This window comes from Acanthopagrus latus, chromosome 13, assembly GCF_904848185.1.
Source record: "Acanthopagrus latus isolate v.2019 chromosome 13, fAcaLat1.1, whole genome shotgun sequence".
Taxonomy (NCBI): Eukaryota; Metazoa; Chordata; class Actinopteri; order Spariformes; family Sparidae; genus Acanthopagrus; species Acanthopagrus latus.
Window position 1 is genome coordinate 5307405 of NC_051051.1, and position 121896 is coordinate 5429300.

Below are 121896 nucleotides of genomic sequence, written 5' to 3' on the forward strand. Positions count from 1 at the left end.
ACCTGATAGATTATCATACACTGACAGCTTGAGTCAAACCTGCAGTAATGGACTTTTTGGCCACATGAAGGCGGTGTGCAAATGAGCTGTAATTACGGCAAAGTTATGACAAACTTGTTAGCAAACAGTTTCCTATTTACATATTCAGCAGAGCTGGATTAATTTAATAAGGATTCGTTTTGGACTCACATTTCTCTCCACTATTTATTCTCTCTCTGCTCCTGTTTTTTTGGTACCCATCAACAACTAGAGGAAATATCTGGCTCTTAGCAGCTAAACACTCCACTAGGTTCAGCAGCTAGTTGCCAATGTTGTCTGACTGCTGAGAGTTTTTGATGGCGAAGAGAAAAGTGAAAGTGACTAACTAAAACACTGAAGCTGCAGGCCAGACTGACTATTTAAGTTGGCATTCATTTCCCCTGCAGTTATTTGCATGGGAGCTTATTTCAAAATCGAGGTTCATGCAGGATACATCAAGCTAGCAGGCTACGTGCTGAAGGTGTATCGGGGCTTTCAAGGGGTTTACTAAATAAACACAGTTTCTCCACTAGAAAGACGTGGGGTAGCCAAGAAAACCCAACAGGGCTTAAACAGGCCAGAGTTTCTGGCTAGCAACCTCAGGCGAACAAGGTGCTCAGCAGCCCAGGGACAGATTCCGAACACAGGTGAGATCCAACCGTGTGCCGTTCCCCACCTCTTTTAAGCCTTCACCGAAAATGGGCGTCGTCACATCCCGATTGGCTGGGAGGGAAATGCCCCAAGCTGTTTCCACTCCTCAATCAGGTGTCAGTCTCCACCACCGTGCGCACAGGTGATCTCAATCCCACTGCAATCAGTCCAGATGGGATTTTGGAACAATCAGCCCAAAACAAAGACAGATAGCAAGTCTCAAACAACTGGACTGCTACCATTTGTCATAATCAAAAACAATACAGGACATTTAATGAGTGCTTGGAACATAAACATTATGAAATCATTTGATTTCAAAAGATACAGCATTGAAACACACAACAAATGAAATGAATGAATATAGGTGCTGCACATTAGAAGGGGTTTTCTGTAGTTTGTGCATTAAAGGGTTAATACAAAAACATTGACTACTACTGGCAGCTTTTATGTGCTCTGGATCTTTATCTGTTTAAATCAGCAACCAAACAGGAATAAATAACATCTATGGGTAAAAAACGCTTGTTTTTGTAGATTCACTCTACAGAAAAATAATTAGCAACCATTGTTCATTTTCTAATCACTTCTACTTCAATCTAAATCTAGTCTACTGAGCAGTCAAGCCAAAAATTTCTACATTTCTGAACAAATACCAATTAATTTGTCTAATCTGAAGGTCTCAGATTAAGGACGCTGCGAAGATGCCAGAAACTGGTTCATCTAGGAGTTTTGGGTCGCTCCTTTCTGTTTGTGTGAAATCAGAGGAAACCACACTGAGGTGAAAACAGTCTGACATTAAGGGACCACAAAGGTCACAGCACTTACCCGCCCCACTTATCACTGTGAGGGGGAGCTGCTCCAAGATCAGCCTTGTTAATAGATCACAGTGCGTTCCATATCATTTAAAAAAACAAAAAACTGCGTAGTTATTTGTTGATGACGCACCATTTACTGTGTGAGTCAAACTTTACAATCACACACACGCACACACACACACACACACAAACTTTGACGGGTATGTGTGAAGAACTTTCCTTCTTTCAACAGCACACAGCTGCTCTGTTGATGAAGGTTCGTAAGTGAGGTTAATTAAACAGCATGTCTCATCACATCCCCACAGTTTTGCCGTTCTCCGGTCTTCCACACTCATCTCACTTCAACAATCGCTAAATTAGGAGGAGGGTTTACCTGTGGGACCGAGTGAGAGACGTGGAGCAGGTAGAACGGTGAAAGCTGGAAGTCAGGAACTGAACTAAAGCATGAACGAACAAATATCTCTGAAGACTGATCACAGTTTTTCCAATTCAATCTCGCCTATAAGATTCTATTTGAAAGGGTGGCATTTACGATTAGTTAGCCTTTTAAACATTTTTCATGGTCTCTCTCTATAATTTACTGAGGTTACAGATCAGTGGTGGGCTCAGGATGTTTGAGGGGTTGGGGGGCCGTGGTGCACCAGCAGGCAAAAAGTGGTGACCCTAAAGATTCCACTGTCCGTTGCGTTTCGGCTTCGGTGAGGTTTGGCTCTGTCATCCGTCGTCCGATAACCCCCTTTGAGTCCAGTATAGTGGGAGTTGAGTTCCCACAATAAGTACATAATCAAGCACGACCACAGTTACAGGTATGTGTTATAAGCACATACAACAGGAAGTGTTCCCAACCGAAGGATTAGAAGAAGCGCTTGTATTTGTCTCTTTTTTGAGATTTTTGTGCTAACGTCAACGCGGACTGTTTTATTTTGAAAATTAACTGGATGTTAGGTTGTTGTTTTGGGGTGTGACTTCCTGTCTGCTCTGTGCCAAATTTTGGTTGAACTGCTGCATCGTGCTCCCGCATCCAGCAGATATAGAAGTCCTGTGTTTGTGGTCCGGTAGGGTCCGGATTCTGGTGGAATGTAGCCGTCAGAGTAAAAGTCACTTTATCACATTACTAAACACTTTTTCTGTGCTGGAGGTAACATTCCTCCCCAAAAAACATGTTTTCACGATATAAGTGAAATGATGCAAATGAACAACAAATATCCGCATTTGTCCTCAGTGGCTGGTAGAGTACATGTTATGATACTATGAGCTGCCATTTCTGACTATTCATGATTGAAAGTCAGTGTTTCATTTGTAACTGCAGAGAGGAAGAGCAAATAAAGAATCAGGTCAGAAGAATGAGTGACTTTTGTTTTTGTTGTTGCTTAAGGAACAGCAATATTTATTCAAACAGAGAGTTAAAGTGACATATTAGTTCCATATATAACTTACAGAATAGGGCTGGACAATATGACCAAAGTCTATAGCACAATGTAACTTTAACTTTATAACTATAAATACACAATATACATATATTCTTAATACATTAGTGCCTAGTGATAGTTACTTTCTTGTGCTGGCTTTCTAAGATTTTTCCAGTTTTTGGGCCGTGTACAGATTGGCTGTCTGATAAGATTCAGTCAATTTCATTTCTTTAAAATGGATATATTTGTCAATTTAGATCTGTAACAGATTAATATCAGTAATTTGCTACATTAAGCTTATTGTCCAGCCTTACTCCAGAAGTTATGGCCACGGTCAAGAGAACACAGGACTAAATGAAACAGACTCAGTGTAGAAAACAATAAATGGAGCCAGTCCATGACCAGGTTTTTTTTTCCATCACCCTGAAGCGAGGACAAAGCCGTCGAGATGTTGAGTAAAACCTCCCACAGGTGAATCTGCATGCAATTCTCTTCTCAGTACACACAACAGATAGTTCAAATCTGAATGAAAGCAGCTCAAATGTACGCAACCGAATGCACAATCACAATTAACAATCATTTTGTTCAGCCTGCCCGAAGTGAACCGCTGAAATGATTAACAAGACTCCGAAGACTGATCTCCTCCAGACTGAAATTCATATAATAATGACTTTGAATAAAATTAAGTGATTGTGCTTTTATAACCGAAGTAGAACAAAAAAATAAAAATAAAAATACAAAGACAAGATGTACATCACCTATAAAACATTAACACTGTTATATAAAATTTGAATTTGAAGCACTTCTGTGGCAGTAAACAATTTCAAGAAATTTACAAGATGGCTGGTAATGACTGAATAACAATTACAGTAAAATAACAAGACAACAAGATCATGTAACGGACCGCATCAAGCAGTCGCCATGGACATTGTTTGTGTAGACACTCACGACCGCCATCACATGTGCATTCGTCTTAACTTTTCCGAGCGACCGGCGTGTTCGGGCTCCTGGGAGCTGGTCACCCGAAAAGCAAACAATAAAACAGTGCATCAAATTTGAAGTCCACGGACTTAAAGATGGCAGCACTTTTTTTTTTTTTTTTTCCAACACCTAATGAGAAATCTGTAGTAGAAAACGATAGCATGTATTGTGCAGTCTTTTTTTTTTTTTTCTCCGTATCATAAAGGTAGCATAGTCCTTCGTCTGAAGCAACTGCAGGAAATTCCTTTTTGTGCTCGCGTTGCTTCTTAGCTTTTCAGGAACTGTGGAAACAAAATAGTGTCATGTTTTTCTTCTGGAACTTAAAGGGCAATAGTTGTGTATTTAAACCCAGGCCCTATGGTTACAAATGTTGGTGTGTAAATGACTTATGTCTACAATAAGTTTTGTAATCGGTCCGGTCGATCGCCTCGGCCGGCAGCAGTGACGAGGCTGCGACAGCTGCAATGTAATCCTTTGGGGGCAACTGCAGCCGTTACAGTTTAACATTTAACGTCTGGAAAATGTGCAACTCACAGGGCGAGGCTGTTCTTCAAAGTGTCAGTTATATTACAGAAATGATTAGTATGGAGAGTTAACGTATTATTATAAGTAAGATCCTTTTTTAGAAGTAGAAAGTCTCTCGCCAAAGCAGAAGTCTCAGTCTGAAAACGGGCAAGAGTCAGAGTTGGAGAGCAGAGTTTTAGAGAACTGCCGACAACAATTCATTCCAAAAGTCATGGCTTCATATTCAAACTGATTCTGACAGCAACTACTCTTGAGATTTCAGAGCATGACCTTTGCTTGAGCGAGACTTGTGTTTCTGGTTACAAAAAAAGTGAATGAATAAATTATTAATTATTAAGAATTAATTGTTAACTAGAAGTCGTCAAGGTTGTCGGCTTGTGAGTTAAAGAAAAAAAAGCACTCGGTTGTAACTTTGACAGTCGCTTCTTGCCCCAAAGGATTACACTGCAGCCACTTGCAGCTGTGCTGAGTGTAAGTATATAAATCATTTACACTTGATTTAAAAATAGCAAAATGTCCCTTTAATGCTTAAATAGCCATGGATAATAAAAGACAAATGTATCTGGGTAAGATAAAGTCACACCGAATAGCTAACTTAACAGAGAATTTTATATCTGGATTCTTCATTTTGATTTACCCCTTCCACCTGTCCTGTAGGTGCCACCTGTGCTCTCTGTTTGGTCCTCGAGTCTCCACACGACATAAAGCTGGACGAGTTAGTACCATCAGGCTCCCTTTGAGCTTGACCTGATGGGAAAGAGGGACGGCTGTACAGAAAGATGTCCCCGAACTCTGAAGGAGACACAGGGAAGATAACATCTCAGTTGGCTGTAGAGACTTTTCAAGGAAGTGCCGCATTGTGAAATGTCGTCCCTGCGGTACCTGAGTGCTGCTGGCTTCTGCTGCCTCCTTTCCCTCCGTGTGGAGTCTTGTGCTTGTCTTGGCTCTCTCTCTGCTCACATGCAGCCTCCTTGACCCTGTGAGTCCCAGTGCTGCCTCGTCGACCCCGGGCCTCCCCAGAGCCCATCCGGGGCAGCGTGGCCCCCCTCACTTTGTAGTCGCCGTGGGACATCTGGCTGGAGAAACTCAGAGGCATGCAAGAGTCTGGGGGACACACAGCGGAGCACAGAGATCCACAGGTTAGATCCATTAGGAAACACACAGGGGCAAAACTGCTAATCTGATTGCTGCTGGTTCAGTCATTACCATCATTGAAGACGTCTTTGGGTTCGTCCTGATGACCAGACTGGTTCTGTTTATGCCTCCTGGGCCTTTTATGTGTTATTGCAGGGCTCATGTTGCTGTCTGTGGACATGGGGCTGCTTGGCCGCTGGTGCCGCCGGCCTGGAATCATCACACAGGTTTAGCACAACTTTTGAGATCAGATAAAAGGGCCATGACACTGCTGTGGCAAACGTGTATGAACACAAAATCAAAACCCTTTACTCCCCTGAGGCCTTCTCACCTGACTCCTCCGGGTATCTGCACATGCGGAGGCCTACAATATCCCGTGAGGAGGCTACTGCCTGGTTAAAATCGCCGTCCGTGAAGAAGGATCCCTCCGAGGTGCTGACAACACTGGACCTGCCTGATGAGATGTTGTCCTCAGATGCCGAGCCCCAGCTGTTAACCATGGACCCTGTGACTGATCTGTCCAGATCCCCGATGCTCGAGGCTGGGGTCTGCTCCAGCCCGTGGAGGAGCAGCCTGTGCGGAGACGGGTGGTGCAGCTGGTGTTTGTGCTTCTGCCGGTTGTCGTGTTGGCCGTAGCGACTTTCAGCGAGCTCCGCGTCTGTCTCCTCCTCTGCCTCCTCCTCTTCCTCGTCGTCTTCTTGCCCATCGGGGTCCATACAGATGGGTATGGAGCTGTAGGTGTGTGTTGGGGAAAGAGGGCGAGGGTGGCTGCTGATGTGTTGGCTGGAAAATGCATTAAAAAAAAAAAAAATCTCTGAAGTCTTGTCACAACAAAAAAAAATGAAGCGTCAGTTGAAAAATGGTTGACTGCAGTGTCAGGGAAAGAGGTTTAATCTGGTTACCTGAGGTGCTCAGCCCCATCATGCAGGCCATTGCTCAGGTCTCCCTGTGGTGCTGTGATAGGTGGGTGACTATAGGACACTTCAGGAGGGGATGAAGCGGCCCCTCTGACTGGTGGAGTAGGACAGCCTTCTATTCTCTGCTCTGGATCAAAACTGATAAGAAAAAAGGACAACTGACATGAGGCAAATGGCTGAAGGAATGAGGGGTGCTGGAAGTCCTGACAGATTAGTCACAGCCCATTAGACATCTGTGCAAATCCCCCCTGGTCCACCGTCCAAACGCACATTTACATCATAGAAAAACCTGTGACGATAAACAATAAGCCCTCTGCACCATCTGTTTTTCTATTGCATCTCTTGAAAGCATGCCGCTGTCCGCTCTGTTCATCATACAGGAGAATGTCTGAAAATGACAAATAATCAAAATTGGGTAATTTGCTCGGTGTTGGCGGTGACAATACAGCCACATTTCTTGATAACTTTATCATAATAATGATAATACTTTTTCCCCAGTCGGTTTAATTGGGCTGTACTGAAATCCTTATTTTGTTTTTCTTTTCTTTTTTGCACATTTGAAGCTCGTATCGAGGTTTGAAAATGAAGCCTCGAATGCACGTGGTCACACCAAAAGTTGTCACTGGAATTGAACCACCCAATGTTTACACAATAGGTAGAGCAATAGTGAACAATCCTATGCAGTCACCATTGGAATCTTATAATATAAATAGTATATTGCTAATATCACAAGTGAATCATAATATTTATTTGCAACTACAGAGTTCAAACAGAATAAATAGATGTGCAGGCAGCTTTTGAATGCTGATTAAGAATTAGAATGTCAACGTCATTATAGTTTAATATGGTGGGCTGCATTTTGCGAAGGCTAATGCACTGGATAATCGTTTCAGGAGAAATAAAATGATACATTTGGTGCATAATTTAGGGCACTCTGAAGCATAGTATTCCTTTATAAACCAAACTTCAAGTACAAGCATCTGTATCTGCCTCCCCCTTACTTCCTTTCCATGGGCAGGCTGTACTCATCACAGTCACAGGCATTAGCATGAGGAGGAGACGGGGCTTCTCCCCAGGTTACTGCATTATGTTTTGGGATCTTCGGAGCCCGCGTTCCCTTCTTTTGATTCTGACTCCCTGAGAAAAAGGGAGAGGGAAAACATCAAGGTAAACGCCGACGTATGGCGGCGCCTCGTTAAAATTCAACACGGCGCCGTGTAGCTGCTGGCCTTACCTGAAGTGCTGCTGCTGCCTCTGTCTGAGCTGTGGTGCGAGCCTCCTGTGCTGTGATCACGGCTCTGGTTGTAGGGGATGGTTTTGGGGTGGATCATTCCTTCGCTCCCTTGAAGATGCTCTGAAGACAAAGGAGTGAAGAAATTTTGCAATATCTGTCTTTTTTTCATGTGAATGATGAAAACGCAAAAACAAACCCGAGCCTGTTTTACCTTTATTTAGCATGTTCTGCTCAATAATGTTATACTGCATCTGTGCAGCCATCTCCTTGGGTATTGGGGGCAGGCTGGGGGGCTGTTTCCAGCTCGGTATGTCCAGAGGCTCAGCTATAGCGCCGCCGCTGGCTGCTTTATTCTTAATGTTGGCCTGAATGAGCTGCGTGGTGGCGTATGGGATGGGTTCGTATGTGGCTGCTGAGTCTCCGCCCTGACTCACGTAGCACAAGTTGGAGTTGGTGAACGTTTTAATCTCGTTGAGCTTGTTGGAGAGGTTCACGTCGCTGTAAATGGCCGTCTCGGAACCAAGCTGTCCCGCCTGTTTGTTTTCTGGATGGTTTCCATAGTTTGCTATGCAGTCAGCTGAAGGGGGGGGACAAAGCAGCACATGAACACAGCAAGACCGCAAATCACAAAGCTTTAGTGCTGCTGGATGCTGCTTGATTTTCTTTATTATGACGTCTTAGAGGCTCCTGCAGAAGCTGAACCATGACATGAACTCGATCTTGCACAAACCTGGTCGGCTGTATGTTGTCATGTTACTGTCACTGGTGCCGTTGCCATTATTGCAGCAGTTGATGCTGCAGTCCTTGTGATTGGCACACGCATTTGGCCAGTTGTCTGGCAGCCACAGCTGGTTTAGAGGTTCGCCCATGCTGAGAAGGCCAGGTCTGCAACAAGGAGGACCACAGAGCTGTCAGTCAAAACCTGCTGTTCTCATATTTCGCTGATGAACGAGCACAGGGTGGGTGCTCGGGGTTCGTCGTTTAGAGCGGGGAGACACCTCCCCCTAGTGTTTCCACAGCGTAAGTGCACAACTCCTGTTCGTCTCTATATAACATAAAGGACCAAAAATAGCACTCACCTGCCAGCGCTGCACACAGATTCTCCTCTTTGATACGCGACTGCGGAGAGAAACAGAAAAAAAACATTAAACCTTGATGAGCTGTCAAAAAGAGGGAAGTGCCAAAGGCTGAGAGGAACCATGAAAGACAGGTACACATTGGAAGCAGAAACCTTAAGTCAAGCCTAGACTAACTTCAATATATGCTTCCATGGAAAGGCACAGAGTCTGACTCTATGGTTTTAATGTGCGTGAAGGCAGCACAAATAATTGTCTGTGCCTGTAGTGATCTCAGCGTAACTTAACAGCCTGTTTGAGATCATCAAACAAAGAAAAGATCTGCCGTAGAAAACATTTCACATTTTCCTCATTTAATCAAATGTCATGTTTATGTCTATCACATTTATATGTTCTTATGACAGGTAGCAATCTGTCTTCAGCTCTACCTCCCTACCTTCACTTCCTCTACCTGATGTCTGCTAAAACTGTCTGTAATCTGCAACCTTTCATTTGCTTGCTTGTGTTGTTATTGTCTTTTAAATGCAATTTGAACATTTTCTCGATGTCTTCATGTCTTATTTTCATGCATAATCACGCCTTGTATCTGAATGGTGCTGTCTAAATACTTAACTGAAATAACTATAACAAAAAACTTGCCCTTTCCACACATCAGCTAAATCCTCCAAAGACACAGGATGCGGTCTCATCTTGGAGTGTTTTAACAGAATAATAAATCTCATAATTGACTTGCCAAATCATAAAACATCTTAAACATTATCAGATGAGTCATACTGTACATACCTGTTGGTGTAAAGGTGAATGATGGGACTGCATAGACAGACAGAGACAGGGGAGAAGATTAGGACGGGAAATAATTTCAGTGAGCTTCACCATCATAGCAGCTACTGCATGTGCTTAGATAATTACACTCTGCGGTTTTGCTGTGCGTGTACCCTCCGCTGCGTGACGGACATCTCTTCATGTGTACAAACATTTAAATAACCACATGCCAGCTGCCTTACCGCTGCCTCTGCCTCTGACATGAGTGTCCAGGTGAAGGTTAATGGGGGTGACAGGCAACCCGAGACAGAGAGGGGGAAAATAACAGCAATATTGCAGCAGACAGGGTAATGGCAGGTTGACAGGTCTGCGCCTGCAAGAACTGCGCTGTGTGGAGGAAATGACACTCGACAAATGACTAAAACTAAAGGTCAGCCTTTGACTGTCGGCACAGCCGCAAATGCAAATTTGTTTCTGAAGTCTCTGTGTCAAAGGAAGATCAGACCCGAGTATATTTCGCCCTTTGATGTGATGTGCTTATCAGCGTCTAAAAATATTCCTTAACATCACTCGCTGTGAAGACTGAAATGCTCTTTAGCTCGGCGGCAACGTGTCATGGCTTGATCCCTTATTACAATTATATCAACCTTCAAATGCATCCACAACAGTAATGTGATAACCTTTTTTTTCCCCAGACACACACTTGGCTTATATGGTTTGCATCCTGAACATACACACATGCATCTATCTACTTCTCCACAATACACAGAACAACAGAGAAAAATACACACCCTTGCGGATGCCAGTGTATGTGCTGCTGAGGCCACTTCTCTTCTTGCGGTGCCGGTAGAGCCACACGCTGAAAATCATGAGGACCAACCAGCAGGTGGCGCCAATGCCCGCAATAAAAGCCGGCTGCCTCACGACATCTGAGATCTGAGACAGAGTGTCTCTCTCCTCACTGATATCCATCATCTGGCCTGCAGAGTCTAAAAAAAGAGAGAGAGATGACAACACGTGCATGAAGAATAACAGAAATTAAGTGTAGGAAGCTTAACTGAAGATTTCAGAGTGTAGATTCATGAGTCATGATGTTGATGCAGCAGCAAAGTTGCAAAATGTTGTTTAAAAAGTAACCTAAAAAGCAAAATCAGAGCCTAAGCACAATATGGTTCTATATTTAAATATGAATGAAACTGTCTCATGACTAGAGGGCCAAGAGACATTATAGAAGTTTGGATTCCAAGATACTGTGACTGTCTTCAGGTCTAGTTTTGTGACATCACTGCTCCCTTCTCTCACCTAATTGAAAGAAGGTGACATCGCTCCTGACCCCGGGTCCGGCACCGTTGCTCGCCGCAACCTCTACGCTGTAGCGGATTCCAGGTGCCAGGCTGTGGATGAGCACAGAGAACGTGGAGCCGTCGACAGACTGGTTTACATGATACCGGCTCTCGTTACCCAGGCACCAGATCTGTGGATAGAGGGTGGAGGAGGAGACGAGATGACGGTGCCTGCCTGAGGGACGCATCCGACAAAACACAAGAGGCGCCGTCACAAAGCCTCGTTAAGATGCCATTTTAACTGGGAACTTTTCCTACCTTGTATTCCTGAATGACTCCGGCATCTTCCCGTTGCGGAGGCGGTTTCCAAGCAACCAGAATGGCGGTCCCATTGGCATCACTCTTTGTCACCGTAACGCCCTGGGGTGCTCTGCTCGGGGCTAAGATGATGAAGCAAACAGTTTAACCACAACAACACAAGCATAACTGGCTTCTTCAGGTGAAGATAAATGTAAAGTGTCACATTTAATGTAAAGGTTCTTATCATGTTGAGTCAATGTGTGTACATTTAATAAGAAATACAATTTATGAAGACTTATACATCCTACCTTTTATCATACCTTTTATGTTTATCATTTATTAAATATAAAGTGAAGACACAGACACAATGTATATTCCAAATATTTGTCATTCATTCCAAATTGGTTATTCCATCTGTAATAAATCACACGCCTAGTTGTTTAAATTATAAACACTGACTCGACATGACAGAAAAAACATTGCACTAAATATATGTATCATCCATATATAAAATAATAGAACGAAAAATTATGAGCGCAATAATGTCGTTCAGTTCCTTTCTGTTATAATAATAGATGCATCTCATGCTGTAGGACAAAAACTTCTCAGACAGTCACCTTCTTCCAAGGTCCGGACCACTTTCACCTCGCTGTCAGCTCCCTGGAACTCGTCAAAGAAGGGGCGCACTTTGAACTCGTAGATGGATCCTCTCTTCAGCTGACCGATCACCACCCCGTCCTCCCGCGGGGCGCGCACCTCCATGACGCTCCACTGCCCCTCTGGCTGGCCGTGCTCGGCGGACGGCCTGTAGAGCACCTTGTAACCCTGGATGTACGGGGACTGCTGCTCGACCTGGTGGAGGCGCGGGGGAAAAGGACATGCCGTGTGTTGTCAAAGAGACGTGTGGAACGCGCTGTAGTTATCATTACTTTAACGCAATAAAGTCTGAGGTTGACAGCAATTGTTCATGAGAGTTAAAACAACAACGGATTGAACAATTCATCTATTAATCAGTCAGTTGTCGCTACTACTTTGATAAATGATTAATCAGTTTGAGTAATTATTTAAGAGAAATAAAGTCTAAATCCTCCGATTCCTGCTTTTTTACATGGGAATATTTTCCTCGTCTTTACTCCTCTATGACTGAAAACTGAATATCTTTGGGTTGTGGTCGAAACAAGACATTTGAGGACTTCATCTCGGGCTTTGCAAAACACCGACTGACCTTTTTCACCATTTTCTGACATTTTATAAACCAAACGTCAATCAATTAATTGATAAAATACTTCACAGATGAATTGACAATCAAACTTTATTAGTTGCAGCCCTAACAAAAACCATATATCTCTGAGGTTAGAGCCTCATCTTGTGTGAGAACGAACATGCTGCAGGAAGGATCTGTCAAAACTCAATTAATTCCCTTTTGCCTTTAGGGTGACACAGTTGAACATGTCCTCATATCTGAGGATTCTCACCGTAAACCAAAGTATGAGGTCATTAATAGTTTCCCCTCAGCGTGGTTTTGGTTAAAAGCAAGCCCGGAGAGGACTAAGCACTTTCCATTTAAACCACATAATTATGACAAAGGATTCCTGAAAAGATTTCTGCGGAGAAAGGCACAATGTATCACACCGCAGATAAATTCTCTGTGGAGTGGATTCATTGTCTGTTGATGAATGTTTAGAGAGAAAAATAGATGTAATTTAAGCCTGAAATAAATCTTTGAAACACTTTGCTTTCACACAAGACAAGTTTTTGCCCAGATGCTCTCTCCCCCCCTCAACTATTAAGATCTCTACGTTGAAGTAGTCTTTGCTCATTAATCAGTGAGAGCTCACCTCTTCGTGTTCCTTGGAGGAATAAGGGAAAACATATCAGAGGATATCACGGAGTCAGCTATCTAGTAATTCCTGATAATAAAAAAAACACTGTCAGCTACAGACAGTCTTGAATATTCTTTATCCACAACCCCTCGGCTTTCATATCATTTGTTTTAGTCTGTCATGTGTTTACATTCACTTGTAGAATTGCACATTTGACCTTCTCCCATATTTATCCCAGCTCTGACATGAGCATATGTGACATAAAACATTGAACATGTGCAGGACAAGTCATCTTACCATCCACTGCACCCTGACAGCGGAGGATGAAAGCACAGCCGGTGTGTGTAGGTGGATGACCACGTCTGCCAGCTCCCTCTGAATGTGCCGGTGATCCACTCCCTGCATGGTGGAAGTGCTTTCTGTTGGTACAAAGGAAACGTCATGAAACAAGAAAACATACAGCTCCTCTACAGACGAAATTATATCCGTTCAAGGCGAAAAACAGCTAATAGAAAGGAATGAAAAGCAGCCGCACTGACCCTGCGTTCTGACAGAGTCGGAGATCGGACTGGGGTCGCTGAGGCCGAAAGCATTCACCGCTCGGACCATAAACAGGTAGACAGTTGCAGGCTTCAGGTTCTTTAGGACAAAGGTTTGTGTCTTGATATGCTCAGCTAGGGTCACCCATCTGCTGCCTAACGTATAACTGATACGAAAGAAATGATACACAAAGATATAAAAGGAGACATCAGATCATAAATACAAGAAAAACCAAGCACTTCCAACACGCTGGATTCTACACAAGTCCAACCTGAATGCCTCGATTAGGTAGGACGTAGGCGTTGCACCAGCGCTGGGGTTCAGTTTCCACGATAGAGTGACGGAGGTGCGGCCGACGTCGGTCACCTCAGGTTTAGATGGAGCATCAGGAATCAGGCTGGGGTCTAAAGGGTGACTGGACTGAACGACGACTCCGAACTCTGCAATGGAGATACAACAAATTAATGAATTCATAAAGATCACAACATAGTCTAGTCACCCTTATGCCAATGGAAAGTCAGAGGGAAGTTATGTGGTCTGCAAAACATTTCTGGAGCTCCTATAAACTAAAGTAGATGGGGACCTAAAGCAACCTAAATATAAAATAAAAATGGCTACATGCAGCTTGTCAAGTAATTCAGAAATCCAGAGATCCTGACACCGTTTTTTAAGCCAGAATCTTGCTACTTGGAACTACGCTATTAACTTAGCGGCTACAATTCTGAGCTTGAGAAGCCCATCCACAGTATGTGCACAAGCTTGACTGCAAGCCGAGGGTGTAAATAATCTTTTCAAATAAATTTGCAATCTCAGAGGTCTCGTGAGCTGCATGGACCCACTTTATGTTTCTTTTTGGGGGGTTGTTTTAAATCAAGTCCCCATCTACTTCAGTTGTTTAGAACAATGCTATGGTGAAACTCCAAAAATGTTTTGTGGACTGCAAAACTAAACTTCTTACCATCAACATGGGGATGAGTAGATAATGAAATCAATGTTGTCACCTACCCTCCACCTGTAAGTACGCTGTCCATGAAGCCTCTCCATTAGGACTAGAAGCCACACAAGTGTAGAAGCCTGTGTCCCCCAGCTGAGGAAGAGAAAGTACAGCAAGAGAAATTAGTGGGCTGGTTTCATCTCAGCACATTCGCCTGAACTACTAATTAAAAAATCTGCTGCATTACTTCATCCCTTACCTTAGCGTAACGAATCTCAAGTGAGCCTGTGCTTGCTATGGACATGCGGGAGTCCACCGGAGACACCACCGCGCCGTCCCTCTTCCAGTGGACTGCTGGAGGCGGGGTGCCGGCCGTCTGACACCCCAGGACCACTGTGCTGTCCACGGGCACGGTCTGATTGACTGGACCCTGCCTGATCACAGGAGGAGGGTGGTCTGATCCAGCTAATGAAGCAAAAAAAAAGAAGAAGGAAAGTGAAAGACTAATAATGTTAAGATGAGTGTTTTAAAGGTGCGCAGGATTTAGAGGCAGAGATGGAAGTTATCTACAGAGGTAGCAAGACCTCTAACACAGAGTTCCAATTACCTCGCCATGTTTCTACAGAAGCCCAGAATGGACATAATCAACACTGGCCCTAGTAGAGGGACTTTTTGAAGTGTGACCACAGTAGCAGCGGGTGAGACGAGGGGTATTCAGTTAGTTAGAATCTGCAATGTCACTGGTAGATGCAACTAAATAGCAAACAGCAGTGCACTGAAACAGTAAACTTCACTTAGAATTTAATAGTTTTAAATCAGCATAGGTATTTTTTTTCTGCATTGTGTTTTTTAAATCCAAAGAGCTTTCATGTTGGCCAGTATTGAAAACACACACTTTATACATGCATATTGCTCAATAAACAATTGTTTTATTAGTTGTTTTTTTTTCTTCTGTCGACAAAAGACACTCCAACTGGAATACAGTATGTTTAAGGTTTTGATGGTCATGTTTAGGCAGCTAAAAGCATTTGTTTGAGGTTGGAGAACAAAGTGGTCATTACAAGCACACTATGGGTAAAGTAAGGTTTAGCTTAAGCTACAAAAACACTTGGTTTTTGTTGCATGAGGTTAAAGAAAGATCTCGAGTCTGTCACAGAGACTGTGGCTGAGGCGGAGTGGCTCAGATGCATACCGTATCACCACAAATGTCCTCTGTTCAATTCCAGTTAGTGACCTTTGTTGCATGTCATTCCTGTCTCTCTTCCTGCCTCTTCCCTGTCTGTATCCCTGCTATCACTATTGGATAAAGGCCAAAAATCAGTACACAGTCAACAGCATATTATGGAACTGGAAATTGGGGAATGATGTTCGCAAAAAGATCAAAGTTAGGAAGAGAGAGGCGGAAATAAAAGTGAGAAAGATGAAAGTAGAGCAAATGAAAAAGAAATGCCATCCAAAAAAAAATGAAAGACAGATAAGATGTGAGAGATATTGAGAGGCAAATTGCTAAAGAGAGAACAATAGGTTTAGGTGGCTGTGCAGGCAGTGAAGGAAAAAGAAATCAACTTTTCCCCTCCAGCGGAGAGCAACTAATCGTTCGCTCGGCAGTGGGGTTCTGCTGGAGCCGACTACAATCATGAAGGCAGAGCCCAACTAATAACAATCCCACTTAGATAACGGAGCTCTCCTCTCTCTCTCTCTCGCTCTCTTACATTTTAAAACCCGGTGGATGGGGGTGGAGGTTCTTGATAAATAAATAAAAATACAGAGAGAAAAAAAAAAAGGGGGGGGTGATGGAAACAAGCCTTGAAAACTGCCTGAGGTAATGCGGACCGGTTATTTCCATACAAATGCACCACTCCAAAAGGGGATGAGAGGAGTGTGTGGTGGGCTGGAGAGAATTTGGAGGGGGGAGTGGGGGGGAGTAGAGAGAAACAGGTAGAGGGCTACAGACCAGCCTCATTTCCCTACTAAGGTGGCTGCAGAATGCACAACCAGCAGATAATTCTTTAAAATGAACAGGGCTGCACCGAACAACTCACTGTGTGTATGCAGTAACTGTCTTGTCTGAGCCCTGAAGCGACTACTTTCATTAATTTAATATACGTACGAGGTACAAAGTTTCCCAGACACATGTATTCATAATCACACAGGTCATTTAATTGGGAGCTTGTAGACTTTGCTGGCGGTGTGTAATTACTGGTGTCGGCCTCCGAGCATATTTAAATTGCTTTTTCTTAAACAATTAACACAGTTGTTTCATTGCCTAGGATTCGGATCGCAGTCCCCCCTCCTACCAATGGTGCCTAAAAAAAATATCACATATCAATCCTGCGGTCTTTAATTTGCAGGAAACTACAGTAGAACTGTGTTGTATTAATGGAAACTACAGGTAATCATTATTCCAGGTCCCCTAGGCCTCTTCATTTAGATTATATACTGTTAAGATGCAAGTTGGAAAATTATATTTTTAGAGGTAGGAGAGAAACGGCCAGACTCTCTCTATACACACAATCGCCATGGTAACAGAGCATTTGGAGCCCATCACCTCCTGAAAACCCTCCCCTCCTGCAATCCCTCCCCCAACACTTAGTAAGTAAGGCCAACCTCAGGGGAGGGGTGAGTTACCCTCCCTTATAGGTGTGGTACCTACAGGGGAGGGTGGTTCACCCCAGTCTGCAACCAAGGCCAGTTTATAGGCCAATACACCTGCTCAGTGTTTGAAAGCTGCAGCAGCAAATAAGTCTGTTTAGCCAAAAGACCAAACATCGATGCTAGAAAACACCATCATCATGTCTTCACTCACAGTCCGTGATCTCCAGCAGAGCTTTGGTAATAACACTGCCGGCGATGTTGAGAGCCTGGCAGCTGTAGAAGCCGCCGTCGGAGCGCTGAACATCGGTAATAGTCAAACTGCCCATCTGGGAGACAGAGAGACGGCTGAAGGGCTGTTGAGGCTGCGAGGAGAAGAGGAGACTCTGGAGGAGACAGAGATCTCAGAGTCAGAAAACCATTCGCCGGCTATATTTGCACTGAGCTGTGATTTAGTGTGATGACAGACTGAGGGTCAGTCTCACCTCGCTGCCCTCCTTCTGCCAGAAGATAGCAGGCTGTGGGTTGCCGGTGGCCTCACACTGGAAGGTGACCGTCCTGCCCACTGCCACCACCTGGTTCCTGGGGCGTATGGCAAATGCTGGGGGCACTGCAGAGGAAGAAGGTCCTAATTACATGGCAGTCTGCAACATGTTCATCATCCCCAGTTTATGAGCATCTCAGTATGCATAAAAAGCTCAAGAAACAGTCATTATTTACCTTTTTAAAAAGGCAAATTTCTATCAATTTACCCACAAATAACATAAATTACATACTGTATTGGTGGATGGAATTACAGTGCCAGGACAACAACAGGGGCACATGATTTCCTGTTGCTGTCTGATGGTGGATGAGGGATGGATGACAACTTACCAGTATTGACTACAAGGGAAAAAGACACAGACAGAAAAAAAAACAGTGCAATGAGTGATGGAGGCCCGTATACAGACATGGAACTACAACAGTATGCTTGAATGAATGTGAAGAACAGAATTAGTACGCAAGAAACATTAGACAGTCGGTAATATCGGGGTGTAAGAGAGGCCCCGTTCAGACCTGATATCGACACGCGTCTTGAGTGATCCAATCGTAAACGGACAGCTGTGAATGTCTCCGAGATCACAGAGACCACACACAAACACATTTTGTTTTTCAAAATACAGTCCATAAATACAGATATTGCCTGCTTCTTTATCACCTGTGAAGACAGTACCCAGACTCCCTTAAAATATCATACAATTCTGTGTGTTGCTGGGTTAGGAGAAACTTTATAAACGCTATAGAATGTTGTTTTTGACAAATTCTCAGTTATCCGGGCCTTCTTGTCAATTCGGCATAGGTTATACATTAAGTTCTTTCTTTCTCTGTGTCTGTCCCAGTGATGTACATGATAATGCCTGACAAACTTTAAGCCATCTGCTTGTGATTGCATCATTCAGGACGGAGATTAACCCCAGCTCAGAAAAGGCTCCAACAGTGTGAGTATTTTTCTATTCTACCTTTGTTAGGAATATTTTCATTTCATTCCTCTTTATTTCTATTATACTTCTTCCCTAGTGTTTATGACAGTATTCCTTCATTGTTATTCTTCTAAACACAATTATGGAAAGGCAGAGGGGAAAAGGAAGAGAAAGAGAAGTTATCATCTCATAATGGGATAACACACATTTGCTTACTTTTTTATATGCTTAATTAAATTTGACCTCCCAATAGTGAATGAACAACTCTTTTATATATTCTCGTACATCTTTAAGTACATGAAAGGTGTTTATGCTTTTGGAAATGAAAAGTTAAATATTCATTGAGATGCCTAAATTTGTAATGACCAAAAAAATAACAAAAGGAAACGGCCTGCTGTTTAGCCCCAATTAGACCCGGCAGAGTAGTCGACTGCGAGGTGCTAAAAGTATATGTAATTGCTGGTTTAAGTGTCCAGAGCCAGCCAGCCTTGTGGCGGAATGGGACAGAGATGTAACCCGCTAATGAGAACATAAACCTGTGTGGGGTGAGAAAGGAGCAGTTGTGTCTGGATAAAAAAGGTCGAAGGGGAGAGCTGCTGGTTTTGTGCCGGCATCTGTTCTACTAAACATACAAGACAAACAACCACACGTTTCGAGACGGGAACTACTGTTCGTTTTGACATCTGTAAAGCAGATTTATGGTGAAATGAACGGTTAGCTAACCAGCTGGTTTTGGAACGACTGGGAAAGGATGACTGCGGTAATTGCAACATTTTTGCGTTCAATGAATGTCATTTTGCAAAAGAGTAAAGCTCCTGATCTTGCAGAAAAAAACTGTCTGAAAAGGTGCATCATGCATTGTACAGGTAACTTCTGATTATCTAAAAGTTTCTTTCAAAGTTAATGAATGAATAAAACAGATTGTTTAAATTAGCACAACCCTGACAAGTAATTTGATCTCCTGCTTGGGACCTGTGCTCCTCAGCCTGTTCCATCTGTTTCAAATTGCAACTGTTTAATATCGAACCGAATCCTCTTAATCGGAAAAAAATGACTCTGTGGTTAAGACTGATAGAAAGTAGGTTATCGCAGAGAGCATTCTTTTATTTAATTTTGAAATGCACAGTCATTTAGAGAGCCCTTGGTTTCCTCCTCATAATACTACTTCCACTCATCTCCCAGTTCTTCCTGCCCTTCTCCATTCCCCGCTCAAATTAGCTTCGGTCCCCCTTGACGCTCGTTTTCTCAGGTTTTTGGAGGGAGAGGAACACGATGTAATTGGAACCATGTCATTTCCCAGCATGGATCCAGCCCTGCCTTATCTTTAATTAAGTCCTACTGTCCTCCCAGTCTGTGTCACCCACTGTGCCACTACTGAGTGTGTGTGTGTGTTTTTATGTGTATATATACATTATATACTGTAAATATATGGCTGTGTGTGTGTGTGTGTGTGTGTGTGTGTGATGCGATGAGAAGTGTCTCACTGCTCATTTCCTGACACTGATATATGAACTAAAGGGTGTCATTGTGGCAGGACATCTCAGACCAAATGAATCCATTTTCTGTGGTCACGTAAACTTTGCATGCTACTTCTCAGTTTATACAGGACATTACTATGAAAACTATGCTGTAAACAAACTGCTGCGATGTCCTATATAGCTGGTTGTTTAGAGCTGGAGTCTTTCTGCAGACATTATATGACCTCAAGCCAGGAAGTGAAAAGTGAAAACACACACACACAAAAAAAACCCAGGAGGTTATTCTGCCTGTCTGCCTGAGGCACAATAATGAAAACTAGGTCTGGATGAAAAGGAAAGGTAAAAGTTACAGCCTGCTAATTTGTGACACTTCGACACCGGATTAATTCTTCATTTAGGCTCGAAGCAGCAGACTTGCAAATTATTCAAATCTGGGGGCTCTGAAAAGAATGGTGTGAGCTGTGTACAGAGGAGAAGGCTGTGCTGTGGTTAGAGGACACTACATGTAAGGGGCGAGCTGTACTGACCGTGTACAGTAAGCGTGGCAGATGCTTCAGATTTTCCGACCATGTTCTCCACCACGCATGTATAGGAGCCCTCATCCGAGGAGGTCACTTGGCGAACAATCAAGGTATGGTCCTCCAGGATTTCGAATCTGGAGGCAGGACGGACACACAAAATCAGGAGATGAAAGACGAAGTTGAAACGCTGTGGCTTTCATGGTACATTAATGTGTCAAGAGGGCCTTTGTGCATTACCTGCCCTTAGGCAGGTCAGAATCATCTTTTCTCCAGCGGACAGTGGGAACAGGGTCTCCTTGAACAACGCAGTGGAACTCCACGCTCTCGTCTGCCAACACCACCACACTGCTGGGCCGCTTCAGGAAGGTCGGGCGCTCTGGAGTGCAGCACAGCGGCAACAAACACAACCATCATTGTCCACTGTCTTTTGAGTGAAGGTCCAATATTATGGTCATGTTCAGGTTCATACTTTTATATTGGATGTCCTTGAGAAAATGTTCACATGCTTTAATGCTCAAAAAATACATTCTTGTTTTCATCCTGTCCATAGCTGCAGCACCTCTATTCACCCTTTGTCTGAATGCTCTGCTTATCGCTTGTCTCTTTAAGGACCCTCTCTCAAAAAAAGGTCTGAAAGGTCTAAAAGAAACACATGGAGATATCACTTTCTACAATACAAGACCTATAAAAGGTTTTTACTTGCATACATTTGCAATAAAATTCACCTGATGCAAGGAACAATAATTGCAAAATAAGACCATTTATTTTGGAATTTAGAGATTGATTATGAACACAGTGAGGCAGATATCTGGCACAGACGACTACAAATGCTGTCTGATCTCCTGACTTCAACCAACTGCTGATGGAATTATGCGGTAGAAACTCATCTACATATTGCAATTATCACAGAGTTTGAAAAAAAAGATTTATTCTCGTGGCGATCATGTCAGTCTCCGAAGTCATTTGGTATGCAGAACTTGTTGAACAACATATTTTGACCCGTGCCTGCATTCAGCTGGATTATTCTCATACCGCTGAATGGCTCTGCGAGACAATATATTCCCAGCCTCAATCAAGGTCATCTAACCATGTGATAGTGATAAGAGCTCTAGTCTGATGGGAAATGTTAGGTGGGAGATGGAGAAGTGAGGCTGGAAACGAGCATTTGGGATGGGGGGCGTTGCTGGAGGGAGCATTAGGAGCTTTTGTATGGAAAGGTTCAAGGGGGGCTGTAGCGTTAGATGTAGCAGCAGTAGATGTTCGGCACGTTTTCTTTGGTGGGGAAGCCTCTCAAAAGCTGGCAGACTGGATGGTAGTGCTGCATAATCAATGTAATTAACGGGTCATTATACCCCTGGTGACAAAGACCTCACATAGCGGATTGGCAAACTAAACCTGTGTGAACTGAGAGGGTACTTAGACTAAGTGAAGCGCTGCGAAATTGTAAAAATGCAATCACAAAGCTGCAAAAAAATGTTTTACCGAGCACAGTGAGTTCAGCGATCTCGCTCTCCCTCTCCCCCACCATGTTCGTTCCAACGCAGATGTATTTCCCCGCGTCGCTCTTCCTGGTGTTGGTGATCATCAGCTTGCCACTGCGAATCTTAAAGAAAGCACAGAGACCATCATGATTTCACTCGTATATGCGCAAAATGCTCATTGCCACTGGTTGCAATATCTGTCAAAAGAATTATTTTTTTTCTTTTTACTATACCATGACCGCCTTTGGAATCCTTTTTTTTTGTGAGTAGCATGAGAATGTGTTCAATAATATAGCCAATAATGGTGCATTTCATCATAAAATGCAACACACTGGGTTTTGTTCTGTCAATGTCAGGACTTGGACGCACACACCCACACACGATCGCATCGTCACATCTCTGTTCCTTCCATTTTTTAAAATGTATACGTACATTTTCGTGCCCTTGATGGTGATGCAGTGTTGTGTGCTCGTGTGCATCTGTATGCGCCCCTTTATCTAAGGAACAGAATTTCTCGCTGCCTTTCAAGCCGCGCGGAAGGTCACCCATTATGAAATTACATAATTCATATCTAGTGCTACATTAGCACAGGAACCCTGGGAACAAAAGACGCCGGCTCTTTGTAGAAACCTTCCTCAGATGTTCAGTCAGCCCACTTTGCCTTTCCCAAACTTTTTTACCACCTCTATGCTGCTCTACACTCACACACACACACACACACACACACACACACACACACACACATTCACAAGCCTGCTCGCATACACAACAAAGAGGCGGAAGATATATGCGCTCCTTAGCGTTTTCACTCTTTTCATAACCTCACCACCGTACGCCCCCACAGACCGAGATAGCTGTCTTTAAAGCGTTTGAGTGTGAGCTACTGCACTGACGGTCTGCAGCTACCCAGTGTTAGAGGTGATCCCAGAGCAGCAGTGAGACGATGTGAACCGTCGCTCTGGCATGCGTGCTATAGCGGGGAATGCTGATTTGAAGACCTCAAAACAAACAGCGGGTCATTTCCTTACACCCAGACATCTGAAACCTTCTCCCAGGCATCAGCTTCAATTAAACTTTTGGACCCCCCTTATTGTGATTAAAGCCAGCTTTATTTTCCCCCACTCACACTAAGTGAGACATACAGACACACACAGCCTGTAATAGCACATTTCTGTTATTTCTTTAACAGGGGTCAGAGGTCGAGGCTGCCTTACAGAAGCAGGCAAGGGATTCATGCCACACAGCACCTGGCATGGTGAGCACTATCCACTCACCGAGCGTGCAGATGGAATACATCATTAAATTGCTGCTGCAGGGATGAAACCAACAGCCTTTCATTTATTAGTCATCTCCCTGCAGGGTAACCTTCCACCACAAACAGTTCACGCTGTACACCAAATAAGAAGAAGAAAAAAAAAGAAAACCCAACCACGACCGGCCTATGTACGGCTGACATTCCAAATCTGTTGCAAATGTTGCGGTTTTAAAAAGGAAGATTTAACAAACTGTGGTATGACTTGTGGTCGCGTGTGCTCTGCATAGACAATGCCAAGCACCAGTAATCACAAGGAGCAAGTGGGGGAATTTGGGAGCTGGTATTGCAGATTCAGCCATTCCTGTCAGTATTTAATGGATTAGGTTTGGATGTGTGGACTCACAGTAGAGTCAAGGCAAAATGTTCTATATATATATAAATAGACACAAAAGCATAATAGCTTACATCAACGTTAGAGTCCCAGCAGCAAAGACAGGCTGCAACAGAACTTTAACATAGAGGTGGACATTACAGCAATTTTATTGTTATCAATCATTATGCTGAGTATAGATATTGTCTTGTGATGTAGTGATGTGTTGTCTTTTCCTGGTTTTAAAGGCTATATTACAGTAAAGTCATAATACTAATATTATCACTACAATATTGTCGTATTATCATCTTAAAAATGTATGTGTGCATGCTGCGTGAAGAGACTGAACCACAGAAACAGTAGATATGATGTATGAAATATTAGTAATAGTAATTATTAGCATATATAGCAGTGAGTAAGCAATAAGTCATAAAACAATAAATGCATACACAGGGATAAGTTAGGGAACAGCAAGGATAAGGTGCATATGTATGAACAATACATGTGCTAAGACACAAATATAAATACAGAATGCAGTAGAAATCCAAAAATAAAGGCAGAAAATGTGTAGAACAAGAATTGTGAAATCATAATAGAAATAGCAATAAAACTGAATAACATAAAAAATGTATAGGGGCAGTAAGTACTGTATAGGTGTTCTGGTTGAAGGTGCAGCAGCCATGATGGCAGTAAGGTGCACATTAAAGATAAGAAAACTGCATAAAATGAACACAGAATTAAAACAAAGCAGCAAATATGAGACAGGGACCCTGTAACATGAAGGATTTTTTTTTTTTTATCTCCATTTACTTGAATGTCAGTGGGCCCTGTCTATTATTGGCTCATAATCTTCCCCATACTGTGGTTTTTCCATTTCATAGAGTAAGCGTTGATATTTTGAATAAATGCACAACCATATTAATATCAGGTGAGTGAAGTCACTCTGCTGAACCCTGGATAAACAGATTTGTGTCTCAGATCCATTGGACATCCGTCTGCACTCTGACTGCTGAGTAATAACTGTCTCTGAATGCACCAATATCAGATTTTTATGGCAATGTAGTGATGCAAAAAAAAGTATTCCTCGAGGACTGCAAAGATGATCCTGCTCTTCCCGACACCGCTGACGAATGCTGTGCTCCTGCTCTGCAACTTTTCACTGTTTGCTGTAAATAGTGCTGCACTAGTAACTTTAGCAGCTGATTAAAGAGCAGACCAAGCGCTTTTTTGATTTCCTGGACTGACCGCTCCTCGTTTTTAGCAGCAGTTCCATTGCTAAGACATCCAAATGTGGTTTGTCTATCCTCCATCTCGGACACTGAAACCTCAGCCTTTCGTTTTTCTGCTCAGTGTCAGTGTGTTCTCCTTCTTCTTCACATAGCCTCAAATGCCCTACAGGCACACACATCCTGTAGCTGCTTATGGTGGGTTATAGTGTGATTTACATGTATTTGACTGTGTTTTAAATTGAAATCCATGAATCTCTTTTCCCGTGTGTGAGAGTCTTCTAAAAAATTGTTATTAAGAATTAACTCACAACTTTATCTGCATATCAGTATTAATAAATGATGGCCGAGCCACGAGGGGAAAGGCAAGTAGCCATGAATAACTTGTGGTTGGACTCCTTTGGTCTTTGTACAGTAAGCGATGTCTTTGAGTGAACTCTCATGGCAAAGACATATTTCCATATAGAGAAAGATGATTAGAAAGGACAAAGACAGGCACACAGAAAGTACAAAGCAAAAAGCCGCCTTTGTATTTCCCTCAGAGGAGACTCCCTCCTGCCTCTGATCCGAGCTTCTCCTTAAATTAGAGATAGCTGCTCGTGTCCATCACAGTCCCCCGGAGAGACCCTACCTGTCACTCCGCACTAACACGAGCTCCAATCTGCTCTTGTGTGTCCCCGGGAGCACACACAGACATTCAAATAAACAAATCAACACACACGCTTGCTCACGCAAAATCAGTTGCGGCAACCTGGTTCTCCTTTTGAGTTGGAGGAACGAGGAGCTTGTTTCTCGTTGGCCCGAATCATCGGATGCATCCTTGGTTTGAATCCGTTCAGTGTGTACAAATACATGAAAAGGTGCTCACTGCTCTGAACTGTATGCCACATGATGGCTTCATATATCACGCTGTAGCTCATATATTGACAGCTTCTGGTGGCAGCTTGGTGATGTTTTCTGTAATTGTGTATTTTTGCCATTTCAAAAAGCAATATATTTTGCAGAAGCAATCGCTATTTTTTTCATCTCCGTGCAGGATCTCGGAGAACAGATGTGATGTCATCATTTGGTGTTCTCGATAGAGCTGCAACAAAAATGTTGAGAAAATGATCCAAGGAGAATTATGTGCCACCTACTGTCATTTCTCAAACAAAATTGTTAGACAGTTTCTGGTTCAGACTACCTGAATGTAAAGTTTTGCGGCTTTTCTGAATCATCAATTATTGCAAACAAAGATTTTTGGGGGTTTTGGACTTAGACTTTTGGACTTTGGCCTGGTGAGGTCAGCATTTTTCAAAATGTTTTGACATTTAATAGACAAAAGGTTTGACCGATTAATTGTGAAAATAATTAGTAGATTAATCGACAATGAAAATAATTCTTAGTTGCAGCTCTGGGTCTGGCGAGCTGACTTAACAAGCTTAATTTTCCATACTTTGATATTCCCAAGGGGAGAGGTAATTGGTTCTCTAAAGTCCAAAAGGCCAACTAAATGCTACTAAATAGCTGTTTAGTGTAAAGATTTACACTTAATTGCTTCTGTGTGCTTGCAGTGTGTGATACAATAGCACATGTTTAGTATCAGGTGAATGCACCAACCAGTAATCAGTGTGTCTGTCAATTATAGAATTGTGTGTGAACTATTCCTTTAAGGTCAGGAGTGCATGTGGCCATCTCTTACCGTGATCCGTTCGTCTCTGTCATCTAAGTTGGTGCCGTCTTTCCTCCAGGAGATGGTGGGTTCAGGGTGCCCGCGAGGCGGTTGGCACTCCAGCACCGCGGGCTCGCCCACCGCCACCATCACGTCCACTGGGTTCTGTCTGAAGTCATCGCGGAGAACTGGAAAACACACAGGAAAGCAAGCAGAGTCACCGGGGTGGAATTTAATGACGTTTGGCCACGATCTGACACCACATTCAGAACATGTGCTCATGCCTTCAAGTGGGGTTTTTATCGAGAAGAAGCCTCAATTTCAGTAACCGACTGTGGTACTAACAGTTTTCACAGGTGGGAATGTGATGTGACAAACTGTATGCTGATTTTCAGAGACCATGCGAGTAGCTTTTTATATTTTGCTGTTTTTCTGCCTTTTTTTCTTGTTCCTAGAACGGCAATCAAATGCACAAAACCACAAACTGATCTCCACTTCTGCAAACAACGCCACTATTAGGTTTTCTTGTCAGTCACCTAGCAACACTATACTCAAGATCTAAAACCAACTGAACAGCAGGACGTTTTGGTTTTTTGTCTTTTTCCTTGACAACTCATGTTGAAATTACAACTTCACCAGTCCCGTTTGAAGGCAGCACGATAAAAGGTTTGTTTGCTAACTCTGTCCATCACATATTTTTAAGTGCAGCACATCGACTCCTGCCCAAAATGCCTTCGTGCTGATGACATAAAGTGTCACCATAAGAGGAACTACCCCACCAAATTAAAGCAAAAAATTAAGTAAAAACCATTTTAAAAAAAACCCCAAACTCTTAAAGATTCTGACTGAGATGAGCTGTAAAGGTGCCCATTACATCATGTATATATAATTAATGTAAATCAGCACAGCAATGTAACCGTGACACAATCTGCTAGGATCCCCCCTCTTGCGGTTACTTCCTGACTCCAGCGTGGGGACAACGTCTTATTGAGAAAAGAAATCTGCTGATTTAGCGGCTTGTCTGAATGGCTGACAGGGAGACCAGGAGATACACCGCTACGGAGCAATGCGGAAAGGTGAGATCCAGACGGCTCCACTCGCAGACAGCAGAAAGCCACCACAGCAATTTATCATCTTTCCACAACCAGTAGCCTGCGTACAGAGAGCGAGAGAGGGAGAGAAAGATAGAGAGAGCGAGAGAGAGAGAGAGAGAGCCCGCCAACCAGATGCTGAACTGGAGACAAAGCAAACTCGCATCCACTCCAACAAGCCCAGCAGAGGAGTGTGATTTCTGGTGGCCACAGGCAGCTCCTTCCTGTCTCCACCGTAGACCATATGTGTGAAGGTCTCGACTGTGCAAGCCTCGAGCTCCAAACTGCGGATTTCTGATAGGCTGCAATTCTAAACACTTGTGTGTAAAACAAAAAAAAAAATCAACTGGAAAAATGTCAGAGCTGCAGGATTACAGTAAGACAGGGAGTGGAATCCGGATGCGTGACAGAAAACGGGAACATCGCGACTGAAAATAAACCTTTTGTTTCATACAACTGTGTGAATTTCTGCCCCTGACGAGGTGAAAAACATGTGCTAATGTAGATGCCTGTGCATGAGTGACTGCTGTTAAGCATTCCCAGTCTTAAATTACATGGGGGGGCTTAGAACCTGAACAAGCCAAAGGGAGCCGAGCCAACACACAGAGAGAGCAGAGCGGCAGAACTCAGCGGAGCCGGGTTGGGGTGAAAAGACAGGAAACAATGAGGAAAAAGGCATAATCACTCCCAGATGGCGGCAACTCGTTCACCTCTGGCTGCGGATTTGTACATAACGCTGGACAAGGCGGCCCGAGACGCCTGATGAGCCCCGTGGATACGGGAGAACAAATTGGGATGACCTTCTAATTGGGAGGCATTTTGGCCCCCGCACTTCTTTGAGCTCCACTCTGCTGCTCTCGCCCCTGCGATCCTCCGAGCAGGGCTTTTTTTAAAAAAAATTTTTTTTGCGACTGGCTGACTGCAGTTGAGTGAGCACTGATGGGAAACAGCTGTCAGACGACCCAACCCCACCCCAACCCCCCACCCCACCCGCCACCACCCCCACCAACACCACCACCACCATGTCACATGATAAAAGGCATTCCTCGTGGGACCAAAAAAAAAAAAAAATGGTTGAGGTTACCTCAGACAGGAAGAAAGTGAGACCATCACAACTGCACGTACAGTGTGTGTGTGCATGTGTTTGTGTGCATGTGTGCGCTGATTGATTGACTGATACTATCTCATAACTCCAATAGCAATCAGGTTACACATCTGTTTTTACTATCGTGTGAGGTCCAAATGTCTCCATAAGATCTGAAAGGCCTGCGCTGCTTCCTCGAACCCCTTCCTCAGAAAGATTTATTTTGTGTGATAGCGTCGGAGAGGGTTTAAGAAAATGGGTCAAAGAGAGATAAGAGTTAAAAGCAAAAGGAAGCTTTGCGAAGGTTAATGAAGAATCTTCCTGCATGTGAAGGAGGAACAGTTGGCGCGTTTTTTTTTTGTTTTTTTTTTGCATATGCGGGGTAAAGCACACAACTGATCTGAAACATGTGTCTGTAAAAGTGTTTATACTCTCGGATACGGGGGAGAATGCATCTGCTTATTAAGTCATAATAAGAAATTATGCATGCCCAAGTAAAAACCATGCAAGCATACACAAATGTAAGCACCCTGATTCTGAAAATCTAAACTACGCTAAGTCAGCCGTCGACAGCCTCGAATGCCTTTTCCTGCTCCACACAACTCGTGTAATTTCTGCTTGATCTGTAAGCTTAGCCTGACAGTTCAGTTCAGTTCAGTTCAGTTCAGTTCAGTCATTTTATTATCCCAGATGGGAAACTTGATTTGCAGGCAGGGGCACGAGATAAAAAAAACACAGAAATACAAAAAAACAAAAGTACAAGTAACAAGCTGTACTCTCTGTCTGACCCTAAATCGCTCGAGTCATTGGCGTTTTTTTAGAACCAGGCTCCAAATGATGGATGCATACATTCTTTGAATGCTCAAAGTTGATTAATAAAACAAGGATAAGCCCTGATTTCAGGGATATTTCAAGAATTACGCAGAGGTCAATCACTGCAAATTAGACCTTCTTTCTTCCCTCCGCAATAAAAACACAGACATCAATTTTCTCAGCGTGTCTTTGATTGCAGAATCATTAATATTGCTGCTGTATCTCCCCGTGAACTTCGACAACCGAGGCTTTTACTTTAATATCATCTCGTTTTTTCTTCTTCTCTTAGACTCCTGCGTCTGTATTTTGAAAGCTTTGCGTGCTACCGCCTCTAGATTTTTACTCTCAATCGCACTTATTTCACAGGCTACAAATGTTTCACAGGTCGTCGCAGTCACTCATAGTATGTGGGCTGTGAAACCCACTTCCACAGCTTCTGATGCCAGCCCGGCTCGCCTGTTTAGCTGGAGCTTTGCACCTCTCGCTGTCTTTCTTTTTCTCCCTCCATCTGATCCCTCCAGATGAGAATCTCATAGCCCACTTCAAAGGATCAGCCCCTGGCCTCACTACCCGGGATCTGACAGTGTCTGACTTGTTGTTAGTCCTCTGGAGCCTGAGCCAGAGCTTGAAAGGCCCTGCTGCAGCCGAGCTCCAGTAATCCTCTCTGCAGAGTCCAACTGGACCAAAAAGGAACACAAGACAGGGGATGGGATGGGGGCACGAACAGTAACCTTATCACGCTACATCACTGCCTGTGACAGCCAGAGGTACCTTTGGTCACTGTAGTCCATACTAACCCTCCCTTGTAACTCCATTTTGTACTCAAAATGCTTTAACACACTGCAAGTCCAGCTGTGCAAGTATTTTCACACATCTGCATGTCCCAAAGTCACCATCGATACTGCTGCAGAGCAATGATGGTTTAAATATGAGTTTTAAGATTCGCCAAAAGCAGAACAACAGCTGTGCACGCATCTGCTCCCGACTCATATTATAGTGGAGGAACACAATTAGCAATCAGTTTATCCAAATGCCCGTTTAGAGACTTCTGATGGACTGGAGGAAGACGAGAGCAGAACACGTCAGCAATTCCACATCATCGGTTTGATATGTTTCTTATATTTTTCATTTGCTTTGTGATTTATCAGAAGTTGAAACATGCCGTAGTGTGAGTCACTGCTGGCTCGAGGAATCACATGTGGTGAACTTTAACAATCAGCAGCGTCTGAGTGTGATAAGCATAATTGGCTGCCAACTGTGAAATAAATACAGTGTTTTGTGTGAGAAAAATAGATGGAAGGACATGTAACCCCAACTTTTCAATAGCAGACTGAGAAGAAATGTATTCTCTTTTGTTAGAAAGGATTTCAAATGTGTTTGGTTTTGCTGACATTTAGTGTTAAGCAGGCTCGTTCAGCTACTTTATAGAAACAGGTTGTTAGGCTGATTTTTGTAAATTCCCTCTGCTTTAATAGCCTGGGCTAAAACATTTTAAAGGGGCAACTATGTAACTGTTTTCTAGCTACATCCTTGAACTGTAGGACCTCCAGACGGGCAATGGGCTCTGTTTGATATCACCCCACAAAAATTCAAAAATTCATATTCGGGAGGTTTAAGTCTTGATCTGTAAGCCCTTTCCTTCTATCAAGAGCTCTGTCTCCGTTTGTTCACAGTCCCGGTAAAAAGTTACGTAGTGCGCCTTTAAAAAATGATTGTAAAACAGCATTTTTGTGCTAAGCAAACTGACGTAACTGCTGAATGAACTAATTGGCCTACTAACCAAATGAATAAAGGGCTGAAATGAGGTTAGGTTAAACAAATAGTTTGGGAAATGTGATTTTTCTTAATATGAGGCTACACCCAGCAGCCACTTATAATGTTTACAGTAGTAAAAGGGAGTAAAGAGCTAAGAGAATCTAAAATCCACAGACCAGCACCTCTAAAGCTCAATAATTAATACATTAGATGGTGTGTGTTTAATATGTATAAATAACATTTTAAAGGGGTTTTAAGGGGGATTTTGTGCTCGACTGTTACTTGGCCTGGAGCGGTGACTTTCCCTGAGTCTGCGCTGGTTGCCTGGCAACCTCACGGCGATGACAAGACTCTAGGGGTTTCCTGAAATATTGAACTATTCCTTTAACCAAAATAGAATCCCACTAAGATGGAAAAATATGTTAGAAATACAGTAAATCCTGCCTATCACAGGTTACCAGAAGCTCAAAGTGATATGGCTGATGGCCAAACAAGCCCAGCACAGCATTCAATGTTTGGGCCGATGAAACACAAAACACACTTGATGTTTAATTTAATGAATACAACTTAAACAGTTACAAGAAAATGTCGCTGACTGACTGACATTTAATGGACAGTGTTTGAGCAGAATTCACAAGTATTCACTGAACACCGTAATACTCTTAATCCACTGGAAACCCATCCATTATTAATGAATACATGCATGATTTAATCACTTACTTATTCAAGTATCTCATACAGTCTGGCTTCCTTGAAAAGGTTCAATAGCGAGCAGAGGAAAAAATGAAACTTTCATTGAAATGTTGCCTCGAAAATCGAGCTTAAAAAAGAAAAGAGAGGCAGAGGTAAAGATTGTTTCTCTACAAATCGCTGCCTATGCTCTTGTTATTCCTTACATACTGTAGGTAAAGTGTGACTCTATTTCATCAGACCGTGGCAGTGATATGTAAATACTGCAATGGAAAAGAAGACAGAGGCGGACACTGGAATTATGGTTCCTCCTCCGTTCCATGGCACCCTGGACTGAAACCGCACTTATTCCAAGAGCAAGTAGTAATAAGTTAAAATAAGTACTGGCATCTATTACACTGTCCTGAAGTCTTAATGTTCCCCAGTGCTTCAAAACATTCATTTAAGCTCAAATACAAACCAGCCGTCTTTGACGAAAATATCCCAGAGTGCTGGCTTCAAAAATATAATAAATACCTAAAGCTAACCTTAAAAATACAGCAATCGTCCAACCCCTGCAGATATGAAATCTTTGACTTTTTCTCACAATCTATCTCCTGACCTCTCCCTACCCCCTCTCACTCTGCTTTGACCCAGCTACCCTTTTCTCCTCCTCCACCTCCTCTTCCTCTTCTTCTCCTCTCTGCTCTAAGAGAGCTGCAGTCTGGAGAGACAGAAAGCTGCAGGAGAAACAGCTGCTCCACAGGAAAAAAAACAACCAATATGTGCAGCTCGTGTACTGTATAGCTGGTCAGATAGATCGACAAAAAGAAAAAAGAAGCCAGATAGACACACACAAGAGGGCCCTGCACCCCTTTGCAAAAAAGCCAATAACATAATATGAGCTGCAACCAAGCAAATCCAATAAAAAATGAAGGTCCCACACATACAAATTAGGATACATGCATTAGCTCAGTCTCATAACTACGCCACGTGAGAATTGTGGAATAACACACAGGCATCCAGAAGACACCGCACGCTGCTTATAAAGGAAACAAAAATTCCTCGCCTGTCCTCCCTGAGCTCCCCCCCATTTGAATTTCATCTTCTGCAAAGAAATCATTACTCACAAAAAGTCCCAGGGCAACCAGATTTTTTTTTTTTTGCATGCAGAGCCATAAATCTATCTTAGGTTTGGCGTGCCAATTAACTCAACATAGAAGCTCACTTACTGGGATGAAAGCACTCGGTTGCATTTTTTGGGGCCAAATTGTTTCACTTTCACGCAAGTTTTTGTTTCATCTGACTCTGGTTGTCTCTAAGTCTTCCCACATGTATAGCTCTGTCACACCATGGCGTTAGCTACGTCTTCCTGTCAGCTGCATTCGGCTTGTTAAGTCGTCGTAGACGTGTGCTATCTGGTTGTGTTATCGGACACTTATTTTGAAAATATCACATTTTCGACCTTACTGTATCTCACCATTTCTCTTCTTCAATCCACACACAGACATTAGACAGAAAATCCCCCCGCCGCATGTTCACAGCACAAACAGAACATGAACATTTTCCCCAGCTGCTCCCTCAAATATACTCACATTTAAAGGGTGAGTCCACCAATTTTACACATTTTACACAAGCCTTGGGGAGTACAATTGCACATGTGAAAAATTGCACTCAGCCTGGTGGGACTCCTGAGGAAGCTGCGCGTAATCTGATAAATTGCCTACACTGATGTCGCTAAGTGGCTGAGTTGCATTGTTAATGTAGGCGCCAGGTTTCTAAAAATGTTACATGAAGTGCCTACATTACCCACGATGCAATTTTGCCTCTGAGTGACATCAATGGAGGCAATTCATCAGATTACATCCAACTTCCTCTGGAGCAGCAGAAGCTTTATACAACCGATTTCACAGATGCGATCATACTCATCGAGAACTGTACACAAAACTGAATATGTAAACTTTTGCTTTTTAATGTTTATTTTTGGGTCTTAATTTCAACCTACAGTCAGATTCAGATCCATCCATTTTTGGCCCATTAATATATCTGTTAAATCATGCTGTTTTCCACTATTCTACAACAATATGACGACAGATTGCAAAGTCGGAAGAAAGCCTGACAGAAATGACATTACCTGTGCAACAGACACACACAACCTATTAAGAGGCGCTGCTTTCTGACAGGGATTTTTTACGTGCGCAACGATGCTGTCTGAGCGTGCGTGTAAGGATGGATGCACCGGTTCATCGGTTCTCGGATGTTCTGACACTCTAATCCTGTTGATGTACGTGCAGAACATATCACTCGTGAGGAGGGCAGACATTAAAACCAGCTAAAAGGATTGTGTAACCTCCATTTTAATCTCCTCCACTCATCCCGTCCCCACGTAAGAAAGGAAAAAAAAAAAGAAAAAAGGAAGATGGGGAGGAAGAGAAAGAGGGAAAAGCATGGCTGAGAATAAGGAGAGGGCCGAAACAGAGAGACGGACGGACATGAAGCAGATTAGGAGAATTAGTGAAGTGGCAGGAGAGCTGGGTGAAACAGCTCTGATAAGGTTAGAAAAATTGTCAATCACAGAAAAAGTGCAAAAGGTTGACTGAGTTTCTGTTCTGTGTCTTGATTTCTCTCGTTTGCCTCATGACAACAAAGCAAAACACCATCGCTTGTTCTGTGAGGGGGGTTCAGAGAGCACGCAGCGAGGACAAATTTGCAAAAATGACACAACAACCTCGTCTGTAATTCTTTGCTTCCCCACTTCGAGTCACTGAAGCTCAGCGCTCGAACGGCATAAAACAAAACCGATGTCAAATATTGAATCCTTTTGAGAATCAAACAGAAAAAAAGGTGTGAGCACAGTTGTACAGACATTACATCGTGTTTGCTTTTAAGATTTAAGAACCGGCGCTGTGGACGTCTTTATGAGCCGCAGAGAGCTGTATCAACTTCTGGCTTTGTGAGAGCTTGAGAGGAAAAACAGGCCGACAAGTTGTTACACATGTAACACACACACACAGACACACACACACACACAAACACACACTTGTTCTTTTGTTTATGGGATACATAGTGTTTTTATAGAAAACATTCCCACACATAACTTACGCTCATTTACTCTGGAGCAGACAACGGAAAGCCAGAGCGCTCTACCTTTGGAGAGCTGCCATCTGGACCAAACAGTCCACTGCACCGGCCACACCTGCCGTACATCACAGTGAAAGCTTTAAAGAAAGTAAATCGAAGCTGTATTGACAGAGTGGTAGAAGATGTTTTTCATGACCTTGGTTCACCAATGTTGTGCAGAATCCCAGTGTCATGGACAATGTTGAGACCGTCTACAGTGTAAAGCACATGGATCAGATCAGACTACGCTCGGATTTTGAGAAATCTTTGCCATAGATCTGCGTCAACCACCTGATCAGACTTCACAAATCCATCCCAAATCTCCTTTTTTTCATTGTTCCATAATAAATAACAATTAACCAGTTTAAACTATAATCTTACCATAACATTTCCCATCTATACATGTGTTTTCACAAGTATACTGCTGTGTATGTGTCACCTATTTGTTGCCGCAATTATTTGAATATTAAGTAAAACATTGTGCTGCAGAGTCTCAACACAGCTGCGTCGGGATCCACGGATTAAGATTGCTCATTGCTGGATTTAAACCGAGCTAAATCCCCCCCACAATCCTCCAGGTCTTCACACTTAGGTGCAAAGTCCGCCCAGGCGACCCAGCTGTTTTGCGGGTACGCCTGATGATGAGGTAATGTATCTATTTGTAGGTATGTGGGATCGACAGCTAATATAACAATGGTGAAACAAAGTCGACCGTGGATATAGAGGCTGGTTATTAGCGCAAAAACTTTGAGGTAATTGTGTGATTGAAGTGAAGGTAACTTTATGAGTTATCAGACATGGATGAGTCAGAATCCAACCCAACGACGGCCGTTATTAATAACTATATTAACTATACAGAAATAGACATCCTCTGCTGATGGTCTCCTTCACTTATGTAGGTCTGAATGGAGGAATCAGAATTAAATCGAGGCTGTTTCATAACCAGTCAGAAGTCCATTGCTGCCTGCTTAAATTGAGTTTTTTATCAAATTATTTCCCTCCAGCATCAACTGAATAAACTCAATCACCCAAACCTGACGACATGGTAACCACTTCTGAATGTTTTCTAATTAATTTTGCAACGGTTCTGCTGTTTCATTAAATCAAGCTTCTGTTTAACAAAATAAATGAAAAGGGAAAGCAAATCAGACCCAACATGGCAGCGCGGTCCATTCAATCAGCGCAATCGCTTTCAGGCAAGTGTCTCGTTCCTCGGGGGGAACGCAATGCATGCATCTCCAATACGTTGTTTATCGAAAAATGAAGTTTAGTTGACGCATAAAGTCGCTGTGTTTTCTACTTTCAGTGCGGTCGTATATTTGCTAGGAGACTCGCCGCCCTCTCGCTGCTGTGACGATGCAAGCAGCGTATGATTGAGCCAAGATTAAATGTTTATAAGCGGGGGTGGCGTCTGCTCTTACCACCTGTTATTTTGTAAGTAGCCTCCACTTTAGCCCACGGCCATGACATTCGTACAACCACCTCAGGTAAACATACAACCGTATGCTGTGAATTAAACTCGTTAAGAATGTCCTTTACTTTAATCACCCTCCCCTAAGCTTTAAAAAAAAAAAAAAAACAGGGATTGTGAAATGACCATAATCTCCAGTCACACAGGAAACTAGCCTTTAATTATCCCACACAAAACTGGAATTCCTTCTGGTGTGAGCGATAATAAGAGGTGAGGGAGCAAACAACTGAGAAGGCCGGGTGGATGACACTAATGAGGGGCAGGCGCTCGGACACAGAGAGGCGTATGACAGGGCGTTTGACAGTAGCGGGCTGAAATGGCAAGGGAGCACCGGCAATACCTGGGGATTGCTGAACTCCGAGCACAATGACCTACATACTGAGATCCTTACTAACAATACCTTCCCCAGAGGGACCTGACCTCGTGCACAGGGGACGGCTCCCAATCCGGCCCCCGTGGCACGCAAGCATATTACGTTAAAGGTCCGTTCCAGGTGTGAAGCGATCCGGACTCAGTCGAGACAATCAAGATGGTTTGTGATTCAAATCGGATGGAATCTCAGCAGGAAAAAAAAAACAAAAAAACAGCACACCAGGCTGTTTCCGCTGTGAATTCTGACAACAACCTTTTCAATAGCAGGAAGTGCACACCGATGAGCACGTGAACGCCACAAAACCAAATCAAGTCCTCTTCTTGTGAATAATGGAGAGAGCTGGAGGCAGTCGAAACGTGGCCTCTTTTCTCTCCGGGGCAAGAGTCCCCCTCGCATGAAAGCAGAGAAAAGCCACACACACACACACACACACACATACACCGCCCTTTAACCCTCTCATTAGTGTAATCCTGCATGAGGAGAGTAAATTGTCATGAATAAATCCACTTAGAAGCCAGTGAATGAAAGACTTTCACTTTGAGACGGTTGCATTACCATTTCAATAAGCGTGCCATGCTGCAAAACGTTGGCAGTGTTTGACGGAGTAATTGGGAACATTAACGAGTAGATAAAATATGGTTAGCTGAGGGAAGCGTGGATGTAAGTGAGTGTGTGTGCGAGTGTGTCAATTAATTTTTTTTTTTTTTCCACTGACGAAGAAAAAAAAAAAAACACATTTTGAGATTTTTCCCACTAATAAGGCCAATGAATCCCCCCCTGAAGGAGCGAGGTTGGTGAGAAAGACTTTTAGGGGCTTTGTTTGACAAAACAAAAGAAGCAGACAGCAGACAGACCTTGAGACAAATGTATTCTAGTATATCGCCCATGGAAACCTTTTGTTTGTGCAGCGTGACCTTACCGGTGGTGTTTGGAAATATCTCCCTGGGCTAGGCTGAGTTCTAAATAAGCACCTTCTATGAACTGTACACAAAAAAAGGCAAAAAGGGGGGCAAACTTCAGGCTGCGTGCAATTACACACTGCAGACGGAGCATAAATCTCAAGCTTAGTGGGCTGCTCTTTGTTTAAACGAGTATCTACGTTAATTCCTACCTGGCCTTTTGTTTTTTTGTTTTTTTGTTTTTTTTCGAGAAGAAGACAGAGTGGGCAGGATAGAAATAATAAAGAGCGAAAAAACCCAAGAGAGAGGCTCCGAGGGAAGAGTGCACCCGGGTCACAAAAGAGAAAGCAGTGGAGAGGAGGAGGAGGATGAGGAAGAGCTGCTTGTGGGGAGGAGGGCAACGTATTGCAACAAAGAGAAAAAAGTGAGCGAGACAAAGACGTTACAAGCCCGGGTAGGAGTAGAGACGCAGACACAAAGAAACAAAGAGATACGGCGAACGTGAGACTGGAAGAGGAGACTCGACAGCGGCGCAGCTCTTTTTTGCTTTATTGGCGAGGCGGTTGCCAAAAACGGGCGAAGTTGGGTTCCTAACAAACACACACACACGGAAACACACACACAGACACACACACACACACACACACACACAGTTAGCTATATTCCGCATCTTAATGTACCCCGAGGTGCCCTAGTCCTTCCCCTGTCATCAATCTGAGAGACAGTTCAGGGCCCAGGAGAGAGAGAGGCTCAGCGCAGGTATGCTACGCTCTCCGTGTGTGACGGGGAGGAAATAAAATAAGATGATATAAATCAGACCCAGGTAGCAGACAGCATCATGGGCTGCTTTCACACAAATATATGAGACTGTGGCATTATATTCCAAGCTATATTATGCTGATTGACAGGCGTATATTGTGCAGTGAGATACACAACATAACATAACAATGCTTTTTTTTTTATTCAAGCAGGGGGAAAATTGCATTCGCGTGACGGGGGGAAAAGACGCTGATGGTGCAGGTCCAGACAGCAGAACCGCATGCTTCTTAAGGCTTGCGTTTGACTCTGTACAAAAGCAGTCTATACATTTTTACAAAAGTAAGAATGATGAATGATGGGCCGATTTCGAGCCATTTAGTACATCGTGTCGGGTGTTTGATACTGATAACGACGCGTGCAGGCGGGGTTGAAGTAGATGTGGTGAGCCGAGCACCACATTTACCACTGCTCGCTCCAGAGCAGACGGGTGTGAAACAACTGTGGTTTGTCAAGTATTCTGTTGCATTCTCAATTCTCAGTCATTTATCAGCCCCCCCTGAAAAGAGGGGATTCTGGAGAAAGAGTCTGAGCTCGGTGCAAACGTGGACACACACCAAAATACCATCAAAGACCATGAAATCCTAAGTAGTAAGTCACTGTAGCAGACACATTGAATTACCCTTAATCAAGAAACAGTACCCCGACTTCATATTTTACTGCCAACATATGTCGAAGACATTTTGGGTCTGGTATTTCACAAGCACTTAATTACTCTCATATGAATGTTTGTATTCTGTTTATATTACAGATTTGCAATATATATCAAACATTTCATCACTTCTGTAGAAAAAAGACATTCAAAATATGGCATGTGTGTGTTAAAAGAACTGATTTCTAGGTAATACATGTATGTTTTAACATAATTTACTGCCATTTTATGTAATGGCCTTGTAGATATTGACCGAATCTGACTCTTGATGTGCTGTTTGCATTGGAAAACTGGAGCATAACTAGAAAAATGCATTTCTTGAGTAAAGTCGAGTGATTTCTAATGAACAAGAGTGTGATTTTTCCTTTTAGCATTGTCGTAATGACACAATTTCATGGCTGTAGTTAGCTCCCAGTGAACGTCTTTAGCATTAGCTCTTCCAACATTCTGTACAAAGATTTTTGTATTATACAATGATCCAACATGATTTCATGCAGCTTAGTCTACCATAAAGGCAGCACAGTACAGAACAGTCCTCAAACGGTAGTCTTTGGCACCTTTCTGCCTTCAAGTCACGGAGACGCTAAAGAGCGGTGATTTAAAGTAGGAATGGGAAGAGAAATCGAGTATAACGACAGGCTTGTTTGGTTTGGAGCGAGCCGCGCCGGGAAGGAATGACCGAAGAGAGAAATGAGTGAGAGGTGAAAGATGAAACTTTAATGATCCCTCTGGGGAAAACGGGTCATTGCAGCAGTGCAGAGGAGGGTGTAGATAAGAACGGAGCAAACGCAGGCTGTTGTAGATAATACAAGTAATTAAAACAAGATAAACATACACAGGGATTATAAAGTAGATGCAGTGAAGGTATTTTACGTGTCAAATGTATGTGTCTGGCATTGACAGACGGGAGAATCCAGGTAAAAACACATGTGCACGGCAGGATATTTATATGATCAAAAACTGCAGATGGAGCAAACGTTGCAGAAGACAGTGAAGACGAGCGTGAAGACAGATTGAGCAGAGGAGAGAGGGAGGCCGGGAGGATTGTGCTGAAGCAGTCCCCCAGCCCCTTTAATTGGTAGGAAACAAGAGGACTCTGAATAAACACCCGCCACAAGAGAGAGCCGGGCTCATTTTTCCTCTCCTCGAGCTCTCCTCCTTCTCTCCTGAGTGGTTTAACTGAAGCTAACTCAGAGTCATGCTCCCCCTCAAAGCCGCTTCCTCCTCCCTCGTCCTCGACGCTTCCCCTTCACTCGTCACCAGCCCCGGCTGTCTTTCCTCCATCCTCTCCTGTGTATCTGTCTGTTGCTGGGACGACACACTAAACATCTCCAGACTTCCAAATGTAACAACAAATGTGCTCTCGGAGAAGCAAATGATCCCCACATCTCTGCGCCGACCACTCTCCATCTCTGTCTTTTTTTTCCCCCCCTTTGCTGCTGGGCCTGCAGCCTTTCCCTTATTTTCATTTTTTTTTTTTTTGCTTTTTGGTCCTCTGCCTAATTATCTCACGGAGGACGAGGTAGCCCCGACCATCCCCCCCAACCCAACACCTCGAGTAGCACTGCTACTGAAAGACCCTGATGAATAATTTCACGTTTCTCTAGCCTTCTCTTTCTCTCGTCCTCAAATTGATTATTGTACAGAAAGCACGGCTAAAAGAGCAGCCCACTGGGTAATTTGTCTTTCTGACGAGGAGAGTTCGCGGATAGGTATGGGGGAGGGAAGAGCAAGGGGGGGCTCAAATGATATGCAGAGGAAGAGAGAAAAATGTGATTATACACACAAAAAAAATGATACTGGATGCTTCGCCTGGTCTTATCTATGATAGCTCATTCTGTTTGATGTTGTGGTCAGAGGTACAATCAGGGAGAGCGGACATTTGCATGTGAGAATCTCCCTCGGAAGAAGTGAGCGTCGCCGAGGAGCATCCGTAATAACATCAGGCCCACTGGAGCATAATGTCGTCCTGTATCTCCATCCCCTCCCTGTTGTTCCTGCAAATCCCTATGACAAACACCGCCACCGCAGCCCCGTGGCTACAAACATTCATCTGTCAATGTTTGATTCCGCGTAAATAAGAGTGACTGATGCGCCGTTGGATGATGCCAGCCTCCAGGTGTTTCCAATCTCCTTGACAGCGGCACTCCTGTTGGTTGGCGTGCAAGGCTCTCGGTGATGACAGGGATGGAAGGGGTGTCATTTGGGCACCGCAGGAAAGATCACTGAGAGTGTGCACAGACACCCTGCCTTATCATTAGCGGGAGACATTCCGCGAATAAGCTCTGTTGAAATACACGCACCTATCCTGGCTCAGTCGGCAACATTAGGTGAGTCATCTAAGTGGATGGAAGGGGTATTAGAAGACCGAGATGAGGTCAGCAGTGCGCATCATAGGTGATTTTTTTTTTTGGTTGAGGCAAGTGCACACCTGAATATTTTTTCAGTGACGCTCAACACACACTTCTTTTTGTTTTTTTTTTTGTTTTTTTTTAATAGGTTCCTCCATGCAGGCTTTGATTCTCCACCACTGTAAAGCAAGGTGAATCAGCCCCCCACCGAGCCTCCTCTCATCTCTCCGTCTTTTCCTGCATGTACACCGCTGTACAGCCCTCATCGCTCTTCATTCTCCCTCGTGCCTTCCTGTCTTCCAGCTTCAATCTTTGCTTACTCTCATCTCCTTTGTTTCCTCGAAGCTATCTCAGCCATCTCTCAAGGCTTTGCTCCTCCCAGTCGTCTCCTTTCTTCTCCTCAGCTTCAAAACCTTCTCAAGAAGTCTTTCAACTACACTAGATTTGCCTCACTGATTTTTTTGGGCCCATGCACGCTTTCCTCTTCTTTTTCTCTCTCTCTCGCTCTCTACCAGTCCTGTTGTGCTGTTCTCCACCCCCACTAACCCCCCTCCACCACCACCAGCACCACCACCAAACCCTCCTAATGGATCCCATGTCAGCAGAATACCAGAGTAAACCACACAACTGCACTGTGGCTTCATGTCTGTCTCTGCCTCAACGTCTCTCTCTCTCTCTCTCTCTCTCTCTCTCCTACGTATGAAAAAACATGAGAGAGAAAAATGAATAGAAAAACTGCTGGCTGAAAAAAAGAACAAAAAACGATTCCAATGAGATTCTACTGACTTTATGAAGCTCTGTCTCATATTTCAAGTTTATAGCCCGACAGGAGCACACACTCTGTTGCACGCCGGCCAACGCACATTCGTCATGTGTGAGATTCCGCTTCGGTCTGTTCTCTTATTTGATGAAATCTTTAACCAGTGTTTGATGATAAAGAGTCGGCGAGGTGGTGTGCATATACTTCATTGGGTTTTTTTTTTCTGCTGAAGCTTGTGTTTCCTTTGTCCGTGTAGCCATGGAAGCTATCACTAAACACGATAATTACGCACTTATTCTATGTTCCAAAGCAACTGCTGTTGCTTTTTGGTAAACTCAGCATTTACTGTGCATGAGAGGATTTTTTTTTTTCCCCCTCATTTTGTGCCACAGCGTGCATCCCTGAGGAAATTACAGGGAATGTGTTTAATAAATGATCCTGTCTCCTATAACCGACATTTAGACGCTACTAATTTGCAACACTAAATAAGTTTTGTTGGAAACATAACGCCACCTGATTATATCATTTATTAACATTCTGAGGAAATGTTAATTACTGAAATATCAGTGATATGCTTCTTTCTTCCTATATTCCACTATACTTCAGAGGCAAAAATGATACTTTCTACTACAAAACATTTACTGGACAGTTTTAGTTCAGAGTTACTTTTAAGAGGATTTCACGCGACAGAGTTCTGCAGGGAGGACTTCTTTTGCGGGCTGACCCGGAGGTTAGCGACACTCTGTTTCCCTTGACAAAAAGCCAGTTGGATTTTGGATTATTGCCAAAAATAAGCTCTCGATCAAACACATACATTTTGTTCAGCAGAATAATTCACAACTGAGCACCACTTTCATGATATATGAAGCTGAAAAGAAATTGGCAGAAGTAAAAAGCTGAGGTTGCGGTTACAGTCGCATGACTTCAACGTCAGCAGTCCTCAGAGTCTTACTACGCTATACTATACACTTTAGTCTAAACTGATCAATCTACAAGTTTTAAGTTAGAGTTACAACAGCTTGCAACTAAAGTACATCGTAAAGAAGAAGTTTAGAGTAGATCACAGCGTGATGACGTTTAATGTCCCCAACAACTTCTGCCTTCTCATTAAGCCACATGTTAGCTGCCATTTTTTCAAGACACGTAAACACTAATTAATAACATTAATAATATTGGTATTTACTAGCAAAATGTGAAAATCTCTTGAGTTTGTGTTAACCATTCACTTTTAACCATTCAACAAACCTCTTGACTTAAAGACAAAGGGACTAGAAGTGCAAAAAAAACGTATTTTCAGGTTTCAGGACCTCTAGCAGTCTGCGGATGATATGACAAGCTTTTTGAATATGACAAATTGTTACAGACTAAACCAGTGGTTTCCAAACTTTTGCAAAAAGTAGCATGTAATCAGGGTCACATTTTCAGATGCCTATCAGTTGTAAGCATTTCTAATAAATGGAGCTTCCCCCCCTGGAACTTTTCCACATGGTTTCATTTCAAATAAATGTCCAAATGAACAGTAACTACCAACATTTCGCTTGGCTGCTGAATCCTGCGATCCTTTTGCTTCAGTACGATTTGTCAAGCATTTTAAATGTAGTGAACTTACATTGCTGGATCGGTACTGTTACTTGAGTAAATGGTCTCAGCATGTCACTATAATCCACAACAAACTGCTGGTACTGAATTTTTGTACAAACAAATTTAATCAAGGAAGCACTTGACTGACGATGTTTATTCACATTTAAATGAAGCAATCATTTCCAAACATTGACCAAAGTCTCTTTGTTGCGTGAACCTGGTCTCTGCATGTAATTACTTTAAAGGAAACATTAAGTTACACAACAAGGTCAGCGTCACTTTGCCTATGATTGCGCCTTTAATGTGACACAATAATTCGAGTCGATCTGACACACAAAGGGCTGCTGCCATCTCCTACAATGCAGATGCACTTACATGAGTGGTTTTCTTTTTGATAATAGATTGCATGGTTGACAATGAACTGTGTCTGACAAATCATATCCTGTTTGACACTGAAGTTCATGTTGTGAATGAAAAGAATAACACTGTGCCAATTATGTTTTTTATTTCATCAACAATGTGTCACAGTCTTTAAATGAACTGAGGTTCAAAAATCATTTTGTTGAGTGCCAGGTGCAAAATTATAATTCCCACATCAACGCAAAAATATTGGCCTTGTTTGAAAGAGAGTGATTTCAGTGTCCTTCTCTTTCAGGGTGTAATTTCCAAGCTTCGTGTGGCTTTTTAGAACAAAAACAAACACAAACAGCGCTTCACAAAAAAGCAGGAAATCAAGCGGAGGTGTAGCTCTTCGCCTCATTCTCTCTCTGCACTGGTAACGCACACAGGGGGGTGCAACAAGCTCGGGAACACGTGTGACGAAAGACCCGATGAAGCGCCGGCTGGGACAAGGTGCCACATCTCAGCTGGGCTCTGTACTCCACAGGTACGCGGCATCCCAGGCAAGCCCAGGCAGTGACAAATGGACCCAATTTCCATTTATTTATCTATCTGTTGTGTGGACCATGGAACACATGCTGCTCTGCCCCCCCATAAATCTTTATCCTGTTAACACAACGCCGTTAAACCAACACATTAGCCCTCCCAAGCAGCACGGACAAACCAAGCACAAGCCGTGGGGAAGATCAACATATCAGCTGTGAAATTACTGGGAAACACACGTCGAGAGGACAATTATAATATTAGTGTGCGCAAGTGACCTCGGTCATGCACGTGCGCGCCCAAGAAAAAAAGTATATGTAAACAATTCTGGAGAGGAGAATGGAAGGGATGCACTCTGAGAATAAATCTGGGGCTAAAGCCGCCTCACTTAAAACACAGTAATACGTTTCTGCTGCTGCAGAGATGGAAGGGGCTGGTGGAAAGCCACGAGGAGTGATGGGGTCAGGGGCGAGGGGAGGAACACATTTATACTGTTTAGATTCGATAAGGCCTGGAAATTGCTGAGAGAGGCATCCACTTCTTGAGAGACGACCAGCCTGCCGGTTGGCTCTGCGAGGAGGCCTCGCGTGACACGACGCCCCCTCCGCTATTAACCCTGCCGACAAAATCTTGCCTCGTACGGAGACATCTACATCACCGACAGCCGATCTGACTGCTCCATCTACAAACACCAGAATTAATATTTCTCTCTCTGCAGGCCGGCTCACTCCCTCGCGCTCTTTGCACACACAAACAAAGTCATTTTGCAGCCTCAATCACACCCCCTTCTCTCTCCCTGACATTAACGCACACCCACATAAACTCTACCCGCTGGTTTTGTCATATTACCTGACAGAACACCAGCACATTTTTTTTTTCCTCAGTGCCAAGCAGCCGGTGGTGTGAATGGTTGAGCCGGCTGGATTTAATTAGTGCTGCGCCCATATGGATTTGGAAAGGAGACAGGCACACGCACAACCAGAAAGTATGTCACATTCCCACCTGATCAGCTCTTAACATTGCCCTTGGTGGCATGCATACACAGGTGCACACATGAATGCACACACCAGAGGGAAGGATGGGGGGGGCTTTGTAATCAGGTGATTTCTTTGCCGTAAATTTAATTGGTTTTAGCAGCAGTGCAAAGAAAACGTTCAGGTTGGTTTGCCGCGCCATGAGTGCAGAGACAGCTGCTATGATGGGCAGGAGGAAGGAGGGAGTGAAGGGAACATATTGCTAAATAGATTATTTTAAAAACCAGCAAGGGCGATGAACAACATACTGTCATTCTGGCTGCAGAGATATGCAGATGGAAGGAGGGACATGCTCTGTGAATGTCTCTCATTCATGTCCACTGAATCCCAGGACAAAAAAGAAAAAGAAAATCTAGAAATTTCTCTTGTCTGACGATGTCAACTTCTGGCAGATTCACTGTTGTGAGTTTGTTAAAGCAGCTACAAGGAACTTTCAGTTTGCGTTGGCTGCGATGCCCCCTGTGGACAAAAGTAACCTGAGCACCATTACCTCATGACATAAGGTCCTTTTGATCTGGCTAGCACATGCTGTTTGCAGGATGCAGCGTGGTACCGTACCCACAGACTACAAAACCCCTTTCGTCTGGATGTTCGACTCCACAGTTTATCCCCAGCAGCCTGCCATTAAAAGTAGGTTTCATTTTGTAACTTATCCAGCCCACATGAGGTGGATTCTGACCCAGCAACTGGCAAAAGTCTTTAACTGAGAATGTTTTGTAACAGTCTTGTAGTATCTCCAAATTTGGACAAACAACTCGACATGGACAGCCAATATTTTTCTGATGCGAATCCCACCATCTGTCCTCTCGCCCACTTTCACTTAAAATGATATTATATTAAAATACTACATAGTGAGACATACCTGAGAGAAAACTTGACTCATCACACGACAGATGTTTTCAGCTTGTTATTATGACATGCAAACTATGATTATTTCATAGCCAAAGAACTATAAGTGATCAATACACTTCCCACATAACATGGACATAATAGAAAATACAGTCCACGCTGAAGTCTAAGCTCCTTAATAGTTGCGTCACCATTTCATTTCCAAATGGAAAATAGATCGAAGAGAGCTTTCAATTTCAATCATCAAAATAACGAGCAGGATCTCCCAGTATTCTTTTCCCTCGTAACGACTATACAACTAGCTCCGTGTCAGTCTGCAGCTGCGATTATCCCGCGTGCACGAAGATGATCAACTACGGGAGCTAAACCCCAGAGTTGGAGATGTTGGGTTTATTTCCTTTGTCAGAGAAACCAAACTTCTCTAACATACTGAATTTCTATCTTTTGCTGTTTACTGGAAAGGTGGTGTTTATTTTCTTTGTTCAACTCTGGGATCTTTATTTCTAGTGAATATCATATCTGCTGCTGTAAAAGAAAATAAAAGCTACCTTACCTTATCTTTTTAAAGAAGAATATGAAAATGTAAATTACAGCTTTTGTTTTGTGACAGAAAAAACAACGATCTGTTGAGCTTTACAAATCCAGATGCCATAGTCTAACGATGGCATTGTTGTCATTGAAGAAAACAAATGGTTTAAATAGAAAGCTGGATCAACTTGTGCCTTTGAAATCTTGGTTTGGGAGAATGTGACACCCTTACTCAACTGGGGTAAATGGGTAAAAAGTTGAGAGTATCTTCTTAACTACACAGAAAGGAGCTGGTAGGTGGAGAAAAGAACAGGACTTCTTCAGATCTGTTATTTGCTCAAGTCATTTCCTTCGCTAAAGTGTCTGTCTGTCATCTTAAGCTTGGCCCAGAAGTCCAATCACGCACTCCGCCTGGAATAACTCTCATAAATCGATCTGCTACCTGACTACCATCTCCTCATTTCTGTCCAACAATAACCTCCATGCACGGGCCTAATGGAGTCATCAATGATGAGCTGCAGACTGAGAGAGGAGCTGTAATTGGGTAATGGGGTTTGGTTATCCTTTACCCTTACCAAGGCTACTGAAACTGAATTGTGCTATTCAGTTTCAGCTGTATAAATAGTGACTAATACATAGCGATATATGCTACGTAATGCGATGGTGGTTAAGGCATTTTGCGCGGCTAAGCTCTGTATGAATAATGGCGTAATCCACTGCAATTATGGATAGATATCTTATAATTAGCCGACTGTAATCCCTCCAGCTGTCTTCCTCATAGTGGACTCAGCACTGTCTGGCTCCAAATAGGAAGAAATGAGAAAAGAGGGCAGTCAGGGAAAGGGATAACCTTTTCTCGGCAGACTATTCTGGCATTGTCGACTCAAATGAAATGTTGTCCTTCGCAGCCTGAGCGGAGCGAGAGTTGCCTTTGTGTCCCTGAAGCATTCATGGAGAAAAAAAAAAAAAAAAAACATGTGTAAAGGAGGAAATCAGGGTCGAGTCGAGGTCGTTGTTAATTATCATTTCCGCTCCAGTCTGTGGTGTTCCCATCTCCACCTCCCACACAACAAACCGCTGAACTCCACATTACACCCAAGGTTTTTTTTTTTCTTTCTTCTGTCTAGCCATGGTTGACTTCCATTCTCTTAATTTTCGATTCAGTCACATATGGCAGCATGTGTCCAAATTAATTGGTTTGTTGTTGGGCGCACTGTTTTTTTCCGCTCTGCTTGATACCGTAAATATGCAACTGCTTGGGGGTTTGAACGAGAAAAAAGCGGGAGGTCAACGTACATTTCCGATAGTCTGACAGTAATTTACAAGGCGAGGAGCAGCGAGATTTACTGGGACTGAAACCTGTGATTACACCCAGTAGGTAACCCGTGTTTAATAGCATCCATTGGAGCGCACCAAGTAACATGCGCAAGCTTTTAACGTCCCGGTGTTTGTGGGATTGTCGCTCTGTTCACAAACCAAATGGGAGTGACAGCGAGGGCTATTTAACATGGCAGACTGTGTATACTGTAAACAATGTACAGCACATTCCCCGCTGCGTGTTCACGGGAGTGTGAAGCTTCGTGCACTTCTCCCTCCCAGAAGCAATTTGGTGCTGAAGTCATCTAGCTGTGCTGCTGCTCCTCGCTACACACATTCGCTCAGGGAGAAAACATTAATATCTATTAAGGTTACGTGTCAATTCCCAAAACATTAACGACACTCACAACGTTTTTTTTTGCACTATCTTTTCATCGAATGGCTAATTCACTCAAATTACAAAAAAACACATTTTCTCGCTTGCCCGTATTCCCAGATAGTTTTGGTTTGATGGATTCTAAGATATACGATTCGAAGACTTGGGCTGCTCCCTCAAGTACAATGGAGATGAATGGTGAATTGAGAAAAAAAAGGAAAGCACATAAAGCTACATGTCTTTCCAGAACAAGTGGTCCCGTCACTCTGGATAATCCAACAGCATCACCTTGAGCCACTGCTTTCTAATATAATCGCAGTCCCTATGGAAACCATTTAGAGGACACTCACAGATGACGCTGTAGATTTAACAGCACATTACTGAGGACGCCTCCAGTACAGTCCCATTTTTCATTGTTACAGCAAAACATCTCAGTTTAAATTAATCAAACCAAATCAAACAGGACTATTTTACAGTATATTCTGGAGGACTGCTGTAAACTTGGCTGTAGTATGCTAGAGCAATACTACAGGATTTCTATGAACTGTGAAAGTGCAACACCTGATGTCACATGTTGAGTATCATCCAGAGTAACAGAACACTGTTTTTTGGAAAATAAATGCCGCTATTGTATCTGGATTTGTGCTGTTACCTTCCAAAACTGTGCTGTAGTTTCATGGCAACAGGGTCGTGGCAACTTCAAGTTACAGAATGAGACTCATAAATCAACTATCTCACTCAGAATCGCTGTTAAAAGTTTGACTACATAGCGTTGCACCTAGTTGCTTACCTCGCCTTTCTGTTTCTCTCGGACAGATAAAAAAAATAACAGTAAAAACAAAATGCTGCGATGGAGTTGCCAAATAGACTCGGGCGGCCTGCCCAAGTAAAGTCTGTGTGAGAAACACTGACTATTTTTAGGCTGGATTGTAATACACAATATATATCTTAATAGTTTGCAATCTGATAAAAGCACTTCAAAAAAGGCTTGGACTGGTGACAAAATCAAAGATCTCAATATTAATACCCTGTAGGGATGACTTTTGGTACTTTTACAAAAGATGATATGGTTTCACATCATGATAACGATTTTATACCATTATAATGATGTACTATCGCTGTATTGCCCGGCCCTAAATTAATAGTGGGAAACCCACCAGTGACCTGCTCCAGTTAGAGTACAGTACATTCAGTATGATCTCCTGAAAAAACATAATTCAATTAGCTCGAGGAGCGTTCGTGACCAGTGGAGTCAAAGGGCTAATCAAACAGATAGGATTTCATTCCTATCTAGTAAATGGTGGATACTCTCATCCTCTGCCCTCTCCCCTACTTATCCCTCTCCATCCCCCAACAACTTTCCAACGCTCCCTTCCCCTCGTCCCCCATGGCAATGTGAGGCGGGCAACAGTATCCGCTCTATTACAGAACCTCCAGAGATATCTGCCTTCTCAGCATGCAGTGGAGCTAGAGACGGTGAAACAGATACACGCACGTACAGTACGTACACACACACACACACACACACACAGCAGATACCTCGGGTCTGAGATAATCAATGCCAAGAGAGCAGCAGCAGCAGATAGAGAGGGCGGAGAGAGGCAGACCCAAGGCCAAGTTCACTCAAACAAGCAAAACCGGGAAAGAAAATACGCTAAGAGAGGAGGGAATATGAGTGCCCTGGCCCAAAATATTTACAATTCTTTTGTCTGCGTACAGTATATCTCTCATGAATCCTTCAGACTCGATAGTTTATTTATCGTACATCAGCTTATTAAAATGATAACACATGCAGGAAACGGTACTGCGTGCACACGGGATAAACAAAAACACGCGATGGAAAAATAAGGAGACAAATCTGCGAGTGAATATAAATATAATGTGCTTCAAAAATAAATGCATGAAAAGAAAGTACGAAACCTCTAATTAAATCAGATGTGCTGATCGTGTTCAGCCCTGATATGGTTTTCACTTTTTTTTTTTTTTTTCCTTCAGATACAAGAAATCGCAGGGGGCTGGAAGATGCGCATGCCAGAGACAACGACACATGGCTCGGGCTTTATTTATAAATGGCACTTTGCGAGAATGGGCGACAGCGAGAATACAAGACATCAAACTGACAGCGCTCCTACATCACACTGGCTGTGTTGTCTCTGCACATGCTGTCAACACACCTCGAGGAAGAAAAAAAAAAAAATGACAATACACACAGGTGTCCGATGGCTATTAGTGTGAAAAAACTTCCTCATCTGTCAGTGAGGGGAACCAGTTAGTGAAGCAGCTGTCAATTAAACAGCAACTCATCTGGAGAGGCTTCTCACGCTCGAGATGCAGAGTGGACAAGGAGGATGTAGATCCGCGGTGGGTGGGCGTGTATGTCATGTGACGCTCCGGCGTGAGACCTTTAGTAACACATTTCTCATGGAGTATATGTCATACACGAAATTGATAGAGGGATGTGAGTAAAGGTTTTTGAGACTTCAGCAGCAAACAAAACAGCAACAAAACAGACAGCTCAGAAAAGTTCAGAATCAGGATTCAGCCGACAGAACTATACATTTATAGCAACGAAACCAACACAAACCCATGCACGTTCTTGACATAATTGCACTTATTTAAAGGTCTACACAACTGTGATTAAAGAGAGAGAGTTTATTATGGGAAATGCAATCAATTCAATTATCAATCCAGCTCTGACTCCTGGTTCACTTCACTCACTCCGAATAAGTTCATTCGAGTCGATAATCAGCCGGCCCTGCTTGAAGGCCGCTGGGATGAATTATTGGAAAGGAGCCTGGAAAAGTATATTCTTTGTGTATGTCTGTGAATCTTTCATGAGATGACGCAAAAGCCAGAGATGGGAGTTTGCTTACAGTCAACAAAGCAGTCAGATGAAGATCGGACTTTGTTGTTCCGCAGCGTAGCAGCGCACGCAGAGATCTGACAGAATGTACATCTCAACAAAACACTGAAACTGCCAAATGTATCCAACACCAGCCGACCATTTCTTCATCTCTGCATCAACGCTGTCCTCCCTAATATCATTAATGGAGTACACAATCGAAAAATGAATAGTTATGTATGAGACTGGGAGGATATGCTGGATGTCATGACATTGGAGTACAACTGAAATCAATCACTAAGCCATAAAGGTGACAAAATTGGTATAAAAGCCTTGTTTTCTTGTATTTTCTGAGTCTATATTGACTTTCTGGAACATCTGAATATATTTATGTATAAAAGCAGTCACATTAGCGCTCTGCAGCCAAGGCAAATGTGTGCATTAGGGCAGGAAAGCACACCTGCCATTCACCTCATAGATAATGTGGCTCCAGAAAACGGAGAAGCCATCGAGCGCAGAGCAAATAAAGCTGCCAGAAGAATTTCCTCTTCAGCCTGGTTGTGTCACCTTGTGCATTTATCAATACTTACAGTAAGATGCAATCAGGTGTGCTTGGTGAATACACACTCATGCTCATTATCACCGCCATTCATATATGGTGCATTTTTTTGTTAATTAAAGTTTAGTCAATAGTTATTTCACTGACAGCAAACAGCGTAGTTCTTTATAAACATGCGTGCTATTTTGTTTCCCTATCACCACAGACTAAAATCCTACTTTCTCAACTATTTTACGCTCAGGCGTAGAATCAGTAGAATATGAGAAGTCTGACGGAAATATTCCATTCACACGGTAACAGCTGGTGTTTGTCTCATCTTCCCCTCGCTCACTGACACTCATGCACACACATTATTCTGGGGGCAGACCAGTTGCTGACAGGTTGTCAGACAGTCAAATCAGCTGTTCGTCCCTCTGACCTCAGAGACCTGGGACAGAGTTGCCATGATTACAGGCCCTGAGCGCCACTTCATCGCAGCAGCGTGAGCCATGCTGAAAGTCCCACATGGTGCCTGTTGTAAGTCAATTGAGATGATCAGTGTTTAACTACAGGTTCAAAGGGTCACCTGACAACACAAGTTGTAGTCTCTATGCTTCGAGAGGAAGAAAAGCTTCTTTTTTTAGTGGAGTGTTGAGAAGCTGCACTGTAGTGTGGTGGTATGGTATTCAGTACTGAGGCAGGGTTCAATAACAGCTCAGGTTATGTCCACCTTCTGTAGTTAGGTCATCTCAAAAGCTCTAAATATCCTACTACAGATGTGACGCATCATGATGTCACTCAGTAGTGCACTGTGCTAAAATCACAGATGAAAGACTCACCTACAACAACGCCAGGTGTCAGCTAGTGGTTTTAACAGTAGACTAGGCGTTTATTCTTTGAATCCCCTATTAGTCAGATGGATGACCTAGAAAATCACAACTTTCATTGATTGCGTGTTTGTGTTTTTGGCATGCAAGTCTCACAGATACAAAAGGTGAAAGAGGGCAACAATGCTTGCTTCCAAAAGGAATCAGTTTCGTTAGCATCACGCCCATATTTCAATGTGACATTTAATCCAAAAATTGCAATTGCGGTATTCTCCGAGAAACATATAAATATATTACACCGAAACAAAAAAAATCATCTGCATTATAGCAGATTTTTCATGCTTGATTGTGATAAATTGCCAGTAGATTGCTGTTATGAAAATGAGCCGAATCCTGACATGCTTTGCATAACCCCCATTAAACATATGGGCGTGTAGAAGACACAGATTTATGCCTCTGAATGTAGCGTGAAAACAACACATCTTTGGGTATAGTTGCAGTGTGTGGTTTGAACATAGGTGTGTGGACGGGCATCTACATGTGTGTAAATGAGAATGAGCTCCAGCGCTAAGAGCTATATCGCTTTGAAGATCCTTTTAATTATCTCCAGTCCCTCTTCGGTGTCTCTTGGTTTCCCTTTACCTCTCAGCTTTATCCTCTCCTTCAGATGCTGGAGTCTCATCTCATGCTGTCTGTATTTGTGCTTCTTTGTTATATCTCTGCAATAGCCTTGGGAAGTCTGGGAGATACAGCAAGGGGAGTTTTCCACAGAGAAAAACATAGATTGAGCAAACAGAAGGGAGGGTTTTATTGGCAGAGGGAGTCGTGCATAATGAAATATTTCATCTTATCATATTCTATGGCATTTGACGAAATTATACTTTCCTATATTTGAGAGAATGAATGCAAGGAAAACTGTACCTGTAAACACCGAAAGGTGATTGTAGATAGTCGAACTAGATTGTTAGGTGTAGCAGATTGAGGAAAACTCTCAATTATTCTCTCTCTGTCTCGCATAATATAACTGAGACCTTGAAAAATCGGCCTTGATGACACAGAAAAAAGGAATTTCAGGGTGTGGAACAGAGCTGCCAGCTAAGCAAACACAAAGTGTGAATATTAATTACCACTACATGCACACAACACAATTAATTGGAAAAATATTGAAATTGCCTATTTGAATTCTGCAATGTCAACATCACACAAAGCTGTTGATGTTTTATAAAGCACAGCACCTTAAAGTGGCTTTTTTTTAAAAGCAAGGTTATGGCACTATGTTATTATTTTTTTCAGGTCCTAGAATGATTCTAATTTAAATAGTTTTTGCTGTTTTGACTTGTGGTTCAACATTAACATTAAAAATATATATTAAAAAAACAGCACTAGCTTTTTAAAGACGGAGCAGCACCAATATGAAAACACACAGACACACCCTTGTTATACAGTCTGCCTCTGCATGCTATTCACCTTACATGGATAGACACTCACATACACACGTTTTGTATATAGTGCATGTGACAATAATGGGGAACACATCGCTGGTCATCAAAGCTCTCAGTAAGCAGCTTCAGCATCAGCAGCCCCATCACAAACCTGTCTGCACATTCCCAAGTATTCCCACAGGAGAGAGATGAAGCGATGCTCCAGAAGGAGGAGGAGGAGGCGGAGGAAAGGAGGAGGAGGAGGAGGAGGAGGAAAATGGCAGAAAATAAGGGATGCAGAACTGACAGCCAGGCAGGCACAGGAGTGGTTGTAGCGCTTTGGAGCTGTTCATCTCATTATTCAGCTTTCCATTGAGGAACCACTCCTTTCTCTCACTCTTTCTCCCCTATTTCCTGCATGTTATAATTCACCACATCTGCAGCCTATTAAAAGAGATACACAGATCTTTGGTTGCAGCGGGTAAGCAGGAGGAACAATACTGCACAAACAGTGTTTTACTATACTGCTGCGCTTGCAAGTGTTTGTCACTTTGTCTCCATGAACTTACTCACTGAATAGCTGTATTCATACACAGTGTACAGTGTGGTGTCTGTAGAGTTGAATTTCTTTATACTTTAAATATACATATATATGTTCTCACCATATCACTGTTCATAGTAGCACCCGAGTTCGTCTTTATGCAGAGGATATGTTGCTATATCTCACAGGTAACACAAACAATTGCAGCTGCTTGGCTACATATCAGATCTGCTCACACTGATTGAATATACAAGGCAAATTTCCAAAGTTAAAATATATAATTTAAAGACTGTTATACAAAACAGTCTACACCCTGCAACGTGTTAATATTTTTATTCTGTTCAGCTCAAATTACACTTAATCACTTTCTGCTGTCTGAATATTGCCTTAATTCATTGTCAATCAATAGTTTGTCATTGTCAAAAGTCAGGGCGAAAAAAAGGCTTGAGGAAATATCACAAACACTCTCAACCACTGGAAGGTTGTGTCCGTTTGATTGACAGCAGCTTGCAGGCAGAGCAGCAGCAAGGGAACTAGAGAGAAAGCAAACCTGCACTGTCTTACAAGCTTACAAGCCGTGGACAGATGCTGTGTTCTAAGTAGTGGTGGTGAAGACTAACGTCCACAGCAGCATCTAAACACACCAAAGTGGTATTCGCAGTTACACACAAACACATTTTGTTTAGTGTGCTACAGCTGACTAGCTAATTAGCTTGCAATCTAGTCTACACAAGTGAATGTTGGCATAGAGCAATAATTTAAGGTCAGGGACTAGACATGTTCACGTTTGTAATATATCTAAGAAGGAGACTTGAGATTAGGATATGGCATTTTCTTTATGTCTGATTTTCCTGTACTGTGTAACTGTTTACTGCCTGGCTATCATAGCATGGGTCTGCATTTCATAGAATGGAGACGTCCAAGTTTTGTGCAACTATGGTTTAAAAATACAGTGATTTCGCTGACTACATGAAATCAAGTACCACCGCTATGTAGACAGTGATTAAGTAGACTGGGACAGTATTAAGGCAGATAAATGAAAAACATAGGGGAGATAAAAAAAATAAAAAATAGATGAAAATTGCCACAATTGTTCTCTTTTGCTCCTGGCTTTGTCCAATGAGCAACACATGACACGAGACTTGCCAGACAGATATGCACGTTGGAGCAGAATAAACCCTGCAGTCTAAGTTTAGTTGGACTTTAAAAAGGTCCATTTTGTAGGATTTGGTGGAATCTAATGTTGACATTTCAGAGTGCAACCAACTGAATATCCCTCATCTTAACCTCACCTCAACGGTTGTCGCGAAAAAACTCGAAAATGTGAAATGCCCTCTCAGGGACCACTGTTAGGTTTGTTCATTCTGGGCTTCTGAAGAAACATGGATGTGAAACACAGTGCACTCTGTGTATATTAGATATATTACTCTGTGTATATTAGCGACTGTGTGCCTTTGTCGGGGATACAGCAGGACCACTGCCGAAAGCAGGGGGCTAGCAAGGCACCCAAATGTTAACTTCTTTATTTTACTGTGCTACTACTAAAGCTATGTTTGTCTATATTACTTTAAAAAAAAAAAAAAAAAAAAAAAAAACCTCGAACACTGATTTAAATTTCCATGCAATTTGGCTGTCTGGTATTCACTCTGAATATTTGATTACAGTTGGCGGTGATAAAGCAAAGTGTCTGCTCAACATAAGAATTTTGATTAGCTTAAATGATAATCTGAGAAGTTGGCATCTTAATCATAAACACTGACAAACATCAAACCACAGTTACACGGCGCACACCTGGGAGAGGGTTCATTTTTCATTTTCACGCCCTGAAGGGAGTTTTACTGAGCTTGATTTCTCGTTACAGCGTCGCAGTTAACTTTTACTGGGTGATATGATATCACGGGGAGCAGACACTCAGAGAGAGCAGGCAGAAAGCTCTAGCACATGAAAACTGACGAGAGGTTGAAATGAAAAACCGACATGACCTTTGACCCCCCGCAGAAGATAGTATTAACCTTGAGCATAGATATGGCTGGTGGGTGCTGTTGACTGTAGCGTTGCGGAGTGACAGATAGAGGATGGATAAGGCTAATATCTGAGCAAATGCACAACCATCCCTCTTCTCTCAGTGACAGCCGGATTACTCAACCACACTGTGAGCCTTTAATACCGCCACACTGACATATTCACAAGTAAAATATAGGCCACACTAGACATATCGTAGCTTATGTCAGAACAGGGTTTGTTGCAAGCTGCAACTTGCTGATGGCTTTTTACTGCTAATTAATTTCAGTTGTTACAAACAATTCTGCAGCTAAGCACATGAGTGCTGGTTATTCAGCCCACCGGGAAGTCTCTCTCTCTCCGTGTCGCAAATCAGCAAATGAGTGTGACATCAGAGTAACCTGACACAGCAAAGCATGGAGATTTATTGGAAATGGATAAAATCTGGCTGCATTACTGCTGCGAGGCTGCAGGGAAATGCAACCAGCGCCGAGGTTCAGTGCCGAGCGGGAAAAGAGGGGAAAAAGATTTAGTGTTGGGGGAAATGGGCAGAGCCAGGCGGTGTCTCCCCGGCAACAACCAGAGCTGAAATACATTATCCACAACAAGATGATATCCGACATGATTTGCAGGGATGTAGGGTGACATGCAGAAGAAATAGAGAGACACCCAAAGCATTCTATGTATATAAAGTCTATCTTCCACAGACAGATTTGTTGACGTGACTCTCCACTGCTGCTTTCCCCCCTGTGGCACATCTGTCTCTCCTCGTCAGCAAGTTATTGTTCAAAGAGAAGCCCAAAAGGAAAAAACCTGCACACACAACGGCCTATTAATGAGGCTGCATAAGTCTAATGTAGACATCCTTCAACAATGCAGATATCCACGATGCCTGTCAGCTTTACCATCACACATAAAGCCAGACGTTGCTCTTATTAGCTTGACAACGTATTCCATTGTTAAATAAAACTGTAAAATAATCAAGTTGTAATCATCAGCAAAACTGCATAAACACTGAGTAACAATGAGAACGCCGGGATGTCAATGTCAGTCCCTTCTTTTCTATCAAAGTAGCGACTGTCGTTTCAGCTGACACACTTATGCATCTGTTGTAATCCTGACATGAAGTACACATGGACGCACACAAAAGAAACACTCTCAAAATTCTGCTAATATTTGCACACACACCCAGGAACCATATGGTCTTCGTCTGAAGCTCTAGAGCACTTCCCGGGCTGCTGCAAGCCAAACAAACTCTTTCCTTACGTCCTGACGCTCTGGCACAGATCTGGCTCTTGGAAACGCTGAGCCTCAGGGAATATAGCGACTAAAATTGTTTAGACAATACTTGCAGTGCACTCGCTCCAGACTGTAAACACAAACCAGCTGTCCCCCGAGTGTGATACTTGCTCACTGACTGATCTAACTAAAGGCCAACTGGGAGAGAACAAGGGAGCGGAAAACAGGATGAGGAACAAGAGGCTCACGCGGCGTTCGCGGACTGTCACAGGCAATTGGAAATAAACACTGATATCTGACTTTGTGGCTGTGGATGAGGAGCGTTTACAATGTGTCACTGTTTGTGTATCAAACAATATCACTCCTCGTCTATATGGAGAGAAAATGACAACTTTTCCACACACGTAGCGCTCTGCTGCCACTTAGGATCTTTTATTGTGTGTATCCAGAGTGACAACAACAGGATGCTGTCAGCTCCAGTGACAGCCATTTGAAGTGGGGAACCATTAGTTAATGGATAGGGGCAGGCAGCAGGGGCAACCTGACCTCTGAGAATCCGCCTCTCTCTTTGCCGTTTCGTACGTCTCCTGCTCCCGCTCATTTCCAGAGCAAGATTACAATCAAAGAGGAGCGGGCAGGGAGACGGACCAGGGGTCCCACCTTAAGCTGTCAATCTCGCAGTGTGACTGAGCTGCGCGTATCCCATGATCCACTTCAGAGAGTGCGGAATTGTGATGAACATGTCTGTCATGGTAATGCATTCGTGTAATTACCAGAAGCCATCACATGTCTCCCACTGGCTTTTCACTTTCAACATATGAAAACAAAACTGCATAGATTTAGTATGATGAAATGTGAATAGAGTACAGAGAGGGTTGTTACACACAATTCATCTAAGAAGCAGGGATTTGTGTGTGCAGTTGAAATCTGGTATTTAGGTGGATTCGTAAGTGACTTGGGGGAAGCCAGAGAAGAGGAAAAAGCCTGTCATAACGACACAAATCTGGCCTGAAGCAGTTGGGATTACTCTGTTTCCTCTTCCTCCTCCTCTACATAAACATACGGTATGCATGTTACTTTAAATGATGTACTATATATAAAAAATTAGGGGGGGTGCCACAAATCTACATGTGGATAATCATCTGTATTCGGCTGTATATCAAAAGTTGGCAGGAGATGAACCGAGAGTTGTTGGAAATCTACATAATACTTCATTTTCTGAATTTCTGACTTTAAGCAAAAAGTATTTTAACTGTGCACCTAAATTAACCTAATAAATGATTATCTGAATCAGAAGTGAAAGAAAAATGTTGAAGTAAGTTAATGTAAAAGCTGTGTAACTGTTATTGGTCTAGGTGGAAATCCTGTAAATAGAAACATAGAATCAAAAAATCAGAGCCGTATTAGGCTACAGTAAAAGTTCTGTACATATGAGCAGCTAGCAGGTCCCATTAAAGGCCATGTGAATGTAAAGTTGGTCTAAAGGGTGCATGATAAAAAAAATAATAATACAGCTATTGATGATTAAACAGACCATAGTGGCTCATTTGGTCATGTTGTACAATCTTTTACAAGGAAGTCTGGAAGTCCAGATGAAAATAAACTGCATCAGCTGAAACAAATAGCACAGTCGGTCTTGAATGTTTTAAAGTTGTCTGGAGTTAGTGAGAAAGCTATTGACAGAACATTTATCTTGGCCGTTTCCCCGGTTATAGAGGCAGTATTAGATCCTTAAAAGTACTAATACCGCACTCGATAACAGGCAGCTGAGTCGCAAGAGAAAATGTTGGCAGTTGCCGCTTCTGCAAACATTCGTGTCAAACGTGCCATTTCACATCGATGTTACATGCATATTACCTGACATTCATGTCACTACTTGAGAAAATGTACTGTACACTTTCGAGATAGTACCTTAACTTCAGCTCTGGAGTTTCTTGGGTACTGAAGGACACTGGGCTTAAAATTAATATCATAAGAAGAGTAAAAATCACAGCTTTGCAATAGCTATGGTGGCTGGGGACAAATGTTACAACGAAAACTAGATTATTTTCTTCTTCAAATCCTGTATTTGTTTACATTCATAATATATACAGCACATGATGTTATGATTGATGCTTTTTCTTTTGCCTTCGGCGGCTGCATCTTGTAATCCCGTGTGTGGTATACATTTGCGTGACATGTAAATAAAAAACTGAACTATCTGAGTATGCAACTGAAATCAGAGGGGATGTTTGAGCAGTGATGTAGCTGTGCAGTTGTCTTTCCCCCTGGCTCATTACTTCATCACTGCAGTGTTGCAGTCTAACCTTCAGCCCCGCCACGAGCCTCACTTTCCACCAGCAAATCGCACCGTCCAATTAGTTTCAGAATATAATTTATTCCCTCTTCCTTACTGAACCTAAAAACAAGCCTACCATCCAATAACCTTTAGAGTACACAGGCTGTGACTTTGCCTTCACCTCAATAAAGCGCTCCATGATTGAATCAAGTGGCTGAGGTCAATAGGACATATGTTCATTTCCCAGGGTCCTCGAGGGTCCCTGCAGGCAGGGGGAAAAATATGCTGAGTGTCTTCTGTGACATTTATTGGATGGGAGCTACATTATATCTCTTTTTTTTTCCACCCTTTCCCTCGATCTTCATCTCTTCCACTTGCAGAAACGGTTTTTTGGCAGTCCATGTGTGTGCACGCCTGTGTGTGTGTGTGTGTGAGTGTGTGCACGTTCCTGTGAGCATGTTGCGTGTGCTTACACAGTATTTTCGACCCCGTGGTCACGCTTCAGGCACCAGCACATACTACATCTGTCACTGTCTCTACCACGTCACCTCAATTTTCTGCATACAAGTTTCACTGCTGTGCCTTGAAGGACAGACACGTCTTCCTCTCCCTCTTCCTCTCTCTTTCTCTCTCTCTGTCACTCCTTTCCTGCTCCCATCACTTTACATCTGTCAGGCTGCCTTTTGTCAGCCGTCTCCACACTTTCCATCACCGTCCCTACCTTATTTCGCTTGAACAAAAGTGGCATGAGAAGAAGTTTTTTTAAAACAGTAAATTCATTTGGAATCGAGTCGAGGCCTTTTATGAGCAATTAATTTCCCAGCTTTCACATTTACTTTGTCGATAAGAGCTCAAATGACTAACGCTCAGCGAGTTTCGTGTCAATATGCAGCCTTTCTCTTACCTTCACAAGTAGCCCAGTCCTTATACTAATCATTTCATATAAAAAGATAAAATATTCAAGACAGGCAATCATGTTAATTAACTATGACTATTTGATGTTTGTTGGAATATTACATACTGCACTTTACTGTCACATCGTGCATCAGTTACTGTAACTGAAAAAAGTAAAAAGTCAATCATATTTAATAGTTATTAATAAAACCCTAATTCCAAACCATTTGGGACAATGTGTTGAACAGAAATGGAATGTGATGATTCTTTTTTTAATCCTTATGGATATACTCAAATTGAAATGTTAATTATTTAAGACAATATATTTAATATAGTATGATGTATTCACTGAACACCTATTTTTGGCATTTGATGACTGATGATTATAACTATTGGTGAGGATGTGACCAACCCCATCTGCCACAACCCGAGATGGCGACATCTAGTGGCTTTAGTAACAATACGGCAGCAAAGGAGGAAGTTAGGAGAACTAATATCAATGGTAACAAGGACCTCATAGAGAGGAGGTCAAGGATGGACGACTGGGTGAAACGTGCGATCGGATGACCAAGGTATAATGTGACTGTCACTGTTACACTGCAAGAGTCATTTTGTTATGGAAACAGTTAAATATGTCATTTTGGGTGTCACTGATAATCAGCCTATTCAGTCATTTAGCTATGCGGATATGTTGGCACTTGTGATGAACCTATTCTTGCAAAGGGTGTAACCATAATTTTATGGCTGTTCATGCTCAATTCCAGCTCTTTATAATGGTACATGATAGCCATCCATGATTCTTCCTTATTGTTATAGTGTCATCATGAAGCAGTATTGCCTCAGTGAATTTTGAGTGACAAACACAATAAGTGGCAGATGATGGTGATATAATGGTGTCTGTGCACAAATTGTTTGTCAAAGCAAAACATTCAAAAAACAGTAGTTTTACTGTGTGTCGAACACGCCCCTAACATGTAAGCTGGAAACTGCTGTGAATTGTCCCCTTAAGACAATGCATCCTCAAAGCAATTACACCCTAGACAAAATTAACAACTGTCAGACTAACAACTCAGGACAAATGATCTGAAGCGTCGGCCTATTGACAGAGTCTCCTTTTAACATTCCCCAGCTTCTCAGGCCTCTTTTAAACTCCCTAACTCAGCAGCATTTGTTGAAGGGGCTTCTGTTTTACTATCCAGCCCCGGGGTGACCCATGAATCTGCGTGACCTCGGGGCGGATGAAGCGGGGGGACATAACTTATCCGGACAGCTTCAACAAGTCCTCTCTGTGTTCTCCCTCGACCTTAAAACCTGACAGTAAATTTAGTGAAGTCCGGGGTAATAAACTCTCCCTCTAGAGGCCTGAGCTTTTCAGGGTTGGACTGCTGATCTTGCGTTACCGTGATACCGTTTGACCATCTCTTTCATTATAATTCAAAAGGTGAAATGGATACAAGCGGCGCATTATTATTCTAAAGCCTTTGCGAAAAAGTCTGCCCAGGAGACCTAGCTAGGATAGAGCTCTGTGCGCTGACACAGCTGAGTAGAGACAGTAAAGGATGGGGCGTGGTGCAGTATACGAGGACGTGGCTGCAGTTGTTAACCCTTGTCGCCAACGCTTCCTTCTTCCAGTGCAAACAGAGAGCACTTTAGTAAATGTTGTTCACCAGATTGCAGTGATCTGTGCTCCATAGGGATTCAGAGACCATGTGCGCTCACCCTATCCTGATGGTCGTAAGCCTTGACCTCTCGCTCTCCGCCCGTTTCATTCCCTCACCGTAGCTAACATATATCTTCACACTCATACATTAAGTTGCTGCACAGAACCTGACAGATCACTGACAGATAGTGCAGTGAAAGGCGGTTTAACTGGCATACACTTGACACTTGCCACTGTGCAACTCAGCGTGTTGACACCGTCACCTGTTAAGGACACGCTCAGCACTTGTTTATGCCTCGGGGACTAAAGCAGACACACAGCTGCTGCTATGTCTGACAGGTGGGTCGCATAGTGACGTTCCACCTGTCCCTCGACCATAAAGATGACCCACGCTGGAGCGAAAGCAATCAGATAAAACAGGCTTACTGAGATTAATTAGATCAATACAAAAGGGCGAGTTTTAATTGCAAAACACTCATTGCAAAGTAATTATAACAACAAGCACTTTTGTGAAAATACAAGTTTCTTTCTTGCATCAAGAGGGTTTGCAGGAGATTATCTAAAGGTTACATTAAGGAAATGTTTTCCATGGTCAAACATTTTCATAAAAGCTGTTTACTTTGAAGTTATTAATTTAAATCCCTGCACTCATCGCCCACATTGAGAGATTGGAAAATCAATTAAAATATTCTAAAGTGTAAAGATAATTATTATCTGGATATCTGCGTATTATGCCTGGGTATTAGAGATAGCTTCACGGTTATTCTTAGTCGAGGTCTATTTGGTTACGTGTGACTACGGCCATTTATATGTGGTGTATTTGCTGATGATTATGCTGTGAGTAATATGAGTGTCTGTGCATTGCATCATTTTTAAAGATCCAGTGTGTAGGAATAAGGGGAAGAAAAGAAACATAATATCTATTTTCATGTATTATGTTTTTAATTGTATACTTTCATAAGCGTATATTACACTAAAAACAAGTTATTTTCTATTACCTAACAATAACCCTTTATATCTACACGTAGCCCGCCATGACGTACCGCCATGTTTCTATAGTACCCCAAAAGGGACAAATAAAAAGGGACTCAACCAAGCGTGTTTCTCTGACGTGCTTGGTTGAGAAGAGGTGTATTCAGTTGGTTGCAATCTGCAACCTCACCTCCAGATACCACTGAATCCTACACACTGGACCTATCAAAGCTTTCAGCACTGTAGCATCCAACCACAAACATACGCCAACAGGACTTACTGGCTACTTCCAGGGATGCGTTGTGACTGATTGCCTGGCCCAGATAGTTTCGGGCCACGCACACGTAGCTGCCATCGTCAGGCTTGCTCCGTCGCCCGTGGACGATGCGTAGGAAGAAGAGGGACCCGCTGGGCAGCAACATGCGGTGGGAACGGGGGTTGTCACGGTCCGTCTCGACACGCTCCCCGTCTTTGTACCATTCCACCGTGGGGGTTGGACGGCCCTCTGCCTTGCAGTTGAGAGTGGCTGGTTCCCCTTTGGACACAATGAGGTCAGACGGGTGCTCCACGATGCGGGGAGGGGAGTCTTCCTGGCGAAGACGAGACCCTGGAGAGGAAGAGGGGTGCAAAGGTGACAAAACAGATTGGAGAATTAGTTCCAGGTTAGTATACGAGACTTACTGTATATGCAAATTGGGTACAAAAGCACACACCACAAAGCGCCACAGCAAAATTCATCGAGTAATCCTCCCATGCAAAACAAAAAGGAGTAGTACTAATCAAGACAGCAGCAGCTCTAAAGGAATTAGACATGGCACATTATTATTGCTGTGCAAGTGCCTTGTATTAACAATAATCCAGTTTGACAATGTAATTACCACACAATCGCGTGTCGCTCACAAAGTGTTTTGCTTTTGTTTCTGCAGTTAGAACACTGTGAGGCACCGCAAATTAAAAACAACAACGCTGACATGTGAACTCCTCAGAAAGTAATATCTCTCACAACACGCCTAGCCTCAAAACATGGACGGTATTTGTAAAGGAGGATTTCTAAACAGGTTTTGAGAAAAAAGCTTCCAAGATGGAAATGAAGGGGGTTATTATACTGTATACATCTTCCTACTCCTTCTTGCACAGTAAGTATTTATTTGTTTTATTTAAGGATAATTGGCTGTATATGTTTACTGACCATTTTATTGGTTATTACATGTTTTCTTGCACATTATTTCTTACACGTTCTTACAAAGATGCAATTCAATTAAAATATCTGTGGTTCCAGTGAAAAAAGACAACAGACATTGCCTGTGTTTTATTCATTGATTCAATATGAAAATGTGTATAAAACTTTTTTAAAAATACAGGGAAGGTATAAATGTACAAACAGAGTGGGGAATCTAATCAAAGGTCTACACGTAGCAGTGTCCCTGTTCTCATACTGAGCAAAAGGAAAAGGAAACCCACTCTCAGCATGAGCCGCCACCTCCTCTCCACCACGCTGCTGGAGTATACATTCATTTTGCCCCGTGTTCACCATTCCGAGCCAATTTTACCACAGCCTCCGAAATCATTAAACCAGCCACAGAGATACGAATCAATACCTCCAAACATACTCACGCGACATAAACCACAAAATCACCTCTAATCCCTGATACACTGTTGAGATGTCAATCACGCTGGACTCCTCAAAGAAACTGTCTAACAATGAGTCCCGGTGAGGCAGAGGACAAAGCAATCCTCCTTAATGAGATCCAGGTACACAACTCCCTCTGTGGATCTTACATTCCCTACATCTCCATCCATTCCATCCCCCCTTCAACCACGTCCACACACATTCTCACTCTCTCTCTTTTTTTTCTGTTTTTTGTTTTTTTTTCCCTGCTCCTCATCATTGTGTGGATGGCTGGAGAATCTGGTGAGGAATCTCCAAACAGCCACAGCATGGATTTAAGAAAAAAAAAAAAAAGAACCTTTCATCCTGAATCAAAATGCACGAGCAGTTATCCTTCAAACCTGCTATCAACACAAGACAGAGGGACACTGAAGACAGGCGGGAGAGGATGAAGGAAATGTGGCATTATTGTCGGACGTGCAACTGCTGTTTACCTGCTTTATTGATGTGGGAACGCTTTTTCCGTTCTTTCATGCTGCTGCAAACACTAGCTTACACAGCCTTCAGCAGGTCACGCTTTAATGTGCCAATGGCCCTGTAAAGCAGATAATCACCACCGTGCTAGAGAGTGATGAGCTCCTACACTCCCGCTGCAACCAATAAATCCCACCCAGACAAGTGTTTGCCCAGATAGATAACACCTCACACATTGTGAAAGGGGTGAGAATTTGATCCACTGGGTTGTGCAGTGGGCTACACGTTTGTTTTTTTTTTCTTTTTATTACATTTTCTGTGTTTGCACTAATCTACATTTTACCGTCTCTCAGCTTTACAGCTTATAAATGAAATTGTGATATCATTTAGGAGGTAGAGCACAACCAAATGTGAGGAATAATAGGCTCTTGATAAGTGTGCAAGCTTATCATTAAAAAACTGAAAGACATGCTGACATTTTCACGTTTTCGCATCCAAACGCTCCACATTACCTTACCTGGATGGTAGCAGTCTGCCTAAATGGATATGGACTGCTGCGATAAGCCCTCCCACTGCCTGACTGATACATTATGGGTTTTTTTCCCCCCCATTTCCTTCCATTTGCTTCCTTTGTCTCCTTTTTACGTTAATACTGTCAAGTGGTCAACATAGCTCAAGGCTAGATGCTAATGAGTGCAAAAATTGACAAAGGGCTGTACAAAGGCAGGTAATTACCCATCTAAAATAACGTCCTCAGTTACATACTCCTGGACCATTTTTTTTTTTTTTTTTCACAAGAGCACCAGCAAGTTGTTTCTTTGTGCTGGCATGGTGATGGTTTCTAATGTTCAGTAGATTGGTAGCAGCCTTTCACAATGGGAAATATTAAACTATCCTACAAGACACTTAATGCAGCAGCTTCGAGCTTTAGGATGGTAAATTCACAAATTAATTTTTTCATTTACCCCTATTGTACCAAGCTACGGAGATAGTTTGGGATTTATTTTGCAAGGTTTTTAATATATCCTGAGATTTATGCTTTAAACCAAATATAAAGGAGATCAGTGGAATTTAATTAAAAACAAGTCTGCAAGCCATGCTAGTAGCTTTGTGAAGCTATAGCCACATTTTGAGCAAAACAAAAAAAAAAAAAGCTAAAGTCAGTATGCCAATATGCGTACAGTGACAATGTGCCAACATGCCAATGAATAGCCGGTAGGATAAAAAACACAAAATCCAAGTATGGCTGTTGGGAATATCACTTAGTTAGTGCATGTGATGATGCAGTGGTCTTGGAGTTACTGCAGGCAGGCCACTGCATTATTGTGTGATAATATTTTGAAAGTTTTCATTTCAATTTAAATGAGTTTAAAAATACGCATTGACATGAATCCAACACACTGTCCAGTCATGTGTATCATCATTATCTGCATGTGCTCTTGTGATCCACATTGGATTGTTACGTAACTTTTCGAGCGAGAGACTCTGACACACCCTCCACCTCAGAAGCCACTGGAGAAATTACAGAGGGTGAGGGACTCATGCGCTAACATTAGCCATGCTAAAATGCCTGCTGACTTGTTCATACATGTCGCTGCCCTACACATCATAGTAGACCTTGTTTAAATTGCAACAGAATTGTATATAATACATGTGGTCTCTACATTATATATAGTCGGCTCTGTCTCTATCAGCTCAGGGGTCTTTGGCCTGAGACGCACTGAAGACTCTTGTGATTTGTGCACCAAAGTAGTACACTGACTGATCACAGAACATTTTCAGACATTTCTCAGTGCTGTGAGCGAATGATAATAATAATAAGGAAAGTTGGATAAACCCAATCTTCAGTGGCACAGCGGAAGGTGACAGCACAAAACTGGATTGTCACCTGCTGCAAGAATAATTAGTGTGCCCCGCAGACTAGAAGGACATTTTCCCATCGCATTAATGCTGAAAGAGTTCTGAATCATGTAGAAAATGAGGGAATTAATCTTTAAGACCACATCAAAACAAAAACATATTGCTATTCCAGGCAGAACCGGCGTGTAGCAGTGGGCACAAATTGTAAATATTTAATTCATGTGTAATTTTACACTCCGTCTAGACATTTAAACCTATAACAGAACAATATAAACAAGGTGTCCGCTGTGCACACATGCCGCCTACCTTTTCTTAATTGTGTTGGGCTGACGCCTAAGGGTCCATGCAGTTCCCTAAGCTCCCTTGGCATTACAGAAAGGCAATATCAGCCAGCCACAAGTGGGCCCCCAGAAGAACGGGCTTTATCTGCAAAGGGCCAGCCGCCAGCGTACAATCAGTATGCAAAAACATGCACACGGATGCACAATGGAGTACATACATGCACCAGCAAAGGTCATTTGTAGCACCTGTGCCCCTACAAATATGCTTTTTCCGTCAATCATCCCCGAGGCAGTTCTGTTGTCTTGTGAAGATCTAGGGCGAGAATGGGAGTGAAGAGCCGCGAAACACAAAAGGGAAGGGAGTACGTCTGTGTAGTTCTGCCTCAGTCAGCGAGAAAAGAGGTGGGTAGAGAGTCTGTTTTCTCCACCACTGTGCAACTCTCTGGAGAATCAACTAAAAGTGCAGAAAAAAGAAACTGAGAGGAAAGCCATAGTATGTAGGAACAACAAGGTATTTTGTATTTTTATTCAAGTAGGTTTGGTGAATAGGGTAGAAACGAAGGCGTGAGGGGATAAATTACAGGAGGAACGGAGGTGGAAAAGGGGAGATGATGAAGGGTGGGGGGAGGCAGGGGCTTTAAAAACAACAAATCATGAGCGCTGAGATTATAATAACAGAATGTGACAAATATGAGTGTAATTTACAGCAGCGTTGGTGGTCTGGGATCGACCTACACCAGTGTGTCATTTACAGTACAGTACCGTAATGTATTTACAGCGCATGAAAGGAGGCCGCTATGAATGTCTGGAACCAAACCAAAGAAATATACAGAGAAAATATCAACTATCACAATCAAAATTAGCGTGCCGCACCGAGGTCACACTCGCTGTCAGCTCAGCGTGAAAACTGATCCTTTCAGACAGGCTGACAGACACACACACACACACACACACGCACACACACACACTGACACAGATGTTCCTGAAGCATCACTTGTCTCACGCTCAAACTCAAAAACTTTCAAATTCACTTCTTATATTTACATAATTGTCTCTCTGTGGGTGACATTTATCAGTGTAAAATGCTGCAGACTGCCACCCCTTTGTGGCCGCTGACAGCTGCGTGACACAATCAGCTTGCTCAGTGACTCTGACACCAAGCCTACCAGAGCCACGGGGGTGGAAATGGCAAATCTCCACCTGCCGTTTCCGCGGGATTACCTGTGCTCGAGTGCCAGTGCCACTCCGGGAAAAGTAGCAGCCAGATAACAATGGCAGGCAGATTTTGTGGAAGCTTAAGAGTGTGCAGTAAATGGAACAGCTATGTCTTGTTAAGGAAATCCCTTTTTGTTTCAGTCTGTAAAAGTCATTTAGTTGTCTCTCTTTTTGGTGATCCGTGGGCTCGATCGCGGATCAAAGTCTACGGGTTTTAATGGCGAGACAGAGATTTCCAGAAGTGTCTGAGTTCACGGCAAAACTCTCGTAAGTCAAATGACACCACATGCTTGAAGAGACAGCTATCCAAGGCCGGGATCAACAAGGCAGAGATCAAGAGAACAAAGCAAAAATGACACAAGCAGACTTACATGCCTTTAGTTACACAGAGAAAGGACCACGCCAGCGCCAAAGAGTACTGCGGTGAAACCCTCAAATGAACTAAGTGAACCGATGCAGTTGTTTCGCGTTCAGTCAGTATGAATTAACTCATGAAATTGTCGGATGGATGTCGGCACTTCTGCACTTTGGCCTGACGAACGGCGCAAAGTCTCCATTAGACAAAAATAATGGATTAAGCATAACTTTACTTTGCCGGATGAATCCTGTGTCTGAGAGCTGTCAGCACCTCCATCCTAAAATACACTTCACAGACCCAGACGAGACAGCCTTCTGACTCTGAGACACTTAAATCAGAGAGGCAGCAAAGTATTAGTGTGACAAGTGGGTGATATTATGCAAGTGTTTTGCTGTGCATCGCTGCGCTACCTCTGGTATTTTAAGCACATCTGATTATACAGAAATGTCAGCAAAACATCCAGCAAATCCTCTCGTCTCGAACGGGTTCTGGCTAATTTTGAATTCAGCGCCGCAATGAAGGTGCTATAAGACACCGGGAGCGTGTATTAAAAATCTATGCAGACTGCCTCATAACAGGTTACATGATTGACAAAATTGCACTCAAACACTCGCAAAATACTAACTACACGCTTCCCAGAAACTATGTTTCTCCATACTAAAAATATAGAGGGCAGCGTATCAACGGAGGAACCAACAACCGCTGGTCTTTGCTAGCTATCCTTGGCTAGTTATCGTTAGCAAATTAGCAAATTATCTCTTGTGGTACAAAGTGGTATTTTGAGCCAGTGGCTAGCTGGCATTTCCTCCCATATCTTACAAATGAATCCTTTTAAATATGTAGATGGAGCCAGGAGACTTAATGAAGCTATGCCCTGCCAAGAAATAGCCCAACATATAACCCTCCTAAAACCAAAACCGTCTGTAGGGACAAACGACGAGAAATAATGTGTTAATAAGTAAGCTTCAAAAATCCAGGTAGGAGGGACAGGACACGCCGGTGTTCTGGTTTCCAGCCTTTACGCAATAGCTGAGCTGCATGTTTAGTTTCACATAATTTGATATCAATCTCCTCCATCTGACTCTCAGCATGAAAGTGAATAAGCATATTTCCCAACATACGGCGGGCTGACTCATTGGAAAATAAACCATTTGTGTTGCTCATCCCTTGGAGACACCTACTCCAAACACACACACACTCATTCATTTGTAAAGTTAAACACAGGCAACCAATAAATGCCTGACATTCTTTCTCAGGCTGTATAAACTACAATTAAGTGGAACAGTTGAAGACTGTCATTCACCCAAGTATGTGGGGGAAGGAATGTGAGCGTGTTTCTGTGCCTGTGTGTGGCCAGGACAAGGTGTCTGCACCCACACGCTCTCCCACCTTGTGCAGACACATCTGATCTTCTTACATTACATTTGTACAGGTCATTTTTAATCACGTGGAAATTGGGGGAAAAACTATGATAACGACGCTGTTAATCAGAGTTTCTTCCCTCTGCACCTCCGTCCTGACGACACAATACACAACGAGGCAATCTCCAGGGAGGCGAGTCAAGGTCATGGACACGATAACACCTTCCCAACCGCAGCGCCCAGATGTTCATGCAAGATACCAGCTGAGTGGAAATGCATGAGGAATACGCTAACACGCGGGATGGCTTAAGAATTCATATTACAAGATGCAGAGGAAAGATTTGTTTATCGATTAATCTATAATTTTTTTTTTCAATTAATCTTTTAGTCTATTCAATGTCAGAAAATAGTTAAAAATGCAATTCAGTTATTCATTTATGTATTGCCTCATGAAGTCAGCACCTAAATTGTTTTTTCCAGCTCAATAATCCAAGATTGTGAAAAAAAAAAAAACTTTAGGTTGCCAGCTGTTAAATGCTCAGTGGGAAGGTAACAAGCAGAGAAGTCCCCAGGGCTGTCTGGAACCAGAACGTCGCTGGTAGACGGTAAACGTCTGAGCCAACTAGGTCAGCGGGACGCTTCAACTGGAGAACAAATTCATTGGGCTGTCAAAAAACAAACGTAGAGGGCCAAATATATTGCATGTTTCATCTAATATTCCTGCAATCAGAAAGAAAAGATAGATAATATTTTGTTGCCTCAGTTGACTTGTTCATATATCACATGGTCAAATGCACATGGCATATGTCCAGCTATGCAAATACTATTTACTGTCAATCTCTTATTATTTCAAATATCATCAGTATTTTCTATACATTGCACTCTCTGTGCACTGACTGTCCTGTATGTTGCCTTGACATATGAACAGTCGAGCCGAGGTGTCTGATTGTAAGCGGCTTACCTCCTATATTTGTGATGACAAACACCTTAGGAGCACACGACTGCCTGGAACGGCCGGCCGCCCATCTGAGAGGCTTATCCTCACTCCATTAAATGTTCAGTGGAAAGTAAAGTGGCTGTATAGGCCACTGATTATCGCTCAGGCAGAGCTTGAAAGTCAAACTTCCCATGAATACAGACCGACCCTGAAGTGGCAAAGAGGTGGTGTGTTTCAAAAGAAAAAAAAAGATCCACTTAGAGTTGCTATTTCAGACTGATTTGCGACAGCTGCCTCATCTTCTCATCGCTTAGTGACGTTGCAGTCTGCAGTATTTAGTGTTAACAGACTGTATAATGTGTGTTTGACCATCTGTAGTTTGTCTTGTCCTCTGAGGCTTGTTGTAAAGTTGTAAAACATTCTTGCTACGCTTACTAACACTCGTATTAATACATTAATATTGCATAGGCTTCATGCTGTGTCACTGCATGTCACGAGTGCACGTCTGCATGACCTACATTTATTTTGGGCCTTAATGGCGCCCCTGGTAGTGGCAGCCCAGATGTGAACGGACTGTCACACTGTGAGGGGAGCGAGACTTTGCCCTCAGGACTTCTGCTTTCCAAAGTCTCACTCCATACATGTGTGCATGCAGGCGCATATCAACAGACGCATATAAAAAAAAAATTCCAACATAGAAACCAGCTCCCGTTTGCCTCTAAATCGCTCGCCTGACTCTCAATTACTGTCTCTGTAATGAAGAGGCAGAGCGAGTGGCCGCAGCGATGGATGTTTTCGGACTGCAGTGGCACTAAAAGCAATCAAAGCATTAGCTTAATAGTCCAAGAGGACATTTATGAGAGGGTACACTCAGCCACAGGAGATTATAGGTTAGTGCTGTGTAGATTCACTCAAATTTTGTTAATAACCCGTGTAGTAGAAGAAGAGGGAGATCAGTCTCAAAAGCCCCATGGTGTGAGAGTAGGCGGGCAGCCGCTCTATGGTTTTAGTACCCTTATAGTTGAGGAACATTTACATCTGATTTGCACAGAATAGCTTGACACTTCAGACGATTTCTGGACTGTCATGCCAAGAATTAAACGGGAGGATTGATACCACTCAAATGTTCGGTAGGATGCCAGAGACAGGGGACAGTTAGCCGAGCTTAGCAAAAGAAATCAGCCCAAAGAGCTCCAGCTTACACAGTCAAATCTGGCTCCTCTTTCTGATTCAAACCCACATGACACCCTCTGGTGATACTGGTGCCCAGTTATCCGAGCTGCCTGCCACCTGTCTCCCTTGTGTGTGCATCTCGGTAACATCTGTGCACAAAGACTTCATGTAGGATGGGGAATATTTACAAATGCCTATAAAGAAATGCTTCTCTCTTCTTGCAGAGGTAATGTGACGGATTTTCTACTGCATTTGTTGTCTGTGTTCCACAACGATCAACACAATCAGTCTCTGACTGATAAGCCAGCAATAAAATGTATTGACCAGCAGCAGATTTATGAAAGTGTGGCCTGTTGCTCGTTCGTTTTCACAAATTAACACGCTAACTCAAATGTGCTTTGGTGTTTCTCAAAATGTTTTTGTTAAATCTTTTTGCGCAGCAGTTGGGACGGTCTGGAAACAGCAACGGTTGTCTGACGTGTTGGCGGCAGACAGGCCAAGATACCAAATGGATATCTTATCATAACACAGCTGCTGCTACTGCTGCTGCTGCTGCTGCAGCTGCTGGTGCTGCCACATTGTTATTTGGCAGAAATGAGGGACCTCACTTTAAATATTAGGTTGTGTTAAGAAGGAGATAAATCTTTATTTATTAATCACACAATGTACAACGTAGAAAAACTAGTTCCCTACAGTGTATTATGGGTAAACCTAATCTGTGTATGTATTTTTCAGACACTAGTACTGACATCAGTACCTGCAGCTGGAGCAGCAATACTACAAGTGTCAATAAAGCACGGCGCAGGAGGCAGCCGAGGAGTCAGAGTTCATCGTGGATGAGAAGCAGCTTCTGGGGCTTCATAATATCCTGACCTCTCTTTTTCACAGCAAACCTGTTTGTGTCACTCACTTCCACTGGCCAAATATCATCTTAACTGTGTTCCTGACAAATTGCTTTTCACTTCGTTTTTTTGCTATTAAGTATTGACGTCAATCCTTTTTGTTTTTATCGCTACATAGTTAAAAGCTTCCCCTCCAATGAGCTTTTCCAACTGATTTTCAGAAGGAGATTAAAACTGCTCATCTGGTAGTAATTTGAGAATTTATCTGTGTGAACAGCTTTTTATTTGGCTCCATTCGCGGTGCTGCTGTTGATCACACATGCTGGCAACCGCGCTCAGGGGCGGGTTGTTGACGTAAGGCAGAAAAGCCCCGGCTCTCCAGTCTGGATCGCCATGTCGTGTGGATTGACTTTGAGGTGCGAGTCCAAAAGTCTCTCTGCACTTTCACGATTATTGTGGCAGAAGCTGCTCTAGCTGGTGTTTCTGAGGTAGACTTAGTGTGCTCTAATAAATCGTTTTAAGAGTGCAAAACTTAGCTTAGAATCTAAAAAAGTATTTTGGCAATAGTCGTAATGATCTGCCGGTTGAAGGGAGGTTCACTCAACTGTTTAATGTTATTGTAATTATTTGTGGGGGGAAAAAAAAGCTGAAGGCAACAATTTGTCATAACTCTCATTGCCAAAGCAATGCTGATTGGAATAAAGCAGCTTTTTAAAGTCTGGCTGCAGTCCACGCTTGATACCAATCTTGCACGTCACGATAAAGCAGTTGTTTGAAGTGATCGAAACAGCGCAGGTATTTTGGGTTGATTGGAAATAAAGCGTATTTCGTTGCCCCTCTGTCTGTTTCTTATTGGTTTAGAAAAGGAGGGAAATGTCTGTGAGATTAATGGGTGTCTGAAGTTTCCTTTTATCTCGGTGCTCATGCACACAGATTCTGAACATGAAGTTAATTACTGCATTTCAGAACGCGGCCACCGAAGGCTGCAGATGTCACAGTGTCCCCCCTCTTCCTAACACCTTGACACCCTCCCTACCCACGCTGCCTTCTCCTTTCCTACGCCCCCATTAATCTGAGGCACTTTTTTTTCCCAACATGACAAGATGCCATTGGCTACCATAGCACTCTGCAACCCCTTGTTGTATGGACTTCTGAAAGACGGCCTTCGGCTACAGTGTTACCCAGAGTTGCATGGGGAAAACGGAATGTAAGAAAGTACAGCCGCCGATCCAAGGCGCTATTTTTCTCCTCTTTTTTTGATGACACAAGCCTTAGTTATATAAACTCTAGGGTTGAATTAGCAGATGGAAAATTTGAAGATTCTTGATGAGAAACTAAATAGATTAATTTTTTTCTTGTGAACTGGGAGACTTCAAAAGCCTCAAGTAAATGTAATAAAAGCACCGTAATACGATGAGGGAATCACAATCAAAGAGGCTTAGGATATTGCAAAAAGATGGCCATTATGACCATGGAATAGATAATGGCATATCATCATCGCATCGCTCGTTAGATGCCGTAAATCCCTGGATCAAGCAAAGTAAACAAACAATCTCTCTAACAGGATTCGAAATTCATTTCAGAATGCAAGAAATCCAGCTTTAGAACCTAAGAAGCGATCGAACAGAAACACACAGACTCCAGGTATTTGTTTTTGGCAAATATCTCCCCTTGAATCATCATTCACGGCGCGTCACGCGTCCTGCGAGTCCTACATAACACAAATACCTCCCACCGGCTCTCCCACCAGTTAATGAGCCTGCATGTCAAAATGCTCGAGATGCTTCGAGAGGCCGCGTTCCGACCCCAACCTCCGCTTAATGAAGGTAACATTAGGTAGGTCCTCTCGCTGTAATAACAAGGTCACTCCTGAGGGCATAATACTCGTACTGATCCGCCCGCTCACCTCATCACCGCTGAAGGACTGGGGTCGGTTCAGATGCGTTCTGATCAAGGCTGTCAGAATATTTTGATATCAGAATGGTAAGCAAATGGCTTCAAATCAAGCCTGACAAACGTTTTTAAAAATCAGTATTTTTTAAACAGTCAGTTGAACTGAACGCACCAGCAGCTCCGAGTTCCTCGGCTTATCGACTCCATAAGACAAGTCACCGGGAGCATATGGATTCTATTGATTATTAGCCGCCTGACTGGCGAGGAGATGACTCACACAGAGGTAATCTTGAGAAGCATCTCTGAGGTCTATGACCTTTAAAGCTGTCCTTTCAAAATATTAATTCTCCCCATTACTCTCGAGGAATACCGTCCACTCTGGAAGCAATCACCGCAGCATTTCAATCACTGCCAGCACAGATGGACGAGCTGTAAGGTCACAAGGACACGACACTTTGTTTCAGGTTTGTTTGTCTGATAAAGAAAAAAAAAAGAAAGCTCTGATAATTAGATTGTACAAGGTGCGGGATGTCCTCACAAATCACTTATAAAAACTGCAAACTATAAAGAGCAGATTTATTTAGAGAAGTAATTATCCGAAGTGCCTCAGCACACAGCCAGCTGGACACTGACCTCAGAACAGGAAACGGAGGCCAAAGGAGAACAAACAGCCCGGAGAAAACCACAAACCCACGGGAATTTCTGAGCCAGCCGGTCCAGATGAGCGTTGGCTCACTATTTAAGGTTCTCCTGACAATCATTTTGAAGGGAACGGAGAGCAGCATCTCGGGGTGGTAGAAAGATTTAACAAATGAACACGACAAATAGTTCTGCAAAGCCATATTGTGTCAATATTAGGCTTATTTTCTGCAACCTTCATTTCTTTATGATGCAATCTGTGATAGTGTTGCTTTTCCTGGTTTTAAAGGCTGCATTACAGTGAAATGATATCATGCCATGAACTTTCCAGACTGTTCTGCTGTTCTCTTTATACCTCCCACTTTGAGCGTACCAATGGTCATCCCTACAATACTGTCAATATTTGGATAAAAAATATCATTATCTTGTTTCTTATTTTAGCTCATGCTTGAGTTGTTGTTCCACCTTAAGAAGGTACTATTGTGCTTTAATAAAAACCTGCTCATGCAAACAACTGAAATCGCTGACTGGACAAATGACCTACGCTGTGGTTCTTTTTTACAGGGATGAGTGGAAAAGGTTGAAAAAGGAAGTATGGTTGTGGGAGGATCCCACAGACATGGAACCAGCTACCTCTCTGAGGCTTTAAGACAGTAATTGATTCCCCCCCCCCCCAAAAAAAAAAATAAGGAGTAGTGTTTGCAGGAGTGTGTAGGTATGTGCGTGCCTGTGTGAAGGTGTGATGACCTGTGAACTCCAGGCCCACAGGCACTTGTTCACTTGTTAAAGCTCTCAGTAGACTTCCCTTCCCCAGGGTTGGCAACCACGCTCGGCCTCACAGCACCACAGGAAACCAGAGAGTAAACAAGGCAAACAATCATGAATCACAGCTTTCGGCACACAATCCACAAACACACTAATAAAAACAAGCTTACGCTAACACCATTACGTATGCATTTATGCACATTCAGTGAGATCCAAACAATTGCCGCAGCGTCTGCTGGGGTTTGAGAGACAAGAGGGAAACGGCCTCGGTTATTCTGCCGGAATAGTCCTCGAGTTCTCATGGGTATCTGTCGAGTAATAATGACCCGAAAACATCTGTGTCAAACAACTTTCATTTGGCACGACCTCATTTTTATGGGGACTGAGTGTGTGGATGCTCCATATGGCAATGAGATCACAGTTTAAGGTTTAAGGTGGACATCTGACTGAACTCTGTCAAAATCTAATCATACAATTAGCCGATTGAAGTCCAGAAAAAAAAAGGTTTGACGGATCTAAAGGATTCGATGCTGAAAAAGCAAGGTATGCCAGAGCTAAATCAGCATTCAGTGCACCTTCTTTAAGAAACAGCGTAGTTTCAGCACATTCTCAGTCGGCATGAATAAAGCAGCAGAGAGCAGCCACACCTTGAACACATTCCTTATTCCTCTCACAGATATTGGGGCATTCAGATGGATAAACAACATTAATGAAGATGCTTTTCTGACCACACCGCTCTGCAGCGAAGCTTATTAGCTGCATTATTCCTCGGGAAAGAACAGAAGGTATTTGACAATTCCATCCAGCAAACAAAGGAATTCCAGTACAAAGATGTCCCATCAGCCCCATCATCCATGGCGAAGAAGTCCTCATTAGCAGTGGGACTCGGCTCATCACTGTCACCATCTCAAAGACTGCTGGGACTCTTGTTAGCTTAGGGGGCGACGCAGCAGGCCAGCCTCCACCCAATCAAGCCATCATTGCTTAAAGGTCCGGCGTTCTGTAACAAGTGCCGCGCAGTATTTTGGGTCACAACAGTCAACCTCTCGCAGCAATGAGTGTCAGTCGCCGAAGCAGCGTGAGTAAGTACACGTGAACTCTGACCGCTGCACAACTAACTCCAGCAGGTCAGCCACGTCTCAGTCAAACTGTTCCCCATGGGGTTGCACACCGCACTGCACCAGCGATGGAGTTAAGCTGCGCTCTGCGGGTCTCTGAGCCCCTCTTGCACTCGTTGCTCGTTCTCTGGCAACACACTGATGAGAGGGTCTGCAAAGGTAAAATAAGCCTCGGAGGGCCTTGGTTCACTTATTGCTAAAGTAATTAGCCTAGTTATTAGTTCAGTTATGACGATATTAATCCTGTGCGCCTCGAAATCTGCGATTGTGAGACGACCATGGAAAATAAAGAATACCAGGAGGGGCCATTCTTTTATGCTCTTGTGAATCCTTGGTGGATTTTTTTCTTTTTGGAGAGTGTTTACAGGCCATCAAACAAAGCCGGTAGAACGGCGAGGCTGGTCACAGCGTCACTCTAGGGATGCATAATTTAGATCTGTGGGATGAAAGGGACAAAGCCATCTCGACACGAGCATATGCTTTTAATGGCCGTCATTTAGATTATTATGTAGCGTCCAATTACCGGTGGCAGATTTATTATGCGGAGATTAAACTCTCAGCGAAGGAGAGTTCAGGTTTCCCTTTGCTCTGAGTACGGTGGAGTCACTTAACAGGAGTGTCTTGAGGAGCACGCTGTTTGAATGATGAACCATCGCATGTTTTTTATGCTACAGCGAGGATACCACGGGGGGGGATCAGTTGGTATACATTCAACAAAAGTAGGTTGGGGAAAAACATGTAATCATTTTGATTGCAATTTGTTAGGCATGGCTCATTTTCAAGGACAGGCATACGAGCCTGGCAGCTCTCCCAGCTATAATGTTTGAAAATCCCTGCAATCTACGGGCGGATGGGGATGTGGTAAACACACGCACACACGTGTTCAAACAGGACGCGCCATGTGCATTTTACGTTCCTTATCAACTCTTTCAACTCATACATTTTGGCTTACGACTGCAGCGCTGGGCCCATCACAGACAATATGTCAGATATGCTCCGCTGCACTGTAACTGTGGCCAAAAACTAAAAAGAGAAGAAGAAGAAAGCTCCCTTTGCTCGATCGGCAAGATCACTGAGTGCATTCCTCCAGTAGGGGATAGGTTTCCTGTAAGGGTGCCTCGAGTGAATAAAGCAACAGTCAGGGGGCAATTAAAAGGTTTTATTGACCCTTGTTGACAGTTTGTTGCTCGCACTTAAGTTCAAATTGCAGAGGAATCAGAGAACTTTGTAAAAGACGTGTCTAACTTAAGCACACATCTCCTCGAATGCTCCTCAAACTGTCAGGATCGCGTGGTTACCAAGTTTGTCAGTTTGGAAATTGAGAGACAACGAAGTGGAAAATTGGTGTCATACACATTTTCGTCCTCTTGATGTGGACAGGCGAGCCTAGTATGTTTCCTTTTTAGAGTCACCACTGGACTTTTAAGAAGAGAGTTGGTAAAAGGCTGTACCATATCCACACGTTTACACTGCGCCGCACGCAGCCTCTGCTATGGGATGTTTGGAGGAACGTTCGGTGAATCATCTTCGGTTTGGAAAGTGTTACATAAATGAAACTTATCATAATATGTTCATTTGGAGGAGCAACGTCGCAGCCAAGAATAGCGTTAAACCCACATGCGTTCTGAAGCGAGCAAAGCTTGGGGGAAAAAAAATAAAAAAATCTGCCTCTGTACTGTCAAATAAAGGAAGTCCAGCAGCGGAGAAAGACATCACTCACTGTCAGCCCGAAAACGTATTGTTCTTTTTTCATTCTGTGACCACTGCTAATGTTACTGACAGCTGTCTTTGTCTTGCAGAGTGAACACAACTGGCGCCAGCGGGGAATCTGAGGGACCCAAATTTTCTGAGGTTACTGGCGAATATTTTCACAAAAATCCATTCAGCAGCTCAGAATATGCAACATATACATAAAGAGTATAGCCTACGTATATATGTTTGCATCTCCAGTGTCTTAAAGGTTGGGACACAGAAATGAAAACAGAATGCAGCCAGTTTTAAAAGAGCACAATTAGAAATATTCTTTATCCAGTCATCCTTGCTAATGAAGGACTTGGGAGGACGCTCCTTTCACAGCCAATCATGACCCTTTCACCTGTTCCTAGTAAACCTGTGTTTACCTGTGGAATGTTTTAATTGTGTTGCTCTTGTTGCATCAACTTATGATTACGCATATATTTGGAATATGGGCGTATACCAAAAGGATTAACATGTGATCATATTCTGTTGTTTTACACAGCAACTTTTTTAAAAATCCATTTAGTCACTATTGTACATGAGTGTGCAGTTGGCCCTGATGTTCATCAGTTTGGATGGTAATTGTGCATTTTTAGTCCTAGTGGGCAGAGGAGGTGATGTCTCCTCAGGGACACACCTGTGAGCTTTGCTACTTGACTGTGACACAGTGTCTAAAGTCAACTGGGATCAAGTCTAAAGTAAAAAAAAATGTGTAGAGCAGAGAGAGTAAGATATATTATTGGGGATCCTTATCCTGACTCCGAGGGTGGAGCCCACATCTTTTCAGCCATTCCAAAATGCTCACCCTGTCAGCATGGCTGACGGCGTAGCTTGTGCACTGTATCCTCCCAGAAAAGGAAAAGTTCAATCCGACGTGTGGAAACGTGTTCAACCGCTCAGCCAGTTTGCACTCAGTTTTTTTTTTTCTTGAGAAAATCTAAGGTCAAGTGCTTATAGTGCTATTTTTTAAGTAGTTTTAAAGCATAATTTGATGATAATCTGGATAATATCTGAATTACAATCATTTGGTGCAGGATAATCAGATCTGTTTTTTTTTTTTTTGTTTGTTTTTTTGCTGACTTGTGCCACAATCACCGCCTGTAATCTCAGTTTTATATCAGTGTTGTTCTTGGGCTAATTATCCCTAAATGAACACTGACCTTTTAACACAAATCAGCACTAATGGTAGGTACGCAGCATGTATAATCTAATGCTTTTTTTCTCCTCTGCCTGAAGTTACTTTATCTTTTTCTAAATACCAGTGTGCCTACAAATCTCCCTCTCTCTCTCAAAAATAACATGTGTTGAAACAAACTGCCAAGCTGTGAATTAAACATGCACGACACTGACAAAGATACAGCCTCCTCTCCATCCACTGGCAAGAACGCATCCTCACAAGCCTGACTGGTGCAATGGGACTGCCCAGGTCTCTCTGATCCTCATTAACCTGCAACTCGTGTAATGCATGCGCCCGCTGAGGACTGGGGATGATGATAACCTCCCAGTCCTGCTCTGACGCCTCACATGCATCCCTGCATCCCACTGATGCCATCATACACATACAAAAAAAACAGCACACTCTCACATAAACCTGTCTATATCTTCCCTTTTTTCTTTTTATTGTGGCATTTAATTTCTACAAGTGTGATAACAGCTGATATGATGGGTCAGGGGCCACATGCAGGACACAGATCAAGAGGTGGCCAAAAAAACTTAGAGGAATCTGTTCCAAGCATCGTCAGTGAAATTACTTTCTGAGCTTTTATTTTGAAACTCCCCAGTCCTAGATAAAAAAAGAAAAAAATAAATAAAAGTGAGATCTAAGGAAAAATCTGCCTCGGCGATAAGCAAATCATTATTACCTGAACAAATCTGTAGAAGTGCCAGTAGACAGTAAATCCCCGTCAGACAGGCAGGCATCCTTCAAGAGCAGCTGGACGCGGCGTAAATCCACTCACAATGCGCTTTTTTTTTCTTTTTGCCGGTTGTCTATTTCATCTAAACCCGCAACTTCTACCGCAGAGCCGGTGGTGGTGGTGAGGGGGTGAGGGAGGGGGAGGTCCGGTGCTCGGAGGAGAGTTCCTCAACTCCACAGACAGAAGAGACAGATACCGTTCAGAGCCGCTCCTCCTCACACGGTTGAGTCTATGTCGGAATCAAAGTTCAGGTCAGTGGGAGACATCGTTGAGGAGTAATCCTGCTCAGCGACACTTTGGGGTTTGTCCTCCGCTCCGCCTGTCGAACTCCTCACTTCCAAATGCCGGTAACTTGGCGGAATTCATCGGTGATCAAGACACGCTGTTTAGTTCCACTTCAGAAAAGGAGCAGATGAGTAGAGAGCATGAACAGCCAGTAGAGTAAAAGCGTCTTGTTGCGCTCACTTTGGTGGTTCAAATGTGGAGTTTTTTACGCCCGGGGATTTGGTGGGACTGGCGCTGGTTGGATGAGGCGCCGTGCGTCCTCTGCGCTCACTGATGGTTTGGTTTTTCCTACCCCAGGCTTTCCTTTTCTTTTTTTTCTGTTGTGCGCAGGAGATTCCTGCGAGTCAGGCACCATTTAACCGCACAAGGATACATTCGCAACACGAGGCTCCACGAAGGCTTTCACATGAAGCCCCCCGCCCCCTCCCTCGTTTAAAAAAAATAAAAAAAAATAAAAAATCCAGGCAACAACAGCATGATAAATGTTGGAAAAACAGCAAAATGACAGCTAAGCACACTGGATGTGGTGGTTGTAGTTTCTTTTTTCTTTTTTTTCTTTTTTTTTTAAAATACATCCAATAGTAAGAATATCAAGTCCCGTAATAAAAGTGGTTTCAAGCTGACTGCTGGCTGCATCCGATTGGCTGCACAGAATTAAAAGGATTTAAGTGTCCATCATGATCAGATATGTTCAGAAGAGCCTTTTATCAACTGAGGAATTTCCCAAACCAAAGAAGTGCTCAATATTTCAACGCGTGTCTACAGTTGAAAGTGAAGAGGTTTTGACCTTGGTGAATGATTTAGTTAGTTTTTAATCTGCCTATCAGGACAGAGGGACGCGCACTTTCTCTTGGGTCGTTTGTTAAAAAAGGAGGGAAAAAAGCTCTCCAGGAGCAGCTCAGGTGTCATTGATGAAGAATACTGTATTCTTAATGAGCCAGTTAAATGTGGCTTCATCCACACTCTGCAGCAGCAGCAGCAGCAGCAGGAGGAGGAATGTGCCTCTTCTTTAGATGACAACAATCGATTTTTGGCGTTTTCACCCTGTGACCTCTCAGCACACCGCTGGGAAATGAAATGACATCACTGGAAACATAATGCCAAACTTATTATGTCTTAATATCAAACAGGTTGAAGTAATAATCAGTCAGCCTACTTTAATAAAAATGCATTTTAAACTGAGATAAGATTCAGTTAATACAGTGTCACATCGCTGACCTGCTGAACCTCAGCATGTCTCTGGTTATCTAAAGCAGGTCAGCACGCCCTCTGCTGGCTGCAGGCCTGCAGCACAGGCTGCTGCAGAGGCAGCTGGAATAGCACAAGCCATGACATCCCCTCTGTCCTCCACTGTGGTTATAAAAATGAGAATTCAGTCATTATCTATTGACCGCCATGCTGATGGAAAGTCAGGTGAAGATTTGTTGTGTGCCAAACATTTCTGGAGCTTCACAGCAAAAATGACATTGCAGTATTCAATCTAAACAACCAGAGTAGATGGAAAAAAGACACTAAAAGCCAACATAAAGGGTGAAAATCATGGATATCCCAAAATGTACATAATTTTGGGATCTCTGGACTTCCACAGACTTGGATTGCACCGTACGAGTTGTATGGAGCTATTTCATGTTGTATTTCAGTTGTTTATTAAGTTGTAAAACAAGTCCCCATCCACTTCATTTGTTTAGCAGAATGCAACTGCAATGCTCTTTTGCTGCAAAGTTCCAGAAATGTTCAGTGGACAACAAAACTTTATATCAACATCTGGGTGATGAGATGATTACTTAACTTTTTTATTTTACATTTTTGGTTGAACTTGTCATTTAACAAACAGAAAAGAACCCATAACCTCCATATTGACAACATGGAGGAGGTTTTAGTCTTCGCTCCGAAATACATTATTGGTATTCAAGCTTAAAATTCAGTTTGCTCCCTAATTCTCCTTCCTCCACGCTGAAGTCTCCAGAGCCACAGAAGAATCTGCAGGCAGAGCACAAAACTGCACGACACTACAAAAATACGCCAAGCTGAGTACATGAATAATTCCTGCAGTAAAAAGAATGTTTGAAAATTCCTGGACACATGCAGCCAAAATTAGTAACAAGAAGAAAAGAGATAATTATGTATTTAGACAAAACTCAAAATCTCTGTGTCTCGCTCGCACGCCGCAGAAACTCACAGCAACGATGCGCCTCGTCTTTGAATTCACATTCTCGACTGAATAAAGTTTACGTTCTCGGCAACTCCCTGACCCTCCCGCCTTAAATCCTTTAATTGCCCATTGTGGACCACTGGTGGCTCTGTTGAATGCAGCCTGCTTTCTGAGATGAGCCATCACAGTTGGTAAACAACCAGTAAAATATGGGAGATTACAGACCCACCATGAGCACAGTTGTGCCTTTATAGAAACACACACTCAATTTTCTGTCCAATCATGAAACCCTTTCACGCTCCTCGTTGCCTTCTTGTGTGTTTTTCTTTTCCCGCCATGTTTGCAGCAACATAATGGCACTGGAAAATCTATATTTATTCTATATATAGCCTACATTTTCGCTATTTTTCTTGCCATGTCCCTCAGTATTCTGCTTTAATTATGTGCACTGTTGCTATTGTGTTTCTTTTTCCCCCTACAAGACAATCAACAGGGGCTCTGATTGTTCACATTCCTATATTTCTTCCAAGTCAATATTATCCCCACTATATGACTCTGGCAGCTCACTTGGCTGAGACTGAATAACTGCAGTCGTACCATAACACCGCAGAGGACAAATATGATCTTGGTCTTGTAATGGCTGCATAATTAGCCTCATTTCATAACATTTTCAGGAATAACACACATTAGGGGCTTAAAGCGCAAATGATTGGTTCAACAGAGGAGCTCTTTATGCATGTGCGGCCACAACAGTGCACAATACGTGTGGTAGTTTGTATATTCCATCATGCATTTCGCAAATTTGGTCATGATCCAAAGCATCTCCAACACCAATATTTCCCAGAACAGATGGTGAAAGAAACGGACACAAAGACGCGCGCGCGTCTTCATGGCAACGCGGCAACAAAAAAAAAATGGCAAGGATTTCAAGGAGGCAGTGCCAAGAACTGAGACCTATTTTTATTTATTTATTTCACTCCAAAGTAGCTTTCCAGTTGGTGTGGAGCCAGGGGGAGGAAATATCTCCAAAAAAGCACAAAGCCAAATCCCAAAAATATTTATGATGGAATAAATAATTTGGAATCTCCACAGAGCAACAAACTTGGCCTCGACCAGCCCCTCTATCAGTGACTGTTGACTGTTTTGCCCATGAAAAATACAGACATGTGTTTTTTTTGTGTGTCCGTACCTGACATCAGGACTGATATGCAGTCGACTGCATGAGCCGTGCAGATGCATGTACAGACAGCTGTGTTATAACACATCACTGCCATTAGCTGCATGTTTCCTGACATTATTTTCCCCACTCCAGCTCTTATTTTCCGTACCGACTCTCCATTCTACCTTTTACCTATAATCTGACAGCTCTTTGGGTCTTTCATTTCCCTCCACTCGTTTATATCCTTGCCTATTTGTCAGTAGCTCAGGGTCGCACAAAGTGTTGAAGCAGAAATGAAGACAGCCTTCACCAATCCGCAAACGCACTGAGAACAGCTCATGCGGCGGCCGAGCCTCTGCTCTTCTCCATCTCCTTCCAAATTGGCAAACCGGCAGTCACCCGGATGGTCTTATCAGTCGTTAAGACTTGGCCATCCTTTCAGCTTCTCACAATCTTACTGTCATCTTTTTTTCCTCCTGCTGGGCCACAAAGATTTTAGTTATGAAAAAAAAAACAGGCTGCTTATCTTGAGAAAAAGGAGGCAGATAAAGAAACCTTGTCTGAGCCATTAGCTTCACATAAACTGAGGAATCACATGGATGCCAGTAAAAGCTCCAATTTAAGATTCCATAAAATAAAATAAAAACATTTCTATGGTGCCCATTTAGATAAAAGACCAAAAAAAAACATTGTTATCTTAGCATCTCATTTTCTGTTTCTGTTGGCTGCTCGGCACGTAAGTCAGATTTTGTCAACTTTCAAAACCGAGGCGTCTATCAGGAGGGAAGAACTCCTAAACGCTAAGCTTTGTTCTATCCCACTACATCCCGTGTCAGAGCCCTCCCCATAAAATGTCAAAGCGGAGGGAGAGGGGATTGAACCGCGTCGGCTTTGGACACAGCACTTAAGGTCTTCGGCTGCTGAACTGGCATTAAGTGGTATTAAGAGTCTTTGTCAGCAAAAGGAAACAGAGTCCTCTTCCTGGGAATTGGGTTCAACATTGCGTCTGTCAAAGGACAAATTCTGAATCAGCACAACCTTGAGCACCACTTTACTGACTGCTGCCTTTGTCACAGCTTATTTCTTTGGAACAATTTTTTACAAGATAAAACCAAGGTAAAAGTAGAAAGCTTAGAAATAATTGGATAAAAACCAAAATGCCATTTTTATTAGACACATTCTGCTGTCAGTAACATAAGTGTATTCTCTGAATTGAAGAAGGTGCAAGAGTACACTTTTGACTGATGCCTGATGGATTAACTGCTCTATAGGCTGCAGTGGCAAGTGACAAGAGACAGGCAGGTAGGATCTACACATGGTAGCTCTTGATAACCAGGGCTGCATTTAGCATTAGGACAGTACCTTTGTATCCAAAGCTGCTGTCTTGTTCGGATGCTGGTTCAGATGCAGGTGGTTGGGTGATGACCTCACGGTTCCCCCTGTACCTGTCTGTATCTGCACAGTCGAAAACAAAACGTACACAATTGTAAGATGTCTCCTACTTCACATAAAGTTCCTTCTCAGTGTATATGCACTGACAGTCACACTCCCTCCTAACATCCAGATTTTCAGTCGGCAAAGACAAAATGTACACTTTCGGTGATGAACGTGAAAGCAGCCTATTACTGTGAAACTCTGCACATACATCAAGCTCAAATATTCAGCTGTAACAAAGAGAAGAAACACATTTTTCTGACTGGAGGGGGGTTTTTAACTAATCCATGTGTGACATAGACGTCTATTTTTCCTCGCCTGAGATAAACCATGAACAGGAAACTAAGTCAATAAATCTCACTGACAGATGAATGTCGTGAAACTTTTAAAGGGGAAGCAACCCTGAAGAAAACTGTCTATTTAGTCCTTCAGGCCTGCTCGTATGGAAATCTTCCTACACTACCATCTGGTTCAAGGTTCAGTATTCACATTTATTAAAGGCTGCCAACAGTTGGATTGATAGATTTAAGTTTTCCATTTTTTTTCTTTTTACATATCTATTCATTTTATTAGGGCGCGTCTTCGTTATTGAGAGGGTCGTGGAACAGAGTCAAAATCAAAAAACAAACGAACAACAATGCACCTGCGTCCTGCATAGTTTGAATTATATATCTGAAATACAGCACCTACAGATGCTGAAAAATGTCGCTGCCATCACACTGACGCTGATTGCACAAGCTGTCTGAGCACATTCTATTACTCTCCGGTGCATGATTACCCTCTGTGTACACAACGACCCTTTTTGACAGAAATGACTCAATCCGAGTCAGATGATGACTCATCAAGTTGAAGTTAGTTTGTGATTGTTTCATACGTGCATGCAGGGAGAGAGATATTTCCCCTGCCACTAGATGAATATGTTTTTTTTTTTGCTATGGAAGCACACATTAGCAGTGGCAACGCTGCAAGGTCTAATCAAATTTAATCACGCCGTCACACAAAGTGTAGGAAGGCATTAAACATCTGAGTCACAGGAGGAATACGATCTCCTCTGTGTAAGCAGAAACTAAATCTAATGCGGCACAAACTACTGACTGAGCAACCAATAAAACCTTCGGCACAGTTAGGAGTCTGCGACACTGCTGCATCATTGATTAACACAATCTGAAAGACGAGAATTTTACATAATATCAATGTATTAAATGCTTACACGCACAGTCATAAAGTTTTCATTGATTTACCCATGTTTTATACACTGACTGTGGCAAAGGCCTTGAGTCATGATGTTGTATGAAGAGGCACCACTAGAGGGTGCCACCACCCCAGCAGTAACAAAGACATGTGCCTAACTTTTTCTGTGGTCATTGTCATGTTATATATAATGCAGATTTTTAAAACGTGTATAAGCTAGAAATCCATTTACAACTATGAAATATTTGCTTCTTATGATCAAAATGTCTATTCGAAAGCCGGATATGTGCAATAACTTTATGTGGTTGTAATGAGATGTGATGTGATGAGTGTGTATATGGACGTTATGATACTGTTGTTGTTCTTATGAAGTGAGACATTAAACCTTTCTAGAAACGCTGAAACCACTTATTATTCTTCTCAAATTATATGTCATGGGGATTACATGTTGTACTATAATACTGGATAAATGAGGGCAGACAACTTCAACTTCAATATTAATATTGTAATATTGTCTATCTTTTTATATTTTGTAAGTGAGTAAAGTGAATTATTTTATACAGTGTTTTCACGAAGGTAGGGTTATAAACACGTCCTCATTATAAAAGAACGATGCTATGTCACATGTATCCGGTTAATGAGGAGATTCTCACCTGAAGTGTCCACGGCGTGGCCGGGCTGCAGCTGGTTGACACAGAGCAGGCTGGTGAGAAGGAAAGTGACCAGTGATTGTAGAGCCAACATGGTCCCGAAAGGCCCAGCCTGCCTTCAAGAAGGACCTCAACAAACCTGAAACCCAGAGACAGGCAATACTTATTGTGACATCATGCACAGTGAGCTTTCAGTTTGCCTGTTTCTTTTGCTTTTGTTTGCTGAATATGTGACAGTTGGGCAACGCAGCCATGGCTAGTCCTATTCATGCTCAGAACCCAGGCCTATGTAATGTGCACATTTATTCTGGTTAGCAGATCTCGACAACCTTTGGACCATAATTCATTGCTGCGTCTTGGCCGGAACCACCTTTGCAATATGGAACATGTGACTCATTTTTGTGTGATTTTGCTGTGAGTATTGCAATAAAAAAAAGTACATTTCACTAGAATAACAAGAGACTTTTATTACAATATTATTAGCATAATAAAATCCTAACGTGGTAATTTTTTTCGTTGTTGTTTTAAGGAGTTGTGAAATCACACAAACTCATTGTCCACCATCTACCCTGCTGGCGACCACAATGTAGACCATGTTCCTGTGTGAAATTCCACTATAAAGGAGAGAGGGAGACAGATGGACTTTCCTCTGAAACCCACCCAGCACACAGCCAAACTCTGAGTCTTGTCTGTTTCAGCCCTATCCAATCCACAGATAGCGAGGGAATGCAGATAACTACGGCCCCGGCGTTTCTTTTCCTATCATTTTCCAGCACACGAGTCAGCCTCTAGAACATCTCAAATATGCTCCCTATGTGCTTTGTGCGAAACCGTGTGTGCAGACGCTTTGTCTTCAAGTGCTCCATCAAACTTTCATGCGCTCATACATAATCCAAGTCAAACACCATACAAACATGCTCACCGTTACCTGCTGCATATTCCAACCTAAGCCCCCAAAACAAATACACACCTCCACACACACACACACACACACACACACACACACACAACATAAAACACACTCTCAACTGGGAATGGTGATGAGACACGGTGACAGCGCCAGGCGAGAGGAGTAGGAAGTCAGTTGTACTGATCAGCCATCTGTGGTACAAACAGCTTTGCGACTCATCCTAGCTGTCTGATGGACAGCCAGATTCCTGGGATGTCTTGGCACCCAGTGCCCACCGGCTCCATGCTCCACTTTAATTGTTCTGAGTAAAGCGCACCAACAGCCAACACTGTAGATGCGCCAAAACTTGAGCAAAAAGTGAATTTTCTGTGCAAACGGTGATGAGAGGGGTTATTGTTCCTGTGACTGAGACTAAAACTACAAACTGGTGATTTAATGAGTTACTGTTCAAGTTTCATATTTTGGGTTTGTTTTCATCAACAATCTTTCATGAAATGGCAAAAAAATAATTAAATATGACGGTCTACGGAAGAAACAACATTTGGGATGGCCATTTACAGTACTCTTCAATTAAGCTGATTTCAGATTAAAACCTGGAAAAAAGACAGCTAGATAGGCTATTTATTTATTTTTTTAAATACTTGTAATTACACATACACAGATTCATCCTTATTATAATCCATCATGAGCTAACATAATACATATATTAAAAATGAATGTCTGAAATGTAATCTTTAGCGATGCCAGTAGTGTCAGTCTGTTGGTCTGTTGTCCAGCCCTTTGAGTCTAACCACAGACTCTAAAACATGGACAAGTCTCTGTGATGCATGCATCTCTGAAGAGCCACTGTGAAGCTCAGTGTGGCAGCTCCAGCTTGAGAAAGGGAGAAGCTGAGGTGGGCCGTATGAAGCCTTGTTACTGACAGCTAGGCAAACAGCTAGCGGCTAAATGTCAGTCCAAGCGGCGAGGCCTTAATTATGCATACATTTAAGCCTCAGTACAATGTAAACAGGTTAACTATGTAAAGAGTCACCCCTAGAACAGTTGTAGTGAAAAGGAAATTAGCTATAGAGACCAAATCTGTGCTTTGTACCAGGCTATAAACACCTCCAAACATTATTAAAGCCAGAAAGAATATCACATAGTAATGTAATATTCAGTAAGAACTGAAAAAGGATTACACCCGCTGAACATCAACATATCGGCATTGGCAGTGAGAGCATGTTATCATGCTGACACGTTTAGCTCCACTTAGCACCCCTGTGCTCAGGTAATGCCTCATAGAGCTGCTTACAGCTATACTGACTATAGACACACATAGTAGTGTCATTTGGTTATATGTCATGTTCTTCCTTCTGGGCCGGATTATCATCATCTTTCATTATTATGCTCGGCATATTTCTACACAACCCGAAAAAAATAAAAAAATTACTGTGTTGCGATTTATTCATAAAATAAACTCAACTGAAGATGTAAATATGCTGATGCTGCAAAAGCTACAAAATCCAGAAACAACAATATCACAGGGTAATATTATATTCATATCAAAATCTGCCAATACATACTGCACACGGGTATATTACTAACATAATGAGAGGGGAAGATTGCATTTCGCCGAGTGCTGAATATTAAATGTGGGTGGTAATAATAACATTGCATTGTTTAGTTTTATCTAACATATCTATATGGAGAATACAGACAAGAGGATGGTAGAGAAGTGGGTGTAGATGGGAAAAAAAACATAATAAATCCTAAATGTAATTTAAAAAACCATGCTAGTGGGAGGAAAATGATAGAAATGTGTGTGTGTGTGCGTGTGTGTGTGTGTGTGATATAGTGGTAACTCCAGAGGAGAAATGTTACCTTTGCACCAAGAAATCTAAAAACCTGATATGAAAAGACCAAGGAAGGGATGGATCTAGTGAAAACTGTGTGCTCTTCCACACTCTGTCATACACAGTTGTTGCCCTCCTCACAAACACGCACAACTGTATGTGTATTGTTTCCCTCACAAAAAAAAAAAAAATTACAATAAATATCTATTAGAGACATCTGCACAGACTCTGAGCTAATGGGGAGAGTCTGCAGATCAAAGAAGACAGGACTGCTGATTTCCCCTTCCTTCTCCTGTCTGCCGGGGAATAATCACAGCTTACCATCTAACATATTGTCAATAAGACAGATCAGGAGCTCCCCCCTATACCACAGCAGACAGATCACATACTGTAGAGAGCACTGGAGCGTGAACAGAATCAGCTTTCAGCATCCCCCTCCCAATCTTTTCTCCCTCTTAACTTCAATCCCCTGTACTTGCAGGGGCAGATACGTGTAATGCAATATGTTACACCAGATATGCCGTGTCAAAAGGTGTAGAGGGGATACTTAAATAAAACAGACATATTTACTTTGCAAGCAAAAGCAGATAATTCAGTGCACCGAGTATTTTGCGGGGATATAAAACTATATTAGTAGAAAATGCCACATGCGTGAGTTACATGTTTCATGTCAAGGCCAAAAATATTTAAATCCGTATATATCTCCGTGCGCATTCCAGACCCAGGTGGGGTGGTTAATCAGAAGCCCTGTAGTATAACACCACCAGGGTGCTGAGTGAAAGCAGGGGCGGGGGGCACAACCAGGAAGTATGATTCACTGACTATTTTCCGCACTAGAACTGGAGTCTAAATCAAGGAAACAGTGGGAGGTATGTGACTCAGATATTTGATGTACACACAACACACAAACAGCCGGCATATATTACTGTCAATCAAGTATTTTTACATCACATACGAAGCTTACCGTCTCCTCGTGTAAGACTGAAGAGTTCTTATCAACTGCTGGTGGTTATCGCTGACATATGGGCTGTGGCTTTTTTCTGGGGGGGGGGGGATGTGGAGACAAATACGGGCTTTCATCACTGCCACCATAAAGCATTAAGGGAGCTATCAGAGCAAGACAAAGGGATATTAAAAGTATGATAGGCGATGTCAGGAGCTATGTCAGGGCTCACAGTAACAAGTCATAGTCGGCTGAGTCGGCAGGGTGGAGGAGGAAAAACAAGCCTGAGGAGTAACAGATGATCCCACGGAGGGGACGCAAAGGGACCATTGACCCTCGGCCCCAGAGGATGAATGACCCTGATATATCAGCAAACCCAAATAAGTCTAAACATGCAGTTTCTATCTGCAAATAATGAGGAAATTATATGTTTGATGTAGTATATTAAAAGCAGTAGGAACATGTGAGACAGAATTTAGGTGCTAATAGGGGAAAGGAGAAAATATTGATGACCACACAGCAAGGCGCCTACTGCAGCAAACCGTTGTCTCATCCCTTCTTGATAAACACCTCAGGCCCACTTGAAGGCGTTCAGATTAAAGGATTTAAAAGGAACTGAATCAACTGACTGCACTCAGCTTGGCAAGGGATTTTTTTTTTTCAGTCAATGCTCCCATTCACAGCACAGAACTGTAGCAGAATAACCCTCCCATCTCCTCACTGTTTGCAGACAACAACGCTTCATACCTTTTTGCTTTATTTAGCCATGCGAGTTGGTTAAAAGCAACGTTACACGGACAGTGAAGGCTTTCTGAGTCGATAGTACAGCCAAATAAACCAAATCCACCAGATTAAGGGATGCTCTCAGATATGAGTTTGGGGTTCTTTTAAATTTAATTCCAGCAACTGTTACAGATCCATAGCTTAATCCCTTTAGGGTTTTCAAAACCACTCAAGGATTTTCAGAACCAGAAGCCTGAGAGATAAAACGGAAGAAGACCAGAAGGAGAGAAAAACCTGAAGACCTTGATTTTCCAGCAAACTGTGAGGTGTTCGACCTCATCGTTAAAATAAATGTGTATTATAATAGATTCAGATTGATCAGCAATATGGTGGACTGAGTTTTTATTCTTAAAAGATGTTAAATGGAAATCAAGTTGTAATTTAGATTTTCATTTAAAACCTTTGTAATATATATATAGTCATTCTAACATTATTTCATTAATTCCACTTCCAACTTCCCACCAGTCAAAGTAAATACATACAGGAGAAATGTTAAAGAATCAGAGGTATACTCTGTAGTCACTGCTTGTTTGGCAACCTGCACCCATCAGAATATGAATAAGATTCACTACATATGTGAGTAAGCCACAAATAACTTTCAGCACCACAGCACGTGGACAGCATCTGCTCCTGTGTGAATCAATGATCAGGGAATGGATTCAATTCCCCTCTGAAGCCATCAACGCCAAAAGCATGTGCACTCTCAGTAGTGAAATTACTACGTTCACTAACCAAGCCTCACTAATACGAATATGAGTACAACTTTACAACTTACCCCTCCAGGTTATTCCTTCTTCATTATTGTTCCATTTTCTCTGATAAAGCCAAATCTCTGCCAGTGTGTGCTTTCCAGGAATCCAAGCACCAAACAATGAGAGCAGAGACAGAGAGAAAAAAAGAAGACACGATGTGGACATGTAGAGAAAAAAAAGGAGGGGAAAAAATCAAAAGAAGGAGCTTTTGCTGAACGAAAAGCCTAAATAATCCATCTGTGATCCAGGAGACGCTATCAGATGGGGTGCATACAAATCACAAACCTACCTCTGCAGCAACCTAGGTCCAATATCCTCAGGGTCCTAAGGCTGCACTCAGACAATTTACTCTTACAGATTACGCCTGACACCTCACACACTCAAGGACATTAGAGAAATGGTGAATTTCAACAGTGGTATTACCATTTTGATTTTATTTTAAAACAGGAAAAAAAAAAAAAAAAAAAAGGAGAAAGTGTTTTTTTTTCTCTCTCAATTTCCAATTCATCCTTTCATCATGGACTAGATAATAATCATTTGGCATGTTGAAGATCTTTCTGCATACATTAAAGGGACTTTGAAAACATCCTGTTAATGTAGTTTATTCTGAATAAAACTGTACCAGAGTGAGCTTGTCTGAGAATATCAACAGTTCTCACCTATCTATTATTCATCAGAACACACTGGATTGCAAAAATGAGCTGTTTTCTACCCATGGTCTGACATAATTTGGAGTCATGTGTGGATATATATGCTGTATGTTGTTTAATGGATTTCCAAATGAAGCAATCCAGCTCAAGCTACCTGCCGCAATGAGTAGAGAATCAGAGTGTGTGTTGTGTCAATATGGGCAAACATGCCTGCACCGTGGTTCACAATCTGCAGAGAAAAACATCCCACAGGGTCTACGTTCACCTGCAGCAAAAGCAGCCTGCCTCTATCTCTTTCACTCTGTGAAACTGAATTGGTTTCATTTATTCTTTGCTACCTGCTTATTCCCATTCAGGTACACAGAGCGGGGGCTGCTGCAACCTTAGCATGCACTGGCAGCAAGGCAGGACAACAATTCATCATAGAGATAGCAAAGACAAACACATTTACACCTATATACATTTGGGGTTTTTCAGTCCGACCCGACTTGTGCATCATTGCTCTACAGACTCCCATCCCCTTTTACACTTCTCTCTGTATTTTATTAGCATTATTTGTTGCACTTACATCAAATGAATAGTGTTTTACAATAATTGATTTTTTTCCCCATCTTCTTGAGAACAGTGTCCACAGTGACTGATGAATGCGTCTTCGTCTGTGTAATGGTGTGTGTAACAAAAGGAGAATTGATCCGCAACATTGCTCAGTAGCTATTTATTCAATTTGGTCTACCATATAGCAATGAGGTGGATTATACAGATGTGCCTCAAGTATAATTTTGCGTTACATTATGTCTGACCAGTTTCCTAGCCTTCGCCACCAAAGGCATTAAAAAGTCTATGAATGTTTATTGTACTTAGAGAATGAGCGATTTTTGTTCAGGCATGTTCACTTCTAGAGTCAAATGTTTACTCATAACTGACAAGATATCCCAGGAAGCCTGACACTTGCACAGTTTACTACAGACCCAAACACACATGCATAAGTTTAAGAGCTTTTTTAATCCACTCAGCTCTGTAGCCTTTAGGTGTTCTCGCCTATAACTCTTCTTCAGAATAGACTATGGGGAAATACATAGAGTCAGATGCTGCAACAGAGGGACATCAGAGCATGTGACCCGAGACAATTTTCTTTTCAACAACACTCTTATCGAGAGCACTCTTATCGAGATCCTTCATCTAACTCAGCGGTGCCATTCTGAATCAACCTCAAGTCAATATCATGGTCATCTATCATGCTGACAGGAGCAGACTTGTGAGTGTGACATTGGAAAGATAATCATCTCGAGAGGAAGCGTGGTCTTCTCTGGCAACACCGCTGCTGTGCTGGTCAGAAGGACCGAGTCACCTGCGGTTTGAACCTGCAGTGAGATGCACCATGACGGATAGTGTGTGACAGCCGGACGTAAAAAATCATGTTTTGTACAACAGCTGCCTTTCTTTCTTAAGACTTCCCTTCCAGCCTTTCAGTGTTTTAACACTGAAACATTTGGTTAGGTAGCAAAGGCACTGTAGCAACTACATTATCTTTTTACTACATCACTTTTATCATCTTTTTTTTAACAACTAATCTCTGCACTTACAGATACTAATATTCCATTGTATGGTCTCCATGACTTGCTTCTGTTCGACAGGTATACATTCCTGATAGGCTTGTGTGTTTGGTTTCGTACTGCGCATCTTTTTCATTCTTTTCTGCATGACATTGTTTTTTCTCTACTCTGTACCATTTGTTTTCATGCTGCTTCTCCGCTCTAACCTGCCGAGGGACTATGTGAATTAGCCTGAAGCTATAGTCTGGCCACATTTATCTTTGAACTTTATTCCGTCCTTTTCAAATAAATAAAGGGTGTACATCAAACTCCAGATGGGGGAAAGCATCGTGTTTTGTTTCATTGTAATTCAGTAATCGTATTACATAGGTGTCATTTATATGAGCTTATACTGTTAAATCAAAATGTTTATCTGGGCTCTTATATCCCTGCCACTGTTTAACACAAAGTGATGCTTTGAGTTTTTACAGAAAACACGGGACACATAATAGTTGCTATTTCAATGGTTCCAATGCATCTGTAATTGCAGAACATTTCAAAATAGTTCATATCATCTGACTAAAAAATGATCTGCCCTTTATTGGACAATGTATATCATCGGCTAGGAACCAGTACCAGTGGAATTAGAGTTTGAGTTTAGGAATTGAGCCGATGATAGACAGCTTAACTGCTTTTATTGACTTACTAAGCAGAGCATGTACACACTCCAATACAGAAGGCTGTCACCTGTGTGGACTGGAATCTTTTACAGCTTCAGAGACAGACAACACGATTTGCAATTTGAAAAACATGTAGGAGTAAACAGGGGTTTAAGGATGAGGGGAAAAGTTTGTTTGAACACAACAAATCTTATTACAGTTATGGAACAATAGATCTTCAATCTTAGCTGACCACATCTTGGCCTTTCTTACCCTGTGTGTGAACGACAGGTTATTAACTTCCGTTAAAAATATAAAAATGTGAAACTATCGGTTATCACCATCGGCTGACAACAAATATATCTGTAGTTGGAATGGGTATCAAGTTGGAATATGTTGAAGTACATCTTTTTAGGCTTGTTCATCTGCAAAGGCAATCCTTAATCAGATTTCTTGCATCACCCACCTTCTAAACACATAAATAGCATGATTTATAAAAGGCAGCAAGTATATACAGACATCACCTCCTCATATCACTTACATATTTACACCAATTCAAATGTCAGGGTGCATACAGCACCTACACATTTACTTTTATCAACTGTTCCAGTTTATAACTGTGTTGAAAACATTTCAGTGCTGTTTTAGTGTGAGTAACCCACCTGTATGATGTCTTATTTACTTCAGATTTCAAGATACACTTAAGGATAATCACACAGAAGCAGTGAGACAATGAGCCTTTACTTATACTGCACTAACCTCTGTGAACATCTTGCTGATTTTCCACGTGTCTTCTCTCTGTTAGAAAAAGAACAAAAAAGAGATGTGGTTTGAGGTCTGAGAAACCCAGTGAACCCTCTCTTGGTCATGTCCCATTATCGGTCTTGGTTTTAATGTGTTTCTTAAGCTGAATGGTGAGCCTGTTACATAGACTGATGGGGCCTTGAGCTCCACTCAGATCCACAAACTATTTATTTAACTTTAACCTTCACCAAGTAATCATTACACTTTTACCATACTGTCCACTGACGAGGAAACAAATTGTGTCCGTATGATTACTCTGTCTCTCTCTCATACACACTGTGATTTTATTTTTTTTCATATCAAAAAATGACCAATGGTTATATTACCATACATTTATATGGTAATGTTCGAGTCCCTTTCCCCGTCTCTTCTTTGGTCGGGCTGACTGACACTTCAGCATCCACACAGTCAAGAAGCCAAACAAAGCTATTTTTATGGGTGGACCATTATACAAGAGCTGCGAGGGGAATCTGTGAGAATGCAATCCAGGTGTCATAGCCCCTTGGTAATCTCTCTCGTCTTCAGGAATTCATTTTCTCAGCAGCTTCACTTGAAAATGACATTCTGACACCATTTACATGGAAATCACTTTGCCTCTTCATCTGTAATAGTGGCCTGTGTGCAGGCACGACCTCTCTGAGGGCTAGACTATTAATGGACAAACAGTAACAGGGACGAAAGAGAGGGAGAGAGATAAAGAGAAAGGAAGAAAGAGAGAGAGAACGACAGAAAGAAAGAAAGAAAGAAAGAAAGAAAGAAAGAAAGAAAGAAAGAAAGAAAGAAAGAAAGAAAGAAAGAAAGAAAGAAAGAAAGAAAGAACGAATGAAAGAACGAATGAAAGAACGAAAGAAAGAAATTCAATGTTAATATATGGGATTTTTCAGGGTTAAAGTCAAGGTCAGAGCTTTGGGTATTAAGGGATGAAGACACTGAGGGAAAGCATAATGAGGGAAATTCCTATTTCTCCCCTTAAACATCTCTCTCTGTCTCCCCCACTCTCTGTCTACCTCTCTCTTTCCCACGCACAAGAAAGAGAGATGTAAAGATTTTCCCTGAAAGAAGCAGAGAAATCTATCAGCGAAGCGCGGTGCCAAGAGGAATAAATATAGGTTTCAGAATCTCTCAGAACCTTTGAACACAAGAATGATTTCTCTTTTGAAAAGATGTGTGTAATTCAATTCATCTTTTGAGAGAAACTCTTTTTTTTAATGCCAATCATTTGTCATCAGAGAGAAAACCCACAGATTTCAAAAATGCCTGTGCACTTCCACAAAGAAGTGTATTTATAGAACAAAAACAGTATTTTGACATTTGCAATGTGAACGACCACACCTCTCAAGGTCAAAAAAAGGCATGGAGGTATATATACACACACACTGTGCATCCCAAACACACTGCACAAACTTGAACTACTTCAATACTGTCATTTGTGACCTTACGCATACATTCATGCTTACACACACACATTAACAGTACATACATAAACATGACACTCTGAGTAGATTACCATGTAAAGTCATGAATCAATGTGTGTGTATATGACAAAGAATGTAATGGTGGTCCCTGTAGGAAGGCCATGCATCACGATAATAAAATTCTCACAGGTCATCCCTTAAAGGCTTTTTGTGTGTGTGGTTTTTTTTTACTTCTGTATGCGCTGTTACTATGTTTTTGTTTTATTCCAGTTGTTAATTTTCTGTGAAAATGGATAAATGTGGATAATTAAGGTTACATGATTGGATTAACAACACTGCCTCCACCTGGCATTACTGTGGCACTACTTGATACAGAACACACTTTGCAGCATGTTACATATTTGTTTAAACGCTGCATACTATAAAATGACCCATGTCCTTTTCTTTTAAAATTACTTTGGGATTACAACACAACCCACAAAACCCTGAGAGTACAGCATGGGATATATGCAACATTTAAATGTCATTTATAGAAAAACAAGTATGGTGTTTAGGGAACCATTTGTATCACATGGCCAAACTCATTTCTGTGATTCTGAGGCTGAAACGTACAATTAATTTGCAAGAGAATCAGTATCTCAAGCTGTCACAATGGTGTTAATTGAGACTGTAATCCAAGCTACTGCGCCACACAATGAATCTATATGTGCAAATGTGTGGGGTGTTTTTTTTCAGTTGTTGTGGAGATCCACGCACCTTGCCTTGGAGATAACATGTTTAACACCCCTATCACCCATTCCCACAATTTATAAACACAACCCCAGATGGAGGATGAAATTCTGGAATAGCAGCTTGCAATTAAAAGCATCTTTAAAGTGGGTTGTACGGCAAATGTGCCATGATACAAACCAGATTCAATACATTCATGTAAAGTAAAAGAGGCTGGCACGCCTCCACAACAGCTGGGGTGTCGAGGAGGTTGCTGTCCGGTAGATGCTGCTGGACCTGACATTGGAGGAGGGAGGACAGGCAACAGCAGATGTTATTAATAACATGAACAATGGCTTCGCTCTCTGCAAGTGTCCCAGTAAGCCATGTCTATGTGTGACAGTGAGCCAGCTCACACACCATCAGGTACCATGAAAACAAAGCAGCTATATGAGACTGACTCATTAATCATTTCATCATTTACATCTATGCACCTTCAGTGTTAGGTCTGAGTTAGAGGTTTTTATGCAATAGGCCATTTTCACCATACTGAGTTTAAATCAGGAAAAGCACAGGTGTGACCACTTACATTAATGGTGGCTCCATTCCATTCAGTGTCTCAATAAGACAATGCCAGTGAGTGAGTGTACACAATACTAGAGCTCTTGAACTAGCTCAACTAAATGGAATGTGGGTACATATGAAGTACTTTTACTGTATTTTTTTTTTTTTTTTTTTTTTTGTGGAGTAATACTTTGTCAAAATCCTTAAATAATGATACTGAAAACTTTGTAATTTAGTTGATTTTAGATTCAAATAAATAATTTATTAATGCTGATATTTATTGTACTTTCGTATTTTCCCTGACACTTCTATCTGAGAGAGGGACAAAATGTCCAGCAGCCGTGGATATTAGACTGACCCTCAGTCGTACTCATTAACTACAAAATACTTACTTATTAAAAACAAAAATGGGGAACATTAATATTTGACAGGAGTTTCTGCCTTGATGAATGAAAGAATGTTATTGAGTTTGCTTGATTAAAGAAAATATCTCCTGGTCATGTTAAAAACACCAAAACTCTTATTGCCAAAAAGTTACACTGTGAGGGACAGGAGATTCTGAATGAATTGTGTTGGATTGGGAACAATGAAGGAATGACAGCGAGTTGAGATAACTGAAAACATTTGACAACACCAGGCTTGTAAAATAAGTTTGAATCATTTAATGCTACATCACAAACGGACAGAAACCAAAGCAGTCTGTTTTGTTGAGGATGTTCAGGAGTCCCACAGCCTGAGGCCAGAAGCTACATCCGCAGTTACTTCAGGTTCTTTTAGTCTTTTCAGTATTCTTTGAGCTCTGTGCAGACACCTCACCTCGCCACTGTCACCGATGCTCTGTCGATGGATGGTTCACCCACTGCAGAGCCTTCCTGTCCTGGGCCGAGCACCAACCAGACAACATGTCAGTCCACAAAACCTGATTACAGGAAATCAGGATTCAGTTCAGGAAACTGTCGCCTAACTCGTCCTCAGCATCCTGTTCCTCTGCCCACACTTTCAGCTCCTGGCTGCTCTCATTCTTGTGAAACGAACAGTGACCATAAGCACTCTGCAGACATATCGACCTTATAAAGCACAGGTGTAAAGATACTCACACTTTCCCTTCAGGCTCCTGTGGCAGCTCGTCTCCATTGTTTTTTTGTTAATCATATTGTTGTTTTTTCAATATTTTTTCAATCATGATCCATGGGAATTGCATGAGGAGGTCAGTGATGTAATATTCTGATCAGTCATAAATAAGATGTTTCTAATATTTTATCATATTATGTTTGTGTTGGGGCCGTCACATGGTTCTGACATGAGAGCAGCCTAAACTGCACTAACAAAGGAAAGTGCATCGACCCTGATGTCCAGTAGGTGGCGCCTGCTTGATACAGTCCCCCACAGGTTTGACAACTGCCATCTCCGATTGTCTGAGAGCATACCTGCATCGTCAGTTCCGCAATGACCGGATGAAGGGAGAAAATAAGAGCAACGGCGTGCCCGTTACAACCATAGATATATATACATATGTATTTATGTCTGTGGTTACTAGAACAACCCCAGTCCCAGAGTTACGTGTTGTTGGAAGCTTCAGTATTCCTCAGCGCCACCATTACTCTTGCTTTTCCTGCGCTGACAAGTCAAAATGTATTTAAAATGTATCTATATTCTGAGGTGAAATACTCTCGGCCAAATCAAGTTTTCACAAACAAAAAAATTACAATTACTCTTGTTTCTAAATTTAAAAGACAATGAGGAAAATAGGTTTCAACCGGAAGTGTTCATTTAGTTCACCGCAGTGGCTCCAAGTGGGCTGGTTTAGCTTAGCTTAATTTAGAGTTAGCTTAACTTACAGTTATGATTGATGGAAACTTCGTCAATATGACAAAGCTGCATACATGCAGGCTGTAATATATTGCTTCATAAAATGTGTCAGCAATGAAACCATGAGTCGTTGCAACCATAAATGACATACTTACAGGCAGAATAACCGTTATATATTGTTGTTTACAAAGCTGGAGTGAATTTAGCGCAGAGTGTGTTGCCTTAATGTCCCCTCATCCCTCAAAGTTTCACATTTTAAAATTACCATTCGTTGGCATAACAATGAGAAAGCACATATGACATCATATAGGAATCGTCTGAGGATGGTATAATCGAGTCAGCCGTGAAAAGGGCCGCTTCCAAGTCTACTTTTAGTGTCTTTTTTCGGTGTGTAATGCGACCGCTACACGAAATTCCAACGTCTCTAGGCGCCTGTGAATGCAGCATGGTCGCGCGTGCCTTGCGTCGTTGCTAAGTTGATGGGCGCAAAACCGTGACGTCATCGCGTACAGCGGGACGTCTCGGAGAAGATAAACAAAAAGGAAGGAAGCCTTCGGCCATACAATCGCGGCAAAATCGGTTCGAAATTTTAACCTGCGAGCTACAGTTAGCAGCTACATGTGTCATTTTGTCGCTTAGACATTTAACAGTCACGCGTTCACAATCATGGACGAGTCCGTGGTGTTTCGTATGAGTGCATTCTCCGAGCAAGGAGGGAGGAAATACATGGAGGATGTTGTCGAGATAAGAATCGAGTACGAACCGACGCCGTCGCCAGTCGAAGATTATCCAAAGTCGCAGAGGCATGGGGGAGAGGGGAAAGCCGAGGGCGAACCCGACAAACGGACTGAAAATGAGACACCGGACCACGACGTTCCCGCCGAGACCGGACCGGTCTCTGCTATGTGGGTAGAGAGCCTGTCGAATGAGGACAGCGGCAACAACAGTGCGCCGGCATCCGAGGGAAAAGTCGCGGAGCCTACAGTCGACACCCGGAGGTCTGTGGCGTTTTTCGCCGTGTTCGACGGCCACGGGGGCCGAGAGGCAGCGCACTTCGCCAGGGAGAATCTGTGGGAACTGCTGAAGAGGCAGCGGGGGTTTTGGTCGAAGGATCACAGTGAAGTGTGCGCTGCTCTTCGGAAGGGCTTCATCGCCTGTCACCATGCGATGTGGAAAGAGCTACGTGAGTCACCCCAAGTTAAGATCATGTGTTTGTGTTGCATACATTTATGTGTGTTTTCTAACTGCGTGTATTGCTGCGTTTTGCTCTCAGATTCATCTTATCACAGACTCATCGACGTTAGGTAGCGGATCTGTGTCACATGAGGCAGCATCCTCCTCAGCTGGTGTGATGATGCCCAATCCTCTGCTCGACTGGCCCATCCCATAACAGATTAACACAGTGTTCCCATCATCTGACCACAACAGAGCTGTCAGAGTTGATATAACCCCGTTTAAAATAGCTCAGATGAATGTTTTTATCTCAGGTATGTCTAGATTAAGGGTTCAAAGGGTGAAAAGTACTGTTACAGACCTAAACCGCTGCCAGAAAACATCAGTACATTCTCGTAAAGTCTCATTCTGTGACCATTATCTTGTCAATCAAATTAGGCCTTACAGCAGAAGCCAGTCTGTTTTTAATTTTGATGGGAAATTCAACTTATCTAGATGTATGATAGTGGCTGTTTAGTATCATCAGTGCTCTCACCGAAGAATTTGTATGTGACTCACTGTTAATTTGAGAGAAAACATGATGCATTGTCCTTTTGATACGAGATAATCTCCAACGCACATGTGCGTATATCTCTGCAGAAAGGATTGTGCACAGGGCCAGATTAAATGGATAAATGACTGGAAGCAGGCTGTGTTTTTCCGGGCTATGAACTCCTCACCTGTGGCTTTTTAAAAAACGCAGTCGTGACACGTGGAAGTCGGATTACGCCGATTCATTATGAAAAAAAAAACAGTGAGGTGAAGAAAGACATCATGGAGCAGCACAAAGAACATGCAATAGGAAGAATTCAGTATTAAAGTAGAAAATGGACAAAACACAACACCGAGAAGACATTTTAGAGAGTACAGTTCTGGTTGCCTGGCTTATATGGTCATCAAGTTTTATAAGAACATCCCTCTGGTGGGTGGCTGTTTTCTCCAGTCGAGCTGTGTAATGGTAATTGCCGTCCCTCTGTGTTTAGGTCTATGTTCCCACATAAAGTAATACAGAGATTGTCTAACTTTTATTAACTCCCTGGTGAAGCTGTGGTCTAATTCAGTTTAGACACAGCTAGGGCTGCAGCGATATTCTGTCTTCCATGCACACTGTGTACTTTCACTTATCCGTGGTATTAATTTTTAACATATTGTTGTTTATCAGAAATATATATTTCAAGTTTATATCGAGTTTCATATCTGTCAGGACATACACGTCACACATCAGACGCATCATATCTTTTAATTTGTTTAAGGGTTTTTGTATTGTTTTACACAATGTATCATGATACTGAGAAACCCTGTTTTTTTTGTTTGTTTGTTTGTTTTTGATTATCATATCATGAATACGTCATACATTTGCAACCCTAGATACAGAGGATACAGAACCAGCAGTTCCCGGGATGAGCTTTCAAGGTCATAGGCTGTGTGACGGCTGGGTTCAAAAGAGCATATTTGCCTCTGACTGGCTTGCAGGCTGAACTTAAGTTTACATGGTTGTTCACACTTGTGTGTTCTTGCCATTCTTGTTTGTCGCGTATTGTAAAGAATTAAGGAAAGTCAGACTTCCAGACTGGGGTACATAAACGCCTTTGTTCCAGATGGGAAGGCTTCTTGACTATTTACAGCCCTGATTCCAAAAGAGTCAGTTTCAAGTGAATTCTGTTTTTCATGCCTGTGTTATAATATCCTTTATAGAATCATGTGTTTCCAAAGTGATTGCCCTCTTCTCCCTTGTGATTGTCTGAGCCTTTCGAGGATGCCGCTTTCATACCCAATCATGATACTATCACCTGTTACGTATGAACCTGTTCACCTGTGGAATGTTCCATACTGGTTATTTGTAGCATTCCACAACTTTCCCATTTTTTTGTTGCCTCTGTCCTGACTTGTTTGAAATGTGTTGCTGGCATAAAAATCATAATCGATACAAAAAAGCCCTTACTTATACTTCCAACTGTGTTTACCTTGACCGTTGACCGTATTTGATCAGTGAGTTTCATTAATCACTTTGCTTTTTATTTGTTCTTTTCTCTCACAGCGGAGTGGCCAAAGACCATCACTGGCCTGCCCAGCACATCAGGCACCACGGCCAGCGTGATCGTAATCCGTGGAGTTCACATGTATGTCGCCCATGTAGGGGATTCGGCAGTGGTAGTTGGAGTGAAGGAAAATGACTCTGATATCACACTCCAGGCTCTTGAAGTAACACAAGACCATAAACCTGAGCTTCCTAAAGAAAAAGAGAGGATTGAACGACTGGGTGGCAGGTGAGTCGGTGAAGTAGACCTCCGTAGAGGACTAGGTCAGGGTCGGATATTTTCTCGGCGCTTGTTCCCTTCAACGTTGCTGTATTTTCGGTCAAGCCCTCAAAGCTCGATATGTTATTCTTGCAACTGCAGTGTAATGAAGAAATCTGGCGTCAACCGTGTCGTGTGGAAGAGGCCCAGGCTGACCCATAACGGCCCAGTGAGGAGGAGCACCGTCATTGACCAGATCCCCTTCCTGGCTGTGGCCCGATCCCTCGGTAAAGACGACACCCCATTCGTCAAGATTAGTGTCCACGATATTCTCCCATGAGCTGCTAATGGATCATTTTTGTTGAAAGTATTCCTCTTAACGTGGCGTTTTCTTTTTTTTCCTCATCTGTCGAAAGGTGATCTGTGGAGCTACGATTTCTATAGTGGCGAGTTTGTGGTTTCTCCGGAGCCTGATACCACCGTGATGACCCTCGACCCCAAACGCCATCGCTACATCATCCTCGGCAGCGATGGACTATGGAATATGATGCCGCCCAAGAATGCTGTTAATATGTGTTATAGCCACGACAAAATGGTGGTATGTTATTGTCCAACTAATATTTTATTTGTATATTTAGCGTAGATACAGTAGAGCCTGGAAGGTATAGATTTTACAGGATCTTGATATTGACAAGATTTTATGAGGTCATTGATTTCCCTTCTCCCTCTTTCTCTTTCTTCCTTTGTACAAGGGACCAAAGGGAATGTCTTGCGCCCGCCGTCTGGGTTGCACCGCTCTGCTGTTTTGGAAAGAACGCATGCTCCGTGCAGACAACACAACAGTTATCGTCCTGGCCCTCCAGGAGCGCGGAGGCCCACCTATACCTATGCATCGAGATGAGATTGTTGTCGACATGTCAACGGGAATCGACCACGTTCCGTACCCAGGAACTACTTATAACACGTGTGAGGTCCCGAAGGTGAGTGCCATGGCTTTATAATACAGTCTGGTAATGTTTTCACTGGGATAAACCATACAAATCATACAGCAAAGTGACAGATATTTTCCAAATTCAGAGTGGGTACATCAGGACCGCTCTGGCTATGGAAAAATATACTGAATGTTTTTGTGTGTTTGTTTGCTCTTCACTGTTTTGTCCTTTCTATATTCCAGTCCATTTTTTTTAGTGTCATTGTGTTTAATGCTTTTCACCAGCTAAAATAATGAAGGTTTGTAGTCAACATGGCTTGTTGACTTTAGGTCACACCAGCAGTTTCTATCCATGGACTACTGGTCTCAACGAATCACTCTTTGTTTTCGGGGCCCAACAGGCGGAGCATGAGGATGACATGTTTTATGAAGAAGATGAGATATTTGGAGAAGAACATGAGGGATGGCCATGCCTGGAGTGGTAGTGAGGTGACTGCTCAGTTATGAAAATGTATCAAAGTGTCAGAAACATGAACAGCCAATGATTAAATGTATGTATTAGTTGAATAGCTAGGACCGGCCTGTTGAACCTGATGGCAACCTTCCCTTTCAGCTGGTTATGCTTCTCTGTGGTTATATTCAAATCTGCAGCGATAAGAGAGCTATAGATCACTATTTATTTTTACGTTTAATACGTTGTCTCAGTAAGTACTGAAGTCATTTATGACAGGGAGATAAACATCAACAGTACCATCTTAAGCAATCTTCCCACTTTAGCCAGTAGAGGGAGACAGTGAAATGAAAAAAACAGTTTGAACATATATACTTGTGCCCAATAGAAAGCCATATTATGCGCAGATGAGTCGCTAACAGCTGATGTTAGATTAAAGGAACAGTTCAACCAAACATGAGCATTCAGTCATTAACCTACTCAACCCCACACTAATGGAAATTTGGGTGAAGTTTCGTAGTCAACATAACATTTTGCATAGCATAGCAACATGCTCCTCAGCAACTGAAGTAGATGGGGACTTGTTATAGAATGTTAAATAACAAACAAACAAATAAAACTAAACTGGCTCCATACAGCTTGTCCAGTGTAATCCAAGTCTCCAGAAGCACCAAGTTCCCATATTGACTTGAAAATATGTTATTTACACCCTTTATTAGACAGAATCCATCTTTTCAAATAATTTTCAGATGTTGGGGCTTCCAGAAATTTAGATTACACTCAGTGAGTGGTTTGAAGCCTTTTTTATTTTATTATTATTATTATTATTATTATTATTATTATTATTATTATTATTATTATTAAGTCTTGACTTTGTATCATCGTGGGGGTGAGTGGATATTAATGAATGAAATTTTCATTTTTGTGTGAACTGTTCCTTTAAGAAACAACATGACTGGTTTTCCTGTCAAAGTTTTAGGAGGCAAGGAAGGTTCTCGGGAAGAAGGTGACTGTTTGATCCTTGTTATTTTAACTCCATAATACTTTTTTGTAACAGTTATATTTTTAACTTAATAATAGATACAATAAAAAAGAGCACTGAGAATGCTTCAAGTTCCTAAATTACCCAGCCTCAGTATCCTTTCAGCTGAAACTCATGTCTGTATTTACTGTCGACATTCTCTGCAATCCACATTATCACTTGTATCATTATCATTCATCTGTGTGTCTCATTTTCAATTTCAGATCAATGAATGACAAGTTGTGTTTTTTTTCTCCTTTTTATTTTCGACAAAAAGAGACAATTTTAACTGATTTGAATGTATAAATAATGTTATTATATATACCAGTAATTGATTAAATAAAATAGTTGATAGCTAATAATTTATTAGTTTAATTTCAATAATTTTCTATTATTATTATTTTTTTTTTCAGCGGAGTGATGCATCAAATGCTCCCTCCCCCTTCCAAGACAGTTGCACAACTCTGGAGCAGGCATTTGGGCTGTACGAAGCAGCTTTCTGTGCCACCGCACAGCTCTTACCTGACATAGACTCTGTGAGGGCCCCGCTGCCCCCCTCAGACGGTTCGGCGAATGTTTTCGAAAAGCAAGACTCGACAACCCAAATGGACTGCGCTGCCTCCACTCCTCCGTCGAAAAGGTTTCGCCGTTCTCCGCACACCCCCCCAGAACTCAGAGGTCCTCCCCGTCGGCTCGGCCGGTCCTCCAACAAAGGCTTGCCCGAGGAGACGCCTCATAGCAATGTACAAAGTGAACAAGCCCATAAAACTGATAATGGGGAAAAAGGCTCATCCGAGGACTGCGGCATCCTACCACAGCACCACAACTCTGCCTTGTGTGTGTGCTGAATCACAGAAACATTGTTCTTGCCCTGAGACTATAAGGATCTGCACCGTTTGCTCATGTATCAGGTGTGCCACAGGCCTCTACTCCTAGATGTATACTTTTTATACAAAGTCTTTGTTTTTGTACATATGTGAGAAATTTTAAACGTGTTGCTGTTTTGACCTTCTCGCTCTTCTTCCTGCCCTCTCCCTTTGATTTTAGCGTGACCCTTAAATTTTAAATATTAGATCTGTTCAATCTACACAATCTATTTTCATACTTATGAGTATGTATAGTATATCCAGAAGACGTATTTTGAAGAATCATTACAATTTGACGTGACACGAGTTCAGCAGAATTGTGACACATGCAGTCCAGTTCAGATATTTACCAAAACAATATTTTGACCCTCAGACCAGTTGTTTGGAATCGCTCCTTCCCACATGAAATGCATTACTAGTCGTAATACGAGGGTGAAAAATAACAGAAGAAACTTTACAAGCGATGGTCTGAGGTATTTTTGAGCGTGTTGATTTGAAATGTGTATTATTTGTTTCGGTGTCTCTACCAGTAACTAAATATGTACTGTCGTGGCATCCGAGTTGCTAGTCTTCTAACTAATGTATCTTATGCATCGCTTATGAGGCGGAGTTAAAGGGTCAGTTCACACAAAATCTGGAAAAATACACACAAAAGAAAACATTAAAGGTGCAATTATATACATATATAAGAATTGGCCAACTGTTTAATTTGCACTCACAACAAATAAGGAGCAGCATATTTAACAGAGTAACCGCTAACTGCTGCCGTCAGCTAGTTAGCTCAGTTAGCTGTGTGGCTAGTGGCCCGGCTGGGGAGCTCAAAGCACCCGGAAAGTGTTTGCACAGAATTTCAGATGGGCCAGGTCTTACAGAATGCACCTTTTAAACATGTTCTCTCCCTCGGCATCGTGGTATCTATCCATATTGGTACTGTCCATACGTGTATTTTAGTGAACTGACCCTTTAAGAGTCATATCCATTACAGACTTCTCCCACCTCATAATTTGCCCTATTAAATGACTGTTGTATACCATTTTTTAAAAACATTTTGGGCCTGTCTAAGTATTTTAATTGATGGTACAATCAGAAGTCCAGCTTGTTGGGTAATGGTACTGTATGTTGATGTAAAAAGCCAAGGTCAGTCTCTGTACCTCACTGGAATATGAGTCGTCCTTTCCTTTCCTCCTTGATTTTTTTAGTATTTGGAACTGTCCATTTCCCAGTTGAAGTGTCCACTAAGCCCCAACACCATTTTTGAATAGGTCTTCCTCTGCCTCGTCTCATATATTATACCCTCGTGCATGATGTGCATCCATAACTTGTGGTTTTTAATCTGCACATAAACACCTTTTTGCTATATGTCTGGAATACAAGAAGTGCCCGATTCATGGTAATATATGTAAAGTGAAAGTGATCAAAGCTCTAACTTGTGTTAACATGGCAGCTCAGTTTACCATTGTAGCTGATTTGTTTGCCTTTCTGTTTTTTTTTTGTTTTTTTCATAAATGTCATGTTTGCCTTAGCACAACTGAGTCAGAGGTGCTTTTTTTTCCAAATGTCTTCAAAGCAGGTGAGGATCTCCAGGCTGCGTCAGTGTCAGTGCGACCACGGCCCTGCCTCGAGTATCTGTCATGCACTTTCCGTTTCTTTCACCGACATCACGTCGCCATTCGCGCTGCAGCTCACTGAAACCCTGTCGATGTTTTCCAATTATATTACAAAGCAGTTGTTTTTTTGTACAGTACGTCATTATGCAATAGAAGTTTGTACAGTACATTAATATGCAAAGTAAGTGGGGTTTCTTTCAGGAGTCTGGCATGCTCAGATCTGCTCTGTTTGTTGTGAAGTTGTTCAGAGGTAATGGATGTTAAACTTCGGGTCTGGCTCCGAGTATCCACTGCAGCCAGTTTTTCAGGACTAACTGTATAAGTGAAATGCTTTGAAAGTGACTGGATATACAGTGTCCGTGTGATGTAATAAAGTTCTCATTTTCCAACCGGTGCTGTTACAATTGTTTTGAACGTCCTTGTTATTAAATCATGGAACCGTTAATGTGGCTGTTGTCACTGACTTCAGCTTGTTGTGTCAATTGTATTTATATAGCTGAAGATCACAATCACATCGGCTCGGTGGGCTTTACAATCCGTGCAGTGTATGGAAGCCTCTGTCCACTGTCGATTTGAGTTCAACAAACGTCTTGGCAGGGAAAAAATAGAAGAAACCTCAGGAAGACCTACAGAACAAGCCAAACAAATATCACACATTAAACCAATTACAATGACAAAGATATTTGATACACGTAGATTATAAATATAAATGTGAAAAGTTTGGATCCAGGAGGAAGAATGGTCTCTGTTTCATCCCTTTAGCTGGTGTGTAGCCAGAAAACAGAGTTATACTCATGTTTGTTCAGGGTGCAGTGGTGATGAGGTCATCTTCCAGTAGATGGCAGCAATGTAAAGGGATACTTACACATACACAGTGTTTGGTCATCAGAAAAACTAGTCATTTTAAAATCCGCAGGCATAGGTCAATCACATATATCAAAAAATCTTGGCGTGTTATACATAATGTGGTCTATAATGTCTACATAGTAAGGTGGCGTTAACTTTTTTATTGGTCATTTTCCTAATTTTTTTCTTTTGGATAAACAAAATGAATTTTCAGTAAATTGATATTCCTCTATCAGCTCCTGTTTCTGTCAAATTTTAAGACAAAATCTCCATCTGCTAATGTAATTTTCTCAAGTCTCCAGAACAAGTGCGTAAGCAGCGTTGAGTTTTGTCCAAGACTTCCTGACTTTTTATTATCATTTTAAGGAAGACATGCAGTCAAAGATTAAGCGGTCACTCTCAAATGAAAAGGCTTAAATGACTTCAAGTGTAGGTTTCACATTCATTTATTCAGATTAATGGGTCATTGAAAAATGGTTTGATATCAAATTCAATTGATTCTGAAGATTGCCCAGTAAGTGGATGGCAGTTTTGGCAACACTGCATGGCTGATTATCGATCTTCCACCTTCATCAAGTGAACATAAGGAGCTCCGGGGACACTAATGTTTGTTGTAATTGTTTCACTGGCATTGGATATTACACTGGGGGTAGGTACTGAACTAAATAAGGGCAGTGATGAAGAAATTGTACTCTAGCTTTCCCCCCGTTGCAGTCATTTATCCATGAAAACTTGACTGATACATAGACAAATTAGTTTTTCTCCTCGTGCTGTGATGCCCCTGTGAGGTACACTGTAACACACTTTTTGTCCTTAACCGTGGGCTCTTTTTTCTGAGGCTTTACAGACATCAGATCCATGATAGCACTGTCTCGGCTTGAATATTTCATTGACTGTCAGCCCAGCATCTGCTGACCTGCCTAACATGCAACATTCCCCTCTTCCAGCAGACAGTCTGTCACTGCACATCAGTCAGTGGAGCGTCGCAGTGTCCAACACTTCTCCCTCTAGTCCTCCTGCTAATCTTCCTCCTCCTCCTCCTCCTCCTCCTCCTCCTCCTCCTCATATTTACTACAAATAGGCATCATCACGGCAAACTGGCGAGGACTCTCGTGCAGCAAATATACACAATTCAGACACCCACTTTACATTCCCCATATTCATGAGAATATGGATTCAACTTAAACACTTTAATTTAACTTAACCATGTAGTTAAATGGTGGTTTTCACACAGGCAGTCTGACTGGTACCAACATGTGTTAGACACTGGAGGCTGGAGTGCTCGAGTGACGTCTGGCTGCACCAATTGTCTTTCTGGTATTGGCGCTTCATCAACGTTGGTCTTGCGAAAAATACTGTGGGGGGGGCTTACTTGTTTCACGCATTGAAAGGTGAGCCCTGGTATGGAAAATTGCAAATTTGTGCAAGAGAGAAGATAAGAGCTGCTGGCTTGTTTTGGTTTTATTAGCTGTAGCGACGAGCTTCAGGTTAGCACGTAGGCTGCTAGCTTTGCTGTTGTTTCCCGTAGAAATGGGGACTGTAAATGATAACGCACGGATAGAGATGCAAAGATGCACTATGTAGATTGAAGGAAGACATTTTAATCAGAAGAGAAAGATCTTCATTGGGTGAATAGACTAAACAAACAAACATAGTTTTATACTGTTGAACTTCGTTCACATTTGGCGGACCCTGCCACCTGTATAGCTTCAAACAGTGTTCTCGGGACTTTACTTGCCTCTGAGAACAACTTGTTTATTTAGTTTAGGAAAATAAAAAAAATATATTTGTTTAAGAGGAAAAAATAAATACTCTCATGTCTGTATTATTACCTCATTAATATTGCCAATATCAAAATTCTAAGTTGTAATGTTTTCCCCAAAACTTGAGGAGGGGTTGGAGACAGATGCTGCCGTACAGGTCACAAGAGGTCTGAGAGCTGAAACTCAAGCTGTCGGGCAGCTTGTGGCGGCCCAGTGCATCACACTTTAAGTTGCCTCTTTTTCCTCAATAGGACATCCACCTGCTCTGACTGCTACTTTCCCTCTTTTTGTCTCTAAAAACCTATACTACAAACATTTACATGTAGCTGCAAACCTCGCACCTCCCTTAAGAGCGCCCCATGAAATTTTGATAAGCAAATTAGCCTGATGCTCATCTGGCACCATCACACTGCAGCCTTTTGGTGGAGCCTGTCAAACTTGTTTCCTCCCAGGTCTCCCGTCTCCTTCTGACAGTATCTGTAGTGTTTCTACAGGCCTTTAATGGCTCGCCCTCTGCCACTCCTGGGAGGCTCCAGAGTAAGTGCTGCGAGGAGGGAGACTTCTCCGGATGATGGGAGATGACGTGCCCTCCTTTTCTCCCCCTGCTCTGACTCAAAAGATGGCAGACAGGAGCGTGATTAAATAATTTCCACCATTAAAACTATCCTTTTAAACATTGCACTCTTGTGAAAAAAAAAAAAAAGATTTCCAGACGTATGATCCTCATTTCATTATTGGCTAATTCATGAGCCAAGTCCCTTGTTATAATCAAACTTCCTGGGCCTCGGACCGGCATGGTTAACGGGCATCTTGTGATGACTCAGAATGCCTCTGGTGATGCTCATTAGCTGATCTTGATGATAGTTGCTGAATAGGGGGGCTTGTTGCCACACAATGGCTTCCCTTTGTGGTAGGTCATGAGTTCTGGCCCCACATTTTTTTACGCCTACAAACCGGTGGTGTGTGGTCTGTGCTGTTGACAAGGGTCACATGGACTCTCATGGCAGACAGCGCACTTCCCACTTTTGATTCGGTGAGAGTCACTCATTTAGAAGGATGGCACCTTCGCTCCTAATGCAGTCATCGCCCTTCCCTTTCCACTTCAGTGCTCGCTCACAGTCCAGGGCCTCTCTCCACAAACGCTTTCTCTTCTCCTCATATCTCGGTCCGCTCACTTCTTCGCTCAGAGACAAAAACTCGCAGGGACACTCATCCCAATCGCCTGCAGCTCAAAGTGACTCCTTTCTGCCCACTGTGGCACATGTGCACAGAGTGAACATAACCCGAGAGGGAGTCATAGAATGAGCTTAATGTCTGCTTTATGTCCAATGAGAAGGTTGTTTTTTATGTTCTGTATTAGGTAACATGTTTTAAGTGTGTGTTGTGTAAATTGTGCTTTTTGTTCGACAAATACAATATTTAAAGGCCCTACGCTGCTATTAAAGTGTTTTCAATTACTCTGGATGGAGTTATATTGGGAATTAGTGCCGAGGAAAGAAATTAAAACACACGCACACAAAAAAAAAACACAAAACAACTACAAAAGGACACAGAACTACCACAAAGTAACACAGACAGAGACACTCTGTCTCTCGGTCTGGGTGGACAGAGTACAGGACTGTGCTTGCTAGAAACAGCTGCCTGCGGGTTTACATGCATGGAAACCTGTGTGTGATCTAGACTCAGGATTAATGTAGTAGGTTAATTGCATCAGCGCTCTGTAGGTGATTTCTCTCTAAGCCACTTTGCTGGCTATTAATCATTCCTGGTAAAATGCCATGGAGCCCTGCTGTAAACCGTGGTGTCACAATTTAAACATTTTGGTCACCATTTGGAGAATAGACTGTTTTTATCCAGCGCAGGGATTTTTCCTCTTTGCACCACAAAATACTCAGTTGTTTAATCTACATATTTTTTAAGATATACTTGGTTTTGACAACATCTATTCATACGCATGGTGGCTGGCTCGTGTATCTCCATCCTTAGTATACAAGATGAGTCATCTTTTTTTTTTAGTTTTTTTTTTTTAATGATTTTCCAAGAAGTTACAAACTCCAACAAAACAGCTACAAAACAACTCTTTTTTTTGCCATTATCGAGCCTGACATTGCTGCATTGGTGAGAAACGCAAGACATGCATCATGGGACTTAAAGTAAGACACACTAGAGGCAAGGTTCTGATGGCTCCACGTGGACAATCTCACTGGGTGTTCGTTTTCCAGGAACGACTGATCAACTCCCTGGGTTTTTCTTCTGATCACTAAATCCATTTAATTGAGAGCCATGTGTCAATGCGCTCAGGTGCCAAAGTGACAAAGCTAAAGACCCTTTCACATTATTCCCAGACAGACTTTGGCTGAACTAACTGAAATGGTTTTAATGGTGGACACTACATCAGTGCATTGAACATTTTTACACGTTATTCCTTTTATTTAGTAATGACCTCATCCATTCAAAGGCTGCGTCCACGCTGTGCTCCCCCACAGCAGACATTTTGACCTCTTAAACACACGGGTGTAATTAATACCGTTGTCAAAGTTAACGTAACAATACGTAACAATTTCCTCCTTACACCCTTCATTTATTTTTCAGGTTATGACCGTTGACCTGCTCCATATTTTGAGAAATTGGGAAGTGATGCAGCAGTAACGCTGTGGGCGGCGACCAATAAACAATCCTCCTCAAGCAGAAACAGATGAAGACAAGGGTCTTTTGAATGGCAAGATCAGCTTTAAAACCCTGCCAGATGGTTCTCTCGACAAGAACTAAGTTATCTGAATTTGCTGTCGATGTGAGCTGAGTTATCAAGTCTCAGATACCACTTGCCAGACAGGGACACAACTGATGGAGAGAGCCCTCTTCCCCTTGCCAAAGGGCAGACCATGCAGGATAGTTTACGACAGAGACGCCTGGTGAACTCTGCATGAGACAACAGCGATATCTAAATGGGTGCCTACAGCTTGGAGGCTGATTAACATTGTTTAGTTAACCTAATATGGACAATATGCCCATCTGTTGCTGCTTGTTGGGCTTGAGTTTGCCATGTTTTGCTTTCAGAATATTTTTTCGAGCATGCAGTAACTTTGAGGTTAGTCTGGAGAATATTCTGGATGGTATTTGTCATTGTTTTGGATTGTTGCGATGATAATAAACATAGACTTGCATAAAGCATATCTGTGCACTTCCCATGTTGATAAAAGTGAAAAAAATACCTAAACGGTCATTTGCGATTAATTGGGAGTTAACTACAATTATGCCATTAATCACTATTTGATATTTCAGTCGATAGACAGCCCTTGTTATTAACAACTTCAACAATGGTCTGCATTCTGTTTCCCCCGCAGCGAGCCAAAATGTGCGCTGGGGGAAAAAGTCAACATTGTTGCATCCAGACATTTTTAGACCACTGTTGTGACAATGTGTGTTTCATTGTTGAGTGAGAGATGTGACTCAAGATTGTTTGTTCTCATTTTGAAGCTGGATTTAGAGGTTTGGTGAGGTTAAGATTCTTAGCTGTCTGTAAGTCCTGCGATTCTTTCTGGGTGTTTCACCTCACACACACAGCGGGCAGGTTTAAGGCCCACTGACACGTCTGGGTTTAAGTATAGTTTTAAGACAAGTTGCCAGCGTCTGGGAAAACATTTGATCACAGGCGTATTGTGTGTTTGGTAATTTGTGTTTGGATGACACGTTAAAATTTGATATATTTGTAAATATGGTGACTATTTTTCACTGATGTCATAAAATTAAAGCCAAAATGCCTTCATAATTTGGGGAAAAATCCATTAAAAATGTTTGAAAGACCCTGACAGAAGCTTCAAGTAGGGTGTGGCCTTCAGCTGTCGGACATCGGGGGGATTTTGTTAGAAACTGATTGACGCGGTAATTAGCTGTGTGTCGACCTGCTGAGAAGTTTATGGTGTGTGAGGGGGGGCGCTGCTCTTTGTTTTAAAGCTGTTTCATCACCTTTTGTAACCGGGCCAAAGACTGTGTTTAATCCTCTGCTAATGTGTCCTTTCAGGCCATCATTGCTTTCAGGCGTCCATCTGACCTTCGATATCTGATAAGACTCTTACTCTGATCAAACCTCCAAAGCCTGGATTATAACGCCAGAGAGGGTCATCACTGGGAACCGCAGGTGAGAGGCTTTAACCCGCCGGAGCCTGACACCCATTGCTCTGCTCACTGCAATTTGTTAAACGATCATTAGTAATCCCCCTTGACCTGAGTGAAGGGTGGGGAGACCTAAATCGTGTAAATCAGGGGTGATGTATTTACAGTAAAAATAGTGTGAGGATACATAATGTGCTACAAGAAGTCACGAGAGTTGACTCACCTTCACGCACTTGGCTGACCGGCGACATGTCAAAGGGCAGAAGTGACTGTTTTTAAGTATTTCATATTGTTGTGTGCTGTGTTATTATTTGCATGAGTTTGTTTTATTGCATGCTTTTACTGTTGGAACTTGTTTTTTGCCAGCACTTCCTGTCAGACCTTTTGTTTTTGTAACAGGCACACTGGCGACCACCGATTGGTCTTCTGGGAATGGCACAAAGGGCCAATGGCATGGTTCGAAGAGTGGGACCAACCACCTGGAGCTGAAGGTTAAAGATGAGGAGACTGTGGAGAGACACAGATGTGCAGGGTAAGGGTGATGGTGTACATGGCTGGTGGTGAGAGGGAGACTGATGAGCCTCCACCTTTTTTTTTACTACGTCCACACTGGACTGCAGGTTTTTAGGGGGATGTTAATGTATTTGGGATCCTTTTAAAACAGAACTGTATTTTAAAATATCTTACCTGAATACATTCAAACAACTGTAAAATGCAAGTTTATATAAAGTGATAAGATGCTTTTCTACCAATGGCGGCGGATTGCTTCAGCTGTCAGGCCATGTTTTTGTGGCAGCACAATGCAGCCCGCCAACGGAATTTTCATGACCTTGAAATTAGCTTTGCCCATCTGTGTGGTATTTCGGTGCATACCGCAGAGCTCACGGAGCACAGGTGGGAGCCAAGGCACCAATCTGGCAGCTCAAATTGAGTTGTTGGTATTCTGGTGGAGAATGGGTCTTAGCCTTTTACTGAGAATAAATGTCTCAGAACCACGTCTGTTTCCGCCACTTCACTGCCAGACTGGTGATATTTGTGAACGAGAGCACACCAAAGAATCGAGACAAATTTTCAGTCGACACTAGCCACCAGAAGATGCTTAGATAAAAAAAAAAAAAATGAAATGTTCTTAAAGCAGTGCATCAATCCCAAACCTGTCTATAAATGAATGACTCTTTCAGTATCTGTTGTCCAGAAGCATTATTCTGTACGAAAACCCTCTTTAGTTAATTAAATCTCTGCAGGCATGCAGCTTGCCCCAGCCTTTTTTTTTTTTATCTTTGCGCTGCTTCAACAACATGAACCAGAGCGGTATGTGCGCTTGAGATGCCCACACAAGAGTACCTACCAATCTGAGCTATAAAGGGAATATTTATGAAATTCTGAATATTTGTTGAAAGAAACTGTTACAAATGCTTCGCCAAATGGTCATTTGTAAAAATGTGAATACAGTCCATTTACCAAACACAAATATCATTTAGATTCATAAAAAGAACCTGTTAAGTAAACGTACAAAGGAACAACAAGTCAGGATTGTCTGCCGCTGCTGTTTGTCCTTTCCTGTTTTCGTTATTGTGCCCGCGCCAAATCTGGATACGTGCACAAACACACAGATGCTCACATCTGCAATAAAAAAAAAACAACATGTTGGAGGTGAAGCGAAAAAGAAACAGCTGACTCATCTCATTCGTAATTCCCTGCCGGCGATGGAGGCAGCCCTCAAGTCGCTGATTTTGTATTGCGTGAACTTGTTGTCTTTTCAGTTTGGATCGAGGTGAGAGTGAAGGCGGCAGGACGTGCCGGGGCCTGGGAGCTGTCCAACGCCTCCTCCGTCACTGCCAGCGCGTCTGCTGCTTTTAACACCAACACTTTTTACATACTCAACACAATCCCCCGTAAAGGAAAGCAGCTCCAGCTGTACAGAGCCAAACAACACACATAGACGAAAACACACAACTCCAAGACTATTAAGCCATTGACATTGGCATGGCCTTTTGCAGAGTAGCCCAAGAGTCGATGGCGGGGTGCGTCTCAATGCAGTTGGATGCCACCTTGCCTTCACAGACGATCTTGGCACCCTGGTAGATAATACCAGTTGACAAGGACAACAGATGGAGTATTATGAGGCTTTCATGTGACACTTTGGTTTGCCACTGTTGAACTGAGACAGCAGTAACACATTTGTCACTGCTTGTATATTAGGAATTGTGTATTAAGCTGAAATAGGCCTGAATGTCTCCAACACAAACACAAAAAATGTCAATTAGAATCCGATAAAATTATGCTAATCAATGAAGAGGCTTTACAGCGGAGCTTTGAGCAAATGCCACATAAATTATTGCTATGTCAGGTATAAGGTTCACCACCTCATACCTGGGCCACATTACGCAGGCCATGCAGTTCACACAAGCTGTGTTGCTCCTCTAACCTTTTGACATGCACGCCGAGTTTGCTGCCAACGAGCGGATAATGCAGACTTAGTGTAGTGTAGTGCTAGCCAGTGACTCAAATGTAAAAATAAGTTCTGGTGCTCTTGTGTTGGCTGTTTTGGCATCTCAAAATAACCTATTAATCCGCCCAATGGGGAAACTAAGTGTCATCAAACCTGTAGGATAAATAAACAGGACAATAACAAAGAGGACACACACATCTCAAGCAACCAAAATGATAAATAGTGTAAACAAATTAGAACATTCATGGTTAGCAACATCCCACAGTAGTTACTTTGGGTCCAAAGTGATTAACAACATATCTGCATCACATCAATAAATACTGGGTTGGTTTGACGGGGGAATATCTGAGAAACTCAGGAGGATCTTCAGTGAATTTCATATCACATATTCATATCCCGGTTCACTTCAAACAGAGCAGAGGAGGTGGCCCACCGCATTACATATCACCCACCTACACTGCTGTACAGAGTTCACCCCCTAGACAGCTTAAAGTGAAACTCCTGCCAAAATGCAGCCTAGACTTTTTTTTTTGTGAATGTGTATGAGTCAAACCTCAGTTTAAAAGCATAATTATGACGAAAGAGGCCTTTAAGATTTACCGTACTTTTGTTTTCGGGTCAAGCTCATTTTTAAAACACTAAGAAGGCTTGACACAACATGAAACTCTCTGCACATGAACACGAGCATTGAGAACATTGTTAGTGTACACAGAGTTTGCTAAAAAGAAAGTTTTTGTACAACTCACCTTAGCAGTAGCTTGTTCTGCTCACAGTCGTCATGGCAGCTGAGAAGTATAGATTTCTGAACGCGACGAAACCTGGAGGACAGTTGGATTCGGGAAAAGATCACAGTTTGTCTCCTAAAACTTTGAATACATTGAAAGAATGAAATTTTCCAAGGTTCAAGCAGTGAGGTCCCATCCAAGATCTTTTCAACACAATTAGCAAATTTATTTATCTCATTAGGGCCAAGGCTTGCTTACATCTTAACTACTTGATTTGTTCATGCGGTCACAGGCATCTTTAGGATACAAGAGAAAGCAGGAGAGAGAGAGGCCAACCAGTGGCATAAGGTGCCTGGGTCCAGGCTGAAACAACAGTGGACTATTATGAGAAAAGTATAAATGGTCATTATTTGAACTGTGTATAGCTGTAAGGGTGGTGTTGTTTTGATCGGTTGGTATCTCCCCCACTTTCACTCAGGTATTGGAAGTATTGCCACTAAAAATGTCATACCAGCAGTCACAGTACCAGGAAGAGAGGCTTTGGCAATCCCCTGACATTTCCTCCAGTGCCATAGAAACTTTCTCCACAACTAATAGATAGAGTGCCATGAAATGTCATACAGAATCACTCTGAGGAATTACTGATGTTTCAGGACACCATCAGGTCAGAATTTCAGCTTGTCCAGTGCCTTGATGTTTCCCTTCAGGTAGCCTTGGCCTCTCCTTTCTTTTGTGTTTTGTGCTCCCATAGTAAATGTCACCATGCTTACCAGCTAAATATCACTTTCAGACAGCAGACGAGCAAATGATGCAGGTCAGGTCATGTGTTTTGTGGCTCACATTGATGGTGGTGGCTGCCATGCAAGGTGCCAACCAGCACAACATGGGCAGTTTGGGGTTCTAAAAAAAGCCCAGGATGCATTTTGGCGAGAGTTTCACAAGTATTTGTGGTGCGTCCGCCTAAACCCTTGTGTAATAAGATAAGCCTGTTTGAGTACCTCCGGGACACCAGTGGTGAATCCTCAGAGCACAGACACACCCTGAATTGCTGAGCAAAGTTAAGAAGGTTCATCCTGGGACAGATACCTGGTGTGGAAGGAGACGGATCATCCGGTGCAATACTTAATTCACTGTGAAACAAACAAAAATATTAAATCAGTTTCTTTGAGACCAGGAAAAATACATCTATTCA

At 42.4% G+C, this 121896-nt stretch overlaps 2 protein-coding genes across 10 annotated transcripts; one reads left to right on the top strand and one right to left on the bottom strand.

Annotated features, from left to right (window-relative positions):
* Window positions 1-2838: 2838 nt before the first annotated feature.
* Window positions 2839-102891, bottom strand: LOC119031019 (roundabout homolog 1-like). Of its 8 annotated transcripts, none has more exons than XM_037119124.1 (36): window positions 102746-102891; window positions 101488-101590; window positions 100309-100404; window positions 97940-97978; window positions 94363-94432; window positions 89120-89255; window positions 87204-87296; window positions 64348-64674; window positions 26464-26621; window positions 21933-22053; window positions 20688-20826; window positions 20457-20584; window positions 17865-17873; window positions 17477-17601; window positions 17206-17377; window positions 14659-14864; window positions 14471-14552; window positions 13737-13905; window positions 13465-13631; window positions 13223-13344; window positions 11720-11954; window positions 11121-11242; window positions 10822-10993; window positions 10311-10508; window positions 9541-9567; window positions 8761-8800; window positions 8412-8566; window positions 7893-8258; window positions 7682-7801; window positions 7449-7584; window positions 6433-6585; window positions 5862-6313; window positions 5603-5740; window positions 5279-5500; window positions 5034-5188; window positions 2839-4152 (listed from the first exon to the last, which is right to left on the bottom strand). In XM_037119124.1, exons 6-36 carry the CDS (start codon window positions 89208-89210, stop codon window positions 4138-4140), a joined length of 4815 nt encoding a protein of 1604 aa, XP_036975019.1. In that variant the 5' UTR covers window positions 89211-89255; window positions 94363-94432; window positions 97940-97978; window positions 100309-100404; window positions 101488-101590; window positions 102746-102891; the 3' UTR covers window positions 2839-4137. The 8 variants fall into 8 exon arrangements, with proteins under 8 accessions (XP_036975019.1, XP_036975016.1, XP_036975018.1 ...); XM_037119121.1 differs by having other exon boundaries at window positions 102636-102822; XM_037119123.1 differs by lacking the exon at window positions 100309-100404 and having other exon boundaries at window positions 102636-102822.
* Window positions 102892-102999: 108 nt separating this feature from the next.
* Window positions 103000-111195, top strand: LOC119031020 (protein phosphatase 1D-like). Of its 2 annotated transcripts, XM_037119130.1 has the most exons (7): window positions 103000-103663; window positions 105731-105959; window positions 106092-106216; window positions 106346-106527; window positions 106682-106909; window positions 107262-107349; window positions 108746-108883. In XM_037119130.1, exons 1-6 carry the CDS (start codon window positions 103147-103149, stop codon window positions 107343-107345), a joined length of 1365 nt encoding a protein of 454 aa, XP_036975025.1. In that variant the 5' UTR covers window positions 103000-103146; the 3' UTR covers window positions 107346-107349; window positions 108746-108883. The 2 variants fall into 2 exon arrangements, with proteins under 2 accessions (XP_036975025.1, XP_036975024.1); XM_037119129.1 differs by lacking the exon at window positions 107262-107349 and having other exon boundaries at window positions 108746-111195.
* The last annotated feature ends 10701 nt before the right edge of the window (window positions 111196-121896 follow it).

Bases quoted from the DNA above. Each gene is read 5' to 3' on its own strand.
- LOC119031019 (XM_037119124.1), bottom strand. From the start codon at position 89,210: ATGTTGGCTCTACAATCACTGGTCACTTTCCTTCTCACCAGCCTGCTC. The intron at 14,865-17,205 runs GTGAGTGAAGAC...TTGCTTCATTAG, and splicing joins TCTGCTGGAGATCACGGACT to CTGGATCAGACCACCCTCCT. The intron at 14,553-14,658 runs GTAAGGGATGAA...TCTCTTCCTCAG, and splicing joins TTGAGATTCGTTACGCTAAG to CTGGGGGACACAGGCTTCTA.
- LOC119031020 (XM_037119129.1), top strand. From the start codon at position 103,147: ATGGACGAGTCCGTGGTGTTTCGTATGAGTGCATTCTCCGAGCAAGGA. The intron at 103,664-105,730 runs GTGAGTCACCCC...TTTCTCTCACAG, and splicing joins TGCGATGTGGAAAGAGCTAC to CGGAGTGGCCAAAGACCATC. The intron at 105,960-106,091 runs GTGAGTCGGTGA...TTGCAACTGCAG, and splicing joins ATTGAACGACTGGGTGGCAG to TGTAATGAAGAAATCTGGCG.